The sequence below is a fragment of the Mustela erminea genome, chromosome 6 (assembly GCF_009829155.1).
Source record: "Mustela erminea isolate mMusErm1 chromosome 6, mMusErm1.Pri, whole genome shotgun sequence".
In the NCBI taxonomy this organism is placed as follows: domain Eukaryota; kingdom Metazoa; phylum Chordata; class Mammalia; order Carnivora; family Mustelidae; genus Mustela; species Mustela erminea.
The window spans coordinates 74,474,842-74,619,020 of NC_045619.1; the positions used below are offsets into that span (position 1 = coordinate 74,474,842).

General features: G+C 36.1%; 1 long non-coding RNA gene across 1 annotated transcript; it reads right to left on the reverse strand.

Annotated features, from left to right (window-relative positions):
- Positions 1-30,480: 30,480 nt before the first annotated feature.
- On the reverse strand, positions 30,481-81,559 carry LOC116593438. Its single transcript, XR_004286903.1, has 3 exons — positions 81,506-81,559; positions 73,213-73,345; positions 30,481-30,560 (listed from the first exon to the last, which is right to left on the reverse strand). It is a non-coding gene; the product is annotated as an uncharacterized LOC116593438 (long non-coding RNA).
- Positions 81,560-144,179: the final 62,620 nt, after the last annotated feature.

Sequence of the window (144,179 nt, forward strand, 5' to 3'; positions counted from 1 at the left end):
GTAGTTTTCCCATAAGAACCGTATTTTCTATAAAGAGAAATAGGAATTAGCATATTATAATCCTCAGACTTGTGATATGTTTTATTATACTACAAGACAAATGTACTTATTTTATGGTTGAGGGAGCCCATTAATTAAAATTGTCTTATAAATCCTCCAAACTCCTGCCTGCAGAAAACAGAGCATCTGTCTTATTCAAAAACAAGAAATCTGGCTCTGAAATATGCACTGCTATTAGGTTATTCAATGGAGAAACATGATTTTCTTTCACCTCTGACCTTACTTTAAGCAGTATGAACTAGAAAAACATGTTAATATTTAAATTCTAACTTAAGTTTTTCCTCAAATTTCAAATAGATGTTTTATGATAATAATTACCTTTGAATGTTGGGATGAGGTATTTAAAGCCAAAATTATTCAAATGAAATAAATTACAACTTTACAAAGAAAGCTCTTGGCAAGGCTATTAATCAAGTGGAAACAAAGAATTTGGAACTAAGATTTAATATGTAAATCTTCAGTTATGAGAAGTATTTATGTCAAATGTTATTTGGAAACTAAAAGTTTTGGGACACCTCAATGACTCAGTCCATTAAACATCTGCCTTTTGTTCAGGTCATGGTCCCAGAGTCCTGAGATTGAGACCCATGTCAGGCTCCCTATTCAGTGAGGAGCTTGCTTTTCCCTCTCCCTCTGTCTCTCCTCCTTGCTCGTGCACTCTCTCTCTCTCTCAAATAAATAAAATCTTAAAAAAAAAAAAAGAAAAACCAGAAGTTGTAATTTTCCAATTTATAGCAGAGATCAAGTAAAGTAGTGACAGTAACTCTGCAAAGGTTTCACAGGAGAGAATTCCTGATATGTGATTTTCTAAAATCCAAACAAATGTTACAAAATCTTAGAGCTTGAAGGACCTTAGAGGTGTTAGGCACAGTGTTGACTCAACTCTGGCTACCAATAAGAATCAAATGGGGAGAAGAAAATGCAGATACCTGGACCTCACCTCCGGAAAGTTCATTTTATTGGTCTGGGATTGAGCTGGGCATTGGTATTTCTGTTTATAAAGCTCTCCAGATGATGCTAATGAACAGCATAGGTGGAGAAAGATGGAGATTGCCAGCTGTGCCTGGGCAAAACCACACTTCAACCGTGCATGATAAAATGGGAAAAGTAAGACTGGTAGAGTGACCTCTGAACTGGAAGGGTCATGAGGACTATGTAGAGTGTGAACACAAAGGGACCAGCATTCTCTACTATAAAGAAATTGTTCCTTAACTAGCTCTTTGGGTTTGCTCACTCATTCACTTAGCAAAATTATTTTGAGTGTCTAGTATGTTTCAGTCATTCTGTTAGGTACGGGGGATACTGGGAGAATAGGAAAGGGATCTCAATCCTTGAGGCATGTCCAATGGAAAAGACTGATACTAAAAAATAAATTGTAATTGTGGTAAGAAAGAGAAGAGAGGGAGGAGGGTGCGGCAGAGAGAGAAACAAAAAGGAAAATAACAACAGCAGAGAAGATTGTTGGAGTATATTACAGTGAAATCAACCTGGAATTTCTAACCAATGGAATTAGAAAACAAGGAAGAGGTCCTAGGGTGGTTTGTTTACCCTTTGATTTGTTTACTTAATTTAGCAAGCATCCCAGCAGCATTTCTGGCTTGAATCTAATTATTCCAAGAACATCATCATTTTCAGCAAAATAAATTCAATTCTTTATTCACTGAGCAACTAATGAAGCTTTGTTTTCCCATGTTGTAAAAGTGTTGCAAATTGATTTCAGTAATAGTTACGTTTCTTTTGTTATAAGCAACATAAATTATCTTTGACTAACTTAAGCAAAAACAAAACTAACCAACTAAACAAAAACATAAGGGTTATTACTGGAATATTCTGGTAAATATTTACCTTGAAGCAATCAAAGAGGACTTCAAGGCCAGTTCTCTACTAACATTAATGCAGGCGCTTGCAAACACCAGATTGAGACAGAAGCAGAAAGGCAGAGGAGGTAAAGAAAGGAGGCGGGTGAAGATGGAGGAAAGTGAGAGCAGGAAGGACCGCTGGAAGATTTCTGTTATTGGTTAGGTGGATGGAGCTAGTAAAAGAAACTGCCCAGTAGATAACTGCGTGGTGAGCGGACTCAAGCCCATAGTCCGGGAACAGCTGCATATGAATTTCCTCTGATATACACATATTCTCTAGTCTCATTGATAACTGTATAGAGAAACAGAGGTCAGCAATGCCATTCTCTAAGGCTGAAATGTTCTCCCTAAAGATAGAAAAATATGAAATTACATTTGGATGAGTGAGAAAAAAATTCCAGTCCTCTAAACTTTTCTAATGTTTCATCTCAAAAGAAGATAGAAATTCCAACTCGAAGGTACGGTTTTGAAGTAATGCTTTTGGGGCATAAACACAAACAGTAAATTTACTTTGTGTGATGATTTGCAGTAGTAGGAAGATTATATCTGAAGGCTGTTTAAAATTTGCTAATTTACAAAATTATTAAATAAAATTAAAAAACAAACAGCTAAATGTAAAAGGTGCTAATGAGAATTGATGTTTGTACTTTTAAAAACACATTAGTAGAGTGCTTTGTTTATTATCACTGGCATGTTTATATACTCAAGTCCAATAAACACTACAGGTGTTTACAACGTGCTATTGCAGGGATAGTCATGCAGTTGAGTGAAATAGCATGAAGAAGTAGAAACCTGCTTATAATGGAATATAATAGCTCACAAAGGTATTATTCAATTGAATAGGGAGAAACATGGAGTACGCAATGTCAAAGTATGGGAATATTGACTAGCTAATTGAAAAGAAACAAATATTTTTACATTATTTCTTCTCCAGAAATAAGTCTACATGGATCAAAATTGGATTATTTTTAAGTGCATTACTTTTTTTTAAAGGATTTTTTTTTTTAAGATTTTATTCATTTATTTGACAGAGAGAGATCATAAGTAGGCAGAGAGGCAGGCGGGGGGTGGGGGAGGCAAGCTCCCCGCCGAGCAGAGAGCCTGATGTGGGGCTCGATCCCAGGACCCTGAGATCATTACCTGAGCCAAAGGCAGAGGCTTAACCCACTGAGCCACCAAGGTGCCCCAAGTACATTATTTTTGCTAGCATTCTTTTCTCCTCCTCCTGGTTTGGAAGAGAAATTGCACCAGATAAGAATAAAAATACCCTTTTAAAAAAAAAAAATTCGATTTAATTTTTTCAGTGTTCCAAAATTCATTGTTTATGCACCACACCCAGGGCCCCATGCAATACATGACCTCCATAATACTTTTGATTTAGGATTTTCTTGGGATGTATTAAAAGCAGTCTGTAAAACATTGTGTCTTTGAGCCTAAATCTTAAATGCATGAGTTTAATCCATATAATGAGTTTATATCTACCAAGGGGCTGTCTTTTCTTTGTGTAACTTTAAACATTTGCAGATTAAGATAGTATAACAGAAGTGGACTATAATCCTCCAGATTGAATTTTCTCCCTTTTGTTTGAAATTGCAACATAAGACCAGTAAAACCATCCCTTTTCAAATCTCCCTATGAACAGTTTCCCATCTTTTTCAACTCCTGTTTTACAGAAAAGCTAGAGGTCTCCAAATGGAACCCCTTCAGTATGCTGGGCCAACCTTCAACACTGTTATCCACACCTACCCTCATTTCTCCTCATAATCTTCTGAAAAAGTCGGTGTTTCTCCACACCTGCACCCCTCTTACTGTCTCAGCAACTTCCCACCAGTTATTATTCTACAGCTCTCCTACAACTGGATGTTTCCTAGTAGCATGTTAAAATTCTCAAATTTTTCCTTTCCCTTGACTGACCTTTCCCCCTTTCTTCTTTTCCTCTCTAATCACTGTGTTTCTCTCCTACCTCCCTGCCCAGCCTACTCCCATCTTCTTACTGCTGCCATTATTTAAATATCTCATTCTCACTAAGGTCAGCTATGACATCGATGTCCCTAAATAAATAATATTTTTAATCTTTTTCCTAGCTGACCTTTCAGAAGCATTTACCAATGTTGGCCACTCTTCTGGAGTGGCTATTTTCACTAGACTTCTTTGATGACTTTCTTCATTTTACTCCAACTTCTCTTGCCGGAATTTCTCAGTTGCTTTGTTGACTCTCCCCCGCACTCTACCCCACCCCCTGTATCCAGTCCTTAATGATGAAGTTCTTTAATTCTTAGATTAACTATACTCTAAACTTTCTCCCTAGGGGATCTCATATACATGCATATGAGATGTGTATATACAATAATTCTAGGTTTATATCCGCGGTTCATAATTTTCCTCATCTAGATCTCAGACTTGCATGTTTAATTGAAGTCCTTCTGATATATCACTGACTAAAATGGCCAATTTCTAATGAAAATGTGGTTTTCTCCTGAGAAAAAGAAAAAAAATGCCCTAGCACCTAAGAACTGCTCTGACATTTAGAGCTTAGCTGTAACATTGTTAACAACTGGCCTGGCACTCACTGGCAGCCTGGCCAAATCATTCTGTCTGGACAGAAACAATCTCACAGAACACCAGTATCACTGTGACTATGATAAGGTGAAAAAAATACCACTTTGTATTTTTTTCTAAGCACACAGAAAAACAAAGGCTTTATGTAACTCACAAATACCAAACACTTCCCTCCCCAGCTAATAGAACTAACCATTGCTTCCTTGCCAATTACAATTGTAGCCTTGTCTAATCCTGGTATGTAAGATTCATTGAGACACTATCATAGTATTGTCCTCACTTTCTGCTGTACCCAATATGGAGCGAAAGAAACTCTGCTTTCTTGGATTATCCCCCAAATGACCCATTCAAAGCCAGTTTCTTTAACAGGCTCTTAGGTGTTCCAAGGTTCCCCATGGTGTGCAGTATTCTTGCTGCTGTTTATTAAATTTATTTATAATAAATTTATTTATTCAAATGCAGATTTTTTTTTAGTGGAGGTGCACTCCTTCTTCTTCATAAAACTTATTCCATAGAAGGCCTGGGTGGCTCAGTTGGTTAAGCGACTGCCTTCCGCTCAGATCATGATCCCGGAATCCCACACTGGGCTCCCTGCTCCATGGGGAGTCTAAGCTTCTCCCCTCTCATGCTTTCTCTCCCTCACTCTCTCTCCACCAAATAAGTAAAGAAAATATTTTTTTAAAGAACTTATTCCATAAATAGAACTTATCACATAAATATGTAATTTATTTTTTTTTTAATGTCTCTCTCCCATTCAAATACAAGCTCCCTCTGGGCAAAGACCATGCTGGCCTTATTCACTGCTGTGTCTTTCAGTGCTCAAAACACTGCCTCATGAAGAGCAGGGTTCTTGTGTCATGCTCTCTTGGTTATTTGCCTCCTTTAATACTTATTGACTGTACTACACAGGGCTATAATAAATATCTTTAATTGCCAATGTTATAAAACTGATGATTTGTTACTATATTCCTAATTATTGGATGCATTCATCAGATGTCTAATTAGATACTAGATTCACATGATCAGGAACTGTCTTAGGCTACTTGTTGGTGTTACTGATTGATGAACTGTCTTAGGCTACTTGTTGATAGACTCAAAGCATACACATAATAGATGTCATTTGGTTAGATGTTACTTGGAGCTTATGTAATTATTGAAAATTATTTTGCATCAATGATTTCATTAGTGTGCAGTTATTTAATTAGCCTTGTAACAAATCCAGGAGATGCTTCATAATAAGCTTAGGAACATGGGTCTATGTTTGCTATCTCTAGTTTACACCAGTGATATTTTGAGGAAACTCTTTCTTTTGTAAATTAGAAGACTGAGTAGTTTATGTATAACAGTTTATGTGTGTTACAGGGACACCTCTTGCTAAGCAACACATTCTTGTTATTAAGAAATTATTGCTTATAATCCACAGCTATCACTTTACATTGAATTGCCTTTTGTGACCTAGCTCTATGTATTTCAGAAATGTTAATATAGTTTAAAACACATAAGCTTTAAGCTTTTGTTGAATAATTCACATTTCTTCTATTTAAAAAAACTATTAGAATCTTTCACCAGTGGATGATTTTTATCTTTAGCTACCCTCTTAAGAGTAGAAAAAAAGGTAAAGAAGCCCCACGTATTGCTCTGGGTAACTTATCTCTCTATATTATCATGTACTATTCATATCTTCTCTCATCCTTCAGATCCCTGTATATAAAATAAAATGGGTATCTTCTCTTAGCAGTCCTACATTTAAGACACTTCAAATGCAACACACAGAATACAATTCATTGGCTTTCCCAAATATATTACTTTTTTTCTTTATCATATTAATGTACTACTGTATATTTAGTTGTAATATTAGGGATATTTCTTCATTTTCTCCCCATGAATATATTTTAATATATACCAGTTACTGATTATTCTTTCTTTTAAAAAATTCTCTAGAATCAGCTGTTAGCTCTCCAATCCTCTTGTCACTATCCACAATCTCCTGCCTGGACCATTGCAGTAGTCTCCTGACATGTCCCTGTCTTGAATTTCATACTACCAATACAAAGATATTTCCCTGCACTGACTATCCTCCGGGTATATTAGACTAATTTCAGCTTCTACAGTGGGTCTTGCTGTCACACATCGCAGTTTTTATACATTTGAATCCTTCTGCCTGGTGTGTTCTTTGTTTGGTTTTATTTTTTATTTTGGGATTTTTTAATAAACTAGAAAATTCTTACTCATTTTTTAGCCTTCTTAAATTAATGAACCAAGGTGATTACATCCCACTTTGTGAAAATTTGCTACTTTTTCCTGCACTGTACTCTACTGATTTATTTATATCTTAACTTCTTGTAAGAATAGAAGCTACCCAGAAACTGGGTGCATGAACACATCTTTATATCCCAGCACCAAGCTCAGTCTCTAACAAAAATAAGCAGTCAAATAATGTGTTGAGTGAATGAATGAATGAATGAATGAATGAAATCTAACCTCTAAACTTGTAAGAGAAATCCAGTTTTAATTTCAACATAGGATATTTTATCTCTCCACATCTAAAATATTGAGTCACACCGATTAAGCCATGAAGTTAAAGGAGGCAAATGATTCCTCTCCTTTTCCTCTCTCTCCTCCTCTTCCTCACCCTCTGCTCCACCTTCCTCCTTTCCTTTTTCCCTCCTTCCTACCCTCTGCATGTTTTCTTTAGCATGTACTATGTTCCAGGCACTAAAAATACTGCTGAGGATTTTTGTAGAACAACATTATTATTTTAGCTCTAAAACAACAGATTTGCTATAGTCAGAAAAATTTGATGGCCCTTATAAAACTCATCTCATGGTGGCATCAATTTTAGATACTGTCCATCCTCTAAACAAGGGGTGTTCTTCTATCTCCGTTGAGTTTCTTGGAAAATTTGGAATGCCTCACTTGTAAAATGTCCATATAAAATAAATTATAGGGTATTTTGGAATCACAAGGCTTGTAAAAATCATTAAGTAAATGTTTAATGGATGAGTCTAACATATTCCCCTGGCTGCAATGAGGAATACATTTATAAAGCATAAGCAATCTGCCTTATGAAAACAGTCTATGGATGGGGGAAGGGAAGGAAAAATAAAATAGGATAAAAATAGAGAGGGAGGCAAACTATAAGAGACTCTTAACTATTGAGAAGAAACTGAGGGCTGCTGGAGGGGAGGTGGGAGGGATATGAGGTAATTCGGTGACAGGCATTAAGGAGAGCACGTGATGTGATGAGCACTTGGTGTTAGAGGCAACTGATGAATCACTAAATTCTACTGAAAGTAGCCCTATATGTCATCTAACTTGAATTAAATAAAATCTAAAACAATAACAAAATAACAGCTATGCATGAAGACCTCTCCAAAATTTTAGTAAGTTTCAAATGTCTTTTCACAACTTTTATAAAAGTTTGACAACTTTTATAATCTGTACTTTTTTCAAGATAAATACATTTAGCTGACATAATCTCTTTTCTCATTTTTATTTGAAATATTTATTTTCTATTAGATAATGGCACTTTACATATATTTTAAAAGGTGTTAAGCAGTTTTTCATTTTTTTTTTTTTTTTGTCTCCTCTTAAGCATCTAGCCTTATCCTAAGGACAAATAAATCACTTTGACATAGACTTTTATTATTGGTCTAATTTTGTTGAGTAGTATATCTCTTTCTCTTTTAAATTTCTCAGTTAGACTTACTGAGTAATCAAGATTTTAATTCGTATTTAAATCAGTTTGCATTTGGGTCTTATTACACACAATGCCATTCTGAAATATGTTGATATTGTCATAGAAATATCAACTGTAGGCAAAGAAATAACAGAAGGGAACTAAATCATAGGCACACATTAATAGCTTTATAGTCAATGGTCTTAAAATTACTCGCTTTATACAGTCTTTGAGCACTATCTTTGATGTGCTGAGTAGGGTTGCAGCAAAGCTGAACTCCAGAGAGAAAAAAGGAAGAGATCAGAGAAATTGATTCGTCTATAGACAGTTTACTCTGAATTTCTTGGGTCTCAGTTTTGGTGGCTGTCATTAATTTTGGAAATTTTTCTGCCATTATTTATTTAAATATTTCTTCCATCCCATTCTCATTTCTGGGATTTCAGTCATGCAGGTGTTAGACTGATTGATACTGTCCTATAGCTTTTGTATATCCTGCTCTTTTTCTTTTTTATTATTTTTGGGTTGTGCAATTGCTGTCATCTTATCTCCAAGTTCACAGATTCTTTCTTTGGCTGTGTTGACTCTTACAATGTGCCTATCAAAGGTATTCTTCATCTTTGTTGCTGTACTTTGTTTGGTTTTATTTTTTTTTCCTAATATTTCTAGATTCTTTCTTACAACTTTCATTTCTCTGTGTTTATGTTACTTATCTGATCATGTGTATTCTCTATATTGTCCATTAGAAACTTTATTAATTATGGTTACTGCAAATTCCCAGTCTGATAGCACTCAAATCTGTCATATTGGAGTTTGGTTGTATAGTTGCTTTGTCTCTATGGGGTGTGTTTCTTTGTGTCTTTTCATAGGCACTTTTTTGGGGTCTGAAATTTAATATCCTTATTAGGACAAATAGAATTTATTTTTGTCAAATATAATGTTTTTATTTTAGCAAACTATACACAAGGTAAATTTTTCTATTTTAACCACTTTTAAGGTTCACTTCAGTGGCAGGGAAAAGCAAAAAGCTGGGATTTTTGGATGTTTGATTAGGCCTTAATCTTAGGCAAAATGTGTCCTTGAGTTTTCAGGGTGTGGCTGTCGCAGTGCTTCTCTTCCCACTGTAGCACTGTGCCCAGAACATATTTGTAATCCTCCAATGGGGATAGAGGTTGTTTCTCCTTATTTGTTTCTTTTCTGTTCCCTTCCTCCAGTTGCAGGGGCTTCCTACTAGGTCCTAAGGTGAAAAGGGAGATGGGTCTAAATGTCTTTGGCAGTGGCTGCTAGTCCCTTCTCCCAGTCAGCATCAGATCAAAGACTGTTCTTGGGATTCTCTTGAGAAGTGGGTAGTAGGAATTAATAGATCTCCTGTAGTTATATCAATACTGTCATTAAGTCAAAGAAAGGTGATTAATCACAAAGTGTAAGGAGGGGGGTAAAGCTGTTGGAAGTTCAAGGAGAAAGAAGTAGGTGTGCCCGAGAATTCTAGGAGAATGAATAGATGTCAGAAATACAATACAATTCCTGGGTGGTATTATAAACCCACTTGAGATTTATAGTCATACATTTACATTGAGACATGTCCACATACCTGGGTATTTTTTATTTACATCTCCATCCAACCTTCTGTTTAACCTAACTATTCAGATTTTTAAAAATTTTTGATGATAAATTTTTATTTTTAGAAATTTTAATTGATTTTTGTTAAATCTACTTACTTATCTACTTACCCATCTTTGAATGTAAGAGTTAGAGCACTTGGTCTGAGATCCATATACTCTTTTTACTTGAGCGAATGCTCATAAAGGAAATAAAAGAAGGCAGATGGCCCAATCTAATCTTGTCAAATGGACCTCTAGGTAAGTAGACTAATGGTATTTTTTAGAAGGGAGAGACCTTATTTATTGAATGCCCTTAGTAGAATGATCTTAGCTAAAGGATTACTTATACCAAATAAACTCAGAATCCATGAGTCATGACTCCCTGGAGAAAGTTAGTATGGAGTAGAACTCCTTGGAGCATAAAAATTGGTAATATTTTATTATTTAAAAGCACTTTGTGCTGTGAGAAAACGTTCTAAACCTCACTTGGTGATCTTCTCTGTGATTTTAAGTCAGAGTCTGTGTCCAATGCAGGATAGAAGGACCTAGGGAGTCATACAAGATGTCTTAGACAGATGTCTTTCTACATTATCTGTTTTTTTTTTTTCCTGATTGTCTGTGTTTCTTTAATAAAGCTTGGCTAATCAGTCTGATTTGACAATCCAATTCTATGTGTCAGCTCACCTCCCTTTCTTCTTCTTCTTCTTCTTCTTTTTTAAGATTTTATTTATTTATTTATTTGACACAGAGAGAGATCACAAGTAGGCAGAGAAGCAGGAAAAGAGAAAGGGGAAGCAGGCTCCCTGCCGAGCAAGGGGCCCGATGCGGGGCTCATTCCCGGACCATGGGATCATGACCTGAGCCAAAGGCAGCGGCTTACCTAACTGAGCCACCCAGGCGTCCCTTCCTATCTTCTTTTATTTTATACATTGTTTCATGCATACTTATCTTGAAGTTTCTTTCATATTGTTTGTGATATTTTGATTTATAATAATAAGATACATATTTGGTCTTTATCCCGGCCAAGACCCTAAGGCCCTTGGAATTATCTAAGTGATAAATGCATTTATAATGGTTTCATTTTTTATTCCTTGTAAGACCTTTCAATGACATCTGAGTTCATGTCAATGAGCTGACTTTGGAAAGCTTCTAGATAAGCACAGAATGAAAGTTGTTTGCCAGGGTAACCAACCATGTGATGAGAGGGTTGGAACTTTCAGTCCTACTTCTTTGGGAAGGGGGGTGGGACTGGAGGTTGAATTATTCCCCATTGGTCAATGACTAATCAATCATGCCTGTGTAATGAAGCCTCCATGAAGAACCTTAAAGGACAGAATTCAGAGGGCTTCTAGGTTGCTAAATGCAAGAGGTGCTGGAAGTGTGGCATTCCTGGAGCGGGTGAAGCTCCACATCCCTTCCCAAATACCCTGCCCTGTGTTCCTCTTCCATAAGGCTATTTATTTGTACCCTTTGAAATATCATTTGTAATAAATCAACAGTAGTAAGTAAACCATTTTCCAGAGTTTTCTGAGCCCTTCTAGCAAATGATTGAACCCAAGGAGGGGGCATGGGAACCTTTGATTTATAGCTAATAGGTCAGAAGCACAGGTAACAACAGATTGGTGTCTGAAGTGTGCGGAAGAAGGGGACAGTCCTGGGTCAGAGTCCTTAACCCATAGGAACTGGAGCTCTCCAGGGAGATAGGGTCAGAATTCGATTAACTTGTAGACCACACAGCCAGTGTCTGCCAAAGAGTTGGAGAATTGCTTGGTGTCAGGGTAGAACCCACACATTAGGAGTACAGAGTATTCCGTGTAGTGTGTAAATAGAAAGTAGAGGAATTTTCCCTTTAACTGTTGTTTTTAATGTTACAAAGTTATAGTGCTACTCTTCTTGTGTGGATAATTTTCTAAAATACTGTCATATTTGTGTATAGCTAAGCAAATCTTTATTAAATAGAGAAATATATAGTTTATGAATTTCTTAGATACACCAAAATTATAATCCATAAAAAAGATAAATTGCTTTTATCAAAACTAACAACCTTTGTGTTTCAAAAGCTACCATTATGAAAATGAAAAGACAAGCCACACATTGCAGTAAATATTTGCAAATGATATATTAATAAAGGACATTGCACCTAAAATATAATAAAAGACAAACAAAATGACCAAAATATGTAAGGGAGATTGTACTACAGAAGATACATGAATGGCTAGTAAGCAAATTAAACAATACTTGATATCATTAGCAATTATAGAAATACAAACTGAAATTGCAGCAAGATATCACTATACATCCCCCAAAACATCTATAATCAAAAAGACAAAATATCGAGAATTGGTTAGGATCTGGAGAAACTACATCCTTTATTCAGGATTGCCAGGAAGATAAAATGATAGATTCACTTTGGAAAAGAGTTTGGTAATTTCTTAAAAAGTTAAACATAAATGTACCGTATGATGCAACAATTTCACTTCTGGAAATTCATTCAAGAGAAATAAAAACAAATCCAAATGTATGGATATAGGATCATTCATAGCACTATTTTTCATAATATTCCCAAACTGGGAAAAATCAAAATGTCCATCAAGCAGTGAGTGAATAAAATAATATGGTATAAACACTAGGAGAGTATTTCATAATAAAAAGGAACCAACCACTGATTCATGCAGCAGCATTATGCTAAGCATAATGAAAGAAGACAAATGCAAAAGACTACATAAAGCATGATTCCATGTATATGAAATGATCAGAAAAGGCAAATATATAGAAACAGGAAACAAATCAGTGCTTACCTTGGTCTGCAGGGTCTGTGTGGATTAAGTGCAAGTGGCACAAAAAACAGTTTGATGGAAATGTTCTAAAACTGGATTGTGCAGAAGGTTACACAAGTAAATACATTTTCTAAAACTCACTGAATTGTGTACTTCCAGTGGAGAATTTTGTGGTATATAAATTGTATCCCAGTAAAGCTGCTAGAATTTTTTTTTTCAAAAACTCTAATTTGTTGGGTTAATGGGCAAAGTAGTCATATGGTACAAACATAAATCGCTGCCTGGGGGATGCTGTTTCCTCCAAGAAGAAGCAGTGATTCTTTGAGAAACCAAAGTTGGGGATTTGCTCTTCAGGTTCAGTAGGAGAAATTGGATTTTTTTCTTTTGTATCACATCTAGAAGTTTTTAAATCAAATTGACCTATTCACATTCACTAAAATTACATTATGCTGAATTATGGACAAAAAGCCAAAGGAAGGAAATACAATTTCCCTTACAAATGATGAACTATAAGAATCCTTTATATTATAAGGTAAACTGCTTTCCAATTTGTCTTTCCCATTAATAGTTGATTAACCAACTATATAGTGGGGAATATGAAATGGCAGGTAGCATTTTTGGTATTAGACTCACTGTGTCATAAGTTATATTTTATTGCATGCAGCTGTTTAGTAATTTCCATATGCTTTATAGCTTCCTACCATCCAACTTACTATCTCTTTGAAACACTGCTTTTATGGAAGTAGCAGTTTATGCTGCTACACAAAATAATTTCTAATAGGGTAGCACTGTATGTGCGACACTTCCAGATACATTTTAAACATCAGTTCATTTGTGTTTTTTCCTCACATGTTTGGCATATGAGTCTTCTTTTCCTGCTGTTATTCTTAATTATATAGAATAGCTTTTTTTCCTGCCAGCTCTTTTGGTTTCCTCAGATGCAAGCATGTTAGTTACTTGATTGCTAAAGATTATAAGGTTCAGAGAAGTTCAGGTCTTGATGTAGATGCATCCCAAAGGGTGTGTGTGTGTGTGTGTGTGTGTGTCCATTATTTCCCCTATCATTAAAACATTGGCTTCTGAGTGAGAAAGTTCTGAAGCTAAATAAAAATCATAGATTTTTCTTACTAAGTAAAGATTTAACAAATACTTAAAAATAAATTTAACAAGTAATAAATGTATTGACATAAAATGACTAGGTATGTTATATATTAAATACACACATATACATACCTATATACATATATACATATATGTGTAATATTATATGTATACACATACATGTAAAACATGCATTTATATACACATATAATAGACACTATTTAGCCAGGGCACCATTATTAGAGTTTCAGTTCTTGTTTTAAAAAGAATTATGGTACCATTTTATCAGTTCTACTTCTAGAAAGGTACATATGTAAACAAAAGCCAATGTACCAGGTTGTCACTTCCATTTGTTCATTCATTTCAAAATTCATTTTTCCCTAATAGCATTTATGGAGTTCTTATTATCTAGGGATTGCATCAGGAATACAGATATAAATAGGATCTCATTCTTCCATCTAGAAGTTTTTAGCCTCCCAGGGAAGACAAATATACAAACACATTTATGTATTAATGTATTATAGATTATGTGATGTATTAGGGAAACATAAGGAAAACCTAATAGGAGATTTCTTCTCATTATGGAAAGGGGTTACATTATGTGAGCAAAAGCCAGTAAGTGTAAGGAAACAGCATGAAGAGGTTGAGAACTAGGGTGGCTAAGTAGACAAATTTGGGAAGTGGGAATAGAACCTAATGTTAGCTAATAACTAGGTTAAGAAATGTTTTAGATGTCATACTGAGGCAGTACATTATTCCTCTGGGTAATGGGGAGACAGTAATTCATCTAAAAATGAAGAGCAACCAAATCTAATCTGTATGTAGCACATAATTCTTAAGAAACACATTTTTTTGTCTATAAAATTAGATTACATACCCTCTCTGTATCCCATTTCTCAGGCATAATCCTCCCTTTGGTGCTGAAACAGCTTCCTGAAAGTGTCCCGCAGTTCTTTCTTTCCTAAGCTGTTGTCTGCTAAGGTTGGAAAGGATGCCCTGGGATCTATCTTGTCCATCACTGTTCTGCTTTAGCTGATGAAGGGCAGGGGTGTCCCTGCTGAAACCTCACTCTACCTTCAGCTCTGCAGGGATGCCACTGACCAGGCAGTGACTTTGGCTTAGGGCTAATAGTGGTACCACACAGAAACAAAATCACAACCCTCAGAAGCAATGGCTCCGAGCATCTATAGATCCAAACCCAATGCCAAAATCCCATCCTCACCTTCTGCCTAGTCCCATATCTGTCTCTGTGCAGCCAGAAGGAATGTATATACCACCAGGAAGAAAATCCCATGCAGGCAGCTCCATGCTTCAGAGTCCTGGCTTCATTATCTCACCTCTTAGTCTAAGGTCAGCTTTATTTCCTCTCCCAGGCTATGTCACTCCAGGATATCTTTCAAGAATATATTCTGTAATTCAGATTTTTTCTTTTAGGGAAACTCTTCACCCTTAACTTTCTGAGACAGATGAAACAATAACAGAATTAACACAAGTCCTATAGTCTGGCTTATTTGGTATTAAGAAAATAAAAATCCCTTCTATCTCATTCTGTTCCTCATCTCCAGGGATAATTGCTTTTGAAAGTCGTGCATATTTTCCTCAATTTCTCTCATTTAGATATAAATATCCATGCATATAAACACACAGTAAATATTATCTTTTACAAAACTTGAATCAATCTGTAACTTGCTTCTTTCTATCTAGCAGCTTATCAAAAATGTATATGTGTATATTTGTATATGTGTATGTGGGTGTATACATGCACACATATAAACATCATTTTTTAAGTGTTTGCTAAATATTCCAATATATTGATATGTCATTTTAAAATTTTAACCTGACCTATTGATGGGCATTTTATTGTTTCCAAATATTCCACTTTTCTCTAATAATGTTTCAGTAAGCAAACTTAATTTTTATTTGAATCTATTCATGCTCTAATTTCTCTAGACTTCTTTTTGAGATATGGAATTTCTTGCTCAAAGAATAGGCATATTGAATATTTGAATACAATATTACCAAACAACTCTTCCATAATCACTATATAAATTGCCCATTTTCTAACATTCTAATAAGCATCAGATGTTATTAGTCTTTTATCTTTTGTTTAAATCGACATTTCTCTCACTATGGTCAGGTTGGTCTTCTTTTCATGTTTTATTGGCCATATGAATTATAATTTATGTTAGTTGCATGTTTTTCTATCAGGTTGTCTATTTATTATTTATGTAAGTTTTTTAATAGAAAAATAGTGACCAATTATCTATTTTTACATAGGAGAATTATTATATATAATGGCTGAAATCTGTCCTCAGCCAACTGGCAGTTTCTTCCTTTCTCTTATTTACCTCTTACTTTGTAGTGAATATCATTAAACTCTCTCTGTGTGTGTGTGTGTGTGTGTGTTCTGTGAGTGTATGTGAATAGCCAAATATTAGTCTTATTCTCTATGATCTCAAAGTTTTGTTTCTGGCTTACAAAGTACCCTAGCATGAGATTCTATGGATAATCTCCTAATTTATTTCCTGGTTAAGGCATGATTTTTGTTCCACTTTTAGATTATTAAACTATTTGAAATTTATTACATATGTATTAGAAAATATTTTATTTGTATTCTCTTTAAATGGTTATCTAGACTTTTATTATTATTTTCCTGAGGCCTGAAAATCATAAAGAAAAGAAAGAAAGTTTGTCCGTTAATGGGGAGCTATACATATACAGACACAGGAATGATTATATGAAACACAGAGTGCCAAGAGGTATAAAAGAGTACCCTGATTGAAAATCACCAAAATGATAGCTAATGTGTAAATGAATGCTTATTTTGTGCCAGGCTGTGTATTAAGCATTTTTCATGCGCTTTAAAGAACTTTTGTGCAACTCTATAAACCAGATTCTACAGATTTCAGAAAAAGAAGTTGAAATTGTAAGAGATGAAATAATTTATCCAGGTCTTACTGAGTATAAAGAGCATAACTTGATCAATATGGTATTGGGTTTCTGGACTTGGAAGTTTGTCTGACTCAGTGAGTCACTCTCATTAGAAGAACAAAGGTCTAGCTGGAGTGGTGGTGAGTACAGCAAGGAATGTATTTGAGATCATGCTAATTCAGACCATATGGGGATTTATGTGCTCAGAAAGAGCTGATAGTTAAAAACAACAAGAAAGAATGTACAAACTATTTCAGTGTGTCAATATACATATGAAAAACTTCACAAAAGTCCTATCTGTTTGTCTCTATTAGCAATCCAGTATAATTGGAGCAGTAAACCTGAAATACCTCACTTAGTGGTCAACATTGCTTTCTGTTATTTACTGAGGACTCTCTCTTCCCTTCTTCCCCCCAAAAAAGTGGGAAAAAAGTTGTAGGAGGTGTTCTGTTACTGGCTTGAGAAATTAGTGATGGAGGGATGAGAGAGAGCAAAATAAGCAACGTAGTAGAATAGTATGGAGAACATCTCCACAGGTAAATAAGGAGGTCACGGACATACGGAGGAATGGGCAGCATGGTGGAGAAGGATGGAGAGTCACTCCACAGACAGGTAAGAAATAGTGGATCGATAAAGATGGAAAGTAAAGGCAATGTTCAGAGTCTCAGGATAACTCCTGGGAATGCATGTGGAACCAACGGAGAAGTCAATATTGACCCACTAGGCAAGAATGTAAGAGTTCTAACTTTTCTCAGTTAGTGATAGGATGAAGTCAAGAGTTCAAGAAATCCCTGGTCAGTGTACTCCTGATCTGGCCCACAGTCAGTAAAGAACAAGATCATCTATCTATTCTATTTTCTAAACAACATTTGACCATCGGAGATCAATTGCACAGAATGAATATTGTGCCTTATACTATTTTCAAAGTTAAAGGTTGGGTTTTTTATTTCCTTCTTTCTTTTCTTTTTTTTTTTTTTTTTTTGAGCTCTGTCAAATTGTGACATTACCAGTGATTTTAATAGGCCTTTCAAAACACCCAGGAAATTGGCCCATTATTTTTACCTTTCCCTGTCTTCCAAAGAGTTTGCATTCCCGTCAGGATTATTTCCAAAAATAAATAAGCCCACAAGCAATACCTTAGTAACTGTCTTTCACTTCTGATACCTTCAGGCTGCAGAGGTTTAACTGTTTCCCTCTATATCTTTCAAGCAAGTAAAAAGTAAATCCAGAAATATGAAGAGAGAAAAAATTGTCCTAACAATATTTTAATTGATATTGGTATTAATTGATATGATTTAATTGATAGAGATGGATATAACATTGTCAAATAGATGTGAAATGAAACACAGAATTTAGTTAAATAAATGTCTGTAATTTAAAAAACCAATAAAATAATTATCTATGAGTTTTACCATTTGCATACATTTCATTGTATGAAATTTTGCAAGGAATCTATTATCAAACAACTAAAAAAACTATACAAGGAAGAACCATGAAAAGATATTGTTTTCATTATGGTAAGACAAAATATATATATATAAATCTTACCCAATCACTGTTAAATTGATTGTGAATATTGACTTACGAAATATCACTAAGAAAATATATGTGTATAATTTTAAGTGTGTAGTTCAAACCAAAAAATATCAGTGCTAGGAAAATGAGACTATGTCATTTTGTGACCCTCCTTTCCTTAGAAAGTCTTAACTACTTTGAATTCTTAGCAGAAGTATTAGCATTAGGCTATATTAGTGGAAAATAAAGACTCAGCAGTGACCAGCAGAGCAGGCAGGCTTCTCCACCCTGTTCATTCCAAACTCAAGTTGACATGACGTTATGCAAGTCAGTTAACCACCCAAAGAGATTTGGACTGTCTCCTTTTCTGTTTCAAAAATTAAAAATGGCCTTACCAATAGGTTGTGTTTTGTCTTCCCTGGTTTCCAGAGCAGTTTTGCTCATAGTCCTATAGATTTTAGTTGTGGAATATTTTTCTCAGCTGGTGGAGTTGGAAAACATAGTTTCTAGTAGCTGAACAATTATTGATCCTGTCAATAAAAGAGATATATAAAAAATTTTAACTGGACAGATTAATATTTATGTAGTTATAGCAATCTCTTTTTAAATGAAAACCTGGTATTTAAAAAAGGAAAATTTAGTATTCGAATAATCCATTAGAAATATAAAATAATATTTTAAGACTTTTGAAAGTAAAATTATCTGCTACCTAAATTCTACCAAAACCACACTTGATTAAATTTCTATTTAAGTGTTTTCTTTTTAATGATCATGCCATTTAAGTTTGAAATAGTCAAAATTCTCTGTCAATATAAAATCAGATACCAGACTACTATCTTATCCTCTTACCCAGAGAATCACCTTGAATAAGGTGAAATTCATAATATTTGTCTTTTATCAAGTGCCAAATGCCAAATGCTATGACAGGTAACTTCTGATATTCCCTAACATAGGTATCACTATTAAACATATTTTACAGATGAAAAACTGAGGCTGGTGTTAATTTGCCCAAGGTCACACAGATGGTAAGTCTGGGAATAAGAATGCAAACTCAGTCATACTCTGTGCTCTTAAGCCCATACCTTAACCATTACGCATTATTGTTCTTCAAAGAAACAAAGGAAAATACTTTTCATTCTATATAACCATTGTAAACCCCACATAATAAATTCTTTTTTTGGATTTGTTACAAAGAAAAACATTTACTTATTCTCAGGAAATTCTATCCTTCATTTAATACGATAATAATGACTAACATTTTTTTAACGCTTCCTGTGTGCCCACAAGTGTTCTGAGCAATTTCCTCATTAACTCATTTAATCCTCATGGTTATTTAAGGAGGTATGTATGTATCTATGTATTATTATTATTATTATTATTAGTGGAAAATGAGGTTAATAACCTTCATAGTTATATTCAACATGAAAAAATTTTTGAGAAAATTCATGACAAAAGCACCATAAGAAATATAACAATAAATGACAAACCAAGAAAATATATCTCTCACTCATATGTGTGTTAAATAAGTCCCTCTCAGTTACAAAAGTATGGAAACCAGAACCAATATAATTTGGGGGAAGTGGGAGATGATGACATCTTTTTTAACAAATAATAGGAAATTCAAGATACAAATGAACTGAGACTCCATGAACTCAAGTAATATCATCAGATCTTTCTCTTTCTCTTTTCTGGTTTCCATTGCTCATTTCCTCTCGTCTCAGATCTATTTTCTTCTGAATGTTTTCTTCATTCTTTACCACAATATGTGGGCTCCCCCCAGGCAGTTTGAACAAAGTAGAGGCACAGATAACAGGATACATGTAACCACCAAATTTAGCAGTCTTAGGGGAAAGAAAGTATCTCTTTCCCAACACCTGATAGAAAGTTCCATAGGCCTCTGAGTGAATTCTATGCTTCACAGGTTTATTTCTGGGCCAGTGCCTGTGGACAGAAGAATGGAGAATCTTTAAATGCACAGACCATCTTCCATTACTAAGGAGTCAGATCTACAGTGAGGAAAGACAATTTCCACAAATCAAGTTGTAGGCTGTTGCCAAAACAGAGTAGGAAGATAAAAACAAATCTATAACTGTATTCCTCCCTTTAGTTACCCACTCTTTCTCCATTCATATAATTCTACAAAGTTTCTTTTCCTGTATTAAAATAATTACAAAAAGGAAAGCCAACCCAGTCTCCTTTCCAATGAGAAAAGAGCCATATTCCATTATGGCTTCCAAAGGCATATCCAGGATATTTGGAAGATAGAGTTTCCTCTGCTTGAGACCCAGCTGGTCATACTACAACCAATTACAAAATAATCAATTTATCCCCCCCTGATATCTGCAACAATTAGTAGTGACAGACGCAATAGAATATCCTTAATAAAATCCCTTCTGTGCTATTGGACAGGGATGATGGAAGGAAATAATGACACTGGAGACAAGTCTTGTCATTTTTCTTTCTGGCAGCCACTGGTTTTGACTGCTATTGGTTTCTACCTTATCCACTGTCCTCTATATTTACCTGTGAAAGGAGTGTTGGAAAAGACTCCTCTGCTATGGTCTGCCCAGTCTTAGCATCCCATTGCTTATTAGGATGGTTTCTAAAGCATGGTCATTGACTTAGGAATTGGAGACTGAAAGACTTACACTTGCCTGAATGGGATTTCCCTATGACTTTCTTCCATAATATAAAGTGAGATGAAGTGACATGTGTCATTCATGAATGACAGGGTCCACTCAATTCATATTTTCTTCCCACTACATTTGAGATGAAGTCTTCATTGTCCCCGGTCCATGCATAATTGCAATGAACACAGCTTTCCACTGACTCATATTCATCCTATAATATCATCAAGAAATGAACTTTTACTTAATAAGCTCCTGATCCTTGGGATCCTTTTTTATGACATTACCTAGGCTATTCTAACTGATACACAGTGTGCTAATATCAAAAAAGATGATCATATTTAGAGGACAAAATTAAAAATGCCCATAAAAAGCAATTCATAAATTGGACTTCACTGATATTTAAAAACTTCTGCTCTTTGACAGACACTATTAGGAGAATGAAAAGAGAATTTACAGACCAGAAGATATTTGTATTTCCAATATCTGATTAAAAAAAACAACAACTTGTATTTGAAATAACATATTTCTGAAATTTATAGAGAACTCTCAAAATTCAATTATAAGAAAACAACCCAATATAAAAACAGCTAAAGGTGTGAATAGATATTTCATCAAAGAAGATACGTAGACAGCAAGTGAACACATAAAGGATGCTCCACATTTTAGCGAATAGGAAAATTGAAGTTATAACAAAATGAGAACATTGTATCTTTATTAGAATGACTAAAATGAAAAAGACTTACCATGCTAAGCATTGGTGAGGAGGTAGAGGAATTTCACTTCTAGGTTTATTTAACCAAGATAAATGAAAACATATTTCCATAAAAAGACTCAAGTGTGAAAGTTCATAGCAGCTCTATGAAAGTATTCATGGTTGTCAACAGGTGAACAGACCACAGAATGTCACCAACAGTCAGAAGGAAGAACAACTGATAACTCCAACAATATGGATTAATTTCAAAATACTTACTCTGACTAAAAGAAACCAGAGCAAACAAACAAACAAACAAAAAACCACATATTGTGTGATTCCATTTATATAAAGTTTAGAAAGTGCTAAGTATAACAGGGAACAGAGCAGTGGGTTCTTGGAGATGGGAAGGGTAGGAGCAGAGAGGGACAAAAGAGAGATGCCAAAGAGGCATGAGTAAACTTTTCAAAGTGATGTATGTGTTCATTATCTTGAATTTGGTGATGATTTCAACAACATAGTCATGTCAAAACTTAATCATTTTATACGCTTTAAATACATGCTGTGTATTATGTCCATTATGCCTCAGTAAAGATGTTAAAAATTTCATACAACTATACACTTTTTTAAAGGAGTGAACTTTATGGAATGTAAATTATACCTCAAAATTATGTCACCTGAACAGTGAAAATATTACATATAAGTCATAAAAAAGTTATTTAAAATAGTAAAAAAAAAAAAAAAAAAAGGAAAGTAAAAAAAGAAAAAGGGAAAATAGTGTTTTAGAAGTTGAAAATAAAAGATGTTTACCTCATCTAGTAAAGCTGCTTCTTCTCCTGGACGTGTCAAACTACTTCACTGTTAGTCGCATTGGCTTTCTGCTGTGAAACTCAGTTTCCCCATTCCCAAGGACCAAACAGTGGTTATTTTTAAATAAAGTCCTTGGATTAAGAAAAAACAATCATTGGGTACCTGGGTGGCTCAGTAGGTTAAGCGTCTGCCTTTGGCTCATGTCATGGTCCCAAGATCCTGGGATGGAGGCCCATATGGGGCTTCCTGCCCAGCGGGGAACCTGCTTCTCCCTCTCCCTCTGCCTGCTTCTCTTTCTGCTCATTCTCTCTCTCTCAATCTCTCTCTCTCTCTCTCTGTCAAATAGATAAATAAATATTTTTAAAAAGAAAGAAAAAACACTTACAAACCAACACACTCTTCATTCTTTATCCTATGTTAAAATAGAAATGCAGGGATGCCTGGGTAGCTGGTTAAATGTCTGCCTTTGACTCAGGTCATGATCCCAGGGTCCTAGGATCGAGTGCCTTGTCAGGCTCCTTGCTCAATGGGGAGACTGCTTCTCCCTCTTCCTGCCATTCCCCCTGCCTGTGCTCTCTTTCTCCCTGAAAATAAATAAAAAAATCTTAAAAAATGAAATACAAGTGCAGATCTCAAAAGTGACTGAGATGAGAAAAATCAATTTTGTATATGCTTGTGTTTGCCTCCCAGAGGAGAGAAACAACCACCATTTTTTTTCTTTCATCTCCAACCATATGCTTTTTAATTCAAAGTGAAATTTATAGTTCATCACTATTGTGATGACTTATCTGACTGCCAAGGACTGTAGCTAATTGGTGATTTCAACATCCATATGTTTGGTGAATACATGTAAAATAGCTTTTAGATTTTCTAGCTAAAAAAAGAAAAAATTGGAATAAAAAAGCATGCATGATATGAGCTGTTTCAGAATTCACCATAGATTTGTCATTCAGGTCACAATTCCAGCCATAGCTCTTCAATCAAGTTTCCTCAACTTAATGGAAATATGAGTTAGACCAATTTCAGGAATCCAAATTTTTTTCAGGTGCCTTCCTGTTGGGGGAATTACCCAATTTGAACTGAATCAAATTTAAATTAGTCTTATGGTCATAAAAAGTTATGAATTTATTTCCTTACCCCAAATAAAATACATTCTTAATTAACAATAATAATTAGATTTTACCAGGTTCCAACATGAGGGAAAAGACAAAGAGACCACTTGCCATGTTATCTGTAGGTTGTAGGGAAGGAAGGCAGCTGAAACATGGTTATAGGAAGAAAGGAGATTAGGTGAGCTAATAAAATATCCCTTCATCCAGGGTTGACAAGAACACTTTTCTTTTGACCATAAGCTGGATGAAATACTTACATTCTAATTTTTAAATGTGTGAGTTCATAGGTATTGATTTTAGTATACATAATAATGTCATCATTATACAAATTATTATATGCATTTTTGTGTATGTCAGTTATGTTTCACTATCTTGTAAAGCACATTTAAATGATCAGAGGCTGAATATTCTGAATTACATCTTTAGCACAATTCTTAAAATGATTGTTTTGGAGCCACTGAAGGAAATACAAAATTCACAGTGAGGTAACTGGGAAAGTGCCATTTGAGAACATCTTGTCTTGCACTTTAACCCCAATTAATCCACTTCACTCTCTTTTATTGTGAATACTTATGAAACTATTTCCTGATTTCCCTTGACTCTACAATGGTTTTGGTTCATAGATCCTAACTGGATCTTTCCTTAACTCTAAAAGGTCAATGCCTTAATATATTTTCAAAAGTATAGGTCATGGTCAATTGGGAAACTATTTTCTTTACAAATTACTCCTAAAAAACCAATAGGAAGGGTTTGAAAACTTACTTCCATTGTTTTTCTAACTCTATGGTATTATGTATGCATTAATTTTCCTAGAAGGGTGACTTTAGAATCATATTATTTTCAATTGTGTCTTCATTGTTCAGTGGAGTTTCTAATCCCAGTGATATCATAACTAGCTAGAGCTCTATAGAAACAACACTGGCAATTTACTTATCTCTGAAAAATTTGGAATGTACAATTTTGTTCTTTTTGCATTTCCAGTGACATAAAAATAGAATGGTACTTTTGCATAACAACATCAAAAGCAGGCAAAGATTTCTGAATGTCTTCTCTTTCCCTTCTGGTTCATAAACTACAACCAAACTTTAGCCTAATGTTGTTGGGCTGCTTATTGAATGATGCATATAGGCCTGAAATAATCTGGAAAAATCTAGTGCTCTGGAACTTTCAACCAGTTGTCATGAAAATTTATGGTTCATAGTTGCTGTTACTTCTTTTCCTCCTCCTCCTCCTCCTCCTCCTCCTCTTCCTCCTCCTCCTCCTCCTCCTCCTCCTCCTCCTCCTCCTTCTAATTCTTCTTTTTTTAAGATTTATTTATTTGACAGACAGAGATCAGAAGTAGGCAGGGGGTGGGGAGCAGGCTCCCTGCTGAGCAGAGAGCCTGGTGTGGGGCTCGATCCCAAGACCCTGAGACCATGACCTAAGCTGAAAACAGAGGCTTAAGCCACTGAGCCACCCAGGCGCACCCCCCCCCTTCTTATTTTGATTCTATCTTTTTGTCGAGCATACTAAGAGCCAAATAATGCTCAATAAATCCATCACACAGATTGATTTTCTTTATTTTCTCAGGGTCTTGTATGATACTGAAAACAAACAAAAGGATGAACGAATGCTTGGACACCATATTTGTAATTTTCATTTTAGTAGGAATCACATCTAACTAAATCTTAATTAATTGAAATCTCAATGATATCTTCTCAAAGGCAGCATTTTATTTATAACATTGTACAAATACTAACTCAAATTAAACTGTAAATGATATTTAAGTTTACCAACTCTACTTCCCCAAGAGAAAAAGTTCCTACTCACAGAATAACCAAGTTGTTTCCAAACAGGTCAAAACTCCCCTTTGGCATTTTAACTCCCAAAACATCTAGAATCACAGAGGCATCCACACAGGGTCTGTTAAGAACTGTAAACTTTCTCTATAGAAATGACTAATGACTTCACAAAGTGGATTTGAGGGGGGTACACTCCCACAGGAATTCCTTCTGAAAAGGAGCCTAAGAGCAAACCCCTCAAAATTAGCATTTCACAGTATTCAAGCTTCCATAGAGAAAGGGTTTTTTGTTGAGGAGCTTGAGAATCTGTTAAATAAACACACTGGAGTGTCAAATGGGGAGGCAAAAATCCCTACCTTGGCCTGCTTCTCAGTATCAGCTCTTCTATTTCATTCTCCTTTTTGGCAGTATTAATTCTTGCTACCTGAGGGAGGAAAGGAAGAATGTTATTTATAGAACATTCAGTGCTGTGGCTGCTGTTGTCACTGGTGGTTTTCAAGACTTGTTCCTCATGGAGGAGAAAGAGTGTAATCAGAGAGCAACCGGCCTAAGAAAAGGAGCAGCAATTTCTGTCATAAACTTTGAAGAGACAGCCCAGGTATTGAGGCTAACAGGTTCAACACAGCTGCATAGACCACAGGCATCTGCCCCCTGTTTAAATAGCAAGACATTGTGCAAAGTAATAATCAGTTTATTTTATGTATTTATTTTATAAAACTTTTCACAGAAGAACCTGAAAACAAGATACTGGAGTCCTCTTGCTATTTAAGCCTAAGGACAAGACAGGAAACATTTGGAGGAATGTACTTTCTTTCAGACCCACCTAGACAAAATTCTCTTAGGTGAGAGGGAGAAGGTTGGAGATGTGGCAAGAGAACAAGATGTTGGCAGGAGCTAGGGATCTCTGTGCCCTAGTCCTGAAAGAGAGGCCATGGTAGCATCTCCAGAAGTGTGTGCATATCTGAGAATACCATACTTTCGCTTGGCTTTTTGTCTGAGCCCATGAGAGTAGGAGCCTTGAGGAAGTTTCCATTCTGACAAGGATGGCTATATAGGGGGTCAAGGATAGCCTCATCAAGATTTTCAACCCTTGAAGAGATATGGAAGAACAGCATAATTTTTCTGTCCTCTTGAAGATGTTAAGAAAGTGAAGTGAAATTGTTTGTGGACCTTGAAGAGGTTTCTCAGTGACGAGAGAGCTGCTGCAATGTAGATCAAGCAAGAGATGGGGAGAGAACACGGACACCCAGTGGGTGTCAACGAAGAGAAAGAATCTTGCCCAAGGACAAGATGGGACGGTTAAACTCTATAGATACCAACATAAATACAAAGGACTGCCATGAAACAGACACCCTACCAACAGCTGCTGCCAAAAAAGTCTCTTAGAATGTATGTAATACTTTGGAGATGAGGACACAAGGAGGGCAAATCCTGAACTGATTGATTGTAAAATCTAAAAATTACTGGTCTTGATCTTATAACAATAAAATATACCGTATTCTCTGTCACTTCTGGTTTAAAAATATGTATATACCTGGCACAAACATATTTTTTATGATACTGGTGGGTACATAGGAACTGAGGCAATTTCCAGGTACTTCTCCTTCATCAACTGGCACAAATTAAAAAGTTTGTTAATACTTTTTTGGTGAAGAGATTATGATTCAAGAGAAATTGCGCCAGAGGAATAAATTGGTAAGACCAGTTAGGACAACAATTGACATTATCACATAAAGTTGGATGTGTATTCATCCTATGGCTTAGTCCTCTTACAAGAATACATCCCTGGAGATAGTCTTATAGAAAATCCATGTAAACATTGTTCTTAATAACTCCAAACTGGTAAAAACCCAAATGATAATATCAAAGGAACACAATTTAATATTTTTCACATAATAGAATATTAATATAACTCATTCTATTCAGTAAAAACAAAGGGCTAACAATATAGTCTGTTAACTTGCTAATTAAAATATATCACATTTATGGAAAAGTGTGCAACACATAAATATACACTACAGTGCATTGTAGCAAAATGAATTCCTATGTGGCTATCAGAATTAAGGACTAGAATATTGTCAGTACTACAGAGCCTCCTTATCCACCCTCCCCAACATTCCTCCCCAAACATACTATTTTGATTGTTAACAGCATAACATAGTTTTGTTAAAGTTTATTTTGATATAGAAGAAAATAAACAAAGAACTACCATACACCATTAACCGAGATGCCCTAAGTCTAAATTTCTAACAGTGCAATTGCTGGCTCAAAGGTAAATCCAAATACAGTTTTGTCACATAATGCCAAATTACCTGCCTTAAGGGTTGCACCAAATTGCATTCCCACCAGCAATATATGAGAGTTCCTGTTTTCCCAAGCCTTGTGGAGGAGTATTGCCTGTTGGTCTTGACTTTTTGGCACTGTAATAGTTGGGAAATGGATCTTAGTGTAGTTTAATTTGTACTGAACCTGACTGAACTTGAACACCATCTTATATGTTTAAGGCCCTTTTTATACCATTTTATATCATTCTTTCCCATGATTCCCCCCACACACACTTTGGCCCATTTCTCTATCAAGTTTCTGATCTTTTTACCCTCTCAATTTTTAAAAATTATTTTTATTAACATATACTGTATTTATTATTTGCCACAGGGGTACAGGTCTGTGAATCATTAGGCTTACACATTTCACAGCACTCACCATAGCACATACCCTCCCCAATGTCCATAACCCAACCACCCTCTCACTATCCCCCAACCCCCAGCAGCCCTCAGTTTGTTTTGTGAGATTAAGAGTCTCTTATGGTTTGTCTCCCTCCTGATCCCATTTTGTTTCATTTTTTCCTTCCCTGACCCCAAAACCCCCCCACCCTGCCTCTCAAATTCCTCATATCAAGAATATCATATGATAATTATCTTTCTCTGATTGAGTTATTTTGCTCAGCATAATATCCTCTAGTTCCATCCATGTTGTTGCAAATGGCAACGTTTTCATTTCTTTTGATGGCTGCTCAGTATTCATATATATATATATATATATATATATATATTCACACACACACACCACATCTTCTTTATCCATTCATCTGTTGATGGACATCAAGGTTTTTTCCATAGTTTGGCTATTGTGGACATTGCTGCTATAAACATTCCGGTGCATATGCCCCTTTAGATCACTACATTTGTATCTTTTTATTTTTTTTAAGATTTTATTTATTTATTTGAGAGGCAGAGATCACAAGTAGGCAGAGAGGCAGAAAGAGAGGAGGAAGCAGGCTCCCTGCTGAGCAGAGAGCCCGATGCGGGGCTTGATCCCAGTACCCTGGAACCATGACCCGAGCCAAAGAGAGGCTTTAACACACTGAGCCATCCAGGAGCCCCTACATTTGTATCTTTAAGGTAAATACCCAGTAGTGTGATTCCTGGGTTGTAGGGTAGCTCTATTTTCAACTTGTTGAGGAACCTCCATGCTGTTTTCCAGAGTGGTTGCACCAGCTTGCATTCACACCAACAGTGTAGGATGGTTCCCCTTTCTCCACATCCTCGCCAGCATCTGTCATTTCCTGACTTGTTCATTTTACTCATTCTGACTGGTGTGAGGTTGTATCTCGTTGTGGTTTTGATTTGTATTTCCCTGATGCCGAGTGATGTGGGCATTTTTTCATGTGTCTATTGGCCATCTGGATGTCTTCTTTGCAGAAATGTCTGTTCATGTGTTCTGCCCATTTCATGATTGGATTATTTATTCTTTGGGTGTTGCATTTGATAAGCCAAAGTTGGTGGCAACACAAATCCAGACTTACACAGGAAATGGCCCAGTTTCATTCTTCTGCATGTGGCTGTTGTTAAATTTAACTACATTGAAAAAAACCTCACTTTTGTATGGCCAAAATACTACCATAAGCAAAGTTGGAAAACAACTAATATATTGTAAGTAAATAAGTACAACATATAAAATAGATTGAGGAATATTAAAACTAATATAAAAGTAGTCTTAAAAATTGAGGGGATTTTGATAAGTTCTTTATAGATTTGGGGTACTAGCCCTTTATCTGATATGTCATTTGGGAATATCTTCTCCCATTCTGTCAGTTGTCTTTTGGTTTTGTTGACTATTTCCTTTGTTGTGCAAAAGCTTTTGATCTTGATGAAGTCCCAATAATTCATTTTTGCCCTTGCTTCCCTTGCCTTTGGCGATGTTTCTAGGAAGAAGTTGCTGTGGTTGAGGTCGAAGAGGTTGCTGCCTGTGTTCTCCTCAAGGATTTGGATGGATTCCTGTCTCACATAGAAGTCTTTCATCCAGGGTGCCTGGGTGGCTCAGTGGGTTAAGCCGCTGCCTTCGGCTCAGGTCATGATCTCAGGGTCCTGGGATCGAGTCCCGCATCGGGCTCTCTGCTCTCTGCTCAGCAGGGAGCCTGCTTCCCTCTCTCTCTCTGCCTGCCTCTCTGACTACTTGTGATTTCTCTCTGTCAAATAAATAAATAAAATCTTTAAAAAAAAAAAAAAAGAAGTCTTTCATCCATTTTGAGTCTATTTTCATGTGTGGTGTAAGGAAATGGCCCAGTTTGACAGATGGAGGGAGGGAGAAAGATAGCTGGCCACAAAAGTGCAGCAGAAGGGATCTTGTGATGGGACTGTTCTGTATCTAAATTTTAGGGATAGACACAAATCTACACATGAGACAAAATCAATTTTATTACTTTATTATTTTTCAGAGCTTGTAACGTTCGATAATTATTCTTCCACTCTTACCACACTTTTTAGTTCTACAATTAAGTATATTAAGTGTATTAGCTCTTTTACTGGTTTCCTAGTTTTCTGTCTGTTGGGTAAAGTGCATCCACCAATAGGCATCTCAGTAGGAGCTCCTGGGTAAAGTATCCCTTCAGTTCATGCATGTTTAACATTGTTTTTCTGTAAGTTTGATGCTTAAAACATATCCTAGTTGGATGTAGAGTCTTTGATTTTTTTTTTTTTTTTTTTCATTTCTGGAAATTGCCTCATTTTATGCCTGGCATCTTCCATGCAACCTTTTATTTCTGAGTTTCATCTGCAGTACCACTGGTAGTAGTTCACTTCATTAAAAGGTATTATTGCATTTTCTGAATGTATCCTGTATCATTTTATTCATGGATTTGTTTCCAGCTTTAAACTATTATGAATAATGCAGTCTTATACAACTTTATATATATCTCTTAGTGCCTATGTTTGTGCATTTTTTTGGTGTAAAACTTCTTTATACAACTTTGCAACTTCTCTGTGATAAAGTATATATTCAGTTTTAGGAACTACTAAAAAACTCTTTTTCAAAATCTTTGGACACATTTATGGTGAACAATAGCAGTCATAAGAGTTCCCTTTGCTTATATACTCACCAACACTTGCTTTCAATTTTCGCTGTCTCATGGGTAGTCAGAGGTCTCTTGTGAAGCTTTAATATACGTTTTCCTGATTCCTAATGAAAACAAAACAATTTTCATATGTTTATTGGTCATTACAATATCTCTTTGGTGAAAGGACTACTAAAATCTCATGCTCATTTTTCTGTTAGGTTGATGATCTTAACTTTTTTTTAAATTGACTTGTAAAAAACATTTTTATATGTTCTACAAAACAAACTTTTTGTGAGTGATAGACATTTTAAACAATTCCTCTTATTCTGAAGCTGGTCTTTTCACAGTTTTACTGGTGAATACAAAGAACAGTATTTCGTAATTTCATTTTGAATGTAGTCATCCCTTTTATCATTTAAAATGATAAATTTTAAATTTTATCACTTAAAGTGATAAAGTCATCCCACTTTATCATTTTCTTACATTAGGGCCTCTTTCTTTCTATCTCTTTTCTTTTCTTTTCCTTTTCTTTTCTTTTCTTTTTCTTTCCTTTCTTTTCTTTCTGTTTGCTCCGTAGGGATCCTATTTGATATAGCAGATATTTTAAATTTTATTGTGATAAAATATACATAACATAAAATTCATTAGGCCTTCTTTTAAGAGCATCTATTCTTACTAGAATGATAAAGGAGTACTATATTATGCTCTAGAAGCTTTATTGCTTTGCCTTTAACATTTCATCTCTTTGGAACTGATTTTTTATTATGGTTGAGGAGTCAAACTTTATTTTTCTTTCATGGATATTTGAATACTCCAGCATGATTTGTTTAAAAATTACCCATTTCTCAATGCTCTATGTGCAACCATTGACAAATACAAGTGGTTCTATATGTGTGAGTCTCACTGTATAAACTCTATCTTTCCATTTTTTTAAAATTTTGCACCATTACCTTACCTTAGAGCAGAGAGAAAAAAAATGCTATTATTTGCAAAATGCAAAGTGATAAATAGTACTTAAATTCCTACATTCAATTTATTGAAATATATACAACCTTGTTTATTTAATACAAGCATAATGAAAGATTGAGTCCCAAGTGATTTCCTGCAATGATCATTCATTCAAAAAATATATTTTAAACCAAACCTTCAATCCTGAAACAAACTCTTCTTAATCAACAGGTATTATCTTTTTTAGATATGTATAGATTTAATTTACTCATAGTTTGTTTAGGAATTTTCCCCCCCGATTTTGGTAAAATTTGCATATAATTATCCTTCTAATGTCATTGTCAGGTTTTGATGTCACAGTTAAGTTGGCCCCATTAGATGACTAAAAAATGTTTTGTTTTGTTTTTTTAAATTTATGCTCTGGAAGGTTAATCTCATATCCTTCTTTAAATGACTTTATCTTTTTAATTTTAATTTCAGTATAATTACATGCAATGTTATAGTAGTATCAGGTGCACAGTGCAGTGATTCACTAATTCTATACCTCAGTGCTCATCATGATAAGTGTGCTCTTAATCCCCTTTACCTGTTTCACCTATTCCCCAAACCACCTGCCTCTGGTATAGCCACATTTGTTCAGTTCTCTACCTTACTCAGTGCTCATCATGATAAGTGTGCTCTTAATCCCCTTTACCTGCTTCACCCATTTCCCAAACCACCTGCCTTCTGGTACCGCCACATTTATTCTCTGTATTTAAGAGTCTAATTTTTTGTTTCCTTTTTACTTTATTTTGTTTCTTAAATTCCACATTTGAGTGAAATCATATGGTATTTGTCTTTCTCTGACTGACTTATTTCACTTAGCATTTTACCTCTAGATCTATCCATGCTGTTGCAAATGGCAAATTTCTTTTTTATGGCTGAGTAATATTCCATTATATATAGATCTCCTTGTCTTTATTCATTTATCTAGTGATGGACATTTGGGTTGCTTCCATAATTTGGCTACTATAAATGCTCCTACAATAAACAGAAGGGTGCATATATCCTTTTAAACTAATTTTTTATCAAGTACTTTGAGTAGTAGAATTACTAGAAGATATAGTAATTCCATTTTTAATTTTTTGAGGAACCTCCATACTGTTTTGAACAGTGGCTGCACCAGTATGCACCACCAATTGTGCACAAGGGTTCCTTTTTCTCCACATACTTGCCAACACTTGCTATTTCTGTTGTTCTTGATTTTAGCCATTCTGATGCGAAGTGATAGCTCATTGTAGTTTTGATTTTCATTTCCCTGATGATACATGATGTTGAGTGTCTTTTCATGTGGCTGTTGAGCATCTGTGTGTCTTTGGAGAAATGTCTGTTCAAGTCTTATGTCTATTATTAATTGGATTATTTGGGATTTGGATGTTGACTTGTGTAGGTTCTTTATGTATTTTGGATATTAACCCTTTATCAGTTGTCATTTACAAATATCTGCTCCCATTCAGTAGGTTGTCTTTTAGTCTTGTTGATCTACTCCTTTCCTGTGCAGAAGCCTTTTATTTTGATGTAGTCCCAGTAGTTTATTTTCTTCCTTTTGTTTCTCTTGGCTCAGGAGACATATCTAGAAAAATGTTGGTATAGCTAATGTCAAAGGAATTAGTGTCTGTACTCTCTTCTCTGATTTTTATGGCTTCAGATCTCACATTTAGGTCTTTAATCCATTTCAAATGTATTTTTGTGTATGGTCTACATGGTCTGGTTTCATTCTTTTGCATGTTGTCGTCCAGTTTTGTCAACACCATTTGTTAAAAAGACTATCTTTCCCATTGCATATTCTTGACTCCTTTGTCAAACATTAACTGACCATATAATTGAAGGTTTATTTCTGAACTTTCTATTCAGTTCCATTTATCCGGGTGTCTGTTTTTAATGCCAATATCATACTGTTTTCATTACTAAAGCTTTGTAGTATATCTTGAAATCTGAGATTGTGATACTCCAGTTTTGTCCTTTTTCAAGATTGGTTTGGCTATTCAGGGTCTTTTGTGGTTCCATACAAATTTTAGGCTTATTTGTTCTTGTTCTGTGAAAAATACTCTTGGTATTTTGAAAGGGATTACATTAAATTTGAGGATTGCTCTGGGTAGTTTGGGCATTATAAGAATATTTGGTCTCCCAATTCATGAACATGGATATCTTTCCATTTGTTTGTTTCACCTTCCGTTTCTTTCAGCAACGTTTTATAGTTTTTGGAGGATAGGTCTTTTATTTCCTTGGATAAATTTATTCCTAGATATTTCATTATTTTTGGTACAATTTAAATAGGATTGTTTTCTTAATTTCTATTTCTGCTACTTCATTATTGGTGTATAGAATTGAAACCAATTTCTTTGAGGAAAACACAAAAGAAATGGAAAAATGTTCCATGCTCATGGATTGGAAGAACAAATATTGTGAAAATGTCTATGCTACCTAAAGCAATCCACACGTTTAATGCAATCCCTATCAAAATACCATCCTTTTTTCCCCAAATAAATGGAACAAATAATCGTAAAATTTATATGGAACCAGAAAAGACCTCGAATAGCCAGAGGAATGTTGAAAAAGAAAACCAAAATTGGTGACATCACAATTCCGAACTTCAAGTTGTTACAAAGCTGTCATCATCAAGACAGTATGCTACTGGTACAAAGACAGACACATAGATCAGTGGAACAGAATAGAGAGCCCAGAAATAGACCCTCAACTCTATGGTCAATTAATCTTCGACAAAGCAGGAAAGAATGTCCAATGGAAAGAAGACAGTCTCTTCAACAAATGGTTATGGGAAAATTGGACAGCTACATGCAGAAAAATGAAATTGGACCATTTCCTTACACCACACATGAAAATAGATTCAAAAGTGATGAAGGACCTCAATGTGAGAAAGGAATCCATCCAAATCCTTGAGGAGAACACAGGTAGCAACCTCTTCGACCTCAGCCACAGCAACTTCTTCCTAGGAACAACGCTAAAGGCAGGGAAGCAAGGGCAAATATGAACTATTGGGACTTCATCAAGATCAAAAGCTTTTGCACAGCAAAGGAAACAGTTAACAAAACCAAAAGACAACTGACAGAATGGGAGAAGATTTTTGCAAAGGACATATCAGATAAAGGGCTAGTATCCAAAATCTATAAAGAGCTTATCAAACTCAACACCCAAAGAACAAATAATCCAATCAAGATATGGGCAGAGGACATGAACAGACATTTCTGCAAAGAAGACATCCAAATGGCCAGCAAACACATGAAAAAGTGCTCCACATCACTCGGCATCAGGGAAACAGAAATCAAAACCACAATGAGATACAACCTCACACCAGTCAGAATGGCTAAAATGAACAAGTCAGGAAATGACAGATGCTGGCGAGGATGCGGAGAAAGGGGAACCCTCCTACACTGTTGGTGGGAATGCAAGCTGGTGCAGCCACTCTGGAAAACAGCATGGAGGTTCCTCAAAAAGTTGAAAATAGAACTACCCTACAACCCAGCAATAGCACTACTGGGTATTTACCCTAAAGATAAAAACATAGTGATCCAAAGGGGGATGTGCACCCGAATGTTTATAGCAGCAATTATAATTTTAAAAATTAAATTAAAAAAGTATTTTAATTTTTAAAAAATTAATTAAAAAATTAATTTAAAAAATTAAAAAATTATTTAAAAAAAAGAATTACAACCAATTTCCGTATATTGAGTTTGTATACTGAAACTTACTGAATGAATTTATCAGTTCTAGTAATTTTTTGGTGAGTTCTTTCAGTTCTGTAAATGATATCAGGTTTTCTATAAATGGTAAACAAATAGTGAAAGTTTTACTTCTTCTTAGCAGACTTGGATGCTTTTTCTTTTTCTTGTCTGATAACTGTGGCTAGGACTTCCAGTGCTCTATTGAATAAAAGCAGTGAGGGTGGACACTTTTTTGTTTTGTTTTGTTTCTGATCATAGGGGTAAAGCTCTTAGTTTTCACCACTGAGTATTATATTAGTTGTGGATTTTTCATATATGGCCTTTATTACGTTGAGGTATAGTCTCTCTAAAAATATTTTGTTGCGAGTTTTTATCATGAATGGACATTATACTTTGTCAGGTGCTTTTTCTGCATCTATTGAAATGATCATATGGTTTTTATCCTTTCTTATTGATGTGATGTATTGCATTGATTGATTTGTAAATACTGAACCACACTTGCAACCCTGGAATAAATCACACTTGATTGAGGTGCCTGGGAGGGTAAGTTGGTTAAGTGGTTACCTTTAGCTCAGGTCATGATCCTGGGATTGATCAGGGTCCTGGGATTGAGCCCCACATCTTGTTCCTTGCTCAGAGGGTCCCTGCTTCTCCCTCTCCCACTGCCGCTCCCCTTACTTGTGCTCTGTTTCTCTGTCTGTCAAATAAGTAAATAAATAAATAAATAAAATAAAAATCAAACATGATCTTTGGGAATGAAATTTTTAATGTATATTGGATTCAGTTTGTTAATATTTTAATGAGGATTTTTACATCTATGTTCATCAGAGATATTGACCTGTAGTTCTTCCTTTTTTTTTTAGTTCTCCCTTTTTTTTTTTTTTAGGTTTTTTTTGTTTTTTTTTTTTTTAGTTCTCCCTTTTTTGTGGTGTCTTTATCTGGTCTGGTTTTGGTATGAGGGCAATGCATGCCTCATAAAATGAATTAAGAAGCTTCCCTTCCTCTTCTATTTTTTTGGAAAAGTTTGAGAATAGGTATTAAGTCTTTTTTAAATGTTTGGTAAAATTCACCTGTGAGCTATCTAGTCTGGGACTTCTGTTTTTTGGGGAGTTTTTTGATTATGGATTCAATTTTATTGCTGGTTATCAGTCTGTTCAAATTTTTTATTTGTTCCTGATTTAGTTCAGGAGATGATATTTTTCTAGGGATTTATCCACTTCTAGGTTTTCCAATTAGTTGACATATGATTTTTCATAAAATTCTCTTATAATCCTTTTTATTTCTGTGGTGTCTGTTATTTCTCCTTTTTTCATTTCTAATTTTGTTTATATAAGTCCTCTTTTTGTGTGTGAATCTGCCTAAGGTTTATCAATTTTTCTTGATCTTTTCAAAGAACCAATTCCTTGTTTCATTGATCTATTGTATTCTTTTAAGTTTCCATTTCATTTATTTCTGCTCTAATATTTATTATTTCCTTCCTTCTACTAGTTTTAGATTTTGTTTGTTCTTCTTTAAGTGCAAAGTTAGGTTGTTTATTTTAGTTTTTCTTTTTTCTTTTATTTCTGAGGTAGGCCTGTATTACTATAAACTTCCCTCTTAGAACAGCTTTTGTGGTATCCCAAAGATTTTGGACCATTGTGTTTTCATTTTCATTTGTTCCATGTGTTTTTTTGTTTTGTTTTTTGTTTTTGCTTTCCTCTTTGATTTCTTGGTTGATCCATTCATCATTTAGAAGCATGTTGTTTAATCTCCATCTATTTTTTATTCTTTTTGACTTTTTATTGTGGTTGGTTTCTAGTTTCATAGTATTGTGGTTAGAAAGATGCACTGTTATGACTTTAATATTTTTGAATTTATTTTTGTTTTGTGGCCTAATGTGATCTATTCTGGAGAATGTTCCATGTGTACTTGAAAATAATGTTCCATGCGTACTTGAAAAGAACTTTACTCCACTGTTTCAGGATGGACTGTTCTGAATATATCTGTTAGAACCATCTGGTCCAAGTGTCATTCAAAGCCATTGTTTCCTTGTTGATTTTCTGTTTAGATGATCTACCTATTCATGCAAGTGGCGTGTTAAATTTTCCTACTATTAATGTGTTACTACCAATGACTTCTTTTATGTTTGTTATTAGCTGCTTTATATACTTCAGTGCTCTCATGTTGGGTGCATAAATATTTACAATTGTTATATTTTCTTCGTGGATTTTTCCCTTTATGATTATGCAGAGTCCTTCTTTATCTCCTGTTTAAAGTCTATTTTATTTGATATAAGTATTTTTACCCCAGCTTTATTTTAGTTCCATTTACATTATAAATCCATCTCCATTCCCTCATTTTCAATCTGCATGTATCTTTAGGTCTGAAATGAGGTTCTTATAGGTAGTAGCCTATAGATGGGTACTGCTTTTTTATATATTCCATCACCCTCTGTTTTTTGATTGGGGCATTAAGTCCATTTACATTCAAAGTAATTTTTTTAAGAGTTATTTTTTTTAAAGATTTTATTTATTTATTTGACAGACAGAGATAGCAAGTAGACAGAGAGGCAGGCAGAGAGAGAGGAGGAAGCAGGCTCCCTGCGAGCAGAGAGCCCGATGTGGGACTCGATCCCAGGACCCTGGGATCATGACATGAATTGAAGGCATAGGCTTTAACCCACTGAGCCACCCAGGCTCCCCCATTCAAAGTAATTTTTTTTTTTTTTTAAGATTTTATTTATTTATTTGACAGAGAGAGATCACAGCAGACAGAGAGGCAGGCAGAGAGAGAGAGAGGGAAGCAGGCTCCCTGCTGAGCAGAGAGCCCGATGCGGGACTCGATCCTAGGACCCTGAGATCATGACCTGAGCCGAAGGCAGCGGCTTAATCCACTGAGCCACCCAGGCGCCCCTCAAAGTAATTTTTAATAGGTGTGTACTTATTATCATTTTATTACTTGTTTTATGGTTATTTTGTAGTTCTCGGCTCCTTTCTTTTCTTTCACTCTTCTCTCATGGTTTGCTGACTTTTTTTGATGAAGTACTTGGATTCCTTTCTCTTTATTTTTTGCATATCAATTACTGGTTTCTGGTTTGTGGTTACCATTAGGTTTGTATAAAACATCTTCTGCATGTAGCAGTCTATTTTATGTTCATAGTTGTTTAAGTTTGAATCCATTCTAAAAGCAGTAAATTTTTATCAACCTCCCCCTTTTTAGGTATATGGAATCATACTTTAGACCCTTTTATTTTGTGCATTCCTTGACTGACTTTTATAGATATTTTCATCCTTCTTACTCTTGCTTATAGTTTTTCTTCCACTCACAATCCCCTTTAACATTTCATGTAAGGCTGATTTACTGGTGATGAATTCCTTTAACTTTTATTTATCTGAGCAACTCTATCTCTCATCCCATTCTGAGTGATAGCCTTGCTGGATAAAATATTGTTGGTTGCAGGTATTTTTTGTGTTTTTTGTTGTTGTTGTTTTGTTTTTTGCTTTTTTTTTCTTTTCTTTTCAAATATATTTTGAATATAATATGCTACTGTCTCCTGGCCTACAAAGTTTCTGATGAAAAAGTAGCTGATAACTTTATGGATTTACCTTGTAAATAAGTGTTTTGTTTTCTCTTACTGCTTTTAGAATTCTCTCATTATTATTACATTTTGCCATTTTAGTTACTATGTGTCTTGCTGTGGTCCTTGGGATGATTTTGTTGTGGACTTTCAGTGTGTCTTGGGTCTGGATTTCTATTTCCTTCTTCAGATTCAGAAAGTTTTCTGCTATCTTTTCATATAAATTTTCTGCTCCCTTTTCTCTTTCTTCTTCTGGGATGCGTATAATGTGACTATATTACACCTAATGATGTTGTTGAGTTCCCTTAATCTATTCCAATTTTTTATTATCCATTTTTCTATATCCTGTTCAGCTTGATAGCTTTCTATTACTCTGTCATCTAGGTCACTGATTCATTCTTCTGCTTCCTCTAGTCTATTAATTATTCTCTCTAGTATAATATTAATTTGTTATTGAGTTCTTTGTCTCTGATTTTTTTTTAATGTTTTCATGTTTTCTACCTCATTGATGTCGTCCACTCTTTTCTCAAGCACTATAAGTATTTATCACCATGACTTTGAGTTCTCTATCAGGCGTATTACTTATCACCATTTCATTTATCTCTCTTGCTATGATTTTGACCTATTTTTACATCCAGGACAATTCTTCTGTCTCTTAATTTTGTCTAACTCTGTATCTATTTCTATGTGTTAGGAAATCACCTATATCTCCTGCTCTTGAAAGTAGTGGCCTTATGATGAAGAGGTCACATGGTGCTTTGTAGTGCAGTGTTCCCTGTTCACTAGAACGTGGTGCTTCAGGGGTGTTTTCTGTGTGTGCTGCATGCATCCCACTCTTGCCGCTGAGTTATGTTTAACTTTTCGGTCCAGTCCTCTGCAGTGGTTCTCTTTGCTTATTGTGGATAGAGTTTGGTCTCTGTTTTTTTAGTGGTCCAGTCTGGGGCTGTCTTGGGCTTGATTTGGGTCAGACCAACCATTTGCAAGAGCTACAGTGTCACTGAACTGCAGGTACTCTCCCCTGTTATCCTTTGTTGGTGTGTGGGGCCTGGAGTCAGACCAGATGTCTCTCTCCAGCTCACTGCTGAGGCCACAGTCAAAATGGTGTGGAAGGTTTTCTTCCATGCTTTCTGGGGCAGGAGTCAATTTGGGATTGTGCTGACCACTGTCAGGGCTTTTTGCAGACTGCCAGGCTTGTGGTATTGCTTTGGATTCTTGCTGTGGGTGTGTTGGGGTGTGTGAGTCTCCAGGAGAGCTCCATGGTGGGACATACAGAATTAACAAAGATTGCTGTGGGAGGAGACTTGGAGCCATATTATTTTTCCAGGGTTGGTTGGAGATGTGGGTCCACAGAAAAGTGTGGGAGGCAGGTGTATGCTATTACCAAACTAGGTGGAGTGTTTTGGGTTGCACTGGTTCCTGCAGGTGTCCTTGTATATAGACTGGGGGCACAGGAGGGGAATGGCACCTGCCAGCCCTTTTGTTCTTGGAGAAGTCACCCGAAGATCCCTATTCCTCCAGCATAAATTCTGAGATTACTAAACAAATCTCCTGCTTATTTACCCCAGACAATTTTCAAACTGCTGCTTCTATGTTGTATCTCAGGAATGCTGTTTAGTATGCTGTCTCTTTAAGGGCATGGATTCAGTTTCCTCTCACCCCTTGACTCTCCCAGAGCCATGCCTGCTGATTTTTAAAGTTTGAGGTATTAAGCCTGCCCCAGTGATTGTACTAACTCAAGAAAGTAAGCCCCTATGGTTTTCAAAGCCAAATGTTATGGAGGTTCATCTTCCCAATGCAAGTCCCTCATTCCTGAGATACCTGGTTTGAGTTCTGCTCCCAACCATGTCTCTGCCCTTCCTATCTTCTTCGATGTGGCCTCTTCTCTACATTTATCCATGGAGAATCTGTTCTAGACTTTGGGTCATTTTCTGGGTTAGCTACACTGATGTGTATGTTATCTAGGTGTATTCCTGGGACGATGCAAGCCTAGGATCCTCCTACTCTGCCATCTTTTCTAGAAGTCTTGATGTTATATCCTTTTAACTACTGGGATAATTCACTGATGAAGTAATTTTGACTTTTTTTTTTTTTTTGAGATGGTTGAATCCCAAAGAGAGTATGACCAAAAAATAGTAAGTTTTAGAAAATTACACACAATATGATATTATCTGTGTAAAACCCTATAAGCACAGAGAATCTATACATAATTTAGGAAGACATAATATTTTTAGCAATACATAATATTTTATAAAACAATAGCCATATCTTAAGAGAACAATATTAAAAAGATCAAAATTGCCATTACCTTGAAATTACCTCCAAGGGAAGGAAAGAATTACCTAAGGAGATGTAATATTCTGGGCATTAAATTATTTAAGCATTCCTTTAATTATTAGCTTTATAACTTATATACATGTTTTACATATTTTTGGTGCTTATCAAATATTACATTATAAATATTTAAAAGTAAGTAAATATTAATAGGAAATATTTGCCTCATCTTAAAGACTAATTTTTTAAAATTAAATTGTTGATATTTTCAATAATTGATTAGGTTAATGTTTTCAGCCATCAAGTGGAATCCAACCTCAAGGTGGACATTCTATTCAGGAAAATAAAGTGTGTTGCACTTTTACACCCTTGAATTTTTTTGGCTGGGATTTTCCTATTTGTTCTAATTGTTTAATAGGTATTTAGTAAATATTGATTTAATGAATAGGGTAGTTGATTAAGTCATGACATGCCAGCATATTGGGTGAAAATGTGGACCTAAATAATGAATGATTAAATAGCCCCTAAAATGCAGGAGGGAGGATTTTAATTAACAAAGGAGAAAAGTGAAAACTTTTGCTAGAGGGACAGAAATTAATCTTATCAAAGTGTGTGAAATTTTAAAATGTCCTTGCAAAGAGCAAAGTAAGGTCTTTGAAATATCTAAGGAGAGGAGCTCATTTGACAGTGAGGAAATTAGAATAATTCTAGGCATAGAGTATTGCTTAGTGATTTATTAAGCATTTTCCTCTTGATTTAAAAGATCACCCAAATGCTAAAGTGCCTGATGGAACTTTGCCCAACTTCTTAAAATTGCTAACAATTGATAGTTACAAAAAAAAAAAAAATACAGATGTAACAGCATTAAAATAAAGGCTGAAACAGAGGCAATGGTAGCCTTTGTTCTGGACCATTTTGTTTTTGTTTTTGTCTTTGTTTTTTTTTTTCAAGAATAGTTGTGTAGCTAATAGGCTTGGAAGAAAGAGATAGTATCTTCATTAGGACCAGGAGCAGTTTTGTTTAATGTTCAGTATAATAAAGATAATCTTTCTCTCTGAAATAAAGACAGAACAGGATTACTTGTGACCCACGAGAAGGATTTAAATTCCCAATCTTGGGATTCCCAAGTTGTGACATAAACCCACTTTGTGTACAATATCTACCTGGGCTGCTCTGCATCACCCCCATGAGACCTAGTAACAAAGGAAACAGATGCAAACATGGAGCTCAAGCTGCGGGCTGCACTGAGTAATAAAGTCCTTTGTCTTTGGTGTAGGTGTCTTATATGTTCTGCCTGGCATCTATGAAGCTGGCAGCCTACCATGCTTACTTGCAAATGGGGTAAAAATCACAGATCCTTTACAGTTTTTTTATATTATCCTACTCTGCTATCTTCCTGTAGTAAGAGTCTCTGCGTGCCAGAAGTACTTTCCTCTGCTCCTTGCGTAAAGCATGAAATTAACCGTCTGAGAAGCGAGCTAGCTTAGATAAGGCCCACTGTGCCTCAGAGACTTGTGATCTGACCGAGGCACATCCCTCAGGCAGTCCTTCCTGCCGGTTCATTTCCTTACCTTGCTTTCACCTCTCCATTGTCAGCCACAATCAGATGGATCACCTTCTCTCTACTGGTTGGCAATTTAAATTAAAATGATGTTACATTATGCATATCCCCACCTAGCTCACATAATGGCCAAAGCAGTGTGTTTTACGCCAGGGTGTTCTCAACCATGTGAAATGGGAACTCTCTTCTACATGGTAAGAGAGTAGTCTTATTTCTAGTTAGCTGCATTACCTGTTCAAGTTGGCACAGAGAATGCTCGAATTAAATGCTTAATAAATGAATGAAAGAATGAAATATAAATGTCTAAAATTTTAACCATGAAAGGTTAATTTTTTATTTTGGTAAAAAAACATATTAATGAGATCCACCCTCTTAACAAATTTTGAAGTGTATAACACAGTATTGTTAACTATATGCACTTTGTTGTACCAGCACCTCTCTAGAATTTTTTCAGCTTGCATTAATGAAGCTCTATACTTGTTAAACAGCAACTCCTCATTTCCCTCAAAACCCATCCCCTGGCAACCACTATCATTCTTTCTGTCTTTATAGAACTGACTACTCTGGGTACTTCATATAGGTGGTATCATACAGTATTTGTTTTTTGTGTCTGGTTTATTTCACTCAAGGTTCTCAAGGTTCATCTATGTTATAGAATAGAACAGGGTTCCTTTTCTTTTTTAAGGCTGAATAATAATTGATTGTATGCATATACCACATTTTATTTATCCATTTACCCAGCAACAGATTTTTAGGTGGCTTCTATCTCTTGACTATTGTGAATGATGCCATAATAAACATGGGGGTACAGATATCTACTCAAGATCCTGTTTTCAGGGGTGCCTGGGTGGCTCAGTGGGTTAAAGCCTCTGCCTTTGGCTCAGGTCATGATCCCAGGGTCCTGGGATTGAGCCCTGCATTGGTCTCTCTGCTCAGTGGGGAGCCTGCTTCTCCCCACCTTGCCCTGCTGCCTGCCTCTCTGCCTACTTATGATCTCTGTCTGTCAAATAAATAAATAAAATCTTAAAAAAAAAAAAAAAAGATCCTGTTTTCAGTTCTTTCCAGGAAATACCCAGAAGTGAGATTGCTGGATCATGTGATAATTCTAAGAATTAATTTCAACAAAACTTAATATATTTTCAATTTAGTTAATCACCAAGTTCATATTTTTATTTCTGGTACTTCTTCTTATCAAAAGTTCTTGAACCTATGAATTCAATGAAGCATGACTAGGTCTGAAAAGTCCATCCCATCCTGGCAGAGCTAACTTCATACCTGGGAAGTTAGCTGTGGCGCTCCAGTGAGGAGGCTTTCCCTTACACGTGCTCCTCTGTATCACATTCTTCAGTTGCAAAGTACTCAGCTAGTCTCTCTACTTCATGGGACTCTCACCCAGCCTGTAACTTGAGCAGTCTCCTCCCTGCTAAATAATCCTCTCTTAGAGTGAAATAGAAAACTATATCTAAAACCTCTTCACCTTTCCCTGAAATTAGCCAGTAGAGCAGGTGATTGCCTGTGACAGAATCCTGGCATCCGCTATCATTGGACTAAATTGTGGGATCAGTTTTACTAGTACCTATAATTTCTGTATCCAAAATCAATGTATGATCACTCTTCCTTCCCTCAATAAATATCCATATTTTCTGTCTATTTGTCAGCTTATGGGTCTGGAAATGTTACATCTTAAACTTTGCCTGTATTTACCTAGTGGGTTTACAGTTCACTGATTATTAGAATTAGGAGTGATTAGATCCAAATTCCCCTTACTGATCATGATATCAAAACTATCTGCTCTCACCCTGCTGGTTGACATTCATAAATCTTCCATTTGTTATGTTGATTTTATACCTCATTTCTAGGATTTTATAATGGCTCTTAAAATTTTTTCATTTGGTTTCAAATATTTTGACAATTCTAATTGTCATTTAAAATTAAATGAAATTGTCAATTAATTAAATTAAATTGTCAATTAAAATTCAATGAAAGCTTTTGTCAAGGAATGCACTTGCCTTGTGCTGTGCAGGAAACTTCTTTAAAGTACCCAAGGAAGCTCAACGCATCCCACAGAAGATAACTCACTTGCAATATCTCTTAGGTGATTAAGGCAATCAGGATATATGTGTTTCTGGATGCCAGCATGATCTGTTCACTGGCTTTATCAGTAGGGTGGGTAAGGTCACTGATAATTACATACTCTATTCATGGCTCATTTTTATTGAGCCTTATAACCATATCTGGTAACTATTATTCCCCTATCAGGAATCCTTATTCTCTTAACTTTTCCTGGAGTTATCACATCTGCTACAAATATTAATGTGCCTAAAGGATAACTGGCAATGAGTGCCATGATGCATTTGATGTTTGAGAAATAATGAAATGTCACTTCCATTATAGAACAATGTGGCATTTAATGGAGCTATGCAGAGTTATTTGCATTACTATTCCACTGTAATGATGTTGCTTGCAGTCACAGCTGACAAAAATATCACTGAATGTTAATTCAGATGAACTTTAAAGTCAGCCACATGGGGATTGACCTGAAATGAAAGTTTCTGGTCTTTGTCTTGAAAAGAGACACCCTTATGTGTATCATTAAAGGTTCATCCTAAGCTCTCAGGCTTACAAATGCATGTAAGGAGAGGGAGAGACTGAGAAATAGCATGGGGCACACACATGCACATGCCTATACAGCTATTGGTTTGCTCCAAATTGAAGAAATGACCATGACCCTTATTAGCTGGTAGAGTCTAAGCAACTACAGTGCTGATTGAGACGTTAATTGGAATAATGTGTAGAATGTATTCACAGGAGTGTAGGCTTTGCTTGCAAAAATACAAGTTAATTTCAAATAAAAGCTTCTCAAAATCTCCTCAAGCACACGTGTTGGGAGGTACCTTTAAATATAAAAGGAGCAAAGCTTTCCTATATTTTTTATAGGTTCATAGTGATTGATTAGAAATATTTCCTCTATTGCCCATCTCCAAATTCAGAAATATTTATTCAAACAAGAAAGCACCTTAATATAGGTGCTTTTCAGTCCAATAATATATAATAAACACTGAAGAGTAACCCCCCCCCCAAAAAATGCTTACTTTTGTTGTTATTCTACAAGGAATTAAAGTTTTTTAAAACATTTGTGTTTAAGACACTGCTTAACTCAAATGTAGCTGACACCTACTCCAATTATCCTCCTCTAGGCAACTTTGACCATGTTCATTGCTCTTTTTAATTCCCAAAATTAGATTTATAATGTTAATCCTATAATCCCATTATAAATATCTCATTAAATTTCTATTTCAAAGTTCTCCACCCCCAAAGAGAGATTTAATAATAAAACAAAAAAGATAATCTGTAAAAAACACTTGCAAATATTTAACAATTTACTTTCAAATATCAAAGAATTCATGAAAAAAATAAGATCAGATGGTCAGGCAGATGCTCTAGCTTAACCATCTGCTCCCTTGGCCTTTCCATTTCTGTGCATCTTTAATGCCAATGACCTTTGTTTCTAGTCTACCTCAGCCTCTGCTCTGTGACCACATTCTAGATCTTCTCATTATGAAAAACTATGATGCAATTAAAATTCTGCATTAAAATATGTCATTTTCTGTCCAAAATCTCCAGCCTCTCCGAAGTACTTGATCATACCCCTGTGTTACAGCTGATTTTTCTCCATTGGTGATGTTCAATCCATTGCTCCCACTATGCATCAATTACCATTTTGACTGTACTTCTCTTTTGCTGGTTTAGACTTTATGGTTTATCATTAAAACCAGTCTCTTGGAAACAACCTTCAATCCCTTGCATATCTCTACCTTTGCCGTAAATATCAGACCATAGTAAAATCCTGAAGGAACCCAACAACCTGCCTTCCCTTGTCTACATCTGAATGGCTAAATGATACTGGGGAGAAAAAGAAATAACACAACCAAGCAGACTGGTTTCACAATAAATTCATTATCACCATCCGTAAATGCCTACCACATTGCATAAATAAGCCAGATGTTCCAAAAACCTGCATGTTCCTTTCTTCTAAAACCTAGTGTTTTCTCTGTCTTCCTCTCAGCTGACTTTGCCTTATATTTTAATAGATTTTATTTTTAAAAAGGCAAATTAAATGCATTTATTTATATCTTCCTCCTTTTGAAACCATTAAAAGCTAACTACAAATAATTGAAAGTTATAAACAGTGTCAAAGAACATCAAAGATGATTACAGTTTTGGAAGATAAATAATGGATAATGGAGCAATAAGTCACTTAGTATAGAGAGTTCTCTGCAACAGAAAGCATTTAGAGGAAGATGACAAGAAGAAAGCACATTTCAGCCCAAGAAAGTCTCATAAATTGGAGGCAGAAATTACATGAAAGTAGAGAAACAGGGTGGTCAGATAGCAGAAGAATTGGTTGAATTTCAAAAAATTCAGTGAAGAAGCATTTGGATTCACTGACACCACAAAACATTATACAAAAAGAGATGGCCATCCATCTCTCTTTGTAGGAAACACGAGGTTTAAATTAGCAAGATTATAAAATTAGAACAGTAGTCAAAAATTAATGTACCATGATAAAAGAGGAGGATCTCATGAAAATCCAAAAATTCAATGGTGAAACTGCCAGCTCCATTCTTGTCCTATTTCCAGAACAAGTTTCCCACTACGTTTTAACCCCCAGACAGAAAACTTGGAAAATCTCTGAAAGTAAAGTGGTCTTAGCGAAAAGAACTTTAGATGCACTCTTTGAAAGTCCACTAATGAATGTAATCTCCGTCACTGAAAATCTCCGTCATACCATTTGACTAGGTAACCCACAAAGCTAAATCTCCCAAGTAGCTTTTCATTGCCACATTTTCAACTTTGTTTTGAGAGCTACATATCACCAGACTTTGAAAAACACAAGTATCAAAGATTAAAACACTCCCAGTAAAAACAAGGTGAGCAAACACAGAATAAAATAAATGGAGAAAAAAAAGAAAATGCATAAATGATAAAAATTTAAAATATATAATTAGTATCATGATAGAAGTAAAAGGTATATTGCATCCATGACATAAGCAAGATGCTTTTTTCAAAGAGCTGAGGGAATGAAGATAAAAGGCACAGAATCAGGAATGTAATCAATGATATTGTAATAGTGTTGTGTGATAACAGATGGAGCTACCTTGTGGTGAGCATAGCATAATGTATAAACTTGTTGAGTCACTGTGTTGTATGCCTGGAACGAATTAATGTTGTATGTCAGCTATACTCAAATAAAGGGGAAATTTTTTTAAAAGTGCTGAGGGAAATTAGAGATGCTATAAGCAAATAAAAATATTTCATCTGATCTACCACTTGTAGGCTCTCTCTTTGCTTAGAGGACCCCTTTCAATATTTCCTGTAGAGCTGGTTTGGTATTTGCAAATTCTTTCAGTTTTTGTTTGTCCTGGAAGCTTTTAATCGGGGGAAATTGGAAGGGGAGGTGAACCATGAGAGACTATGGACTCTGAAAAACAATCTGAGGGTTTTGAAGGGACGGGGGGTGGGAGGTTGGGGTACCAGGTGGTGGGTATTATAGAGGGCACGGATTGCATGGAGCACGGGGTGTGGTGCAAAAATAATGAATACTGTTATGCTGGAAATAAAAAAAAAAGGAAAAAAAATATTTCAGAAGTACTGAAAGATACTGGAGGAAATATCTTTGAAAATAGAATAAAGAGTGAAAATAGAAAGAGAGGAGAAGTACATGTGAGGAATAATTGGGAAACTAAAATATATTATTGTGAATGCAGGTCCATAAAAAAAGAACAAAATTGAAAGAAGGAAATTAACCAAAAAAACTCAAGGACATTTCCTATAACTAAAGAACATGATATTCTAGGTTCATAGAGCCGACAGTGGACCTTGCCTCATGGCTAAAAACTATTCTTGAAAAAAGCACATCATCATTACATTTCAAATCCTGTAGATGTACAAAACATTCTAAAAGTTTATATGTGGAGAAAAGAATAACAATTTATAAAGAAGGATCATAAGTCAGAATGAAATTAGAATTCTCAGTAGAAAAGTCAGGTAATAGATGACAATGAAGGAAAAGTATATTCCAGCATAGAATTTGAAATGCAGGCATTGAAAAAAAATTATTCAAGAAAGGCAATTTCTTATGAGTATTGTAGATCTGTTTTATAATAATAATTTAAATTTAGTAATGAAAAAGGAAAGGAAATAGAATCCATACACCAAAACTCTCTCAATTCCTCACTAAATCTTCAGAAAATTTTAACTTCTATTTTTTCTCCTTTCTCCTAGTTACAGTTGATGACACGTTTTTTTCTACCAAAGGCCAAACTATCAAGCTACAAAATTAACTATTATCTTTCTTCTGTATCACTTGTCCCTTCATCTTTATTGGGTCATTTCAATAAGCCCAGAAACATTGTAAGAAATGATACCCTGATTTCCATGGGTGAACCATTTCAAATCTTACTGAATTCCTTATTCTCTAGTTTCGTTCTTGTATCTGCTTATATATAACCAAATTTTTGAAGGACATACTCATCCATTCTACCTCTATTTTCCCTCAATTTGTAAACTTAAGTTTTTTTTTTTAATTTATTTTGTCTTACTTTAAATTCCAGTTAGTTAACATAGTGTAATATTAGTTTCAGGTGCACAATATAGTAATTCAACACTTCCATACAATACCTGGTGCTCATCACAACTAGTGCACTCCCTAATCCCCATCACTTATTTCACCCATCCCCCTGCCCACTTCTACTTTGCTTACTGTCAGTTTGTTCTCTATAGTTAAGAATCTGTTTCTTGGTTTGCCTCTCTCTCTTTTTGTCCCCTTTCTTATTTGTTTCTTAAATTCCAATATGAATGAAATCATATGGCATTTGTCTTTCTCTGACCAACTTATTTCACTTAGCATAATACTCTCTAGTTCCATCCATGTTGTTAGAAATGGCAAAATTTTGTGTTTTTTTTTTTATGGCTGAGTACGATTCTACTTTGTGTGTATGTGATGTATACATGTATGTGTGTGTGTATACCATCTCTTCTTTATCCATTCATCAGTTGATGGACACTTGGGCTGTTTCTATAATTTACCTATTGTAGATAATGCTGCTATCAACATCTGGATGCATGTATCCCTTTAAGTTAGTATGTTGGTATCCTTTGGGTAAATGCCTAGTAGAGCAATTGCTGGATTATAGGGTATATAACCTACTTTGTTGAGGGTTTTTACCATGAGTGGATATTATACTTTGTCAAATGCTATTTCTGCATCTATTGAAATGATCATATGGTTCTTACCCTTCTTTTTTTAAATGTGATGTGTCGTGTTGATTGATTTGTGAATATTGAATGATGCATGCAATCCAGGAATAAATCCCATTGATCATGGTGAATGATTTTTTTAACAGATTGTTGGATTCAGTTTGCTACTATTTTATTTAGAATTTTTGCATCCATATTAATCAGCAAAATTGGACTGTAATTCTGTTTTTCAGTGGAGTCTTTATCTGGTTTTGGTATCAGGGTAATGCTGGACTCATAGAATAAATTGGGACATTTTCCTTCCTTTTCTATTTTTTGGAATATTTTGAGATGAATGGGTATGAACTTTTCTTTACTTGTCTAGTAGAATTCCCTTGGAAAGCCATCTGGCCCTGTACATTTTTGTGGGGAGATTTTTTGTTTTGTTTTGTTTTTTTAAGATACTATTTATTTATTTGAGAGAGAGAAAGAGAGAGCATTTGCAAGCAATGGGAAGAGCAGAGGGAGAGGAACAAGCAGACTCCATGCTGAGCACTGAGCCCCACACGGAGCTCCATCCCATGACTCTGAGATCATGACCTGAACTGAAATCAAGTCAGTCACTCAACCGATTGAGCCACCCAGGCACCTCTGTGGGGAGATTTTTGATTATTGATTCCATGTCTTTGCTGTTACCAGTCTGTTTAAATTTTCTATTTCTTCTGATTTCAGTTTTGGTAGTTGATTATATGTTTCTAGGAATTTATCCATTTCTTTCAGGTTGTCCAATTTGTTCGCATATAGTTTTTCATAATATTCTCTTGTAATTTGTATTTCTATGTTGTTGGTTTTTCTCCTCTCTCATCTGTGGTTTCATTTTATTTGGGTCCTTTCTCTTCTCTTTTTGGTAAGTCTGGCTAGGCAGTTATCAATTTTTATTAATTTTTTCAAAGAACCAGTTCCTGGTTTCATTGATCTGTCCTATTTTGTTTTGTTTTACTTTCTGTATCATTTATTTATGCTCTAATTTTTTATTTATTTAATTTTATTTACTTTTTTGTCAGAGAGAGAGAGAGAGCACAAGCAGGGGGAGCAGCAGGCAGAAGGAGAAGCAGGCTCCTGGCTGAGCAGGGAGCCCAGTGCAGGACTTGATCCCGGGACCCGGGGATCATGGCCCAAGCCGAAGGCAGACACTTAACCATATGAGCCATCCAGGCATCCCTATTTATGCTCGAATCTTTATTATTTCCTTCCTTCTGCTGGCTATAGGCTTCATTTTTTGTTCTTTTTCTGGCTCCTTTAGGTGTAAGGTTAGATTTCTTATTGAGATTTTTCTTGCTTCTTGAGATGAGACTGTATTGGTATATACTTCACTCTCACTACCACTTTTGCTGCATCCCAAACATTTTAGACCACTGTGTTTTCACTTTCATTTGTCTCCATGTATTGCTTTAATTTTTTTTTTTATTAATTTCCTGCTTGACCCATCATTGTTTAGTAGCATATTGTATAACCTCCATGTATTTTTGGTCTTTCCCAACTTTTTCTTATGATCGACTTCTGGTTTCATAATGTTGTGGGCAGAAAAGGTGCATGGAACATTTCCAGTATTTTTGTATTTTTTGAGACCTAATATGTGATCTATTCTGGAGAATGTTCCATGTGTAATTGAAAAGAATGTGTATTAGGCTGGCTTAGGATGGAGTGTTCTAAATATATCTTTTAAGGCCATCTGATCCAGTGTGTCATTCAAAGCTGTTGTTTCCTTGTTGATTTTCTGTTTAGATGATCTGCCCATTGATGTAAGTGAGTATTAAAGTCCCCAACTATTAATGTATTATTATCAATGAGTTCTTTATATTTTATATTAATTGATTTATGTATTTGGGTGCTCCTATGCTGGGGTCAGAAATATTTATAGTTGTTAGATCTTCTTATTGGATCATCCCTTTTATGAATATATAATGACCTTCTTCATCTCTTGTTATAGTCTTTGGTTTAAAATCTAGTTCATCTGATTAAAGTATGGCTACTCCAGCTTTCTTTTGACATCCATTTATGTGATAAATGTTTCTCTGTCTCCTCATTTTCTTTTTTTTTTTTTTTAAGATTTTATTTATTTATTTTGGCAGAGAGAGATCACAAGTAGGCAAAGAGATAGGCAGAGAGAGAAGGGAAAACAGGGTTCCCCACTGAGCAGAGCCCAATGTGGGCCTGATCCCAGGACCCTGAGACCATGACCTGAGCTGAAGGCAGAGGCTTTATTTAACCCATTGGGCCACCCAGGCACCCCTGTCTCCTCATTTTCAATCTGCAGGTGACTTTAGGTCTAAAATGAGTATCTTTTAGGCAGTATATAGATGGGTCTTGTTTTTCTTTACCCATTATGACACCCTATGTTTTTTGACTAGAGCGTTTAGTCCATTTACATTCAAAGTCATTATTAATTGATATGCATTTAGTGCCATTTTATTATTTGTATTGTTCTTTCTAGAGATTTCTCTGATACTTTTTTGTCTCTGTCACTTTTAGTCTCTCCTTTGCATTTAACAAGTCCCCTTTAATATTTTTTTCAGGGCTGGGTTAGTGGTCACAAACTCTTTTAGTTTTTGTGTGGGAAACTCTTTATCTTCCTTCTATTCTGAATGAGAGCCTTGCTGAGTAGATTATTCTTGGCTACAGATTTTTCCCTATCAGCATTTTGAATATATCATGCCACTCCCTCTGGCTTGCCAACTTTCTATTGAGAAATTTGTAGTTTGCCTTATGGGTCTTCCTTTAAGTTAAAGACTTCTTTTGTCTTGCTGCTTTTGAGATTTTTTTCTTTAGTACTGTATTTTGCAAATTTAATTACAGTATGTCTTGGTGTTAGCCTGCTCTGGTTCATTTTGATGGGAGTTCTCTTGCATTCTGGATCTGGATGGATGATTCCTTCTCCAGATTAGGGAAGTTTTCATCTGTGATTTCCTCAAATACATTTTCTGCCCCCTTCTCTCTCTCTACTTCTTCTGGGACTCTATAATACAAATGTTATTATGCTTGATAGAGTCACTGAGTTTCCTGTTTATTCTTAGGTTCCATAATTCTTTCTGTCTTTTGTACAGGTTCATTATTTTCCATTATTTTGTCTTCTATATCACTTATTCATTGCTCTGCTTTTTCCATACTTGTGTCCATTGCATCAAGCCAGTTTTCAATTTCAGTTATTGCATTTTGCATTTTGAACTGATTCTTTTTAACTCTTTTATCTCAATGGTAAGTATCTCCATAAAGTTTTCCATTCTTTTCTCAAGCTCAGTGAATATCCTTATGATGGTTGCTTTAAATTCTCCATCAAGCATGTTACTTGTATCTGCTTTGCTTACATCTCTGATCATAGCCTTATCTTGTTCTTTCATTTGGGATAAATTTCTCTGTCTTGGCATTTTATCTAAGTCTCTATCTTCTTTTGTATGTTAGAAAAGCCAGCTATGTCTCCTGCTCCTGAAAGTAATGGCCTTAAGAAAAAGAGGTCATGTAGTGCCAAAGTCCTGGTGCTTCAGGATGTGTCTCTGTTGTGTGCTGCATGCTCTCTGGTGTTGTGTCTTGACTTCTCTATCCTTTGGGCCAGTTATCTGCAGAGGTTCTCCTTGCCTGCTTCGGTAATGTTTGGTCCCTGGCCTGAAGGATGAGTTTTAACTAGGTGTGCTCTCTTATACTTGTAAATGAGATCTATCATCATCTCCACCAGAACTGAGGCCCAGCAGATTCCTCTAGGCAGGAGACATGGTGTAGACAGGGGTTTATGCTGGTCTTCTGGGGGAGTGGCCCACCACACTGGTGGGCAAGCTTGACTGAGAGGGCAATTCTGCCAGAGTACAGGAGGGTGGGCTCAGTATAAGCAAGCTAGGCAGCCAGTGTTAGTGCTGAGCTGCTTCCTGCAGGTGTCTCTGTGTTTATACTAGGGGTTAGTAGAGGGAAATGGCACTACCCAACTCCTTTGTTTCCAGAGTAGCGTCTCCATAAATTTTGCCTCTCAGGGGTGCTCCAAGATGAGTGAATCATCTCCCCACTGTGTGCCCCAGGCATTCTTCAGATCACTGTTTCCATCGTGCCTACCCCTGGGTTGTTTGCCTGTCTTCTATTCAGGACCAGTGCAGTGCCATCAGGGGGAAAAGGAACATGTGGGTCATAACCAGGGGAAATATCAATTAATAGAAATAGAACTAACAGAGATGAAAAGGTCATCAGGTAAGTTCATTAAAACAACTATTGTGAACATGGTCTGTAAGCTCAAGCATGTAAAGGAAAACAAAAGTATAATAAGAAAAATGGAAGATATAAAAAAGATAAAAAAACAAAACCAAATAAAATTATTCAAGATAAACAATAATATCTCTGAAATGAAAAGGGGATTAAAACTATTCAGTTATTATAGAAGAAAAGATCAGAGAACTTCAAGACATTACAATGGAATCTATCCAAAATAGAGTATACAGAGGGAAAAAATCACTAATCTAACATACATGCAGTTGGAGTTCCAGAAGTGGGGGATAAAGATTTTTAAAATTTTAAAAATTACTGAAATATTTTCAAATATGGTGAAAACCATAACCTCCAAGATACACACACACACACACACACTCATACAACTACACCAAGGATTACAGTAGTAAAATTTCTGAAAACCAACAAAGAAGAGAAAATTCTAAAAGGCAGCCAGAGGTAAATGACATATTGCACACACTGAAACAGACCAAGATATGGTCGACTTTAGGTTGGAAACAATGCAAGTCAAAGACTGTGTAACTTCATTTTATTATGTCAAAAGAAAAAAAAAAGGTCAACTTAGAACTATTTATTCTATTAAAATGTATTTTAAAATTGAGGAGAGAACTTCAGATTTCTGCTTGGGAATTTTGAATACTGAAATAGCACTGTTCCCACACTTACAAGAATAAAGTAAAAATAAGCTTCAAGTTCATGACTTTTCCTGAAGCCCTGACAGCTAAGGTAGCAGGGCAAGCAATAAGTTCAAACTCTAAGGAGAGATAGCTGCCTGCAGGGAGATACAGAATGCAAACACTTGTTTAAATGGGGCCACATTGGTAAGAATTCCTCTGGACTGATGAATGAAATGGTGGGGGTGAACTGTGGGCTAATGAGAGCATAAGGAGACCTTAGAGGTCACAGATGTAGGAGGCATTTGCTCCTATTTGCCATCTTTTTCTATATAAATTCTACCAGATACTCACATTTAAAAAGGTTGAGATCCCAAGAAAGGCCTTGGGAGAAGAAGAACACTACTGCAGGAGGCCATGAAATTCAACCCAGGACATTCTCTCTTTTCTTTCTTAGAAAACAAAACTTCTGTAAGAAACAAGGGCAATAATACTACCCTGTAGTACTGGGTACAAGGGTACTGGTGAATACCTCCTCCACCGAGGAAGAGAACAGAAAAATACTCTCCATCTGGGAGAAGGACAGGTAATAAGGGTCCAAAACCACAGCAGAAGGAAGGCTAAGAGCATTTTTGTTCACAATAGCAGAGATGTATTGACCATTATGTTGAATCAGTATTGACAGTAATTTTAAGGGCATCCTTGAGGATATTCCTAATTCATGTCTTAACCTGTCAGCAACATAATCTTAATAAGATTAAAGATAGGGAATAGATTAAAGATATTCTTAATAAGAATAAAGATAGGGAATAGAAAGCAACCAAAGCATGAGGATCCTTTAAAAATCTGCAGCTGTGTTATTGAGTATGTTCTGGTTATTGCTTTTTTCTCAGGATAGCAGAGGAATTCCTTGTTATGACTATATGGTGGAAAAATAATTTGATTTTATATTCTCAACTTTGGAATCTCAAATTCTTTTTCCAGTAATAAGAGTATATATCTCACTAATACTGTAATTAAAAGAAATCTCTAAACCTCTACCATTTATCCAGGAAAGGCAGTATCCTTATCATCCATAAGCTTCAGGGGGAAAAAGTCAACAGAAAAAAAAATTCTATAAATTGTATCTCTCCTGTTCATCCATCTTTGCCTATTTCCAAGTTTATTTCTCTTAGGCTTACCCATTTAGTCATGTTAGCACTCTAGGTTTCTAAATGCAATATCTCTCCCTTTGGTTATGTATTATTTTCGTGTTAGAGCAATATGATAAAGTACTCAATAAGTTAAGCATTTGTTTCTCTCGTTCTCTCTCTCTCTCTCTCTCTCTCTCTCTCTCACACACACACACACACACACACACACACACATTCTACAACCAGAATTAGCAAAGCTCTCAGAAACCCTCCAACTCCCATGCCTAAAGTATTGCCATTTTCCCCAATTTGAATAAGAAGATCTGGCCCTCTGGAATCCACAGGTTATTTCCCTGTGAGTTAATAACAGACTGTGCTCTGTGTTTGGAAATGTCATTTTCATGCTTAGATTCTTCTCTATTACAAGTGGGTAAAGCAAATTGCTTCAGGGGACTTATAGTGATACCAAAAGGTACAAGCTGATATTTTTAAAGCACACACCAACCAGCCCTAGCATGATGAGAAGCCTGGAGTTTTGATATGCTAGAAAAGATATTATATAAATACTACCTTTTAGACACAATAGAAAATAACATATTATTAACAATAAAAAGCAGTAAAATTTTAAAGTGATGATCCTTAGAATAATTTTTCCCAAATAAATAGAAATACATCATGTTCTCCTGACTATTAGATGCTCATTCCATTGACAGACCTCGAGCAAAGATTCTTGAAAATTCTCTAGGAACTGATAATTGTACAAGTAGGCAGCTTCCACACAAGATGACAGAGTAAAAGTGATACTTTTGGCACAAAATCCTAGAGAAAGATTATAGATATACCTTAAAACCTCTTTTTTCCTCTTTTCTTTATCATTAATTTACTTATGATCATACATTGATGCCTTTTATAACTGACTTGCCTCCATCTGGTTACTCTTAATACATTTTATCACTTATTTCTCAACTAAAAACACTTGTCTAATCTTAAGAAATTGAAATTCCTTATTATGCCTTATCTTCTGCTTGGTTTATCTGACCTTGGTTCACTTTCTCCTTCACCCATCAAACTTCAATCAAGCTGACCGCTTTTTGGTCCCTCATTCTTAGAAACTTTTGCTTACCTGAGGATCTTTATATATAGTCTTGCTGAAATGTTACCCTGCTTACTGATATGATAATAATAACCAAGAGACTAATGATAGCCTCTTGTTGAAATGTTACCCTGCTCTCTCTATGCACAGGCTTAAACAAGCACTTTCATTCTAGGGGTGTCAACTTGTATTAGTCAGGGTTCCCCAGAGAAGCAGAGCCAATAGTATATCAGAATATCCTGATACTATAATGGTGGTTCACAAGTCAATTTCAATTCCATTGTAAAAATTAAAAGACAAAAGTTTTATTTTTAGCCATAACTATAATGGATACACAATATAAAAATAAGTAACTTGTGAATCAGTAGCACAGAGCATGTATAAGTAAAGAGAACTAAAAGTATAGATTTTGAATATCATCAAATTTCAGATGCTAGCTAAAAATAAAATGTTACAGCTACAAAATATTTTGTGTGAGATTCATGCTAAACACATATTAAAAGCTTATAGCAGATACATAAAATATAAAGAAGAAGAAATCCTGGCATGCCACTGTAGAAATATCATCAAATCACACACACAGAAACACACACACACAAAACAAGAAAGGAAAAAAGAACTAAAGAAACTGGGAAACAGTGAGAAAATAGTTAACAAAATGACAGTAATAAATCTTCACCTATCAACAATTACTTTAATCATAAATGGATTAATCAAAAGATAAACAGTGCCATATGGATTAAAAACAAAAACAAGAACAAACTATATGCTGATTGTAAGAAACTCATCTCAGCTTTCAGGACATAGGTTGAAAGTGAAGATTTGGAAAAAAATATTCCTTGTGAGTGATAACCAAAAAATGAAGCAGCTATTCTTGTATTAGACAAAAGAAACTAAGTAAAAAATTGTCACAAGAGTTAGAGGAGTCAATTCAACAGAAGATTATAATAATTATAAGTATATGCTCACCCAAAACTGGAGCCCCTAAATATATAAAGCAAATACTAATCGATCTGAAGAAAGAAATAGAGAGCAATATAATAATAATAGGTGACTATTTCCCCACTTTCAACATTAAATAGATCATCTAGACAGAAAATCAACAAGGAAGTAGCAGATTTAAAGAACACTATAGTCTAAATGGACTTAACAGCCATACACAGACAATTCCATCCAACAGCAGCAAAATGTACATTTTTCTCAGGAGGACATAGGGCATTCAACAGGATAGACCATATGCTGGACTACAAAAAAGACTTAATTAAGACAACTGAAATATCAAGTATTTTTCTAACCAAAATGTTTTGAAACTAAAAGTTAATAGTAGAAGGACAATTGGGCAACTTACAAATACATGGAAATTAAAATATTCCTGAACAACTAACTGATAAACCAAGAGAGAAATCAAAAATATATCTTGAGTTGAACAAAAAAGTGAAACTATAACATAAAATATAGGATATAGCAAAGACAGTTCTAAGAGGAAAGTTCATAGCAATAAAGCAAGTTCTACATTAAGAAAAAAAGAAAGGTCTCAAATAAACAATTTAACTTTACACCTTGAGAAACTAGAAGTAGGACAAACTAAGTCCAAATTTAGCAGAAGGTAGGAAATAAAAATTATAGTAGAAATAAATGAAATTAAGACTGCAAAAAAAAATAGAAAAGAGCAACAAAACTAAGAGTTGTTGTTTTGAAAAGATAAAACTCTGTGACTATAGCAATAGCAAGATGCTAATTTGAATATATATCCTCATGTAAAAATAAGGCTTTAATCCTAGAATTCCTAGATGAATAACATGAAATTGGGAAACCACCAAGAGAAGTTTTTAGCTGAGGAAGATATTAGGTTGGGCGTAATACCAATCAGGCACAAGATTATGGTGTTTTGAGATGTTAGTTCTTCATTATGTACAATGAATTTAAACTTTCATCTGATATGTGATCACATGTTCAGGTTTCCCAGTATACACAGCAATACTTGACCTGCATAGTGCCTGCTATTTATTCCTAGCTAAAATGCCCACTCACAAAACCCTTCTGCTCTTCCTAGAAAATAAATGCCTGGTGGAGCGCCTGGGTGGCTCAGTTGGTTGGGCTACTGCTTTTGGCTCAGGTCATGATCCCAGAGTCCCAGGATCAAGTTCTACATCCGGCTCCTAGCTCCACGGAGAGTCTGCTTCTCCCTCTGACTTTCTCCCCTCTCATATTCTCTCTCACTCTGTATCCCAAACAAATAAAATCTTTAAAAAAGAAAAGACAAGAAAAGAAATGCCTGGAAATAGAGGACAAATTAGACCCCCCTTTACAATCTTCCCTTTAGGCTGAAGCATAGCTAAACTTACCCAAGCAGAGCCTAATTTCACACTTTCTTGGATTTCACCTCAAGATGAAGGCAAAGCTTGGTTCATCTCACCAATTTGGTAGGAAAGAAGGAAGGCAGTACTGATTGAAATGAATAATGTTTGGTCTTTTACCTTCTTGTGCATTTCTCAAAGATTATTTTTTCCACAGTGGCATAGGTGTCTTATGTTCATTTTATTATTCATCAGTTTTTTTGGTAAATATATTTTTATGTGGCCAGCATATGCCAGGCATTGGTACTAGGTACTGGTGATTCAGTGGTGACCAAAACCATTGTCTCTGTCCGTCTAGAGCACAGAGACAGAGAAAAAAGACATAGTCAAATAATAATACAGGTCTACATAGCAATCACAATTTTTAGAGTGTAGGAAGGTCTTCGCAGACTTCTTCTACTTCTGAGCACAAACCTCCATCCTTTTCTGAAGTGAAGACTTCGTTAGGAATTTAGGAATAATAGAGGGTGACAATGGGGTAGATTAAGGGACTATGTGTGGATATATGTTGGAACAAAGAAAGCAGAACAGTTGATAACAGAGAAATATGCCTTTGAGATAAGAGGTCTGGTGGTTTATTAAAGATTGGATGAATTTGTATTTTCAATGTAATTGATAAGTTAGTGGGTTAATTTTCAAAAATCCATTTGGCAAGCAATATCATTGCCAAATGAATTGGTATCCAGAAGGTTCAGACGTGTGGCATGTGGAGCTTTGAAGAGCTGCGAAATGGTAAATGAATTTTTGGAGTCAGATCTGCTTTTTGTGATTTGAGACACCCTGTGTTTCCAAAGGAGACAATTCAACCTTCTGTGTGAGAATTAATGACGTCTCTAGCCAACCCCAACAAGGGGTTCTCTAGTGAACATCATGGAGAGAACAGATTGTTTAGAAAAGAGACTCTAGCCAAGGAGAATTTATTTCATCAAGAGGAGCCTTTGGGTAAAATTGTGCCAACAGTTTAATAAAAATGAAACTATTTGATGGCAGGTAGGGGAGAGGGAAGAATGGACTCAGTTGTTCTCACTTGGAATTCATCTTTTTACTTTAAATTAACCAGTTGAAATATCTATTAAAATTTTATGAACTTGTACTCCTTTTAAAAGCCTTAGACTAATTTTTTTTATTGTACTAATTTTTTTTCATTGTACTGTTTTCGGTGAAAGAACATAGTAAGATCTCAGTAAGCATTTGTTGATAGATGTAAATATTATATTTGTGTTTCAAATTATTACTGCTATTCTTAATTTGGCACTTTGTTTAATAAACTGGAGGATGTAGCAGAATCATTTTGTAAAATACACAATTTATGCCCTAAGAAGATAGGATGAAGAGGATTGCAGAACATAAAAGATGAAAGTCTGAGAAGAAAAACTGAATATATATTTGGATTCAGTAATGAATGACTTATGTTTGGTATTTGAAATGTATTTTTCTTTTCCAAAAAATAAAAATACAAATATTTATCCACACTTTGGCAAAAAACATTCAGATTTAGGTTTCCCATGTATTTACTAAGCAGTTACTGGAAAGTTCTCACTATATAAGCTATAAATGTCAACTGAAGTGACAGTGTTCTTCATTACCATAAATAAAATTCACAATCCCCATCTCACATCTCTTGAGAAGTCCCATATCCTCTATGGCATTTCAGTGAATCCCAAGGCTTTCCCTTTTCCTGGCCACCTCTTGTGTTTTCCCTCCCATAAAATTTTTAGTCTCCTTTCAACTTCCAGTGCTGCCACTGTCCTGCCTTGTCCACATTAACCCAGAGGTGGAACATGTAGACATTCCAGAACTCAAAGAATATGTGAAATTTTGTGTGTGGAAATCCCAACTCCATTTTTCAGGTTGCTCGTCTTAATTCCTTTTTTTCTTTCACACCCCACATTTGATCCATTAGCAAATCCCATGAGCTCTATTTTCTGAATATATTCAAACTTTGTCCATTTCCAAACACTGCCTCTGTCACTCTGGTGCCAGCCCTCTTCTAGCCTTTGCTTTCAGTCTGTTCTCAACCAGCAGCCAGATGGATCCTGTCTAACCATAACCTTATCACTTGTCTTCTTGGAATCCTCCAATGGACTTCAGCTCACTAAGCACAGAAGCCAGCAGCCTCTATGTGATCTGATTCCCAGTTACCTCTGTGACAACCTCCTCATCCTCATCCCATCATCTGTGAACTCTAGGTTCACTGACCTATATGTTTCTTGAAGACCCCAAGCACCTCCCCACCTCAGGCTTTCCATTTGCTGTTTTCTCTACCCAAAATGTTCTTCCCTCCAGTTCTTTGATGGCTAGTTTCCCCATTCCTTGAAATAAAGGTTATCTCAGCAGTTAGGCCTTTGCTCCTGACATTCAATAAAATGTGGCCCCTCAACAGACATTCGGTGCCGGAACATTCTGTGTCTAGTGTGTCTCTTCCTTGTCTTTCTTCTTCATCCGCCTTTTCCATTCTCATCCCCCATCTTTTTAGAACAGCAGAATATCTCTGACTTACCCTCTCTTTTCACATCATGCTTTAATATCTGAACTTTCTTATAATATGCAGCCTGTCAAGCAATTTAGCTAAAAAAAGAGATTATTCAATTAGGAGAAGTCAAAACTTTAATTTGAAATCAACTGTGATTTTAAAGCTCCCTTTCCCTTCCATTTTCCCTCACTTTCTGCCTTCTGCAGCTGCACTAGGAAGTTGGAGTTTAAGAACTAGTCTACTGTTGAGGCAAGGAGGAAAAGAGATGTGAAAGTATTTTTCCCTCTGGCCCTTCTTGCTGTTGTGTGATTTAAAGTGACTACCTCCCTTAGTGACTATTATTTTTTCTAAGGATGTTCCTTTTCTAGCTGTTAGCTCATCTATGACAAAAACCTTTCCTCCCCAAACCCCTTCAGACCCAGGGGTGGGATGATGCCTAGCTGTGCTGAATGAGTGCCCTAACATCTCTCTTTGGTTCCCTTAACTTTGCCCACAACTTTCTGCATAGCCTCTTCATTAAGGTCTTTTCAAAGATCCTTGTTACATTGATCACCTCTTTCTTTTAGAGACCCTGACTAATACAGTAGTATTTTTTTAAGGAAATGAAGTAAAATTTAGTAATTAAATAAATTAATAATAGTTTAATAAATCAATGATAATAAATAACATAAAATAATGGTACCTTAGTTATTAATAAATTAAATACATTTTATTTTTATTTTATTATTAAATATATATTTTTATTCTAATATATTAAGTATATTAAAATAATAGTAAAATTAAAATTATAATACATATAAATAGACTTTAACCAGTTAACTGACATGAAATTTTCAGATTGGATATAAAAAATATATATCTTGTTTGCAAAAGATACGGTTAAAAAAAACTTTGGAAAGATTGAAGGAATAGAAAATGATATACATGGTAAAAGAAGTCTATATTAATCCTAAGACAAGATAGGCATCAAAAAGATAAATACATAATGATACAAGATTCAAGTCACTGAGAAGTTGTAGGTCTACAATAGTTTTATGTAAAATTCTTGAGGCAAATATGTTTCAAAATTTAGAAGTTGCAGTTTTATGGGCGGTTCAAATTTCAAACTTGGTAATTAATTGAACCAGCTGCGCTTACTAGATGGTTTTAATAGAACTGATAAATGAGGGAAAGAAAAGACAGAGGCAAAGGAATTAGTTTAGAATAACATGGATTAACAGAAAAGCTTGGAAGAGTTCTCTCCATCTCAGAAAGAAAAGGGAATGGGGAAAACAGACCATGTAAATGCAACTTAGGAACCTCAAAGCAGGTCTCTAAATTTGTATGTTCTATGAATGTCCTGGAAATACCTTAGTAATACATGTAAGTCATACCTCCACTTCCTTGTTTTTCTGCTTTGGTTCATTAGCTTATTTGGACATCAGATGAAGAATTGAGTTCATTATGCTCCTCAGTTTATGGTACATATTAATCTTTAGGTGGGGAAAGTTCCCTCTCTTGCTTGACTGATTTTTTCTATCTCCATTTTTTCATGCTTAATGTTCTCATGACTATAGACAATCATCTTAATTTTCAAAAACTACCCATTTTTTTAAATTTTAATTTTTTAATTGTTGAGAGCTTCATTCTATTTGACAGTCAGAGATCATAAGTAGGCAGAGAGGCAGGCGGAGAGAGAGGAAAGGAAGTAGGCTCCCCTCTGAGCAGAGCGCCCGATGAAGGGCTCGACCCCAGAACCCTGAGACCATGACCCAAGCCGAAGGCAGAGGCTTTAACCCACTGAGCCACCCAGGTGCCCCCCCAAAATACCCATATTTTTATGTGATTACGTTCTTGGAAAATGACTGCTGCTACTTTATGTTCATGTGTCTTTAATTTACCTAAATAATACAATTATATATCTCATTCTGTTTCTTAGAAACAGAAACAGATATTTAGCAGAGAAGAGATAATAAGTAGCCCCCGAGGAAGGAAAAAACACTGAAGGGAATTGTCATCCAGTTAACTTACTTCCCCTGATGTCTCATTAAACTTCTTACAGTTGAGTCCTTTGTATATCTGTGTCCAATAAAAAGAAAATTTTACTCTTATTTAAGTTTACTTAATAAGTTTCTCTTTCTTGCTGAAAAAAATCGATCCCAAATAGGGAAAGGAAGTATGATTAATTTTGTTATCTTTTATTCTGAGTACATATGCACTGTGGCTATTAAAATGATAGGTGAAAATTGGTTCCCTGTTTGTACAGTGAATACATAAGAGATAATTAATAGAAGGCAAACTAAGACAATAACACAATGTTAACTGCAAGCTTCTTGGTTTGGTAGACCCTGAGATGCTTTGATAAACAAACATTTCTCTGGAGTAAGGGTGTAATTGAATCTTCAATATACTGAAGGACTAAACAGGTTAGTCTTACCTAGGGAAACCTCAGATGGGTGAAATAATGGTTAACTCCCCATCTACATTCAAAAAGTATTTCCTTATGAAAACTATATATTTGCTGGCATGAAGAACCTTGAAAATACCGCATGCCCATATATCCCTTTTTAGGATAATTCTATAACGATAGAGTTAATGATATGTATTCATTTTGGATACACTAGAAAGGCAGTATGTTGGAATTAGGGAACTGCAGAGAATGGTGAATATCTGAAACATTTTTCTAAGAAGTGGCAGAAGCATCTTCTTAGGGAGACATAAATGTGCTATAAACCAATACTAACAGCAAAGGTGAGCTTAAAGGGCAAAACAGGTCATTTGTAGCATTTCCAGTCTTGATCTTCCTCCAGTATTGTTTGAAAGCCTGGGTAGAGGTGGATGGAAGCAGACTTGAAGACTGGGATTTAGCTAGGGAAAAAGGGCCCTCAGGGCACTGACCCTAGACTAGTTGGAGTGGTGAGCTGTGTGGTCCAGGCTAGAGAGAATAAGGGGCAGGGACCTAAGTGTTGAGAAGGCATTAGAAGAGTTAAGATCACAGGACTCACTGGAGTCAAACTGAAATAAGGAAATGATATGACTATAAACAGAAGGTTAGTTTTTCACTTTTCAGATATAAAATAGTTGTTAGTGATGACAAGAGCCAGTGTTTGTCTATGAGCATAAGCTACTATAGTAAAGTGGAGGTGAATACTTTTGGAGTCACATTACTAGAACCTAGTATGCAGATGGATAATCAACTGCTCTACTACTGATATAATTTGAGAACAGAAATGAACAATGTGGACCAAGGTGCTTGCAAAGTCATTGATAAACAGATGATAGTTTTGGTGGTGGGTTCATAAATGATAGCATGCTGAAGGATATAAGAAGTATAACTAAATGGCCTTAATGTAGAAAACGTAGTATTTATGCTACAGTAGAGGAGCAATGGCTTATGTGATTTCTGGCCTCTTTCTGTCTCTTTCTCCATTTCTCTTTCTTTCTTTCTTCCCCCAACACTACACACACACACACACACACACACACTCATTAGTATATCCGAGACTTTGACACTCACACATAATGTATACACATAATAGAGACCAGGGATCCCAAATTATGACTTTAAGGCCCAGAGTGGTAATATACATCATGGAGCTGAAACTGGGGAGTAGATAAGCACATAGCAGAACAAGAGAATGTGAGCCTGTATAATGACATTGAAGTCCAAAACTTTTAAGTTCTGTTGTCTGAAGGTAAATAGCTGCACTGTATATTTGGTTGCCAGATGGCTGTCAGATGTCCTCTTACAATATCAGTAAATATGGAAAACTGTAAAGAAATTGTCTCGTACCTCCCTTCCTTTATCAATACGTGTTTGCTCTGTTTGCTTTTAAATGTCATAATTGCCACAAATATTTGATAATCATTCATTATTCAGGTATGAATAAAGTAAATCAATTACATAGTGGAAGTTCACAAATGGAAACCTAACACAAAAATCATAGACCAGGGGTGCCTGGGTAGCTCAGTCAGTTGGGCATCTGACTCTTGATCTCAGCTCAGATCTTGATCTCAGGGTTGTGAGTTCAATCCCCATGTTGGGTTCTATATTGGGGGTGGAGCCTACTTAAAAAAAAAAAATCATAGACCAGTGTTTTTCAAAGTGTGGTCCTCAAATTATGCTAGTTCCTAACCATCAGTCAAGAGTTCGGCAGAGAGAGGCAGTTTTCAAAGGAAAAAATATTATTACAGATATTGTGTTCACATACATGTCACAAACTTGAAACCTATAGCACTAATTAATGGAAACTCTCTATACATGATTTTCATGAATAAAGATTATTCACACACAATAAAGCCAGTACAGTTGGAATCTTCACAGTGTCTTTTAATGAATATGAGTAGATCCTTGTAAAAAACTACAAGCACCTATTTTTATCTCACTTGTCTCCTTTGTAGTATTTTGTTAAATTTGATTTTTTTCTTTTAGTTAAGTATTGTGCTATATCCTCAATGGAGATAATAGATTAATGGCTTGAGAGTGGTTCACAGAAATAAAAATGTTACAATAATAACATAAGTAGACAAATTGTATATTAGGATATTGGCTCTGCTATTTTAATGAAAACAATAGCATTGACTTAAATAGGGTTAAAAGTTTTTTTCTCTCTTCTATAAAATTTTAATTGGTAGGAGGTCCAAGGAGGTATGAAGGCTCTGCTGCATGAGGTTATCTAGGGACCCAGATTCTTCTCTGGAAAGCTTTAACATTTCCTAAGTTGTCATCCTTGTCTGCATAGTGAACACTAACGTATCACCATCATGTCTCAATTCTGTTTCCCAAGTTGTGAAGGAGGAAGAGGACTGGGAAGGAAAGTAACCTCATTTAAAGGACATGACCTCCAAAATTACACATTATACTTGCTCATATGTCATTAGACAGAAACTGATTCTTTAAGGAAAAATTCAAATTACTGATTTTTAGTATTGGATGAATTTTGAGTGAAACAATATAAACTAAAAACATCACCAAATTATATTTTTATGCAAAAATGAGCCAATTATACTCATGGGGAGAAGCTTGAAAACTAGTCTAAAAAGTAAATAATAACAATAGCTAGAGGCAAAGCAAAACAAACCAGACACAAAATGTCTTTGTTAAATAATAAAATGGCACCTGAGTGTTATTGGTTATTCAGTATAGATCATCAAAATATTTCATTATTTTCCAGCAGGTATTTTAATTTGTAGAAGGCAAGTCCTTAATATGTAAGGTTTATTTAACATGTATGGTGACTACATTAGAGTTAAGCCCATGATATCTTTTCCTTTATTAGTAATATTCCTTCTAGAGAAGCTTTTTTTTTTTCTTTTTCATTTAGTTAATGGTTACTTCAGGTGTCATAATGTAAAGTGAATTTGAGATTACATATAATCACCATTATTTATTCAAGTGGGAGAAAAATGATGTTCATTAGGTTGATCTTCAATGCCATACCACATTTGATTTATCCAAAGTGAACAAAAATGACTCAATATGCCTCTTAATATTGGTCCATGGGAAATTTTTGATGTCCTGAAATGAAGGTTGCTTCCTTCAGAGAATACTTGATTTTTCTTCTAGCAAGACCACAGTCAAAGTAACTTTCAGCTTACACTAAATTTTTAACCTGGGATTTCGAATCACATCAGTAAGAGAATTTGTGTTATAAATTAATGTGAAGATTGATTTATGTTTTAGATTCATCTCTGCTAAACATGAAGTGTAAGGTTCAAGAATGTTGATTTATCAAAAAAAATTTTTTTTAACTTAAAAATTAAAAATTCTTGGGCACCTGGGTGGCTCAGTGGGTTAAGCATCTGCCTTTGGCTCAGGTCATGATCTCAGGGTCCTGGGATGGAGCCCCACATCGGGCTCTCTGCTCTGCAGGGAGCCTGCTTCCTCCTCTCTCTCTGCCTGTCTCTCTGCCTACTTGTGATCTCTCTTTGTCAAATAAATAAATAAAATCTTAAAAAAAATTAAAAATTCTTTTTTGAAAAAGAGGATTGATTTACCTAGCAGTTTCTTAGGAGTGGGGATATGGGTGGGGAATATTCATTATTGATATTCACTTACAAAATGGGGTCTTTAAGATTCCAGATTTTTAATGAGATCATCTTATTTTGGACTCTAGATTTTTCACCTGTTTCTACGAGGATATAAAAAGTAAAGTTCAACCTACAAGAGACTCATTTCAGACCTAAAAACACCTGTAGGTTGAAATGAGGGGATGGAGAAACATGTATCACATAAATGGATGTCAAAAGAAAGCCGAAGTAGCAACACTTGTATCAAACAAACTGGATTTTAAACCAAAGATTGTAACAAGAGATGAAGAAGGACACTATATCATAATAAAGGGGACTATCCAACAAGAAAATCTAACAATCGTGAATATTTATGTCCCCAACTTGGGAACACCCAAATATATATAACAATTAATGACAAACATAAATAATAATATTTATTATTTTTTAGATAATAAATAAACTCATAGATAATAATACAATAATAGTCAGGGACTCTAACACCCCACTTACATCAATGGACAGATCATCTAAGTAGATAATCAACAAGGAAACAGTGGCTTTGAGTGAGATGCTGCATCAGACAGACTTAACAGATACTTTCAGATCATTCCATCCTAAAGCAGCAGAATACACATTTTTTTCAAGTGCACATGGGGCATTCTCTAGAATAGATCACATACTAAGTCACAAATTGGGCCTCAGCAAGTACAAAAAGATTGAAAGCATACCATGCAACTTTTCTGACCACAATGCTATGAAACTTAAAGTCAATCACAAGAAAAAATTGGAAAAGATAAAAAATACATGGAAGTTACACAATATGCTGCTAAACAGTGAATCAGTTAACCAGGAAATCAAAAAAGAATTAAAAAAGACATGGAAACAAGTGAAAATGAAGACATAGCCATCCAAAACCTTTGGGATGCAACAAAATTCGTAGTAATAGGAAAGTATATATACAGGCCTACCTCAAGAAGCAAGAAAAATGTCAAGTAAACAACCTAAATTTACACCTGAAGGAGCTAGAAAAAGAACAACAAATAAAGCCTAAAGCCAGTAGAAAACGGAAAATACAAAAATTAGGTAAGGAATAAATGATATAGAAACTAAAAAAAAAAGAAAAAGAAAGAAAGAATGAATGAAAGAAAGAAAGAAAAAAAAATAAAGAACAGATCAATGAAACCAGGAGCTGGTTCCTTGAAAAAAAAAAAAAAAAAAAAAAAGAAAGAAATTGATAAACCCCTAGCCAGACTTATCAAAAAGGAAAGAGGTGATGGTTTGGCTCAGTCGGTAGAGCATACGACTCAAACTTAGTGTTGTAAGTTCGAGCCCCATGTTGAATGGGGAGATTACTTAAAAATAAAAATAAAATATTTTTTAAAAAGAAAAGAGAAAGGACCCAAATAAATAAAATCACAAAGGAGAGAGGAGGGGTAACAACCAAAAACACAGAAATACAAACAATTGTAAGAAAATATTATGAAAAATTATAAATCAAAAAATGGGACAACTTGGAAAAAACAGATAAATTCTTAGAAACTTATAAACCACCAAAACCGAAATAGGAAGAAATAGAAAACTTGAACAGACTGAAAATCTGCAAAGAAATTGAATCAGTAATGAAAAATCTCCCAACAAACAAATGTCCAGGGCCAGATGGCTTCACAGGTGAGTATGCCAAACAATTGAAGAATTGTTAATGCTTATTCTTCTCAAAATATTCAAAAAAATAGAAAGGGAAGGAGAGCTTCCAAATTCATTCTATGAGGCCAGGATTACCTCAATACCAGAACCAAATGAAGACTACACTAAAAAGAATCACAGGCTAATATTCCTGATGAACTTGGATGCAAAAATTCTCAACAAGATAATAGCAAATCTAATCCAACAGTACATTAAAAGAATTATTCACCATGACCAAGTGGGATTTATTCCTGGGCTGCAAGGATGGTTCAATATTTGCAAATCAATTAACACAATACACCACACTAATAAAAGAAAGGATAAGAACCTTATGATCCTTTCAATAGACGCTGAAAAAGCATTTGACAAAGTACAACATCCATTCATGATGGAACAAAACAAAACAAAAGAAAAATCAAGTACATAGGGTTAGAGGGAACATACCTCAACATGATAAAGACCATATATGAAAAACCCACAGCTGATATCAACCTCAATAGGGAAAAATTGAGAGCTTTTCCCTGTGGTCAGGAATAAGTTGGGGATGTCTGCTCCTACCATTGTTATTTAGCACAGTACTGGAAGTCCTAGCCACAGCAATCAGACAACACAAAGAAATAAAAGGCATCCAAATTGGCAAGGAAGAAGTCAAACTTTCAGTATTTGCAGATAACATAATACTTTAAATAGAAAATCCAAAAGACTGCAAAAAAAAATTGCCAAAACTGATACACGAATTTAGCAAAGTCTCAGTATACAAAGTCAATGTACAGAAATCTGTTGCATTTCTATACACCAAAGAAGGAAGCAGTAGAAAGAGAAATTAAGGAATTTATCCCACTTATGGTTGCACCAGAAGCAGTAAGATACCTAGGAATAAACCTAACCGAAGATGTAAAAGATTTATATTCTGAAAACTATAAAATGCTGATGAAGGAAATTGAAGATGACACAAAGAAATGGAAAAAAAAATTCCATGCTCATGGATTGGAAGAACAATTGTTGTTTAAAAGTCTATATTACCCAAGCAATCTACGCATTAATGTGCTCTCTATCAAAATGTCACCAGCATTTTTTGCAGAGCTAGAAAAAACAATCCTAAAATTTGTATGGAATCATAAATGACTTTGAATAGCCAAAGCAACCTTGGTAAAAAAAAAAAAAAAAAGCAAGGGTGGAGGCATCACAATTACAGATTTCAAATTATATTACAAAGCTCTGGTCATCAAGACAGTATGGTACTGGCACAAAAATAGACACATAGATCAATGGGACAGAAGAGAAAACCTAGAAATAAACCCAAATCTGTATGGTCAACTAATCTTTGACAAAGGAAGAAAGAATGTCCAATGGGAAAAAGACAGTCTCTTCAATAAATGGTGCTGGGAAAACTGGACAGCTACATGCAGAAGAATAAAGATGGGCCACTTTTTTACATCGTACACAAAAATAAATTCAAAATGGGTTAACAACCTAAATGTGAATCCTGACACCATAAAAATCCTAGAGAAGAGAACAGGCAGTAACATCTTTGACATGGGCCATAGCAACTTCTTACTAGATATATCTCCTGAGGTGGGGGTGGGGTGGGGAGAAGCATAAATAAGCTATCAGGACTTCATCAAAATAAAAAGTTTCTTCACAATGAAGGAAACAATCAACAAAAATTAAAAGGCATCCTACAGAATGGGAGAAGATAATATATCTGGTAAAAGGTTGATATCCAAGATCTACAAAGAACTTCCCAAAATCGACACTTAAAAAACAATCCAGTTGGGGCACCTGGGTGGCTCAGTGGATTAAGCCTCTGCATTGTCATGATTCAGGGTCCTGGGATCGAGCCCTACATTGGGATCTCTGCTAGGCAGGGAGCCTGCTTCCCCCTCTCTCTCTGCCTGCCTGTCTGCCTACTTCTGTCAAATAAATAAATAAAACCTTTAAAACAAAACAAAACAAAACAAAACAAAAAAACAATCCAGTTAGAAATGGGCATGACATGAATCAAAATTTCTCCAAAGAAGATGTACAGATGACAATAAACACATGAAAAAATGCTCAATATCAGTCTCATTAAGGAAATACAAATCAAAACTAAAATGAAATATCACCTCATACCTGTCAGAATAGTTAAAATTAACAACACAGGAAACAATAGATATTGGTGAGGATGCAGGGAAAGGGGAATGCTCTCACACTGTTGGTGGGAATGCAAACTAGTATAGCCACTCTGGAAAATAGTATGGAGGTGCCCCAAAAAGTTAAAAATAGAGCTACACCACAAGCCAACAATTACACTAAGTATTTACCCAAAGGATACAAAAATACTAATTCAGAGAGATATAGGCTCCCCAATGTTTATAGCAGCATTAGCAACAATAGACAAATTATGGAAAGAGCACACATGTCCATTGATTAATAAATGCATAAGAAGATGGAATATTACTCAACCATAAAAAAGAATGAGCTCTTATTATTTGCAACAATGTGTGTGCATCTAGAGAGTATAATGCTGAGCAAAATAAGTTAGAGAAAGACAAACATGATATGAGTTCCCTCACATGTATAATTTAAGAAGCAAAACAAACAAACATAGTGGGGGGGGGGGTGGAAGAAACACAAACTAAGAAATAGAGAGAACATATAGAGGTCAAAGTGAGGGTTGCTGGAGGGAGATGGGCCAGGGGATAGGTTAATTCATAACGGGGATTAAGGAGGGCACTTGTTGTGATGAGCACCCGGTATTGTATGGAAGTGTTGAATCACTAAATTCAACACCTGAAACTAATATTACATTGTATGTTAACTATCTGAAATTTAAATAAACACTTAAAAATAAAAGTAAAGTTCAAATTAGCTTATTTCTTCAAAGGCCTCCCAGTGTTAAACTGGCAGACAGCTCTCCTTTATGGTATACAGCTGAAGTAAATAAGTAAAAAGCAGCTCAAATCACAATATTAAATGATGAGATGGCAAAACCAAGTTACATAGCCTTTATTTATTTATTTATTTGATAGAGAGAGAGATCACAAGTAGGGAGAAGGCAGGCGGAGAGAGAGGGGGAAGCAGGCTCCCCGCTGAGCAGAGAGCCCAATGTGGGGCTCGATCTCCAGGACCCTGAGATCATGACCTGAGCTGAAGGCAGAGGCTTAAACCACTAAGCAACCCAGGTGCCCCTACATAGCCTTTATTTACCAAGAACCAGAAAAGCTGAAGTCCAGAAAAGGTAGTAAAGCTAAAACAACTATCAAAGCCTACATTCCTCTCAGTAAAGCATAAAATGATTTTTACCTGTGGTGTCAGAACCTTTATTATAATATGGTTTGAGCCTTTGAGGTCTTTGAAAATCTAGAAGGGTATTGAATCAATTATTTTCTAATTGTTCAGAATACCCACTACACATTTTTTTTTTAAGATTTTATTTATTTTTTTGACAGACAGAGATCACAAGTAGGCAGAAAGGCTGGCAGAGAGGAGGAAGCAGGCTTCCCACAGAGCAGAGAGCCCAATGTGGGGCTCGATCCCAGGACCCTGAGATCATGACCTGAGTCGAAGGCAGAGGCTTTAACCCACAAAGCCACCCAGGCGCCCCCCACTACACATGATTTATAGAGCTTACCAGCATATATTGTAGATATGTCCCAATTGGAGAAAAAGAGTGGAAGAGTTTGGGCATAAGTGTTAAGCCCTGAATATATTTGCTTTTCAAAATCAGACAAGATAATGAAGTGAACCAAAACTTTAGTCTTTGGTAGAATTTCTCAGTGGGTGGTCTGAACACCAGATACATCAGAATTAATCTAAGTGCCAAACATGGATTTCCTGGTCCTTACTACCAGATCAACTAAATCAATATCTCTGCAGGCTTACCTGATATACAGCAGTGTTTGAAACCCACTGCTGAATGAATGACAATCATTCATTAATTCATTTATGCATTCATCTGTGCCTTCAGTTAACAGAGAATTTTGGAATGCATACTGTAGCAAGAAACTGCAAGGCACTGAAAAGGAAACAGAACTAAAGCACTGTAACTGGCTAGTCCAGTTTATATTTTAAGAGAGGAGATTAGAAATATATACAAATGATTATAATAAACTGTGAAAACCCTAAAACACATAGAAACCTATAAATCTTGTAGCGTGTCTTGACATGAGATATTTCATTTTAACCTTGTCATATCCTCATAACTACTTCCAATGTTGAACTTACTAGGCTGTATACTACTTCATCAATGTTTGCATACCCATGAGAACATTAATTCCCCATGAGTAGGGACCTGAATTTATTCAGCTGGATCTCTTGGACAATGAACAGTGGGTCACACACATCCAAATCTGAAGTTTGTTAAACTGACTAAAATTTGTTATTATGCCTTATAGCATAGGCAACTTTGATATGTTAAAAAAAAACTCAAGTTCTACCCCTTTCTAAAGATTCATTTTTATCTCCTTAATCCAATCATGTCCTCATATGTCTTCCTAAAATTATTTTGGTATTGACTTCATCCAAATCCAATCATGTTTTGACCACTTAACAGATTATATATATTGTGTTAAGTGCTTGAAATAGTTAAATAAATGGTGACGCTCTTCTTGGAAGGGTGTTGTATGCTAGCGACAGAAATAGACACATAAGTATATTAATATTATTCAATGTAAAAATCCCTATAATAAATCATAGTAAACAAGACTTTAAAAACAGAAGCAGAGAATAATCATTTAAACCTCTGGGAGGGTGTCAAGGTGTATTTCACTATTTTCTTTATTTTTCATGCTCATTTAATTTTTTTAACATTCCTTTCAGCATCTCTTTATGCATGTATATACAAGTTTATATAAAGAGGGCAATATTAGATATGCTCTTTCATCAGAGACACGATTCTATAAATAGCTTTTTCATTATTTTCTATCATCCTCTTCCATTCATTCCAAGGTAACCAGTGTTAACTAAATTCCATGCTTTGGTTTTTAAGGAACAGATTGCCATCAGTGGGATTGCCAGATTGAAGGGTACGTGTGGGGTTAAAGCAAAAACTGCCCTGGTCAAAGTTAATCAGACACTGAAGACTTTATTCAAGGCTATTGCAATAGCAGAGAAAGAACACAACTAAGTTAGCTCAATTCTGCTGAAACAAAAGGAGTGTTCAAGAGCTGAGATGGGACGACAGGGATCACTGACCATCTGTGTTTGCTCATTAGTTTTACCCAAAGGAAAAGTACACAGTCCTTATATCTTGATGACAGGAGATAGCTTTACAACTTGAAGCATGGAACTCATTGAAATTAGGCTCCTATAATCATACAGAGATTAGGGGCTAGAGGTCCTGTCTTCCTATATGAGTACATTTCAAAAGGATGGCTCCCACATCCTTGAGAAAAACAGTCCTGGGCTATTAAACTGACCAAAGACCTTTGAAAAGATTTATACCTCAAAGGGACAGAGACAGATTTACAGTTATAAGTTTTCTAAAGTAAATGCTCTAAAAGAATAGGGACCTCAGTTATTAGGCCATCTGGATTCTGTAAAGTCTCACAATGAAAAACAGGTCAGGAGCCAAGAGACAGGAAGAAACCTGTCTAAAGTTCAATCAAGCTGAACAAAATGTAAGGCCATCTTAGCACATAGATTTAATTTTAATGGCTATCACCAGATTGATTATTTTATCAAAGGTCTATAATAATTTACATTTTACCATTTCCCTCACCTTCTCAACATAAATACAACTGATTTTATGCCCTTACATTGTGATAGGTAAAAAAGTAACCTTATATTTTTGTTTGGACTGGTAATTTCCTGACTACTAAGATGACTATCTTTGGGCCATTTAATTAGATGTTTCTTTTAAATTTCATATCTGCCCATTTTGTCTTCTATTTGATTGGTCTCCCTTTTTATCTTTGTTGTTAATATTGTTTAATCTTTCATTGGTTTATTGACTTTTATTATCTTTGTTGTATAACTATTACTGGTTATTTTGGTTAAAACATTTTTTGAGGGATTGCCTGGGATCAGGGTGAGGGCAAAGGAACAAGAGGAAACTTTGGGGATGATGGAATATTCTATATCCTAGTTTTGGTGAGGCTTACATGAGTTCGTATATTTGTCAAAACTCCTCAAACTATACACTTAAACTGGCTAAATTTTATTTGTAATGATACCTCCATAAATGTGAGAGAGGGAAATTAGAAAAAAATAATCCTTAACAAATGGTACAATTAAGGCTTGTGTATTTTATTGTATGCAAATTTTATATATCAAAAGAAAAGCCTAGAATTAACAATTTACATGCTGAAATATTTAGGGGGTATGTTGCAACATGCCTTCAAATTTCCATTAAATGCACCGAAAATATAAAATAAATTAATGGATGAATAAAGGGATAGATAGAGATAGATATTAACAGATCAGATGATTTATCATATGTAAATGAGAGATGTTGATATAACAATTGTTAATTGTAGGTCTAAGTAGTGAGTATAAGACTATTTAGCAAAATCTTGTAACTTTGCTGTAGGATTAAGAACTTTCATAATATTTATAATAAAAATATATCCCAAACACCTAGGTTATAGGTGTTCCAACAAACCTAGGTTGCTATATAGTATACTAAAATTTCCTCTAAGATTTTAATGCTTTATATGGTAGGCAGAATTATAAGATCACCCTCAAGATTTCTAGCCTCTCACATATAATCATCTTATTCATATATTCTATATATATATCCATATATTCAATCAAACAGGAATTTAGTTACTTTGTGAAGGGACTTTGTAATTAGCATCCCAAATCCGTTAATTTTCAGATTGAGAGATTATCCCTGATGAAGCTAATCAGGTGCATCATTTTAAGGCTATTTGACTCCAGTGCTGGTCCAGTTGTTAGGCAGTGTTGCCAGGACTCATTGTTCTGCTTCACCATCTTTGATATATTGGCTTGATCTTGTAAGAGGATCAAAGTAGAAGACATAATAGAGCAAACTTGGTTTCCCTCACGTGTTTTGTTACCTAGCGCTTTTCTCCCTCTTTCTTTCACTCTTTATGTATGTAGTAAGTTAGTTAGTTAGTTCCTTTACTCTCTCTCCTGAAGGTTAACTAATAGAGAAGCCACAAAGCTTATAAAAACAGCTCTCAAAAGCACTCTTCTTGGATTTCACCAAAGGTCCCAAGCAAGAGGCATTAAAGAAGGAGAAGAAGAATGAGGAAGAGGAGGAGGAGAAAAAGAAAGTGGAGGACGTGGAGGAAAAGGGAAGGCAGGAGGATGGGGGGAGGGGGGAGAAGGAGGAGGAAGAAGAAGAAAAATTCTCTCCAATCAATCCAGTGAAAACAGCTACTTGACCCAAACCACCAGGACCCATGCCTTTTCTTCTCAGCCCATAAAACTACAGTCCCACTTGATTTGAGGAGTCAGCCTCTCTTCAGATGCTCCCCAGGCTTATCAGATGAATGAAGTGTCTGAAATCTATTTGAGTCACTTAAACTTTTATTCATTGATAATCTTTAGGCTTATCACTTTATAGCTGCAAAATGGTTACTGTATTTTCTGGAAGGTCATGGAGAAACAATGTCCAAGGGCAGAGGAAGTTTTCCTCCTGTGTTTATTTTAAGGAAGAAATTATATCTCAGAGACTGAGTCAGACTTCTCCCTCAGATCCCAGTGGCCAGGACTGAGTCACATTCTGATGTCCTACTGCAATGGAAGCTAGCAAGGTGACTATTCAATATTTTTAACTACTCTGATGGGAGGTACGTCAGCAAGAAAGAAATCCTGAGGGTGGGAGGAATGGCTGCAGAGTATGTAACCACCAGTGCATAGCACCACGTTCCATTCAATGTTATTGAATATATCATATCATTTGAGGTTAGTACGTTCAATTTTTCAAGTGTACAAACACAATTTTATGACACTCTTTCCTAGTATTTTGATTGCAATTAGATGAGTTTTCAAGTAAAGCCAAACTATTTCAACATACTTTAAATAATAAATTATTTTCTTGTTTGAAAATCAGCTTGAAGAAAGCCACAGAGAGGTTCTTCATAAGAAATTTAGACGCTGGCATATAGCTGCTGAAGCAAAATAATCAGCCTCAATACAAACAAAACGAGTTAACAAATGTGAAACAGAATGGTTAACTTGTATGTTAATATCATTACGAGTCAGGGCCACGTGCTAGCCTTGAAACCAAATGAGGAAACCAGAACAAAGTCCCCCGCTTTGTGCCCTCTGTTGTTTGAGGATGTGTTTCTGTTCAGGTCACTATCCATCATAGGTACCTTGCTAGTGAAATAAGCAGTGTTGCTAAGCAACAGGGGAAGAAAATGATGTTGGAGAAAGCCATCTCTTTGAAGCAATAGCTGACAAAAGAGCGGTTGCTAAGTGTCATTTAACATGCATAAAAACTGAACCTTGTGATCATCTGCAGTTAAGTGTGTCATGCTGCTCTGCACTGCTAATGTTTTTAAAGTTGAATAAAAGGTAAGGAAGAGGATGAAATATGGACCCTTCCATCATGCTGCTGGTGGCTCCAAGAGGACAGCCAATTGGTGATTCCCACATGCGCTGTATTCAGAGGTGCAAATTGTCAGTTAGTAATCATATTGTTGGCTTTTTCCTCCAGCGTGACTTCTTTCTATTTTTTCTTTTGGCCCATATTTGTAAAATATATATCTGATAAGGGACTGGTATTTGGAATATATAAAGAATTCACAAAACTGAAAAAGGAAACAAATACCCCAGTTAAAAAATAGGCAAAAGACTTTAATAAATATTTCACCAAAGAAGTTTAAAACTTTACATATAGATGGCAAATAAATACATGAAGAGAAGATCATCGTCACTAATTAGAGAAATCCGAACTAAAACCACAATGACATACCTCTTCACACCTATAATAATGGCTAAATAAACCAAAACAACAACCAAACCAAAACCAAAACCAAAACACCCAAATCTGAAAGTACCAAAAATTGCTGAAGGTGTAGAATAACTGGAACTTCTATACATTTTTGGTGAAATGTGAAATGGTACTGTCACTATGGCAACAGTTTAGGAGTTTTCTTATAAAGGTAAACATACATTTAACAAACAACTTAGTAATTCTGCTCCTAGATATTACTCAAAAGAAATAAAATTGTATGTCTTCTCATGAACGTGCATGTAAATATTTCTAACTGGTTTTATTTTTCATGGCAGTGACAATTTAGAAAAGTCAAAAACACAAGGGATGGAAAGCCAATCAATCATTGCCAGGGTCCAAGAGTGAAAGGAAGTGATTGCTTAAATATGAAAGAGCTTTTTGTGGTGATAGAAATGTTCTATGTGTTGATTGTGATGGTAATTATGTGACTGTGTACATTTTCAAAATCCATAAACACTACACTTCAAAAGAGTGAATTTACTTACTGCAACAATATTATACCTTAATAATGCTGACTCCATAAAGTGACAAGAACTCAAGGCTTCTGGGTCCTTTGTCTCCCTCTGCTCCTCCCCCTGCTTGTGCTCTCTCTCTCTCTCTCATTCTTTCCTCTAATAAATAAAAAAAAATTTTAAAACAAAACTCAGTTACTTACAGTCATTTACTCTCATAGATCTACCAATCATCGGGGAAGTTTTGCCTCAGGTTGGTATTATTACTAAGAGGGTTCTGCCCCTTACTGCTTTCCCTTGGACCAATGGGCCATCTGGGGTGTGATTCTTCTCATGGGGCTGGCATTTTATTATTTTTTTTAATTTATTTTTTTTATTTTTTAAAAATTTTATTTACTTGACAGATCACAAGTAGGCAGGGAGACAGGCAGAGAGCGAGGGGAAAACAGGCTCCTCGCTGAGCAGAGAGCCCAATGAGGGGCTCGATCCCAGGACTCTGGGATCATGACCTGAGCTGAAGGCAGAGGTTTAACCCACTGAGCCACCCAGGCGCCCTGGGGCTGGAATTTTAAAGCCTTTGCATTCATAAAGTGTCTTCCAATATCTAACTGATAAGTCAAATGCTTGGAGAACCCACAATTAAGGAGAAGAGATCAGACTAGTGAAACTCCACTCTGCCGTGTATCTTCCTATCCCTGAAAGACTAGAGAATTGAAGCCAATACTGTATCTATTTTACTACCTAAAATAAATTGGTCATGCACAATTTTAAGGAGCTTTTGGTGAATCAGGGTTATGGAAAAGTAGAGGAAAGTGACATTGTTACTTCCCACAAACAAATCTCAAAGCAAATTTTATCACATACCAATATTTATGGAATAAATATTCTTTAGAAGAAGGAAGAAAATAATTTACATAACCTGTTCTGTCAATTTGATAGATGCCCATCTGTCTCTCTATCTCTGTCTCTGTCTCTTTCTTTTAGGCACTGACCTGATCTTGCATGGACAGTCGACTTGAGGCAAATATAATTATATTCTAGATGCAAAATTCTATACACTTACAAGTGGCTTATAATTGTCATCAGCCACAACCAAAATTTTCCATGCCAATAGATGGAGAAAAGACTCTCAGAATAAAGGTCTTCAGCACCCCTCTCAAGCACATAGGCCACAGGGTATGCTCAATGCATATATCCTGCTCATTAATGTGGAGACCGTGTCTAAAGTGTTTGAGTAATCTTATCCTTTCACTGATTTCAACAATGAGACCCCATTTCTAACATTCATTATGCAAACTGGCAAACCACTAATTTCCACAGTGACTCTCTGTATCAAAATTCAATTGTTCAGTGCCTTAAATAATGTAGTATGTGTACTTCAGAAGTAGGTGCTTCTAAAATGAAGCCATTCTGATTAAAGGAGTGGATATAATGCCAGAGATGTGAATCCCTGATCACAGCAATTGACAGCCCCTAACATACAGACTGCCTGACACCCATTAGTACATACAAAATACCACAATGTCTATGCCACAGTATTTAAAAACCAATGGCCCAGGAGAAATGTATAAATGTAGCAACAATATTTTTAAAAAATACCCTAAACGGCCAACAGGAGAGTGGGTAAATAAAATCATGCAAGATTCCAATAATGGAATACTAAAAAACAAGAAATACACATAAAACCATGGATGAATCCCACAAGTGTTATGTTGAGTGAAATAAACCAGGCACAAGAGAGTAAATACTACTTCTCTGGTTCCATTTCTCAGGAGTTCAGACATTGGCAAAGCTAATATATGGTCATAAGCCTCTTCCTGTGAGGTTGGGCTGGAGTGGTATTGATGCAAACAAGAATCAGAAAACCTTCTTGGTGATGGATATTTCCTCTGTCTGAATGGGAGTGACTGTGTTAAGGGTGTATATATATGTCAAACATCATTAAGCAGGACACTAATTATCTGTGCCCTATATGCACCTCGTTGTATACATTTTATACCTAAACTGAAACATGAGTAACAAAAAAAATTTTTTTAAATAAACTACAATCCTGATGTTGGTATAAAACCTAATACTGGTTTCAGTGGACCCAAATATGTATAGTAAATAATAAACTATGAATGGTAGAGGAGATTGAGAAGTATCTAATTATCACTTCAGAACTATACTCTGGGGATGCCTGGGTGGCTCAGTTGGTTAAGCCACTGCCTTGAGCTCAGGTCATGATCCCTGGGTCCTGGGATCGAGTCCCACATCAGGCTCCTTGCTCGGCAGGGAGCCTGCTTCTCTCTCTCTCTCTCTCTGCCTGCCACTCTGTCTGCCTGTGCTCGCTCGCTCTCTGACAAATAAGTAAATAAAATCTTAAAAAAAAAAAAAAAGAACTACACTCTGGAACTCACAGGAATTCTGGAAAGTTGTTCTTAGCACCCACCCACCACCCACCAAGACTCCTGCTCACCTCTGCCTAATGTTTGGGTACATTTCTCTCAAATGACCTGTTATGTACCAATGCCAATGTAGACCTCTTTGTAGCTGTACATCCATCCCCAAGCTCTTCCCTATCAGTCTTATTATTTCCAACTCTGTTCCTGCAGTGATTTTTCCTTAACATAATTTTGACAGGCTAATTATTTTATGTGAGATATTTCTTTTTATAGTGCTTCCTCCCTCAAAAGTTCTTTGGAGGTCTAGAGTTGTGTCTGATGTGGCATTTTTATTACCAGAAACAAAGAATGCCTGCACATAATAGAACCAGATTGTTTGTATTTAAAGAAGGAATAATTTCTTCTCATACCTTTCAGAAGCTCACAGAAAGGGTCTTCAAGGGTATGAGTCTACCCTCTGGGATCTATGGTAAGGAAGAGCAGAGCTTTACTTCGGTTATCAATATTTTCATGGTACCACAGTCGGAGTCAATAGCTATTTCTTTGTCTCTGGTGGATCTGTGCAATTTTTGGTTTTATTGTGACTGCCTAACATCAGACAATCTTCATTCATCAGCTGCCTACGTAGCAGCAATGACCTCCTACTTAGTCTCTCTCTATCTAATTTACCTCCCAGCTCCTATTCCTCAAAAGCGCCAGTCTTAACCACCACAGACCACAGGATCTCTCCATAATGCCTGCTGAGCATGCTGGCCTGTGACCTTCTGTTTAGTCTCAGAGCAGCACTCATAATAACATATTATAATTTCTTGTTTGCATGTCTATCTTCAGCAACACACCACAATTCAGGGCAGGGACTTTGTTTTCTTTAATATTCTTTACCTATCGTTTAAGACAAAGCTAATACAGAGTAGATGCTCATGAGTCAAATAAGTGAATCAATAAAAAGGCTTTATATTTTCCACATGCAATGAGTCCCACTAATCGAAGATCTTTACAGGGAAGTCTTCCGAACCACTTCTACATCATTTAGGCTCTTCAGTGTGTGTGTGTGTATGTGTGTCTGTGTGTCTGTGCATTTGTGTATGTGTATGTGTGTGTGTGTTTAAAATATTTTCCACATGTTAAAACATACATGTAATTGGATCTAAACTTTTCATTTGTTAGTACACAATTTTATCAATTATTTCTGTGTCATTTTGTATTCAGAGTTTGTTCTTTCAAGTATATTAAAAACTTTTTGAGGGAGAACAATTTATCTGCTATGCATTGTTACATATTCTTACATACATATCATACTTAGTAAAGTACTACATACAATAATCACATATTACTACAATAATTACTATAACTTAACAAAAGCTTACTTTTGTTCTAAATTTGGCCAATTGCTGTTTAAGTAAAGTTTAATTTACAAAATTAAATTTAAAATCCTATAAAACAGCAGAAGTTTACACCTACTATGTGTAGCCCCTTCTAATCTACCAGGTGATTCTCCCCCCTCTCCCCCCCACACATCCAAAATAGGACACACAAAATATCTTTTCCCACAGGATTTCATAATTTAAAGAAGAAAACAGCCAGCCACAAAGTGACTTAGTATGGAGGAGTGTACATCTGGGTGACATGAGCTCATTTCCATGCTAGTGGATTGTTTGATGGTCGATTTAGCACAGAGGTTGAAATGACACTGGGGCTGTGAATGACTCTCCTAAACAAGAAAATAAAATGTAATATAATGTAGTTGATCTGTAGAAAGAAACAACTATTCTTACAATTAAAAATTTTTCCAAGGTACACCATTTATAATTCAATACCAAAACCCTGGGAGGAGTAATGAAATGTTTGCAAAGCACACTGAGTTACTTGAAAATAAGGATTGTATAACCACAAGGCAGGATGAAGAACACAGCAACGTCACAAAAGGTATTTCTAAAATCTGATTTCAGGAAAAAATACTGTTCTTTCATTATCTTATTGAAACTTGAGTAGCCCCTGCTGATCTGAGTGCCAAGTCAGATTTTGTCCAAAACTGAAATGTTTCTTTGACTTAGCTGTATTCTTCAAAATGATTTGGGAGGGGGCACGCTAATCAGAAACTTACTGCTACAGAGGAAGAAAGAATAAGCCATAGAATGTCATGACTGAAAGGAATGGATGATGTAGAAACTTTTTTTTTTCCCACTCAATCATTTTATTTATTTTTTTATTGTGTTATGTTAGTCACCATACAGTACATTGTTAGTTTTTGATGTAGGGTTCCATGATTCATTGTTTGTGTATAACACCCAGTGCTCCATGTGATACCTACTCTCCTGGTTTCTACTTACAAAAGAAGCATTTCACAGCATCTGTCAACAGATATAAGTCTGGAAACAAAAATAACATTCACTTCCTCAAAAATTGCCATAGGTCTTTGATCCAATCCTACAGCAGCCATTCCAGAGAATTTTCTTAGCATTGTACTTCATTTAGAATTGCACGTTTGCCATCATATAGTTTCACACACCCAATACATACACATTTTAAAAGGAGAAAATTCACTCTGAGTAATGCCTTCCTTCTCATCTTTTTGCTTTGGTAATTTCAATTTCTGGATGATTTCCAAAGTAAAAAAGGTCTCTTTGGCTCTGCCAAGAGATACAAATAGTTATACAAAATATACTTATACAAAAGTATAAGAGCACCTGGCTACTTTTCAATAATAAGCAGCGCCCATTAGCAAGCACTGTCTTTCTGAACCTCTTTGGGCTTGGGCGTACATGTCTGCCAGTGACCCCAGTGCACCTCTTACCTTGGACCATCCTTAAATTCTCTGGTGCAACCAGGCAGTTGTCTAGTTATTCTGTCTCAAGGTAAGAAACATAGAGTCCAAACATACACCTAAAAATAAATCATTTCCCAATGTTATCTCATCCTTGTTATCCGCAAAGGCAAAAACAAAACCCCATTTAAACTGGTCTTTCCTCACAGAGGATACACTTTAAGAATGTGAAAGTACATAGTGTTGAGACTACAGAAATAAGATCGGTGCCTCAGAGCCTTGGTGAGGATCCTTACTCAGTTACCTTCCTTTGGGTAAACCTACACAGAATATCTGTGAGCCTTCGCTTCTTTCTCTGCGTCACCATTTTATGAGCCTCTGGGAGTTTGCCTCCCCCACTGGCTATTCTGGGACTCAGAACCTCAAGATCTAAACCTACCAGAATTCAGAGGTTGAGTGGGAGCTGTTCGTTTCATTATTAGCTCCAGCATTTGGGCAAATTACTTAACTTCTCTGTGTTGCAGTTTCCTTATTGGCAAACTCGAGAATTGCACATTTAGGAGTATAAGCAGTGGTTAAGGGTGCAGGTGCTGAGCTAAACTGCTTGGGTTTGTATCCTGGCTCTGGTAATTACTAGCTCTGCTACCCTGAACAAGTTGCTTAACCTCTCAATGCTTCAGAAATGTTTCCCCACGTGCACAATGGATCATAGTAATCCTTATGAAATAGAAACATTATAAATATTTCATTAACCTGCACATTTTAAACATATAAGAAATATTTGATAAATATTAGTTGCTCTTATTGTCGTAATTGTTATTATTGCTGGAATTTCTGGGGGGACTTCCAAAAAACAGAATTTCTTATCCATGGATTATTAAAAGGGTTTGAAATGAAACAAAGAATAAATATAGAGGGCAAAATATTCCCTTTCTTACTGGCTTTTGACTTGAACTGTGGAATTCAGCTAATTTGCATTCCCCACAGCCCCAGCAGCTTCCAAGTGAGGCAGCCCCTGAGCAAACATAAGGCCTGGGGGAGGATTTGTGCTCTCTGTAGCCAAAGCACTTTCAAGAGGAAGAAGAGAGTGCAGCTGAAGAAAGAGTGTCCAATTACTCTTCCCAAATTTAACTTTATGACAAGTCATTTGCTCTCCCGCAAGGTAGGATAAGGAAAGAGGGGAGGAGAAACCCTGAGTTGCAACACTACAGGTCCATTCACAGGAAGGAAACAAGAGGAGGAAGTTTTCCCAAATAACATTCCCATCATCATCCACCTGCTTCTAGCATCAAGAATGTGCTCTTTTTATTTATTTTTTATTTTTTTAATTTAATTTTATTTTTTCAGTGTTCCAAGATTCATTGTTTATGCACCACACCCAGTGCTCCATGCAATACGTGCCCTCTATAACACCCACCACCAGGCTCAACTAACCCCCCCAAACCCTCAGTTTGTTTCTCAGAGTCTATAGTCTCATAGTTTGTATCCCCCTCCGATTTCCCCTAGTTCACTTTTTCTCTCCTTCTCCCAATGTCCTCCATGTTATTCCTTATGCTCCATAAGCAAGTGAAACCATAAGATAATTGACTCTCTCTGCTTGACTTATTTCACTTGGCCAAATCTCGAGGCAACCAGAACAGGGCACTTCCCCCTTCCTCTAAATAATTTTCACATTTTTTAAAACCCATGTGTATTAATGAAAAACTGGGGAATTTTGATGTTTCTGGTCCCTTAGCCATGAGTCAAGTCCCTTTTTAGCATGTATGCTTGCCAGTATAAACTGCATTGGGAGTTGTTTAGCATCATTTAAAAGTAATTATTTCACATATAGTTACTGTCTTTCTCATGTCAGGCAAACAATTTGCCTTCTGCTTTGCTGAAATAGGAATGTGGTCACAATCAGAAATTCAGGCCGTTGGGAAAAAGGCTTTGCACCCACTGTGTTAACAAATGGCATGCATGGAGTTCAATTTGAGAGAAAGAGAGAGGGAAATAGTAAAAACCAGTATGGAGCATCTGAAGCATGACAACGTAGATGAAAAGAAAAGGACATTCACTAGCAATGAAGATCTAAAAATAAATCAGAATAACAATTCCATTCACAATGGCATCCAGAAGATCAAAACACTTAGGAAAAATTGAATAAAAGAAGTGCAAGTCATGCTCATTGAAAATTATAAAACATCAAAAGAAATTAAAGAAGAGCTAAATAAATGGAAAGATCTCCTATGACTGTGGATTGAAACACTGAATTTTTTAACGTAGCATTATTCACCAAATTGGTCTATAGGTTAAACACAATTATCAAAACCCCAGCTTTCTTTTCAATAGAAATTGAACAGCTAAAGCTAAAATTCAGATGAAAATTAAGGAACCCAGAATAGCCCAAACAGTATTTTAAAAGGGGATCAAATTGGAAAGACTCATAATTCTAAATTTTGAAGCTTGTTATAAAGTTACTATAATTAAGACAGTGTGTTCTGGCATAAGTGTAGACTTAAAGATCAGTAGAATAGAAGTGTAAGCCCAGAAGTAAGCCCTCGCATTGTAGTCAATTACTTTTCAACAAAGTTATTAAGAAAACTCAACAGGAAAGAAATAGCCTTTCAGAGACTGGTTCTGGAACTATTTGCTACCCACATGTAAAAAGATGAATTTGGACAAGGCAAATAACCCAGTTTAAAAATGGGCAAAATCTTTGAATAGCTATCTCTCCAAAGAAGATACGCAGATGGCCAATAAGCACTCGGAAAGATGCTCCATCATTAAGCAGGAAATGTAAATCAAAACCACAATAAAAGGTGCCTGTGTGGCTCAGTCAGTGAAGGGTCTGACCTGGGTCACATTTTGATCTCAGAGTCCTGGAATGGAGCCCTGTGTCTGGCTCCCCACTCAGTGCGGAGTCTGCTTCCCCCTGCTCCTGTGATCATTCTCTCTCTCTCTCTCAAATAAATAGATAAAATCTAAAAAAAACAAAAAAAACCAAAAAACCCCACAGTGAGATACCATTTCTCACCAACTAATATAGCTATAATTAAAAAGCCGGGTAATGAAAGTTGGTAAGAATATGGAAACATTGGAACTCTCATACATTACTGTGAGACATAAAGGGTGCTGCCACTTTGGAAAACAATTTAGTAGTTTCCTAAAATGTTAAGTATAGAGTTACTATATGACCCAGCAAAATGTAGGCCCAAGAAATAAATGTATGGGAATATTTGCAGCAACATTATTTAAGAAAGCTAAAACTTGGAAACAACCCAAGTGTTCATCAACTGGATAAACAACATTGGATATCTAAAGAATGAAATACTATTTGGTAATAGAAAGGAACATGTGGATACTAAACATGAATAAGCCTCAAAAACATTATACTTAGTGAAAGAAGTTAGACATAAAAGAACACAAATTATATGATTACATTTACATGAAATGTCCAGTAAAGGGCAAATATATATATATAGAGAGAGAGAGACAGACAGACAGACAAACTAGATTAGTATTTTTCTAGGATTGTGAATGGGAATGGGGAATGACTATATATGAGTATGAGATCTCTTTGTAGGGTGATGAAAAGATTCCAGAACTAGAATATGATAATGTTTGTAAAACTCTTTATACTCATTAAAATTCATTGAATTGTATAGTTCAAATATATGAACTTTATGGTATATAAATTATCTTATTAATGCCATTGCAAAAAAGTCTGAGAATGAAGCATTCTCTTGAAAATGATATCCTTCAAGTTTCACATTTCCTTAGTGATTATAAAGAAATGTCTTATTTATGATTTAATTTAATCTTTACAATTTTATGAAGTGGAAATTGTTATTTCTGTTTCACAGAAGAAACAGGCCCATTTATCCACCATGGTCTGACAGTAGGTGGGGAACGCAAAATCCAAATGCACTGTTTGTTTTTTTAATTCTAAATCATCCAACATGTGGTTAGTGAAAGTTGTTGGTCTACATATTGTCCCAAGTTTGTTCAATGGTTCAAATGCAATAGAAGTTCATTTCTTTCCCATGAGAGACTTCAGAGCAAGTGTCCCTGGTCAGGAATTTGGAGATCCGCACTGCTTTCATCTTGTGGCTCAGCCATCCCCTAGGACTTCATCATCATCTCATTTACTGGCAACAGAGGAAAGAGGGCATGGTGGGATTTTTAAAAAACCTTTGCCTGGGAAGACACGCTTAATCTACTAACATTCTGCTGGCTAGGATTTCAGTCATACTTAAATTCAAGTGTAGCTAAAAGTGTAGACTGACTGTGGGTCCTAAAAGAAGAGGAGAATGGATTTTGGTGAACAGCCAGCAATCTCTGCCACAGAAATGTAACCTTTAAGAAAATTTGCTACCTGTGATCTGAAATGGCACATTTAAAGTCAAATTTATCTAATGCATTCTTAGATTCTTGTAGCATTAACTGAGGATATAATTTTCCTATGAAGAAGCAATCAGAAAAAGCCTAAACATTCATTCTGAGTTTCCAACTTTGCTTATCAAGAATATAATACAAATCATGTTCCTTTTTAATTGCCTGGGTAACCAGGAATTATATGGTTCTAAGTTGACAGTGTTCAAGCATTGACTGAATCACCACTTAATCAGTTCATACTTCAGCTCTGTCATTTATCGCTATGCAATTTGGACATGTTATTTAACACCTCTGAATTTCAGATTCTCCATCTGCAGAAACTAAATAGTACACCTCACTTGTCAAGGGTTCAGAAAAATTAAACATACCTAGAATATTAGCTTATGTAGCTGACATCTAATAAATATTATTTATCATCAGCTTTACCCTAGAAGGTCCTTTAAGACACCATTAGTCAATGGTTTGGGGATAAAAGACCCAAAACAATTACTTTCTTTTATTTCTTCAGTGGATACTTTTTCAGACACACTTAATTAAAATGCACAGCAATAATATATGCTTTCTGTCTTCCCATTCTTTCCCTTCTGAATAATTAATTCAATATGTGTTTCTTTCTGCACATCCCAAAAATGACGGGTTCAATCATATCAAGTCCAAAAAAAAAAAAAATCACATATAAGTCTTGCTGAGAAGACTGACACATCATCACATGAACACAACTCTTCCATTAAGTTAGGTCTCTGGCTGGTGGAAATGTGGGCACTAATTCTGAGTTTCTCATGGTTTGCAGACAGATTCTCTCCTTTATTTTGGTGATACAAGAAGAGAAGTCTATATTAGCTTTCTATATACAACTTTCACTTGCTTCAACTTTCTCCCAAGAAAAATGTCAGGAAGAAATCTTTGCTTTCTATTGAATAAGTTGACAGGAGCAGGGGTAATGAAATGCAGCTTCCTGTTAGACAGAAAAGGGAAGATGACAATAGATCCCTTTGGAAAAGTTTTCTTTTGTTTTAATTTGGTTTTCTAAAAATTCTTTATAGGCATATGACCTAATGAGTAACCACACATTAATAATGGGAAATCAACCTGGAGCCAAAACAGTGACGTAGTTTAGTGGTCCCCAAACATAGAAGGGTTTATCAACCATCTGGGAAACTTCTTAAAATGCAGACTTTCGCTTACCATCCTGTACCTACTGAATCGGCATTTTTGAGGATTGGCCTCCCAGTAGAGACCCAAGAACTGGCCTTTTCTTGTGTTCATCATAATGAACCATATGAAAATGTCAATCCTTGACAGCTTTTTTTTAAACCTATAGGTGGCAATTTTTATATAGTTCAACCTAATATTTAATTAGGCCAATTATTTTAATTTTTGGTCCCCCTGGGTGGCTTTCTGGAAAGTATCTATTCCCAGGTTTACCTCTAACCCACTAAATCAGAATTCTAGAACCAGAAAATTGTACAGCTCTGAAACCCGCAGGAACTATCCTTAGAAAATAGAAGAGCCTTTCCATTTGCAAAGTTGTGGAGTCTGGAAAAGTCTGGAGAAAGGAACATCATGGTGGTGCCTCTACTTTTAAATAAGGAGGAGTAAGTTCTACCGCTTCCTGCATTTGGGATTAGAATACAACTACTTGAAAATTCAGGCCTTTTTCATAGATTTGAATTCCTGGAAAATGAAGCACTGAAGTGAAATTTTAAAATGCATTTTTTGTTATATTTTGGATCTAGGCATAATTTTTGCTTTATTAAAAATGTTTATATCCCATATGATTTTATGAATACAAGCCTAAAGAAGCATATTCCACATTAATTCTTAAAGCTGCCTTGGAATTAGATGTATGAAAACATGTCTATTGTGTGAGGAATAGGGTAAGAGTTATGGATAGAATCTGGTCTGACAGGAACCCCAATGCCCCCAATATTTATTTGACTCACTGTGTACCAAGTTTTGACCATTGGTTCTCTGCTTTTTGCACCTATGTGCACACACAGAGAGAAGGGAGAGACAGAGAGACAAAGTTAAGTTCAGTCTGACTCTATACCTAGCTCTCTTTCTAGCCACTGGCTTATTTTTGTCCAAATGCTTTCAGAATATCTGCACTGGACATTCACAGGACTTGAAATTAGTTTGCTTAAGACTGAAATTATTTGTGCAATGAGCAAACACAACACTAAGGTATCCTTGACTGAAATATATTTTACTCATTTGGTATCCAGTGGTTTATTGTCTTCATTTCAATGCCCACCTCTCTGAAAGTGGTGTTTATAGAGTTAACTTCAGGTGCCCAGTGAACATGCTTGCACATGAGTTCAGTTCTACCCAAAATATTTTGAGTCTTATTTGGAATAAAGTGATCTCATTTCAGGTATATGTTCCATCACATTAAGTTGTTTTTATGCTCAGCCAGTATCCAGGTCAACACCCTGTTATAGGATCACAGGCAGAGCTTTTGTGAATGCCTACAGTAAGCTGAGACCTTGAGAGTGGACATGAGGGAAACTTCTCTTTATCCCCTATTATCCATATCTCTTGAGCCTGCGCCTGCTTCTATCAAGGGGATAAGAGATATAGGAGATTACCAATACAATTTCCAATAAATCATTGTTGTTTGTGGCTTACCTCTTAAATTATGGCTGCAGGGGCATCTGGGTGGCTCAGTGGGTTAAAGTCTCTGCCTTCAGCTCGGGTCATGACCTCAGGGTCCTGAGATGGAGCCCCACATCAGGCTCTCTGCTCAGCGGGGAGCCCGCTTCCTCCTCCCTTTCTCGGCCTGCCTCTCTGCCTGCTTGTGATCTGTCAATAATAAATAAAATCTTTTAAAAATAGATAAACAAATAAATAAATAAATTATGGCTGCCAAAAAAAAAAAAGAAAAAACCACAAATATATTCTGACCACCATTGTTCCTCTGTGCTTCTGGTGTTCAAATGCCTGGCTCTGCTGTGAGAGGCACTTGATGTTCCTTGGGTACCACATGGAGGGATGGGAAGGGAAGTACAATCTCTTGCCCAAGCATAGCTCTACCCAACACTTACAACAGTGTGTCCTTCATCTTTCCACCTCCATTCCATTGTCTCTTTCTCTAGGCTCCTCATGTCCGAATAAGCATCCTTCTAAGGATATTTCAAGATGGCATAACTCTGACCACTTACTCTGATTTATTCTCCAGTCTCTAGAGATCCACTGTCTTTGCAAAGTCTAAGTGATGGAAATGCAGGTTATTCTCACACACTGCTTTTCTTAATTTAACTAAAATCTCTACTATTGTCTATACATTTCAGCAGCATCCAAAGTGCCCGCCAGTTCTATGACCCCACAATTTCCTGACTGAAGCTGGTCCTGAATTTCTCATTTAGCACAGGTAAGAGAGCCCTAATTTTTTAGAAGGGGAAAGAAGTCAACTGCTGTTCTTTCTCATCCTGAGGAGAGCAGGAAAGCGATAGTTTCCATGTCCAAAAAACTCTCTCTCCAGGAAGACAAATATTTCCCCTGGCCCTTCTGGCAATCCAACTTTTGGAGAACAAGATTGGTATGGTTAAAGAAAGGTGTTTTCATATAGGCTCTTTACAGCTTTGCAGTGGACATGCTAGCAATCCAGGGCACATTTTGAAATTCCACATAAGGTAAGTAGCACCTTTTTTCTTTTTTGCCTCCCTAGATTAATTATATTTATATAAGTATGTCATACGATGACTATATTGACCCATCTTTCATCCCTTTCATTTGTAAAATCTTTTTGAAAAATAAATAAATGATGGAATTTCTCTATTTGGTACATTTTTCTAGGAAAGATTGTTTTTTTGCCTACTATGGTTATCACTGGTTGGTTCCATTGTGCTTGCTAGGGATGAGGACTGGGAGGGGAGGAGCATGAGTCATGTATATGTGTGTATTCATTTTGTGTGGTGTGAGGTGTGCATTCCTCTTTTATAAAGATAGTGTTGTTCATTTTAATGGGTCATGAACAAAATAAAACATTCTACAACTGCTTTTAAAACTTGAAGACTGCCCTTTTCATAAAGATTTATTTATATATTTTTTATTTTTTTTACTTATATATTTTTATCTTGTGGCAAAGTGAAGTCATATAAACATACATTTTATTTTATATAATTTGTCATTTACATTATCTCTACCTTCTAAGACAGGAGAGTACGTAGACAGAAAAGTAGCCTGGGTGTAGGGCCCTGGAATATGATAACACAGAGATAATGCCATGATGAACGTCAGAGGAATGGCCAGGAAGGGCAGTAAGGTAGCAGGAAAATCAGGAGAATACAATGTTCCTGAAACCAAGAGAAGAAAATGCTCTCAGAAGGAGGAAGTGGGGGCGCCTGGGTGGCTCAGTGGGTTAAGCCTCTGCCTTTGGCTCAGGTCATGATTTCAGGGTCCTGGGATCCAGCCCTGCATCAGGCTCTCTGGTCAGCAGGGAGCCTGCTTCCTCCTGTCTCTCTGCCTTCTGCTCTGCCTACTTGTGCTCTCTCTCCCTCTGTCAAATAAATAAATAAAATCTTAAAATAAAATGAGGAAGAAGTGGTAAACAGGGTCAGATGCTGCTGAAAAGTAAAAATGAAAAAGAGTGGTGACTACTACTTGCCAATGTGTCCTTGGTGATCCTGGGCGGGGGGGTGGGGAGTCGCTGTGATTGGTGACTATGGTGAACTGACCTAATCAAAAAGTTGAAGTGGAGAACCTATGGGACATGTTTTCAAAAACTTTTGCTGTGAATGAGGAATGAAAAAAATGAAGCAGAAGAGAGAAATGGTCTGAGAGAGAATTTTCCCCTCAAAAAGAGGTTCAAAAACCTGTTGGTAAAGAAATGATAAGGTGGAGGAGAAAGAGGAGGATGGAAGAGGGAAGAGATAAGTGACATTTATTAACTATTTTCTTTGCCCTGGGCACTATTCTGAGAATTTCACAGGAATTAATTAATGTCATCCTAATTATGTCCTGACATCCTAGGATGTACATACAATTACTAATCCATTTTATAGATGGTGAAACTGAAAGAGAAATTCAGGAAAAGCTCTACAAAGCTATTAGTTCAGCCAGTACAGAAATAAGGGAAAACAATGCTCAGAAATAAGGGAAGCAATGCTCAGTAAAGGCGGGTTCTACCCAGAGCCCACCCTGGAGCCTACGTTATATCCTTTTGTAGAAAAGGGGAAAGTGGGTAATTCAACAGAGAGAAGAGAGAACGCTTACTCGTTGACAGGAAGTTTAATCAATTTCAAATCTTTGCGAATTGACAAAGTAAAAGAAGCATAGCGTCAGTTATGAGGTTGCCTTATTAGATGAGCGAGGTCTTCATATTTTACAGAAACCCAAGAGGTAGCAGAGAAAATATGCAGAAATGCAGGTAGAATGGTAGGTAGAATGAGAGCAAAATAAGAAGTTCTGATGTATCTTTCAATGAAATACAAATTTAGGTCATGAATGAAGATGGAGGAGGAGTGGGGAGTAATGTGTTTGGGAGGAGAGAGTAGAAGAAAATGGCATAGTATCATTGCCTTCTTAAAGACAACTTTACTACAAGGTACCACATCCTTAATAGAGAAGATATATAGATAATAAAAACAAGAATAAAAGAATTATTTCTAATCCAACCATCCAGAGAAATTTTTTCTTTTTTCTTTCTGTGTTTTTCCTAATTGAATGGTTCAAAGGTTTTTTGCAACCTGACTTCCTCGTGTAAAAATGTCAGTTTTCTCTTTCCATTAACTATCCCCTATTCTTGTAAGTATTCTATTGTTAATAAAGGTGTTCCAATGTGCTGATGTACATTATTCAATTAATTCAACACTTTTGGGTGCTTAGATTCTTTCCCAATCTTTTGCTATTAGAAACAGTGTACGTCTTTATAAGTAAATAGCGATGAGCCTTTTGAAAGTGGAAAAGTGAGCATCCTGGGGAGGTGTGGAAGGATTTTGTGACTCAGTAAGGTGTGCACTTGAAGCTTATGATCATGAATTTTTTCAAAGATTGTATTTATTTGAGAGAGAGAGAGAGAGCACAAGCAGGGAGGAAGGACAGAAGGAGAGGGAGAAGCAGATTGCCCACTGAGTATGGAGACCAATGTGGGGTTCAACCCCAGGACCCTGAGGTTATGACCTGAGTTGAAGGCAGATGCTTAACCAACTAAGCCACCCAGGGACCTCTATGATCATAAATCTAAACAAAAAATAAGTAAGCAGTTTTGAAGTTATCTTCTGCAATGCTCAGCTGCTCAGCCTATGCAGAGAGGAGACAGATAATTGGGTATAATTTGAACTGTAGTTTAGTTAGATGAGGGTAACAAAGAAAATGAGGGGAGGGAATAGAGGGTTTAATATGAGGTGATTATGATAGACCTTAGAAGCTAAGCTGAATAAAGAAGCAAATGAATTTATGTGGTGAGTAGGAAAAACAATGGAAGAATCAGGCTGGTGGAGGTCTTAGTGAGGCAGACAGGTGGCCAAAGAGTAGGCAGAGTGGCAGAGCAGATAGGTTGGAAGGAAAGCAGATGGTGGTGAGAGTAGGAATTTCAAGTAGGGTTTCTGAGGGGCAGAGCAGTGCAGTACTTAAGAACACAGATTTCAAAGCCAGAATGCCTGGCTTCAAATCCCAACATAGTCCTTTAACGCTGGTCACTCATCTTTGTGTCTGCTTTCTCATTTGTATTATGAAGCAGTAATGGTATCTAGAACATAGAGTTGTTGGTAATAAAGGAGTCAATATGATAAATGGCAAATGTTAGATGCTATTAATATTGTTGAAAATAAGTCCAGTATCCTTGAACCTTTGTTAAAAGGAGTGTTTAAGAAAACACTAAAGTTTTGCCATATGAGATTTCATTAAGCCCTCTGTTTCCTTAAATATTGAAATAAATTCTATATTTCTAGCTAATATATTTAGAGTTTGATTGTGGTGATTTATTTATAATAATGGAGGCAGCTTCCCTTCATGAAAAATCCGTCACTCTTCCTTTAACTCTTAATTAAAACAGGCTTAAATTTTGTGGGAATTTCTCCTGCGAGAGTCTTAGATTCTTAGATTTCACTTTCTACCTCCTCTTCAGTGATTTTATATGTCCGGTAAGTTTGCCTAAAGGTAAATGATAAAACAGAGAAGTTGAAGCAAAGGAAAACACATAGTTTGAATAATCATATAGCAGAAGAAAAATACTGTTTTGTTTCCTTTCTCCAGAGCATTTTACATGCCGACGTTCTTTAATATTTATCTTCCTAGAATCTCGTAAAAACAGCTCAAGGTCTAAATAGCAAGACCACAAACTAGATCTTAAGTTTATTTTTCTAAATACTTGAGGTTAGTTTCCTTTGCCAATTACGTTATGAAAAAGACATGTACTTGTTTTTGCTTTTAATGACTTTTAGAAATAACTGAGCATCTATGTACGCTGAGTATTATCGACACAATGAGTGGGATATCATATAATTAGTAATACAGTGGTAAGCACAGGACATTTTGTTGTGGTGGAAAGTGAAGTACCGTGCTTGTGAAACTAGCAGGACAATTCAGGATTTTAGTTCAAGCAATTTAGCTATCTGTCTGTGCATTTAGCCGCTATCCTATACTGTTTTCCGGAGAATAGCAGAGCCATTTCATCACACAACTTCATGGGGTATCATTGTTTTTGAAGTCTACATAAGTGATATTTTTCGGATTTATTTTATATTAAACAAAATATACACCTTTTTCGTAGTTCTTAGTTCATATTACAAACAATAATAACATTAGTTCTTTTTAAAATGATGGGAAAAGGGGCACCTGGGTGGCTCAGTTGGTTAAGCGTCTGCCTTCTGCTCAGGTCTCATGATCCCAGGGTCCTGCGGTTGAACCCCCACATCAGGCTCCCTGCTTGGCAGGAAGCCTGCTTCTCCCTCTTCTGCTCCTCTTGCTTGTGTTCCCTCTCTTACTGTCTCTCTTTGTGTCAAAAAAAAAAAATAAAAAAAAAAAACTTTTGAAAAAAATGATGGGGAAAAAAGTATATTCGTGGTATAATTTTTAATAAGGACAAGGATGACTTTCATTGCTAATAATAATGATGGAATGAGGGGCACCTGGGTGGCTCAGTCAGCTAAGCCTCCAGCTCTTGATTTCCGCTCAAGTCATAATCTCAGGGTCAAGAGCTCAAGTTCCATGACGGGCTCAGTGTTCCACATGGAGACTGCTTGGGATTCTTTCTCTCCCTCTTCTTCTGCCCCTCCCCAGATTACGTGATCCTACATGCTCCCTCTCTTTCTTTTTCAAATCATCATCATCATCATTGATTGATACTGCTCTGAATGGCTCTTTGACCTTGAATAATAAAAGAAAATTTTAAGGGAAATGTTTCAGTAGACAATGAACATTGTTTATAGCTGAATCCAAGTGAAAGGGTGTGATGCTTCTGCAGAATAACAAAAGAAATCTTTTCAATGCTCATACTGTGCTCAAAGTTACACATTTTGATTTTTCTTTCTGATAAATAATGCCTGAAAAGGATTCCAAAATTATTAAATATTAATTTTCATGTTATGTTCTGATTCCAAGTTTGAAAAAGATATACTGTCCAAAATTTTAATCACATCATATGCTTTCTGTTCTGCCTTTAATATTCATAAAGGCAGTCTGATCTCTGATCTGATTATTGCGTACATCCAAGGGATATCAGAGAAACTAATGTTCATAAAAATAATATGATAGAAGACATTTCAACCTGATACTCAATTTAGTGAATACCATTTGGGGTTTCTTTTCACCTTTTTAGGACTCACCAAGCATTACTGGAGAAGGGATTGAAGTCGGAGAAGGAAGGTGAACATTAGCTTCACACATTGGTAGATAGATGTTTGATATTACATTCTAACTATAGCCACATCAAAATTCAGGGAAAAAAATAGGAAAGAAAAGCCCTCTGGTTCTCAATTTCAAAATGTGTTTCTTTGGAGATATAATTTGATCTTCAGCTCTTCTATAAGCAATCTTTACCTTTTTAAATTTTCATCTTTAATATAATATTTGTATGTACTGACCACTTAACTAAGTGCTTATAACAATAAGCTGAGCAATTTGCAAACATAGTTTATTGAATATCTTAAAATTCTATGCTATAGCCACAGTGTAGTTTTCAAAGCATTTCCTCAAAGATGATCATGTTTGATTCTTGTCAAAGAGGATCTTGTCAAAGAGGAAAAATAGTTATTATAATTTCACAAAGGAAATGGAGACCAAAAAATCCTGTGATTTATTCTAGGGCACACAGTCTGTAAATAGCAGAGGTGAGAATCAAGTTAAATCTTCTCTCTAAAGCAGTTTCAACACATGAAGAGGCAAGATCTTTCATTTCCCAAACAAAAATTTAATTACATTATTTTTATTTTTTTTTTTAAAGATTTTATTTCTTTCTTTTAGAGAGACAGAAAGAGTAGGAGGGGGAAGCAGAGGGAGAGGGAGAGAGAGGATCTCAAGCAGACTCCACGCCGAGTATAGAGCCTGACTCGGGCCTCCATCTCACAACACTGAGATCATGACCTGAGCCGAAATCAAGTCGGAGGCTTGGGGCACCTGGGTGGCTCAGTCAGTAAGTCTGTGCCTTTGGCTCAGGTCATGAGACCGGGGTCCTGGGATCAAACCTGCTTCTCCCTCTCTAGCTCCCCCTGCTTGTGTTCTCTCTCTCACAGTGTCTCTTTCTATCAAGTAAGTAAAATCTTTAAAAAATAAAAAAAAAAAGTCAAAGGCTTATCCAACTGAGCCACCCAGGCACCCCCAAGTTACATTATTTTTAAAACCTTTATATTCTCAGTCCAAAAATATATACTTGTGAAGATGCAAGTACTCCAAATGTCATGGCTGTATGTTTTTCATTTCATATACAATACATTTTGTTGTTCATCACAGTAGTAATCAGAATAATTGCTACAAAAATATAGAGCTATTTGTCTTAAATGTTCACATTTCTCTCTCCTATTGTACATAATTTTGTTAACAGAATATTTACTTATCAGTAAATACTTATAGTATTTATACTATCTATTTATATATATATATATATAGTATTTATGCTATCTATAAGTATTTATACTAAATACTTATGAGTATACTACCAAATATGAAGGCAGAAACCATGAGACTATTTTATTTTATTTTTTTTTTTTAAAGATTTTATTTATTTATTTGACAGACAGATCACAAGTAGGCAGAGGCAGGCAGGCAGAGAGAGAGGAGGAAGCAGGCTCCCCGCTGTGCAGAGAGCCCGATGCGGGACTCGATCCCAGGACCCTGAGATCATGACCTGAGCCGAAGGCAGAGGCTTAACCCACTGAGCCACTCAGGCGCCCCCATGAGACTATTTTAATCACTGCTATATTCCCAAGATGAAGCACAGGACCTAGCACCTGGTAGACATTCAGTTAATATTTGTTTAATTTCAATCAAAGTAATTAAATTTCATAAAAGGGATAGAAGATTAAGCAAGTGATAGTGGTGGGGGGTGGGAATATCTTTGCTATGAGTGCCCACTGGCATTCATACATTCACTGGCATTAAATACATATGTATTTAAAGGCTCATAGAAGTAGATTAATCAATGTCTTCATTATCTACTTTTCATTTAATCCATTACTAAACTTAAGAATTGAGTTGACTTCGCTTGGCACCTCCTATGGAGAAATAGTGTCATAAGCTCTGACTTGCACTTGTAATATGTCACAAAATAAATCAGATAGAAAATAATTGCATGATGTTCAGAATTATTCATTCACTTAATAAATATCTATGAGCGGCTGTTGTGGACTAAGAAGATTCAGACGTAAACAAAATCGCTTGCCTCATGAAGTTTACATTCTGGTGATAGAGACAGATATTAGACCTATAAAATAATAAATGTATACTATATCAGTCAGAGACAGGTATAAGAAGAATTCTAAAGCAGGAGAAGGGAATAGGTAGAGATTTGGGTGGGGTTGGAGAAGGACATGTAGCCAGATCGTTCGGAGGTAGAGTAGGTAGTGATGCTTCCATTAACAGAAGTTCTCACTGGGGAGAAAGGAAAAGCGAATGTTGAGGAGTAGAAGGATGGCACTGGGGCCAATGCAGCCACGATGGGGGTTGGGGGAGCCTCCTTACTCAAAGTGCATAGATTTGCATTCCACTACTCCACCTCGGTGCTGAGAACTAATGGCCGAAAACAGGCAGTGGTGTCCTCTGTGAGTTCAAGCTAGTAATCATTCATTTACTCTTATTTCTTAGAAAAAGGCATGTGTGCACAATGTTTCTATGCCTATGGCTCATTTCCTGCACTGGGATCAATGCACCTTAATTATATTAGCTTTTTGTAGAGCGTATGAAAGAGGTAGAGATTCACATAGTTCCGAAAGCTTTACCCAGTTGTTTTGGTCAGGGCTCATTTTTTTCAAATTGACAGACAACCGTGTTTCTTGGTATACTCGGTAATTTTAATTTGGATGTCACATATTGACGATATTTAAAAAGTGCTGGGGGCGCCTGGGTGGCTAAGTGGGTTAAGCCTCTGCCTTCGGCTCGGGTCATGATCCCAGGATCCTGGGATCGGGCCCCACATTGGGCTCTCTGCTCAGCAGACAGCCTGCTTCCTCCTCTCTCTCTGCCTGCCTCTCTGCCTACTTGTGATCTCTCTCTCTCTGTCAAATAAATAAACAAAATCTTTAAAAAGTGCTGAATATTCTTGAGTTTAAAAGAAAAAAAGGTACCTTTAAACTTTGCAGGGAGGTTCAATGAAGTTACTTGGAAACAGCTTTACCTTTTTAAAGCTTGGTTTCAAACACTGCTCCGCGGACTAGAACAGCTGTTAGTCTTGGGCTAATTACACTCCACTACTGAGGCAATAATCTTCTAAGTACTGGACGCTTCGGGTATTATGATGTTTTTCTCACTCTTGCAAGTGAGAAACAAACAATTCCAGGCTCTATTAAGCTCCAGGGATTATTGTGCTTTCTTTTTAAAAGGCTCCTTCCCCCACTTCAGGTAATTCCTCACAAATACATGCTGATCAGTATTCAGCTGATGATTCAAAGGACAGCCTCTATAGTTCCCTGTGGCTCTCTTCCTGTGCTCAGTTTCTTTCTGTGGCATTCTGCCCTGTGAAGTCCAGCCACCTGCACACCCCCACACACCCAGGCCTATCCCATCAACTTAGGAAACCGCCAGGCTGTCTCTGGAGTCCTTCCCTAATGCTATGGCTAAAAATATCTCCAAGAAGAAAGCTCCGAGAAGGGAAAAGAGGAGGGGGGAAATTGTGGGGAATTTTCTTCTCTCATATGATTATTTCTGTGCACAGCCTGAAAACCATTATTTTGTGCAATGTCTGAAAACCATTATTATTATTATTTTTATTTATTATTATTATTTTTTAGTTATTTAAGGTTGAAGGGTTAATCTAGTTCCTGTTATTCCATTCTGGCCAGAAGTAGAAGTTGGCTTCCAAAGTTTTCAAGCTGTATTTAGGAGGAAGAATTATTAAATGGAGTGAAATGATTGTGTTGACCACAGTTAAAAAGTAAGACTGGAATGATAGTTTGGAATGAGGTTTTGGAGAGTTTTGAGGCCTGGCTTATGGAGATTTGGCCCAGTATTTAAATAAGGGAAGACAGTCACAGCTTGAATAGGAAAGTATCATGACAGAAGCAATGATTTAGGAGGATTCATTTATTAGTTACATCTTGAATAGCATACATATAGTGTGTGTCTATGTGTGTGAACATACGTGTGTGTGTAACACAACAGGTATAGTAGACATGTACTTTCATAACACATACACATACATAACAATGTGAAAACAAAAACTCAAACAGGATAACATAAATAACACATGGGGTATTTTTTTTTTTAAGATTTTATTTATTTATTTGTCAGAGAGTGAGAGAGAAAGCATGGGCAGGGGGAGGGGCAGAGGAAGAAGCAGGCTCCCTGCTGAGCAAGAAGTCAACCCCAGGACCCGGCATCATGACCTGAGCCACAGGCAGTTGCTTAACCAATTGAGCCACCCAGGCATCCCAACACATGGGGTCTTTACTTATTTTTTCTCGTGCAAATCACAGGCAATAAATATATGCATTCAATTACTGAGTGAACAAATGAATATCCTCTGAAATAGTCTATGCCATGTCAGATGTTGAACTCCAGGAAATATGGCCTCTTTCCTCTGCTAACAGCCCTCTAAAGAACAGACAGAGCAAAGGAACTGAAAGGGATTCTTGGTTCTAGCCCCACAGAATCAGGATTGCTAGCAGTGTGCAAGCAAATGGAGGGGGAAAAAAAATAAAAAATAAAAAATAAATAAACAAGCTGCATTCTCTCCAGAGATTCAGTTCATTTCTTTTCAGCTAAAAGAGAGCTCAGATAAGAAATTGGTCATAGGGGGGCACCTGGGTTAAAGCCTCTGCCTTTGGCTCCGGTCATGATCCCAGGGTCCTGGGATCGAGCCCTGCATCAGTCTCTCTCTGCTCAGCGGGGAGCCTGTTTCCTCCTCTCTCTCTGCTTGCTTCTCTGCCTACTTGTGATCTCCAGATGGAGATAAATAAATAAATTTTTAAAAAAAGAAATTGGTCATAACAATAAACTATTTGTAAGAGATAAGTTTTTGACTCATATTTGCCAACAATTTATGACATTAAATATTACAAAACCACTTATTACAATTTTTTAAACATTTGAAGGATGCTACAAAGTGATAAGTACATTTCTAAATACTGGACATAATTATAACAACCAAATTTGTATTGCATGTTAACCATGATATAAGTGTTGATCTATACTAATTCCCTGGTGTTCCCCACTCATTGGTTCAGTTTAAGGAGCATCGATTCAACAGTGAAACCTAATCTTTGTAGGGAGTTCAAGTTGACAATGTACAGATAACTGGATTTTTCTGTGTGAAGAAAATGTGTGAAGCATTAAAAACATTCATAGCTAAAAAGTTAGTTTTAAATTTTTTCTAAGTTGATTCTGTAGCCCAGAATGAGGCCAAAGATCATAGGGATATCAGTTCCTCTGTTTAAAATAGACCTAGTAGTCTATATCTGCTCTCACCATGGATAAATCTTTCAGGTGAGCATTTAAACTAGAGATAAGATTCCACAGAAGAGAGAAATTCTAACCACGGAGGCAGAGATACTTAAAACGTAATAATACTAAAAAATAGGCAATACTTATTAATGACACCACATGCAAGGCAGTGTGCTACGAAGCCATTTCACATACTTGGTCATATTATATGCTCACTCCATGAGGCAGACAGGCATAGTGACTTCAACTCTCTAGTTTCCATATGCTCATCTATAAACATGCAGGTAAAAATAAAACCCTCTTTTAAATATTGTCCTGGGTGGCTCAGTGGGTTAAAGCCTCTGCCTTCGGCTCAGGTCATGATCCCAGGTCATGAGATCGAGCCCCGCATCGGGTTCTCTGCTCAGCCGGAGGCCTGCTTCCTCCTCTCTCTCTGCCTGCCTCTCTGCCTATTTGTGATCTCTGTCTGTCAAATAAACAAATAAAATCTTATAAATAAATAAATAAATAAATAAATAAATAAATAAATATTGTCCTGGGAATTAGAAGATTTAATCTCAAATAAACCTATGGAATAATTACAGTATATAATAAATATTTAATAAATGTTACCCTAAATATTGTTATATTTAATTATATTATATTATAATATCCTCATATTACAGTTGCAGAAACTAAGGCAAAAAAATGAAAGGAAGTTGCCCAAGTTTTCCTCACTAGAAGGGGATCTGAGATGTGAGAGGGAAAATGCCCACTGCTTTGCCCATTGGCAGATGTTAATCAATTAGTTAAAAGGTTTAGGTTGAGTACCTGGGGATAGAAATGATTAGATGGCCTCTCAGGTTCAGGGGTATGGTGGAGTGGGCTGCATTTCAAGCTCAGGGTTGTGCAGCTTGAGGATTACAGTCCTTCAGTGGCCCAAGATTCACTGTGTCTTCTCCATTTTCAGGTCACAGTCTTTACTCCCTTTATCAGGTGCAAACCCAGCTCATCCTGCCCAAGTCAAGCCACACAGTGCACTGCAGTGGGAAGCCCCACTCCTCCTTCAATAGTCTGGGAAATCATGATTTCACAGCTAGCTGCCTTGAGCCTCAGGACTGTATTCTAGGATGCATTAGATTCTACTACACATGAACAGAGTGGACTGGGTTTTAGAACAATTTATAGTGACTTTATTGATTCTAAAATTTGAAAAACATTTAATGCTTCAATTATGATATATCTTTACCTTTGCCTTATTTTTTCTTTTTTCCCCACAAAAAGAAGTAACTCAAAAGAGATTCCCCCAAAAGGTGGAACATGAAAAGCATTGAAATAATCTCAAGTACATCATCTGTTCCTATAATTTGTAATTTAGATCCTAGTAGGGACTTAAGTTTATTATATGCCTGTTTGGTCTTTCTTGTGGGGTAAGAGTTTAAGGAAGGACCTATCTCTTCCTCACAATTGCTATTTTGAGAATCAGTCACAAGAGACCTCAACCAACATAAACCTTTACAATGAGCTCTAGTCCAGAGAATGGAAGTCTATGATAAGGTCAAGAGGTTGCTTCAACTGACTTCCACTCAATGACCCTGCATAATTTTCCAGGGAATGTTAAGTTTTGTATTCAAAAGAATACCACTGTTTAAAATCAACTCTCCTCTAAATGTAGGAGAGATTTTAGCTGACCTTAGGCTTTTAAAAATTTATTATAATATACACTTCATTTTTCAAGCATTTTCCTTAAAAAATTTTACCTATTACATTTAACTTTTAAAAATACTACCAAACTGAATTTATTCATGTTTTTATCTTACTGTTTTATCTTGTCTCTTAAATAACATTTTCTTTAATTTGTTTTTAAAATCTTCCAGATGGTGACATTTTTCATCTTATTTATTCTTAGCTTGTATTCTAAATTATCTCTTTATCTCATTTTTTGATCATTTTGTCTTTTTTTCCCCTGTGTATACTGCAGCTTACGCTCCTCAGTCATTATGTGACTAAAAGTAGGAAAGAGTCAAAATAAAAATTTATGCTCTCTTTTACAGAATGTTAAAAGAGACTTCATGTTTATTCTTCATAAAAGCTCTAGAAAGCAGAGATTAAGTTAATGTTAACTCACCCTCTTTAATTCACACAATCCAAAAGTCAAATTAACCCACAACAGAAAATTGAGCCTAGATCCCACATAAAGTTGCAACATAAGGAGTTTGAATTTTCCCAGAAAATTTATGGAGAGATGATTAAAGAAAGATAATTTGAATAGTAGATGGAATATTTTGCATACTCTGGGTTTGCAATACATATCAATGTCTATCTATCCATCTCTATATCTTTATATAAAATTTATATAAAATATAAATGCTTTTCAATACCAAGGAGAAATCTGATAAATATTTGGGGGATTAATATTTGACTGAAAGGCAGATTCCCAAGCAAGAGGTATTAGTTATTTGACTATAATTCTCACCAGATACTAGGTGTTTGGTAACAGGTCAAAATTGGTTGATTTTTTTGTTACTTAGAAGTAGAGACATGTTGGGGCGCCTGGGTGGCTCAGTGGTTTGGGCTGCTGCCTTCGGCTCGGGTCATGATCTCAGGGTCCTGGGATCGAGCCCCACATCGGGCTCTCTGCTCCGCAGGAAGCCTGCTTCCCTCTCTCTCTCTCTCTCTCTCTCTGCCTGCCTCTCTGCCTACTTGTGATCTCTGTCTGTCAAATAAATAAATAAAATCTTTAAAAAAAAAAAAAAAGAAGAAGTAGAGACATGTTGACCACTGCATCTTAGGCTTGACTTTATATGCCTTCCAGGCTAGTAGTCTATTAAAAACGTTTAAAATCCAGAAATTTATCTCTGAAGATACCTACAAAGATATGTGGGTCAGGAGATTCTTAATACAGAAAATTGTAAAGAAAGATTAAATATTAATTAACCCAAACCGCTGTTCTGTAATGTGTCATGAAGCTAAGGAAGGAAATAGTGTTCATAACAATAGTGATGTTTTGTGAAAGCTCACCTGTTGTTCTATCCCATAAAACAGAAGGCAAAGGCATCTTAAATGAGGACAAATAAAGGTGTAATTAAAAAGACTTATGAAAAAGGGTTTCAGTAACTGATCAGAGTCCTAAAACTCCAATCATTCTATTTTCTAAAAGGTTAAAATATGAAATTTTAATGATACTGGACAAGCCAGTAGGTACTTCTTTGTCTAATAAAGAAAACAAAGTTATTTTTCAGATTCAATCCCTATTTGATTATTAAAGAATATATTATTTTCCTTCGACATTTGCCAAATATTTATGATAATGTGGCTGAATAGGTCATTAGGACAGAGAGAGAAAGTAAATGTCATTAAATTATCTCTCTTAGAAGCTAGAAAAATAGAGCAACATCCCCAACATCCAGGCAAAGAAATCCTTAAAAAGCCTTTCTTTTCCCAGAAATTACTATAGTATCCTTGAATAGTTTCAGTACCTCCTCATTTTCCTCTGTCACTATATCAACAGAGACAGCTCCCACAGGAAAGTTCAAAATATTATAAAGGTAAGTCTAAGATACAACACCTGGAAATTTAGCACATTGACTCCTCAGAACCCTTGCAGTAAAACCAGTGGGTGGGGAGTGAGAGGGCATAGTCTTAGTCCTCATTCTATTTTCTAATCGTGTCACCTTAAAATTATTGCTTTAAATTATTTTATCACTTAACTCCTCAATTATAGAATAAAAGAAGATTAAAAGCCTTATCTTCATATTAGTGGTTGTGAAAATCAAATTAAATAATGCACACCAAAAAACCTGTAAGCCAACGAATGTTGCAAAAATAAGAATTTGGAACTATTTGGCTATAGAAAAGAAGAGGGAAATAAGAAAAACCAACAAATAATAACCTTGCGAATGATAAAAAATAAATTCAGAAGAAAAATATGTTTAGAGAAAAAGGTTAAAGCTGATGGCAATCTCATAAACAGTAGGTTTTAATATATTAATTCTTAAAAGTTTCAATTAACAAAACACTGACTTAGTGACAAATCCTGGGTTAGAGTACAATTTTGGTTTTTAAGCCAGTACATTTCCCCCATTATAGTTTCTTTATATCATACAAGGCTGCATTTAAAAACAAAGAAGGAAAGTTATTATCAAGGAGAATCCCTCTAGAATCCAGGTTTGAGGGCTGGACATACAACAGAAGAGAGAATGACATCCGACCCCAGGGATTTCCATTTGTCAATGAATTCACACCAAGTCTAGAAAGAGAAGAATCCAACCAAAACATTACTATTTGTAAGACAAGAAAAATAGGCTTCCTGTTACTTTCGAAAATTTTGTCTCATAAAATTGAAGAAGGTGATATAATGAAATCATAGTTTTACCAAGGAAATTAGATTTTAAACACACCAGAAGAAAGGTACAGTGAAGTTTTGTCTTGATCAGACATGTGAAACATGAAGACAAGAGGTGGGGCATGCTATTTCTATATTTTTTAAAGCCTGGGGGTTCTAAAGCATGGACCCAATGACTATGTAAACAAACAAACGAAAACTCAACTATACTTCTTAATCTAGTCCAGAGACTTGCAAACTCCCATTCCTACTGGCTAGTTTGCTGCCAGATTTGTATATCAAGTGTAATGAACAAAGATATTCTCATTCCTTTTCATAATGTCTCTGGCGGCTTTGGGGCTACAATGGCAGAGTAGAGTACCTATAACAGAGATGGCATTGCTCACAAAGCTTTAATTATTTGGTTTCTGGCCCTTTATAGAATAAAAAATTGGTGGGTCCTGGTCTAGACAATATATAGTCATGAATGAAGAAAGAATAACTATTCATTTTAGATCTATTATGTGTCAGGCATCATGCCCAGCAATGTACATCTCTAGCTCTGGCTATATTTCTTTATTTAATGCTCACAGCCATCCTGTGAGACAAGGATTACTATCTAAACTCTACAGATGAGGAAGTTTATATTCCAAAGCCCACGTAAAACTAACCCAGGGTTATACTGCTAGTCAGCAACAGATTCAGGATTCAGATGCTTTTTGTTATTCTGGTTATTATTGGTTTGTTTTAATCTTCATAGTCAATGGTCTTTGTACTAAGCTACACCATCTCCCGGAAATTCATGTTTACTAAAAACCAACTTCATAAGCAAAGTCATGTATATATAGGGAAGAAAATTGCAGCTTTCTTTTTTTTTTTTTTAAAGATTTTATTTATTTATTTGACAGAGAGAAATCACAAGTAGATGGAGAGGCAGGCAGAGAGAGAGGGAAGCAGGCTCCCTGCTGAGCAGAGAGCCCGATGCGGGACTCGATCCCAGGACCCTGAGATCATGACCTGAGCTGAAGGCAGCGGCATAACCCACTGAGCCACCCAGGTGCCTCTGCAGCTTTCTTTAAATTAAAAGAACTTTAAGAAAAACTGATTTATAGTAATCAGAAATAAGTGGCAAAAAGAGAAACAGCTATCATCCCTATTTTGACAGTGAATGCTTATCAAACCTTGTTCAGCTCACTCCATTTAACATTGAGTGAGTGATCGTACAGGTCTAACCCAAATCCTTACTGCAAGAAATTTCATTTATCTTCAGAGCAACATATTGTTTCCAAGTTTCTTCACTGACCTGCAATGCATGTCATAGATATTAAGGCAAATATGAATAGCACAGTATAACCTCAGTGTGCTTTTTGGCAGAGGTGCTGAACTTTCTCTGTATCTAGTAACCATGCCCCTTTCTCACAACACATTTAATCTCTTTTGCCTTTTTTAAAGTTATCTTATTCAGGGGGCACCTGGGTGGCTCAATCCAGTAAACCCCTGACTTTGGCTCAGGTCATGATCTCAGTGTCCTGGGATCCAGCGCCACATCAGGCTCCATGCTCAGCAGGGAGTCTGCTTTTCCCTCTCCTTCTGTCCCTCCCTCCCACTTGTGCTATTCTTTCTCTCTCTCAAAGAAATAATTGAAATTTTCTTTTTCTTTTTTTTTTATCATGTTCAGTTAGCCAAAATTTAGTACATGATTATTTTTGATGTAGTGTTCAGTGATTGATTAGTTGTGTATAATACCCAGTGCTCATCATAACATGTGCCCTTCTTAGTACCCATTACCCAGCTATCCCATCCCGCTACCTGTCTCCCTTTAAAAAAAAAAAAAATTATCTTATGTAGTACTTCTCCTTCTTCTCCTCCTGGTAAATCAATGCCACTATCTTTGTTTTTATACCCCAACCCACATTTATTCATCAACTGTAAATATTCAATATAAATAACCATGGGGCTCTGCTCTCACATTCGTGTCATGTTTTTTACTCTGGGGACAATAAATCTCAGTAACCCAACCAAAAGTCTCTCACACCTGTACACGGATAAACTCACCCAGTGTCACAGCTTTTATCTAACAATTTAGCTTTCCATGAGAACTGGAAGAAGCCAGAAGATGAGTTTAGATTTATCAATAAGAATTGTAGCTCTACCAAGAAGACCACAGAATCTGTGTTAGGGCTTTCAAAGAATGAAGTAGGAAATTATAAAGTGTCCTTTATGGGCTGATATTTTAATATTATGGTATTGTATTAGTTGATACACCATGAAGTATATTGAAAGGAGATCTAGAACTAGGTAAATAGATGTTTATTGGGAAAATACTTTGTAATTAAAAATTGTGTGTTTGTATGGATGAGATATTTGAAGCAATTGTTTTTAGACGTTGGACATCTGGGAATGTAGCACATAGATTTCATTAATAAAATAGCTCCCGGAGATCTGTGAGCTGAATGGAGATTCTCAAATTCCCAGAATGCTTGGATACATTAGGATTTCTGAACATCTAGAGGAAAGATACTTTGCTAAATGACATATTCCTCAGTTGATACTGAAAGAAAGCTAAGTTTTAGGAGTAGGATTTTTTTTTTTAACCGCTATAGTAATGGCTACTCTAGGACAATTCTAACAAAGTTCAAACACAAAATTTGAAAGGTTAAGATCAATTGTCCAGAAAATTAAGTGTGTGTATGAAAAAATAAAAATAAAACTTAATTATATTAACTCTCTGTATGGAAAACAGCTAAATTCAGAGTCTCAATCCCGATATCTACAATGTCACATAATAAACTTTAAAAATCTAGATATGGAAAGAAGCAGGAATATATGACACATATTAGAAGGGAGAGAGCAGTAAGTGAAAACAAACTCTGAAAAATGATCCAGATGTTGGAACTAGCAAACAAGTCGTTAATATCAGCCAATACAAATATATCCAGAGATGTTAAAAAGTGGTCATAATGGGTGGAGAAATATATAGATGGGGGAATATTTGCAATGGAATAGAGCCTATAAAAAGAATCAAGTAAGAACTCCTTAGGGATGCTTGGGTGGCTCAGTTAAGTGTCTGACCCTTGATTTTGGCTCAGGTCATGATCTGAGATGAAGCCCCACATCAGTCTCCACACTCACCATGAAACCTGCTTAAGATTCTCTCCCCTCTCCTTCTGTCTCTCTCCTCCCACTTGCTCTTTCTCTCTAAAAACAAACAAACAAACAAACAAAAAAACAAAAATAAAAAAACAAATTATGTTAAAAAAAGAAATATATGAACAAAAAATAAAAAATGTGAAATGAAAAATTCACTGAATAGCCATACTCAAGATCAGATATAGGCACTAAATTTAAAGACTGATCAATAGATATTACTCACTCTGATGAATGAAAAAAAAAGCATGAAAAATAAAGTCTCATTAATATGTAGGATAGTATTATGAAGCCTATCATGTGTCATTAAAGTCAAAAAGAAAGAGGACAAGAAAACTAATTGGGATAAGAAATATACTTGAAATAGGCTGAAAAGTTGCCCAAGTTTTCTAAGAAAAATACCAACTTATATATCAAGTATTAAATCCATCATCAAACTGCTAAAACCCAAAAATAAAGGCAAATTTTTGGAAAACAGAGAAATGGTATATGGCATACAGGGGAAAAAACCATGCAAGTGGCAGATCTTTCATGAGAAATAATGTAGGTCAGAAGATAATGAAATACCATCATTGACATAATGGGAAGGGGGGCATTATCAACTAGAATTTATATCCATTGAAAATATCCTTACATTCTGAAGGAAAATTTCAAGACATTTTTCAGATAGAAAATTGAAAGAATTTTTTTGTTAACAGGCTTGCAGTAAAGGAAATTAATTAAAGACTGTTATTTTTTTTAATTTTTTATTTTTTATAAATATATATTTTTATCCCCAGGGGTACAGGTCTCTGAATCGCCAGGTTTACACACTTCACAGCACTCACCAAAGCACATACCCTCCCCAATGTCCATAACCCCACCCCCCTTCTCCCAACCGCCCTCTCCCCAAGACTGTTATTTTTGATGAAGTGGATACACACTCTATGGAAACTTGATGTGCATGATGGAATAAAAAAAAATAGCAGAGTTAGTGGCTTTATTAGTAAATAGAAAAACTATATTTTTATTCTTCATTTCTTTAAAAGACTGATGACTATGTAAAACAAAAGTTCAGGACACATGGATAGCTCAGTCAGTTAATCATCTGCCTGTGGCTCAGGTCATGATCCCAGCCAGGGTCCTGGGATCAAGCACCACGTATGGTTCCCTGCTCAGCAGGGAGTCTGCTTCCTCCTCTCTTTCTCAAATAAATAAATAAATAAATAAAATCTTCAAAAAAAAAAAGAGACAAAAATTCTAGCAATCATCATGGGGTTTCTAATATATATTTATATATGGTCATATACTTGACAATACCACAAATTATAGGGATTAAAGCAAACTATACAATTGCTCAATTCTTATATTTCTTGTGAGCTGGTACAGTATTAACTCTTAGGTACAGTATGAAAAGTTAAAGATACATATTATAATCCCTAGGACAACTAGAGTTAGAGGTAGAGTTGAAAATCCAAAAGAGAATTACGATGGAATACTAACATTCAATTTATAAGATGACAAGAAAGGAGGACTAGACAATTAAAAAAATTGAACAGATGCCTTTTTCGTTTTAGCGGATGGAAGAAATAAAAGATAAACAACAAAATAATAGTTCTAAATCTAAATGAGTCAATAATTACATTAAATGCTATAAATTTGAAACTCCAATTATAAGGGAAAGATTTTCCATCTAGATTTTAAAAAGCCACAGAATTATGGATATCTAAAACCACTGCCCTATTTTATATGACAGACATAAGTACATCAGATCAAGTTGTTATAAGAATAGTCCCCTCAAAAAAAATTATTTGTATAAATGCAAAAATTCTAAGAAAAATATTAACAAATTAATATATTATTATCAACTGGGATTTATTCAGAAATTCAAAGCTGTTTTATCTCCTAAACACTAAAGCAAGGAAATATATTACCAGAATAAAAGAGAAAAATAAGTATGATATTATCAACAGCTAAAGAAAAAACATTTGGTAAAAACACAAAAACAAAATATATTTTTTGTAAAAATTTTCAGAAAATTCAAAATAAAAGAGAAATTCCCCAGTCTAATTAAAAATATTGGGGCACCTGGGTGGCTCAGTGGGTTAAAACCTCTGCCTTCGGCTCAGGTCATGATCTCAGGGTCCTGGGATCGAGCCCCGCATCGGGCTCTCTGCTCAGCAGGGAGCCTGCTTCCTCCTCTCTCTGCCTCTCTGCCTGCCTCTCTGTCTACTTGTGATCGCTATCTGTCAAATAAATAAATAAAATCTTAAAAAAATATATTTATGACAAACCTACAGTTAATGATTAATGATACTTGATACATTGCTTTCAGAACAGGCCAAAGCAAAATCACCATTTCACTACTTATATTCAGTACTGTGCTGGGGTGGTGGTAGGGGGATCATAGTTACTACAACTAGGAAAAAGAACAACAATTTAAAATTAAAATAAATAGAAGTCACAAAGCTTGGAAAGGAAGAAGTAAAATTTTCTCTGTTCATAAAAGCTACCATTAAATATGTAGAGAAATCTTGGAAATGGGTAAACAGACATTTTCTATAAAGAGCCAGATAGTAAATATTTTGTGTTGTCCAGGCCTCATGGGCTCTATTGCACTCAACTCTTGTGTAGACAACATAGAAAATATATAAGTGAATGAGTATGTCCATGTTCCAATGTTTTGTAAATAAACAAAACAGTGAGCCATATTTGTTCCACATGCCATATTTTGCCAAATTCTGATCTAAGAAATCTACAAAGAAGCCATGAAATCTACTAAGTACATTTATCAAGTTTATAGGTTACAAGATTGAATTAAAATTCATTGGGTTTCAGTACGATAGCAGGAAACAACTAAAAATGAAATTATAAAAATTCCCATTAATGATATCACTAAAAGTATAAAATACACAAGGAAACATTTAAGAAAAGTGGAAAACCTCTTCACTGAAAACTACGAAACATTGCAGAAATTTTTTAAGTTTTTTTTTTTTTTTTAATTTGACAGATCACAAGTAGGCAGAGAGGCAGGCAGAGAGAGACAGGAGGAGGAGGCAGGCTCCCTGCTGAGCAGAGAGCCCGATGGGGGACTCAATCCCAGGACCCTGAGATCATGACCTGAGCCGAAGGCAGACGCTTTAACCACTGAGCCACCCAGGAGCCCTGCAGAAATTTTTTAAAAGACAAATGCAGACTATATTCCCTGCGCTGTGCCTTTAATTCTCATGATTGTTCACTTCAAAACTGGAACCCTATATCTCCCACACCCTTTCACCCATGTTGCCTGCCCCCCTCCAACTTCCCACCTATCTAGCAGCCATGAGTTTGTTCTCTCTATTTATGGGTCTTTTTCTGCTTTTTTTGTTTATTATAGTGCTGTATGGTGACAAATGGTAGCTACACTTGTGAAGATAGCATACTGTAGGAAGTTGTAGAAACACTATATTGTACCCCTTGGAATTAATGTTAACATTGCATGTCAACTATACACAAAAAAAATCCAAAATGACAAATGGGGTTATACCATTTATCAAATGAATAAATATTTTTAAGATATCATTTATCCCCAAATTGATTTTTAAATTCATTGCACCTGCAAACATCAACCCAGAGACATTGTTAAACACAGAAATGAATAAACTTCCTTACTGAAACTTAATGGACTTAGAGCAGCCAAAATAATATTTTTTAAAAAGAAAATAGAGATTTTATACTATCTGACTTTAAGAATTACTATAACGCTTCACTCATTAAGACAGTACAATACTGGGGCGCCTGGGTGGCTCAGTGGGTTAAAGCCTCTGCCTTCGGCTCATGTCATGATCCCAGGGTTCTGGAATCGAGCCCCGCATCCGGCTCTCTGCTCCTCAGGGAGCCTGCTTCCTCCTCTTTCTCTGCCTGCCTCTCTGTCTACTTGTGATCTCTGTCTGTCAAATAAATAAAATCTTTAAAAAATAATAAAAATAAAAATAAAAATAAAAAGACAGTACAATACTGACATAGGATAATAGATCAAAAGAACAGAATAAAAAGCCCAGAAACAGGCTCACCAACATAAAATCAATTCATTTTTGAAAAAGGACCCAAAGGAATTCAATGGAGGAAATTAAAGTCTCCCAACAAATTGTATTGGCACACCTGTATAGAATAAAAGGCCCACAGTCCTTACCTCACAATATGTTCAAACATTAATTTTGGATGACTTATATGTGTAAACATAGAAGCTAAATATGTAATGCTTCTAGAATAAAATATAGGACATTATCCTCATGATGTGGAGAACTCTAATTAAACTCTAGTTTAAGTTTTATTGTTCACAGTGGTATGCTACATGAATATAGAAAGGGCAAATATTAAAATACTAAACTGCTTTGAGATTGAAATTGTTATCAGCCATGATTTTTTTTTTAAGATTTTATTTATTTATTTGACAGAGAGCACAAGTAAGCAGAGCAGCAGGCAGAGGGAGAGAGAGAAGAAGGCTCTCTGCTAAGCAGGGAGCCCGATGCAGGGCTCAATCCCAGGACCTTGGAATCATGACCCGAGCCGAAGGCAGCCACTCAACCAACCAACTGAGCCACCCAGGTGCGCCTGCAGTCATGATTTTAACATATCAAATATATAATTTATAGAAATCATATGGTATTTGTCTTTCTCTGACTGACTTTTTCACTTATAATACTCTCTACCTCCTCCATCCATGCTGTTGGCAAATGACAAGATGACAAGAGTTCATTCCTTTTTATGGTATATATATATATGTGTGTGTGTGTGTATATATAAAATTAATTCCAGATTATATAGATAATATATAATTCTGGATATATATATATATATATCCACACACACATATATATGTGTATATATACACACATACATGTATACATACATACATATATAATATATAACTCACAAGTAGGTTTAGAGGGAACATACCTTAATGTAATAAAGATCATGTATGAAAAACTCACAGCTAATGGGGAAAAACAGACGATTCCTCTATGGTCAGGAACAAGACAGGGATGCCCACTCTCGCTACTGTCATTTTAACATAGTACTGAAAGTCCTAGCCACAACAATCAGACAACAAAGAACAACTTTCTATATTTATCTTTTTCTTAGTTCTATCTAGAAGAAATGACATACCAGTTGCATTGAGCACACATAAATAGCATTTAGTTCCTAAATGGTATTTTTTTATTAAAAAGAACCAAAATTACTTGAAGGATCAAGGCAGGGGAAATATAAATTGATCCTGGAACATTCTGTTGCAGTAGAAAGTAAAGAAGTGCACCACACAAAAAATGATGAGGCCATCATAGAGGGACATGGAAGAGATTCTTAGTGGCCAGATCCTGAGGAATTTGAGCATGATGATAAATTATAACTGAAAAAATATGTCATTTCATAGAATAAGAATTATTTAGTTAACCCAAATATATATCATAAGGTAAATAAGTAAATAACTAGGAGGAAGAGAGATCTCTTTTTTTATAGTGGAATGAATAATGATAAATACCTAATACACAATAAAGTTGGAAAATCATCAATGGAGGATAAAACTAGTGAATGAAAATTTGATTATGTAAAGGAAATATGCATCATCTCAAAGTATCTCCACACATATCATTTATTAATAAAAAAGGAAAATATAGGAAATTTGTAACAGAGAATCCTGGCAATAAGCATTTTCACCAAGAAATCAAAACTAATATAATCAAATTGTGAAAAACTGACATTAGAAGCCTCCTTAAATGATGCATTGAGAAGAAGCTTAGGCCTTACTTCAGTGATATTCTTGACCCCCCCAAAATAAATAAATAAATAAATAAATAAATAAATATGTCATCTGATTCTAAGGAAACATCAGATGACATGATCAGAGACATGCCACAATGTCCCGTACACTTCAAAGATATTGAGGTCACAGAGACAAAGAAAGGCTAAGGAACTGTTTCACGTTGAAGTAGACTGAAGAGATTTGTGAACTACATGAGATCTATGATCCTGAATGGGCTTCTTCTCTGAAGAAACAAAAATTCCAGAAAGAACATTACTGGAACAATTGAACAAAGCTGAACATGGACTCTGGATTAGATAAAAGTGAATTATTGCTGTTAAATTTCCTGATTTTGATAACTACGCTCCAGTTATTTTAGAGAATGTCATTTTTTTTTTTTTTAAGGAAAACACACTGAAGTATTCAGGGATAAAAGTGCATGGTATTTCCAAATTGTTCCCAAAGTTAAAAGTGCAGAAAGATAGACATACAGAGAGAAAATAATAGCAACTGGAACAATATGTAAACCATTGATGAATCTGGGACTTCCTTTTACTATTCTTGTAGCTTCTTTGCAAGTTGGAAATTACATGAAAATAATAAGCTACCAAAGAAGTGTTTTGCTCCTTTGTAGCTACTGGAAGCATGTATTAAATGGTTATTTTTAAGGTTTCTGCCAAGCTCAAACTTTTGGTTTTCTCTGGGGTCCTGTCCCCAAGTCCAATGGGGAGAAGTTCTGGCTGCCCAGTTTGCCCTGTATAGAACTTCTATCCGGGTTACCACTGATTGAATACACTGAAGACCTTTGACCTCTACTAAGTCACTATAATTTTCCTCACCAGGTATTTTTAAATAATTCATTTGAGAAGAAATGAATGGCCTTTTGTTTTCAACAGCTGCTTTGACTGACTCCCAGAGTCATTCCTCCCTGGGGAGGGACTCCCAGAGTCCCCTCTGCACCTTCCTCATAACTGATTTATCTAAATGGGTTACATAATAACACTCTGACCTTCGACATCCCTTCGTTCTTTGGGCTTTTGTTTTTCATTTTTTAGTGGAAGTAAAACCTTGCACAGAAATCACTCCGCTCTGCCAGGATTTGTTTGCCTTGTCTTTCCCCTCCATAGTGTACACGTCCTGGAGAGACTCTGTCCCTGCAGTGGTGAGACCTGTATTTCTCAGAGGATTTAATTCAGGAGGGAAAGTAGCAGGAAGTCCATTTGGCCTTCAGTCTAACCCACAGCCTTCAATTCAGTCTTGCTATGAGTGAGGCTGATATTTTTGTCTTCATCTGTCTGATTCCTACCCATCTCTAAAATTGGTTCAGAACCCATAAGGGGAAAGGGGTGTGATTAATTATCACCCTCTGAGTGCAACAACTGCCAAGCGATCTCTGCAGGGTGGCTTGGAAAGCAGAGAAAAGCAACCTACAAGAAAAGAGATGATGCAGACTTGATAAGCATTGATGAATAGCTTCTTAATTTCCTTATTCTAGCTCCTTCAATTCCAGTTACCTTTGTCTCTCCTCCGGATTCCCAAGGACACAATATTTCTTTAGAATAAATCTTCCTTTTGGACTTCGACTAGGATCTAAAGAGACTGAACTAATTCCAGGTTTTATTCTTCCTGTCAGTATGGGGTATTCTTAGAATTATATTGTGGTAAATTTAACAATAATGGATGTTTTACCTATTGATGGCCAGAAAACCTGGTCTCATATTCTTCTAAGAGATATTGAGACTCCAGGATGACAGAGAAAGACACCAATTCAGGCAGACTGATCATAAGCTTGTACTTTAGTGAGCAAATTCTCAGTATCAGCCTCAGAAATGAAGAGAAGAAGGAACAGAAGTGGCAACAAAGGAGCGCTACACCGACTACTTCTGTTGAAATCAGGACACTTTGTCTTGGTTCCACAGGCCTAAGCAGCCTTCCAGTAATGATGGTACTAGGGGCTATTTCGGCCGAGAGATGATAAAGTGATTGAAAATTAGTTAAGAATATGAAATAGGGAACTGGCTGACATTTAGCCATATTTAATGTCCTCTAGAGTCAGTTCTGTGATTGCCTTGGCTGAGTTAAAGGGCATAAAATCACTTGAGCTGACGAAATTATCCTCCCTAGGTTTTTAAATGGAAAATAAATATTCAAACCTTCTTTCGGCCTCTTCTTAAATGTGTCAGAAAAGTGAGGTCATTGGGCAAACTGCTACCTCAAAAATTGGGAGACAGATAGATAGTACAGAAAACCATAGCTTACTGAAGCAGAAACCTAGGAACGGAAACCTCCACAAGAATCAATGTGGGACAGGAAAACCTGAATCCTAAAGATAGACTTGATGTTTCTAGTTCAAATCCCACACTCTCAAAGACAAAACCATTACCAAATAGTCAATATTCACAAAACAAAACAACACAAAAAAAAAAAAAAAAAAAAAAAAAAACCACAAAATAAAACCTCACACACAACAGAACAAAGCAAAAGCCCTTCTTTCCAGCTTCTTTTTTGGGAAGAATGGAAAAGCTATAAACTTAGAAAGAACCACTCATGGTTGCATCACCACACTTGGCTCATTGATTAGCTGTATCGACCCTATTACATCTTACTCTGAAGAAGACTGAAGAAACTATCACCCCATTAACACAATCCCATTGAAGGGAAACCTCACTGTGTATTTCTAGAGTATCAGTAGGGAGTTTTGTGTTCCTAGGGCAGCCAGTCTAGATTAAAACAAACCTACAAGCAAACACATTGCTATGTTGAGGGTCCAAAGATATTTGGGAAATATCACAAATAGATGGTTCATGGATTAGATCTCTCTTTGATGGACCAAGGGATTTTCAACTGAAGAGGCCCCTTCCTTCTTTTAAGACGAAAATCTCTAGGGTAAAATCACTCTCTTCATTTCATGGTTTTCCTTCTATCTGAAACCCATATAAATCTAGACCCATATAAATACCAGCCCATAAATGCCACATTTGGGTTGTCTCCAACACATTGCCAGCATCAGGATAGGAAAGAAACTATTTTCTCTGGTGCTTGAAATTCTGAGTTAAGGTTTCCCAAAGAGACAGTACCTCACACCCAGATATTGGGATATTTCAACCTAGTGTAGTTAATTATAGTCCTGAAGAACTTTTTGGTCGTAACTTGCCTGAAAGTTAACTTGAGTCAGGAGGAGTGAAGCAGAAATGTATTTATTGTTTAGCAGATTTCCTTCTTTCCCTATACCCAGCTCTTTGACTATCTCAGCAAGGAAGTAGAAATGTTATGCTATTTACTCTGGGCTCCCACAAGAAAGAGAGAATCCACTTAATATATGTTGGGTGATAGTTCGGTTTGAATAGATTGCCTAAGCAAGAATCAATCACTTCATTTTTCCTAGGACAAGTTAGGAGAGTCCTGGGGTTGTCCCCAGATCTGTAGAACAATTGTTTCCTTCCCTCATCTCAGATCTCTCACTGCCAAGCTGGCTGGTCTCAATAGTGACCTCAGTAAAAACTCTTAATTCCCCTCTCTGAATGGTTTACAGATAGATGGGATATATTTGAATCTATGATAGGTATGTATGACAGGAATAGGACTTCACCAGATTTCTAATTAGAACCAATTCTCTACTTGTTTTTGTCTAAAAGTTGGGTAGTAAACTTTCTTAGAAGCTTCAAATTTTGTTTTACTCAGAATCTGATTTTTTCATAGACACGCCTTGTGAATCTTGCAGAAATCTGATTCAAGTTTTTTGTTGTTGTTGTTAAGTTAACTCAGCAATATTTGAAAATTTAACACACACACACACAATGTTTGATATAACAAATTGAACCTACTATAAGTCCATTAATACTGGATAAACTAATGTTGCGTCTGACTTAAATCAAATCTTTTCTTGTCAACCTAGTTTAATTGATGGATTTCCTGACAGTATAAAATGAGTTTTAAATATTACCATTTATAATTATTGATCTGGCTAATATAAATTTGTCTACATATTTTGAAAACAAAATAAATGAACACTTTGAAGACCAAAACTGAGGTAAAATTGCAATCATTCTCTATAATTTTTTATTATAAATGTTCTGTTCATCCAAACAGTATAAAAACTTAAGTTTATATAAATAAAATATTACACTAGTGCTCCACATTGTGCTTGTTTATATATATATATATCTCATATCTCATATAGATACATATCTATATGAGATATGAGTATAGAGTGATATATATTCTAGAATAATTATAAAATGACAGTAATGGTTGTATTGTTTGGATACCTTTATTTTCAGGACAGTTCTCAAGTCTATCACTTTATTTATTTATTACAAAAAGGTGAGATTCCCATTCTCATCTTATAGGTCATGGAAATGACAAAAATTCAATGACTAGTATGTTAATGGACTGAAGCCAAAGCACAGATTTTCAAATACCTCCCCAGGGACCATTCCATCTAGTCATTAAAAAAAAATTGACTTTCCAAAATAATTAGAGTCACAAAACTTAAAAAGAAATCCTCCCTCCTGGGGGAGGATTTCTGAAAACTAACCAGAGCTTTTGCCTTCTCCGCAGCATTAACTTCCAACAGATCGTGAAATGTTTCCAGCCCAATGCTTCTGCAAAAATGCTTCTGAAAAGGAGTTCATTAACCACATAATCAATTGGTGGAAGAGAGAAGGGGATGATGAGCTGAGGGTAAGAGGAATACTTTTAGTAAATAAAGTCACTTATCCTGTAATAACATCTTGATTTACAGAAAGGGGTGAGCTTGGGACTGGGTGTCAAGAAAAGGGGGAAAATAGGAGGGAAGTGTGAATTAGAACAGTGAGTCTAAACATCATACTTCCTGATGAGAAAACACTGACTCCTGCAGTACTTCATTAGAATTATTAAGTGTACAGTATTGTCACACAAGGCTCTAAATCATGCTAAAATCTCAAATTGATGTTATCTCAAAGGGTAGAAGTGAGATGGTGGGTGTAGCGTGTTAAAAACAGGGGTTTCTGACTCCCAAATATTGACCATATTACATTGTCTTTCTCATCACTGAAGTATAATCTGAAAAATTAATAAATATTGGGAAATGAGTATGTCTGTTATGTAGGAAATTATTTTTATTGTGCAAAATAAGACTAGCTTCTAAAAATCAAAGACATTCACCTTCAAGGAGAGGCAACAAGTTTTATTAAATACACCTGGGGACTCACTGTAGATACTAAGCCTCCATTATTAAAGACAGAGAAACCATACTTTAAAAAATAGTATGTTTCTAGAGGGACAAAAAGGAGCTAGATATGTCTTAAAAATCACATTGAGGAAGATAGATATGAGAGATTCATGGCATTGTATTTATGAGTTAGGAGAAAACACAAATGATGCTTACTATATATATTTTTTTATTTTAAGTAGGGATGACATAATAAATCTAAAATAATTATTTCTGTCAAAAAGCAGACAGTACTTGAAATTTCTAAGCATATTAAGTTCAGATAACAACTACTAAGGCCAAGTACTAAGGCTCAAGTCTCTTCTTGAACAGTGAATTTTTCATTTCATAGAATTATAGTTCAGTTAGAGTTCTAGAAGATATCCAGTCAAGCCTTTAAAAATCCCTCATGACTGGTCACTCCTGTTCTCTCTAAAAATCCACTCTGAGCAATAAACAATGTCTTTTACCCCAAGATGACCCATTTTAATTTCTGACATCTACAAATATTACTTATTTTATATCAAAGTATTAATCTACCTCCTTAAATCTACCCATCAGTTGATCTTCAACCCCTTGTATTAATATGCATATATTAAAATAGTTTGTTATACTTCAAATGCTGTTCTTAAATCTGTGCATTTAAATTTAAAATATATTGTGATGACCTTTCCATGTCAACACTTATAGAAATATTTAATCCTTTGAGGTGAATCCAGAGTATTCCATTACTCAGGTATGTCAGTTTATATAATGAAACCCTTCTTGATGGATGTTTAAATTGTTCCCCTTTTTTCCTTTTTGTTTTGTATCGTTTTGCTTGCTTTCTTTCCATACATAATTATTTCTTTGCATCAGTGCTTCTGAGACTCTGTGGTGAAGACTTCGGTATTAATAGTTATTATTTTAAAAAAAGAAAACTGCCCGTGTGTGGTTATGAAGAATCCAACGGCCACTAATACAGTTCTGTGCCACTGCCTTGATTAGTGGTAAGGTGTTAGCTATTTTGTGCCCTCTAGAGGTCTCATTTATCAAACAAGAACTTATAAATTATCCAGCAGAGACCCCTGTTTGAATGAAATGCCCAGTGGGGGACATAGGATGTGGCAACTCTCCTGTGGGAACTAGGGTTTCCTAGGCATTGTTCCCACTTACTGCCGTGTACCTTTGATCTGTCCTTTTCTTTTAACTCTGGAAATTTGCCTTGTAATCTTGAAAACACAGCAGTCTTCCTAGACTCCTTCAAGTACCTAGTCTGATCAGCTAGAAGTTATCACTGCTAGCCCACCTCTTAGCGGATCTTGCCTTGGGCTTCATGCATTGACTCTGCTCCAGCTGGACTCTCAACGTGGCTCTTCTCTAGCTCTGCAGCTTACATCTTCAAGCTGATTGCTCAGGGTTAAGGTGATCACTGGTCAGGGAATTGAGCAGAACTAACCAACATCTTAAAAAATTTAATAAATAATCTACTAAAATTTTAAGTGTAAGACAAACTGTGTGAGAACTAACCAACATCTTCAAAAATTTAAGAAATAATCTACCAAATTTTTAAGTGTAAGACATTACCTAAGCCCATTGTTAAGATTAACTATTTAATGGTAAATGTCTATTTTCCTTTTAGTATTTTTTTCCTTCTCCAGCTGAGTCCTTAAAATGTCTCTCCTAGCTCTTGTGTCCAGGCATGTAATAACATTTTTCCTCTTCTGTGAACTACCTCTTCATACCAAGTACTACTCTAGTAAGAGTCAGATTGTTTTATTTAGACCTAGGAATTGCTGAGGTTTCCCTCATTTAGATAAGCAGTTTCCTTTCTCAAGCTTCACAGTTTTCGCTCACATGCCCCTTCCTTGCTCTGTGTGGGTGCAGAGGACGTTTTCTGGGCTCACATCACCGTCCTAGGGCTTGCCAGTTCTAGCAGTGACAGAAGATGGGCTCTCCCTGCATATCAGGATGCTGTTGGAAAATAAAGCAAATGGGATTTGACATTCCAGTGGAGGAATCAATCATTCACTAATCCACCAAATATTAAATCTTTGCTCAGTAAATATTATACATAAAACACTAAGCTACATTTTGTAGGAAAAATTGAGGAAAAATACCATCCCTTTCTCCAAGGACCTCACAATTTATTGTCAGAAAAACACGAACACTTTTACAGATAAATACCCCGATGTGTGGTTCTCTAAGCCAAATTAAAAAAAAAAAAAAAAAAAAAGCAAGGGGTATCTACAGAAATAAATGGTTATGAGTAAGTAAGTAATGATAATTATTCATAAAACATAGGTTAAGGGTTGATAGAAAGGGGAAAGTTCCAGATTAAGTCACCATTTAGTATTAACTTCTTTTGACTTCTAAATGCTCACAAAATCTCCTCATCTGGGCCATATATAGTTAGTCTTCCTTGGATCCTTCTTCCCAGCAACATCCCTGCTCTTGATTCTCAATATTTTACTTCATGGATGGCAAGAAGAGTCAGAGTGGCAAACTCAAGAAAGACATGGAGGAAACATCTTCCTAAAGCCTAGCACAGAACTTACCTATGAGGACCACACAGCCTTTTCAGGGCCAGAAGCCACTCCAGAGTAAATAGTCTTAACTTTTCTTTAAGTTAGAATATGCTGGGGCGCCTGGGTGGCTCAGCGTGTTAAAGCCTCTGCCTTTGGCCCAGGTCATGATCCCAGGGTCCTGGGATCGAGCCCCGCATCGGGCTCTCTGCTCAGTGCAGAGCCTGCTTCTCTCTCTCTCTCTCTCTGCCTGCCTCTCTGCCTACTTGTGTTCTCTGTCAAATAAATAAATAAAATCTTAAAAAAAAAAAAAAAGAATATGCTACTTACATATACAAGAAGATCTTTGTCAAAAATGTATATTGTGGGGCACCTGGGTGGCTCAATGGGTTAAAGCCTCTGCCTTCGGCTCGGGTCATGATCCCAGGGTCCTGGAATTGAGCCCCGCATCAGGCTCTCTGCTCGGCGGGGAGACTGCTTCCCCTTCTCTCTCTGCCTGCCTCTCTGCCTACTTGTGATCTCTGTCTGTCAAATAAATGAATAAATAAAAATCTTAAAAAAATAGAAATGTTTATTGTACAGTATTCTGTTAAAATAAATACAATTTACAGTAAAAGATTTAAAAATTGCATCCTAATGGTTTATAAAAAATTTTGAAAGATTCAAACATACCAATTATAAATGCATTATAAATACATCATCAGTATAACCAGTATTATACAACCATTTTATTTTTGATTAGAAACTTTTAAAAAATATTATTGCCCTTTTTTAAAGTTTATTTATTTTTTTTATTTTTAAGTAATTGCCACACCCAACATGGGGCTCCAAACACCTGACCCTGACATCAAGAGTCACATGCTCTTCCAGCTGAGCCAGCCAGGGACCTACTTTAGGAACTTTTATTCGCATATAGTTGTTCTCTACCAAGGTGAAAGTCCAAAGGCACTTTGGAGTTACAGCTGGAGGTATACAGGATTAATATCAGTAAGCTAAAATAACTTTCCTACAGAGACAATAAATAGCAAAGGAGCTCTAGAAAATAATGGATGATATTGGGGTCCATCTATAAAGAACCCTACTTATTGTTAGAGGTAAAAAGGTCCAAGAAACTTCTTTCCAGCTGTAATCCCTGATTGTCACTTTAAGAGAGTTGATATCATTGATGTATCCACATTTTTTCCCACAGATATTTCCCAGTTCCCTCTGTATGTCAAACTTTTATGTGATAAATTATGAAATTAATAATATTGGCATCTTTAGATAGAGATAGAATTACATATAGGTCATACTTAATTCATAGGATTTCCAAGGGTCTCGGACACTTTTTGATTTACCAACAGAACTTTATAGAGAACTTGCCAGTATCTGAAGTTCCACAGTACAGGATTTAGGATCTGACAAATTGAATTTGTCAGATTGAAGTCTGTCACTGATAAACTAAATGACTTTAGGCAGTTTACTTAACCTTCCTGAGCCCCAGTTTTATCATCTGCAACAAGGGACTTTAATTAATATCTACCTCATAGATGGTATCAAATTAAGTAATACATATGGTGCATGGCCCTAGGAACCACCTGAGCTTAGTTCCAGTGGCTATAAAATCATGTACTTGAACTGCATTGTAAGTTCCTAAACTTAGGTCAAACCCACATAGTAGTAAGGCTCTAGATAAGGCTAAAAAGATGATCAGATTAAAGTCATGCTTTCTGACTTCTTGGCTAAATACAAAGATCGGAGTGGGAGTAGGGGTGGAGTGGCAATGAAATATGAGACATGAGACCAACTTCTCAGTGAGCCCAGAGTCAGTCATTCATAATTATGGTGCCATGGCTGCATTCCAAGCTGTACCTGACCTACTTGGACCTAATAAATCGTGACATGTTAATCTGGTATTCGACCCGGGTCATATCTTGACTTTTACTTCTAAGGCTGGATTCTGGTTTTCTCAACCTCCATCCCCAGCTCACCCTGCTCATTTGGGCTTTATTAGATGGCCGGGAACTGATCATGGGCATAACTTCTGTATGGATAATGTGAACAGAAAGGACCCACATCAAAACTGGTGGTGTTTTATTTTCCATTACAAAAAGTAGCGGCAATATTATCAATTTTAGATCCTGGATACGTTCTCAGAGACCTCAGGGTACTAAGGAAAAAGTGAAAATTGAAATTGAATATATGGTCTGCAATATGTCAATAAAATAATATCAATGTAGAAATGATCATTTCTTAGGTCATTCGTAGGATATTAGATGTTGGTTAAGGGGCGCCTGGGTGACTCAGTCTGTTAAAGCCTCTGCCTTCGGCTCAGGGCATGATCCCAGGGTCCTGCGATCGAGCCCCACATTGGGCTCTCTGCTCAGCAGGGAGCCTGCTTCCTCCTCTCTCTCTGCCTGCCTCTCTGCCTACTTGTAATCTCTGTCTGTCAAATAAATAAAATCTTTAAAAAAAAAAAAAAAGATGTTGGTTAATACTGTGTCACTCTGGTCATCATGATCTCCATGATTTATTAGTATTTTATTGTGAAACACTATCTTATGATAGTCCTGTTTCCTTAGCAATAATCCTGAGGCCAGAGCTACATTTTAAAGTCCCTATATGTCGGCTTGAGAATTCCGTTTCTGTCATTGCCAGCATTCCCATCCTTATCTATCACCATCGTAGTAAATTTTTTTACCATGCCCATGGTACGTTTTCAAGCATTTAACTCAACTAAAATTCCTTGTAAGAATTAAGTCTCCATTTGTATATGTGATATAATAAAGTGCTAATAGGCTTTATCCCCCCCAACCCCTTTCAAAGTGGGGTGGGGAATAAAGCATCACCTTCCCAAATGTCTACACATCCTTGAAAGGCAAAAAGCCTTTCATACTTTTCACTGTGCACTAAAGCAGCCCTATCTTGATAATTCTGCTACTTCCAGTAGGACCTCTAAGAGAAATGAATACAAGGAATTTGGGCTCACAGCCTTAGACTCAGGCACCAAATCTCATCAGCGATGATAACTTTAAGCAAGTGGAAAAGTTCAATTTTTACTCTCTTGTTTAAATTTACTGAGAAACTTAAAGAATATATCTTATTCCTTTCAAAATTTATTTATTTATTTATTTATTTTTAAAAAGATTTTCTTTATTTATTTGACAGAGATCGCAAGTAGGCAGAGAGGCAGGCAGAGAGAGAGGAGGAAGCAGGCTCCCCGCTGAGCAGAGAGCCCAGTGCGGGGCTCGATCCCAGAACCCTGGGATCATGCCCTGAGCCGAAGGCAGAAGCTTTAACCCACTGAGCCACCCAGGTAACCCCCTTCCAAATTTAAAACAAAATTAGCAAACCTGTAAACTACCCATTTCACTGGCAGAAAATTATAATTTGGTTTCAGGAGCTTCTCATATGAGCAAACAGTGTTACAAATTACTATTAACCTACAACTCTCACCAAAGTTAATCTTATAGTAATAAAGTTTTTTTCAGACTCCCATGGTTTGAATTAGAAAAAAAACGTTTAAAGCTATTAATTGTCCCTCAAGCACTTTCTTCTGAGCCTGGAGGTATGGATTCCTCCTTATCAGAATAATTTTTTGAGCTCAAAGTACACATTTTGAAGGATTGCACTGAACAGTTAAGTTCCAGCTTGTCAACGCCCAAGATGAGGATCGCGATCTGTATTAGCACAAATGTGAAATAGTTGAGTATAGCTTCTGGAATTATACGGCAAATTACTTGATCCCTTTGGGCTTCTGTTTCTATTTCTTCTTCTTCTTCTGTAAAAGACGGATCACAATACGAAGACAAAATGTGTTTGTTTATGTAAAATGCTTAGCAAAATGACTTGCACAAATTAAGTGTTCACTGGGTGGTAGCAGTTTTCCACAAGTCTTCATTCTTATTGCTGTGGTCAGATCTCACCTTCTCTTACCTGGCATATGAGAAATAAAGGGAAAGTACAGAGTCTCAGAAGACACAAACCAAATGCTCCAGAGTGAAATGTAAGAGAAGCTAAACACCAATAATGCCTTTGGGTTCTACCAACAACCAGTCACAATGAGAAAGTGTTTGGGAGCAAAAAGAAAATAATTAATCCTGGATTTCAAAAACTTCATGGGTCAAGAGATTGTTACAAGAAATGTCTTATCTACAAAATGGCATTCTGGATGTGACAGGATTTGCAAAACATCTTTCAGGTCTGCCTCTGCGACCACAATCTTGCTTTGGCTTATTTGTATTTTTATTAATATGTGCTTTCGTACGTTTACATGACCCCAAGCCATGAGTCATAGATGAATTTTCAGTAACATGGTCACTGGCCCTTTATAGCTAAAGGGACCAACAACAGCTCAGCTCAGCTCTGGTTTGTGCAAACCCTGGGATTTCTTGACCATGATTTTCAAAACCTTATTTTTATTACTCGCCAACTGCCTTAACATTCCCTAACCCTATTATAAATAGCATTTTGTGAGCTATTAAAAACAAAAGCAAAAACAAGCAGAGGCTCCTAGGTGGCTCAGTCAGTTAAGGGTCTGCCTTGACTTAGGTCCTGATCTCAGGATCCTGGGATCAAGCCGCATGTCGGGTGCTCTACTCAGTGGGGAGGCTGCTTTTTCCTCTCCCTCTCTGCTCTCTCTTTCCTAAGTAAATAAATAGAAATCTTCAAAAAAAGAAACAACCAAATGCATAAACAAAATCTTCTAACAGAATAGAAATTATATAAATGACTGGTTACATAGAACCCAAGCAACATGCTCTTTGAGCTCTATCACTTGGATCACAAAAGAAGACTGACAAAATATTTACTGATCAGAGCACAGAACTAGGTACAGCAAACACACAGAGGCATGAGGGTAGCCACGCATTAAAGGAAAATATGTGACTTCAAAGACCAAATACTCAAAGACCCATTTCTCTCTAGGTACTCACCCCAGGAAAACTAGTCCACCAAACAACTTAAGAAAAGAGAAGTATAGTTCGACTAGTAAGACTCTGCCGCAGAGAATACAAGTTGGCTGCAAGCTCCCTACAGGTGATTAAATACACCTAAAGCTGGAAAGATGCAATGTAATGATATTTAATTACTTAGATCAGATCCTCCTCCTTCAATTAATCAAATTAACGAACATTTTGAATATCTGTTTAATAACAGTTTCGGCTTACCTCATGCTTACAGCCTTCACAAATATCAACACTCAACACATTTGACACATCATAAATACTGCAGGTACAGATATAAAACAAACATGTAAATTTAGGTGATGTTAATACTTATAAAAGATTAATGTGCATATTCGCGAGCAGTACACGAGGGTAATATATATATTTCCAATAAGCTTTCTTTATGACACAGCTGGCTGGACTCTTTATTTTTCTTATTTATAAACTGGCATGTCAAAGTTTTGCATTCAGTAGAGTAGTATTTTCTAGAATCCATATTTAGATAATATTATCCCAGTGCTTATGAGCGGTTTGAAGAAAAAAATGAAACACACAAAAGTAACTGTTATTACAGATGGTAAACAATATGCTTTCGTGTTATTTCAGTGGGAAGACTCAGACCTGATTTTGCTACTTTTGCTAGCTATACACTCAGGCTCTTTTAAAACCTTTTGTAATCCTGGAGTTAGTTTAGGATTGTATATTTTTACAAGCAGAGACAATTTAGAAAAATGGTGTTATATTCTTTCCCCTGTGAGCTCAACGCTCTGATAATAAGGAGAGGAGATTAGGCTCCTTGAACCCTCACAAGGAGAACTCTTGTCGTTTCCACATGATTCAGGAGAACGGACACAATCTCCCCTGACAGAGTGAAGAGGCTCTTGGCTGAACCCAGTGTAAGTTGGAGAAGTCTGACCCATCCATGGGTATTCTCCTAGGATCATGACCCCAAATGGGAGAGTATTTCTTTCTATTATATTATCTCAAATAACTACAGAAAATCATGTGCTATAGCCATGAGTGTACCTACAGTAATTTATGTCTCACTGACTCTTTGTAGTTAGAGATGGGGCAGTATTTATAAGAGAGACATAAGGTTTGTTTCCTCTTGAGGAACCAGGAGAAAGAACTGTTAAATCTTGACCAGAACCAAAAAAAAAAAATGTATTATTTCTTTAAAAGTAAACTTTCTTTTGGCCTTTCCAATTCTGTTCTATTTTTCTCGAGGTATATCTTTATTAATTTAACTTCCTTTCACCAGCACCAAAAATACCTTCCCAGGTGCCTATCTTTTGAGAAGTCATTAGTGTTGCCCTTTATTTTCTAGTCACGGCAAGCAGCAGTGAAAGGAGGTGACAACGGGGCCCTGGCTGGTCTGAGGATTGCCTGACACCAGGCCTCGCATCATCCAAACAAGCTAGGTCACAGTGACTACATGGACCCCCAGTGTTATACCACAGTTAAGGAAGGTATTTACAAAGAAGAAGTGCCTTCTTATGAAAAGGAAATAGCAGCAAGAAGAACGAAGTATATTTCCCCAACATAGGCTTTCAGCCAGTTTTTAAAAATCTCTTGTCAAGTTTATAAATATAATTGTTAGGTGTCTGGTAAGAGTGGTAAACAAAATGTCAATGTCCAGGATCAAAGCATCTTTTCTGAGAAGTAGAAAAATAGAATTGTGTTTATTGTGCCAAGCCCAGGGCAGGCAAAAAACAAGTTATTTCTTCCTTGAAAAATGTAAGTCCATTTTAGCCAAGTTTCTTCCTACAGCCATAATTAGCTAATGGTATTATCCTATAACAGAGATGTCTTACTTTGTTACATGCTCAAGTATCTGAGCATGTGGGTACCATACACAGGAATCCTACATCACCTATCATGAGAAGAGCTGGAATTCATTTGTTATGTGGAAGTTGAATAGGACTCCAATCCCAGACATACATTTCTACCGATTTTCACTCATGATGTCCTATTCTGGGTTCTTAATAAAACTAAACTTGCACGACTTTAATTTATAATTAATTATGCTCAGGTTTCTTTATAATTAATAGCTATCCTAGACCCGCTAACCTAACCTTTAGAAGTCAGCAGCACAAGTCTCCTTAAAAGTCTGGCTTTCACACCACTGGACTAAAGTTCATTTGTACTAGCTAATTAGGAATTTTAATTTTGTTTTAATTAAAACATGTCAGACAGGTTGTGTGTTGGATGTTCACCCATTAATAAAAACCCAGATTGCAGGCATTATCTTCTCCTCCTCCACAGTATCTTCTCCTCCTGAAAGTATGAGGGAGGAGGCATACTGTATAAGGGAAAAGGAGATCTATTAATGAGGTTGGATTTGTACATCTGTGTGTCCCATTGCATATAGTCCCTTTTTCTTTTCCTGCAGAAATATTGGGGCGCTACAGCGTCATAGTGGAAAGGATCCTATATTCCTTTCAATTGTTTCAATTTACCGCACTCCTTTAGCTGATTTCCCAGAGCAAGCAACAGGTTTCATTGCTCTTTTACAAGGTTTTCATGGTCATGGAACACAGTACTTGACTGTGCAGAGCACCGGCCCTCCTCCATGGACAACTGATGGATTTTCGGAGAGGGGGAAAGAGTTTTAATGCAGTTCTCTTTTCCTTGAGGGCTGAGAAGGAAAAGAAAAGAAAACAGATGCTAATGTGTTATGTGAGGGCGTAAACACTGCCATTTTTCCAGGGAAACAAGAACATTGCTAATGAGAGCGATTAACATTTCAGAACTGACTGCAGGCACTTAACTATGTAGACAACATCTCTAACTAAATTTTAGAATTCATATATTTTAAGTAATTGTACGTTTGGCACCTAGATTTTTATTGCTAATTCCTTGCAAATACTCTAGCACAGTGGGATCTTAATTTGGCTTTATGGCTCCATGTCGTTGTTGTTTGTTAAGTTAGAGGGATGGGTGAATAGAAAATGTGTTTTATGTTGGCCAAGGAGAAGTATTGAAAATATGACAATGCTTTCTCCCCCTCCTTAATTAAGTAACTCTGATCAGAAAATGAAACATTTCTTTCTTAAAACCTCAGTTCCTGGAGCACCTGAGTGACTCAGTGGGTTAAGCCGCTGCCTTCGGCTCAGGTCATGATCCCAGGGTCCTGGGATCCAGTCCCATATCAGGCTCCTGGCTCAGTGGAGAGTCTCCTTCTCCCTCTCCCTCCACCTCTCATGAGCACTCTCTCTCTCATTCTCTCTCTCAAATAAAGAAAATCTTTAAAAAAAAAAAAAAAAAAGACACCTCAGTTCTAACATATAATGTGATTAAGAACTTTGTATCATTCTTGGGTGAGGTTTTAGAGATCCCGCCTGTTCTGAGTTGAATTATGTCTCTTCAGAATGCATATGCTCAAGTCTCAATCCTCAGTATCCCAGGGTGCAGCCTTATTTTGAGAGAGTCTTAATGAAGGGAATCTAGTTAAAATGAGGTTAATAGGTCAGATCCTAATCCAATATGACTTATGTCTTTCCGAAAAGGGGAAATTTGGACACAGAGACACACTTAGAAGACAATCTAAAGAGACCTACAGAGAAAACAGCCATCCCTAGGCCAAAGAGAGAGGCCTGGAACTCACCCTTCCCTCAAGAAGGAACCACCCCTACTAACCCTTTGATTTGGACCTCGAACCTCTAGGGCAGTGGAAAAATAACTTTCTGTTGCTTAGGCCCCCAGTTTCTTGTACTCTCTTATGGCAGCCCTAGCAAACTAATACATTGCCTAAAAGCCTTTGTGGTAGGACAAATCATGGCCCCCAAAACACATCACATCCTAAGTCACACCCTAATCCTCATCCTAACCTAAGAATGTGTAAGAGTACATAGCAAATGTCCCAGGGAATTAAACTTGCAGACGTAATTAAATTTGCTAATCAGATGGCCTCGCGATAGGGAGGTTTTCCGGGGTTATCCATACGTTACAATGCAAACAGAGGGTGGAAAAGGGTGGAAGTGAAAACATAAAGTAATGTGATAAAAACTCAGCTTTGAGTTCTTAGATGACTTTGAAGATGGGGGAAGGAAGCCTTGAGCCAAAAAACGTGAGTGGTCTCTAAAAAGGAATTTTCCCATAGAACCTCCAAAGGAAGCAAGGCCTTGCTAATGCCTTGACTTTGGCCCAGGGAAACTGATTTCAGACTCCTGACCTCCAGAACTGTAAGAAAATTAATGGGAGTTATTTTAAGGCACCAAGCTTGTGACAATTTGTTACAGCAGCAGTAGAAAACTAACACAGACTTTATCTTTCCCAGGGCGCCCTAATGGCAGAAATTCAACTCTGTATTCCATCCCCCTAGTCATATTGGTAGAATAGGTGTGTTCCCATGCTTCGTTTGCTAGAAAATGCTCTAGTGGGCTGACAGAAAAGACGCCCCATAGCTAAAATTTCGTAATGAGTTTGTAAAACTTTTTTCTAAGTTTTTGGAGACATTCCTAGGGATCTATAAAAATCTGAGTACTGGGCTACCTTCTGTGTGACTACTTCAAGCCACAATTAAATTTATCCCCAAAGAATTTTCCCCAAGACCATCCATGATTAAGATCATGAAACAATTAGTGGCACTTTCTTCATAATCAAATATAAGCAAGATTGATAATTTCACATTTTCTTTGTCTTCAAGTCTTAACTCTTACCTGTTTTTAAGGAAACAACAATAATAATTATGGTCTTCCAAAAAAATTCAATAATGAAGAAAAACAAAAAGAAAAATCACATCATCAGTGATAATGTATTTGTTCTTTAAATCAAGTTCCATTCTTGGAAGAACTGACTAATGTCTTATACCCCATCAGAGTATATGTGAACATTGGACAGGACACTGGACTCTTCCCAACCAGTGATTTAATAATTATGATTGTCTGTTGATGTAGATCAAAGCTGTCTGCTTTCCTGTAACAAAACTACTTATAAAAAATCATAGAAGCAAGACATTCTTCTTTCTTTTTTAAATATTTTATTTATTTATTTGATAGAGAGAGATCACAAGTAGAGAAGCAGGCAGAAAGAGAGGGGGAAACAGGCTCCCTGCTGAGCAGAGAGCCCAATGTGGGGCTTGATCCCAGGACCCTGAGATCATGACCTGAGCTGAAGGCAGAGGCTTAACCCACTGAGCCACCCAGGCACCCAAAGCAAGACATTCTTTATTGTGTTTGAACATTCAAAGTTAAGCTCAGCAGCACTTTATTTACCTGGCATGCTTGCAAATTTGTTTTAAGGATAAAATAGAAAATATTTCCTAAAGTTAGGCACAATAACTGACACAGAAAAGCCCTTAATTAAATGCCTGGCTGTGTCTTTAATTGTAAAATCCTTTTATTACAAATAAAATTACAAAATTCCTCAGAGTAAGATGAATATGATTTAATAATGACTTCACAATTCTGAGATAGTATTGTGGCCATTTGCTCATTAAAAAAATATTGTTTGACTCTCTGAGAAGGTGATTGTAGTATGGATATCTTTTGGAAAATAAAGTATTCAACCAAAACCTGAAGCAATCTTGTTTAGAGTTAGTCGTTACTTGCCCTCACTAATATCACTGGCATTCTTCTTAGCAATGCCTGTTGATTTTTTTAAACAACACTCAAAATATACTCTTTATTTCACATCAATACCCATTTGAAACTTTAAAATAGTGCTTTACATGCTGATCCACGAAGCCCAAAAAGAGCCTTGGGCTCTTTTGTGAGAGTGTGTTTGAGGGGCATGTGAGTGACATGGGTGGTATTCCTGTGCGTTCCATTTTAATCAGACAGTTTAGCTTGCTCTAAAGGTTTGGGTACCACTGTTTTAGTGAACTTCATTCCAATAAAAGTTATATCCATATAGATTATATTAATAAAAACATTTCAACTATGTCATAGACCGATGGTCATCCACAGGTACATGGCAAGCCAAAATAAAGACTTTGAAAATAAGTGTAGTCACATGATTAAGTTGTCAAGAATAGAATTCAGTTGGAAGTGGCATATAATATGTCTGGACCATGCCTTTGATGGGGGATCGGGGGGTGGGGGGGAGGGCGTGGGGTGGAATAGGGGGCTGACAACTCAAGTTTCCATATGCTGCTGCTTGGAACAAGGATGTGATTCTTGGAGCTGTCTCTACTTTGAAACTTTATAATGAATGCCATATCACCAAGGAAATCTGGGAGTAGTCTGGATACCCAGATACACTTATACCACCATAAATTATCTAAAATTCAGACTTTTATGATAAACTTTTATCATGTCCAAGCCACTGTCATTTTGGGTTTCTGTTACATGTAGGCAAATCTAAAAAAAAAAAAAAAAACCATCCTTATTATGCTTAGCGAAATAAATCAATCAGAGAAAGACAACTGTCATATGATCTCCTTGATATGAGGAAGTAGAGATGCAATGTGGGGTGTTTTGAGGGGTAGGAAAAGAATAAATGAAACAAGATGGGATCGGGAGGGAGACAAACCGTAAGAGACTCTTAATCTCACAAAACAAACTGAGGGTTGCGGGGGTGGGGGGGTAGGGAGAGGGTGGTGGGGTTATGGACATTGGGGAAGGTATGTGCTATGGTGAGTTCTGTGAAGTGTGTAAACCTGGTGATTCACAGACCTGTACCCCTGGGGCTAATAATACATTATATGTTTATAAAAAAATTAAAAAGTTATAAAAAAATTTAAAAATATCATCTTACAGGCTCTCATCATATTATTACTAAAGGCTATTAAATCCAACTGAATTTTTATAACTAGATATATAAATCAAATCTTGTACCTCTTGCTATTCATTTATTTATGGGTTTAGAACGATAGTGATAGTGTAAAAAACCTAGACATCTCTTTGTCCACCAATTATTTTCCTAATAATGCAAATAGACTAAGAGAATGGTGTGGCCTTCAAAATGTGCTGTATTTGGTAAAATTAGGCACTATCATCTCAGTTTACAAAAAAAGAGAAAAAAAATATTCCACAATACTACTTTCAGTATAACTGCAGTCACAAGAATTCCCCAGGTAAAACAAAATTAACTACCCTAAAGAAAAATGCCTGAAGTATAAGCATATTTATAGCCCGAGCTTGCAGTCTTTTAAATAACAGTAAACAAATGTTTCTAAAAGATTTTGAAGTGAATAACATTTTATTCATTTAAGTCAAAAAACACCATTACTCTGAATAATCAGTTGAAATTTATAGACAATAATAAAGTGACTTGTCTTGCTAGATTAGTCAGTGAATAGGCATGTTCGTGATTCACTATTCAAAGGGAAACAAAAACAAAAATGACTTTTAGAAAAATAGTATTTTAATAGTCATAAGGGTAGAGTGTTAATATTGTCATTTAAATAAGGAATATTGAAGAAATTTAAGGATGGAATATGGCAATATAATAGGTTTTTGCACCAAGGACTGGGTACTGATAAGACACACCAGAGAATGAAGAGAGGATTCTGAACATGTCAGCAAGGACAGGATTTTGTTATCTGAGGTATGAAACTAGGGAAACCATAAATCAAGATCTCAAGGGAATAATAATACAAAAGATCTGAACTGAGATGAAAATCAAACTGTCTCACCAAGTATGGGTAGGGTGTGTGATGACCGATGTCCAGGTGAGAGGAAATCGGCAAAGGGCACTCTAGGGTGGCTGGCTTATCATTAGAGAGAGTTAGAGCAGAGAGATAGGTGGTCAGGGATGAGAATGAGACTAGTTGAGTTGAGGACTATTAAACAGAATTGAGATAGCAGACAGAAATATTGCTGGTGGAAGCAAGAGAAATGAAACAAAATCTCAGTCACTGTAAATGTGGGATACAGGAAAAGAGCCAGATTCACCGAGGGCCTCTCGATATGGTGGTCAAATATATGTGCACTACAAGTACAGTTCTCAATGTTTAGCCATGACCTACTGTATATATATATATATATATATATATATATATATATATATATATACATATCCTAGTCTAGGACAATTTGATCTTGGCGAAAGAAGGAGGCAGCCTCAACTTAAAGAGATTTCAGGTGGGAAACCAAACAATATCGTTGTCTTCTAAAGTCCTACAATGCCACAGAAGTAATACTGACCCCATAAAATGGGAATCAAAGTGTGAGTGAAAGTTGTAATCAAGAAAGATCAGAGGGCACAGGTGAGGTGACAGTGGGATTCTAATAAATACCAATGAGAAGGAGTAGGAGGGAGTGGATAGCGGTGATGGCAGAGGCTGGTGGTCATACTGTAAGTGAGTAAGCGAGACAAGGGAAGCAAAAGAGACTGGAACCAAGAAAGCACGTCTTAAAGAACCGTAGAGTTGGCAGCTGAGGAGGCAAAGGCAAAAATGCATCATGACCACATAGACACAAAATGAAGTTCAGAGAATAATTTTTTAAATTCTTAATGTTTTAAAACATTTATGAGTAAAGGGAAAACTGTTGTTTAAAACCAAACTGTTGTTGGTTAAGACCATAACTCACATTTACAGAGAAACAGATCTCTAGTGCTCTGTTTTGTTTACAAAAACCGGTTGGGGAGAAAAGAGGAGATCTAAAGAACATGGTGGATGGTTTATGCTCTGGACACGGAAATGAAGATGCTGAAAATTCTGAGGTAAAAAGTAGGGAAAATTGGGGAATATGGCCAGTTAAAAGTGGAACAGTATACATGTATTTGTTAGCATCATCATCATTTCAGTATCTGGGGGTCCACAATAGAGAAAAGATAAAATTACATGGGACTTCCGGCTTTTCAAGTTACCAGAAGCACTTCAGCTTCTGGGTATTTGCTCTAGCTGTCCTCTCTGTGAGGAATGCAAAGATATCCATCCATGTTAACTTGCTTTTTATCCTCTTCCAGTCTCTGAACAAATGTTGTTATCTTCTCACTGAGGCCTCTGTCACTTTATTTTTAAATTGATTCTCCATAAATTTAAGAAAGAAATGTACAGAGAGGAAAAAAAGAGACAAACCAAAATCTAACAAACAAACAAAGAAAAACCTGGACACAACTATAGAGAACAAACTGATAGTTACCAAAGGAGAGATGGGGGGTGGGGGGCGAGTGAGTGAAATATGTGAAGGGGTTTAAGAATACACTTATCTTAATGAACCCTGAGTAGCATATAGAATTGTTGAATCAATATATTTTACACCTGTTACTAATATAGCACTGTGTGTTAGCTATACTGGAATTAAATTTTTTTAAAAAAAATTAATTCTTCCATATATACACACTCTTTTGCCCCTTGTAGTGGGTTAAAGGGTAGCCTCCAAAAGCTATGTCTTTCCAGAACCTGTGTATTTTCTTTTCTTTCTTTCTTTTTTTTTAAGATATTATTTATTTCAATCTAAAGTAGATGGAGAGGCAGGCAGAGAGAGAAAGAGAGAGAGGAGGAAGCAGGCTCCCCACTGAGCAGAGAGCCCGATGTGGGGCTCGATCCCAGGACCCTGAGATCATGACGTGAGCCGAAGGCAGAGGTTTAACCCACTGAACCATTCAGTGGGTTATGCCCCAAACCTGTGTATTTTCTTTTCTTTTCTTTTTAGAGAAGGGGGAGAGGCAGAGAGAGAGGGAGAGAGAGAATCTTTTTAAATTATTATTATTATGTTATGTTAGTCACCATACTGTATATCATTAGTTTTTGATGTAGTGTTCCATGATTCATTGTTTGTGTATAACACCCAATGCTCCATGCAATCCATGCCCTCCTCAATACCCACCATCCCCTCACCCCTCTCCCCTCTAAAGTCCTCAGTTTGTTTCCCGGAGTCCATAGTCTCTCATGGTTCATCTCCCCCTCTGATTTGCCCACCTTCATTTTTCCGTTCCTTCTCCTAATGTCTTCCATACTGTTCCTTATGTTACACACATAAGTGAAACTTTATGAAAATAAGCGTTCTCTGCTTGACTTATTTCACTGAGCATAGAAGAGAGACAATCGTAAGGGAGGCTCTATGCCCAGCATAAAGCCTGACACAAGGTTCCATCTCACGACCCTGAGATCAAGACCAGAGCTGAAGAAATCAGAAGACAGTGGCTTAACCAACTGAGCCACTCAGGGGTCCCTAGCACTTGTGAGTTTTGGTCTTATTTGGGAAAAGGGACTTTGCAGATGTCAGTAACTTAAGGATATTGAGATGAGATCATTCTGGACTTAGGGTGGGTCTTAAACCCAATGCCAGTTGTTCTTAAAAAAGAAAGGCAGAAAGAAAAATTGAGATGCTGACATGGGGAGGAGGCCGTGAGATTAGGGAGGCGACTACTGCCCGCTGAGGGGTTCCAGAAGCTGGAAAGAAGCAAAAGGGATTTTCCCCTGTGAACCTTCTGAAGTAGCCTTGATTTTGAATTCTGGCTTCCAGGACCAAAAAGTGTTGTTTTATGCCACCAAGGTGGTAGTAATGTGTTATGAGAGCCCTAGAAAACTACTACATAGTTCTCATCAGTACCTGATACGTTACGTGTTTCACTTATTTTCTGTCATATCACCTGTCTTTCTCCACTAGAACGACAGCTCCAATGGAATGGGGGTTCTTTTGGCAGGAACAATCATATTCCTAGTACCGTAGAAGTGATGTTTTCACATGCTAGACAGTCAAGAAGTATTTACTGGATGAGTAAATAAATGATTCAATATTTAAATAGATAAAAACTGGGGTGAATTCCACCTTTGGATCTTTGTGGAAGAAGACAGAACGCCCTAAAAGAAAGGCATGGGTGAGATGGGAAGACTCAGATAGGTGGGGACTTAGATATAGAATGACCGGGAGAAAGTGAGGCTTCTGCACCTGCAGAGTCTGAGGAAATTAAGGGGATGAAGAAGCTGACCCGATTCTGAATTGTGCAAGCTTTGCCCACACAAGTGGTTGTAAAGCATTGAAAAGCACGTTTTCTAGATTGTGTCATCCACTGTTAACAGGTCCTTGATCTACCCGCAAGGTAATATTTTAATTAAGTTTCATTCTTTCCAACTAAAGAGACAGAAGTTCACAAAACTCCCCACATTGCAGTATAGGTGAAGAGGGCCGTGGCTGGGATCAGAATACTTAGATTAAAAATCTTCACATGTACAAAATATGCAGTTGCCAAAGCTCATGAAAAATAACATCTGGCAGTGTTTTTAAACAACAGCTGACAATATAGTAAGCCTGTGAAATGTGCTCTAAATCACGTTTTCCTTTTCATCCAGAAAATCTATTTCTCAGAAATCATTACATGTGTGCCCAGATATTCAATTGCAAAGATAATTACCACAGTGTTATTTATAAAGGGTAAAAAAAAAAAAAAAAAAGCAAACTAAATGTTCAAAAATAGTGGTTGTTTAAATGACTTTCAATCTGCCCATTAAAGATGTTGTAGAACTATGTATTTTGAAAAGGAAGGAGACTCGTGATATATTAAGTGAAAAATGAGGGGTACAAAACAGAATACAGAGTGACTTTAAGATTTTATGAACAAGAAAATCCACTAAAAACCTGAAAGATACATACCGTATAGATGGTTCTTACCTTCTCTTCGTTTATCTGAATTTTTGTAATGAATATGTGCTACTTTCATAGCAAAGGGGAAAAGGATTTATTTTTTAAATGAATCCAGTTTATGAAATTCTGCATTTAAAATTTTATATTTCATTTACATAAAAAGATTTGGTAACTTTGTACTTGTCAATATCAAAGAGGTGATCTTTCTTAATACACCAGCAAGACATTAGTGTATGTCACATATAAAAGAAAACACAGAGCTTGAATGTTAAAAAAAAAAAAAAAAAAAAAAGGAAAAGGAAAATTAAAAGTGGGTCAGAGTAGAATCACTTTCTTTAGTCACTCCTTAACAAAGGAATTTTGTAATTTCTTTTTTTCTTTTAAGATTTTATTTATTTATTTGACAGAGAGAGAGCCCAAGCAAGAGTGGCAGGCAGAGGGAGAGGGAGAAGTAGGCTCTCCTCCAAGCAGGGAGTCCAATTTGGGGATTGATCCCAGGGCCCCAGGATCATGACCTAAGCTGAAAGCAGACGCTTAACTGACTGAGTAGCCCAGTCACCCCGAGATTTCATAACTTCTAATGAAGAAGATTATCATTCCTATCAGAAGCCACATAATGCTTAGGTGGTTTGTTGTGTGAAATTACATTCAAGTTGACTATGCAATAATGCAGATTTGGTCACCGTTATCAATGTCCTTTACTGTCTTCATAAAGTCCTCAGTTATAAAACCTATTCCCATGACGTGTCAGCTAGATAACTAAGTTAAGTAAACTCTAACCAACTTTGTATCAAGATTCTGCTGTCCAGAAAGGACAGAATAAGAGCCTATTAAATTAGTCTCAACCTAGCCTGGGTTTGAAGCCTAATGTAAAAACAACTACCAACTCAAACACCCACAGGAGCATTTCAAAGTGAATTATCAATCAGAAAGGAACCTTCAAATTTCAGGAAGCTTTTGCCCAAACCCAGCACCCTTCACTTTCCGTTCTTTTTTATAAATGGCAGTAGAAACCAATGGACAGCAAGGACTGCTTATAAAGACATTGAGTCTTGATTACTAAGTATTGATGACATGTGCAAGAGAAAATGCAGTCCATTCAATGAGAAAGTTCCCTGACAGGTGAAGAAAATAACCTAGAAAAATAGGTGCACCCTTGTTCTGTCCTGTGAAGGAATGTAAATCCATAATGTTTACCTCCTTTTGCCTCCCCGCCCCATGTAGCAGTTGCAATTCAAGACATTTCCCATCCCATTAAAAACCTCCCTGCTTGGATAAGGTGACTATCTTTTAACTAAAGTATATTTTTTGACAAACTGAGATAACAGAACAACCTGTCCATGCCAAGTTATAAAAGTTCTAATGGGCTGCCTCTCAGTTCATAATGTTACCTTCTAAGTCACAAAATTACTTAATAGCAAGAAATTAAATTACTGGGGATAGATCAGAAGTATTACAATCTGTATGGGGAGAAGATCTTTTTTCAACCTCAAAATATCCATGAATTTATACCACTTCTAGATAGGGTTGGCTGTGCTTGTGGGTTTGCCCTTTGTCCTCAGGGGAGATCTTCTTACTTCACCATATAGGTTTTTCATTAGAGAAAACATACATACATACAAGGAGGCTTTCTTGGAGATATGTCTGTAAACCCTGTTTAGCTTCCCTGAAAATAAATTGTAGGAAATTAAAAAAAAAAAAAATTCATCCTTTCTATACTCACCCTTTTAAACTCAAATCCAAATTTCTTGAAGGGAATGTGTTTGGTTTATTTCTAAGTAGGAGGCAATGATGACAAGGTAAGTCGTCCAGCTCCAGGGGATGGTGGTAGATCATGGAGGCTGAAAGATTTTGGAGCCAGACGGCCTGGGTTCAATCTCTGCTTTTCCAATATGACCTTGGGAAACCACCTAATAACTCTGCAACTTAATTTTCCTCATCTGTAAAATGCAGGTCATCAATCCCTTACGCATAAGTATAAAATCCATAAATTTTCAAAAACGAAAACTTTAAGTTTGGAGCAAACTCATCTGGCAGCAAGAACAAAGCTGAGCTGATGTTAGTTATTTACAGCCACGTTTCCCCATATCATTGAACACTTATACATTTTTCTTTTTTTTTTCATTTTTAAGTTTTTCTATTGCAATTTTAATATGTTTGATTATGGAGTGCTGCCCCAAACCCTTCTAGGTATTGCATAATCTACAACAGATGCACTGTATTATCTTTGTGAAACTTGAAAACCTCTAAATTTCAAAACACATTTGGCCCCAGGGATTTCAGGATAAGGACTGTGCACCTGATACCTATTATTCCCATCGGATTAAATGAATTTATGAGTGAAGTACATAGTGCAATGCGTGGCACATATGAAGTATAATAATATACGTTAACTATTAATGCTACAAATAGTCTTGTTTCCTGAGTCCTTTATATTCAGCAAAAAAAGGTGGGGTGTAAAAAAAGTTCTCATTCCTTTAACACAAAAAGCAATACCTTGAACACTGGTACATTTAAACTGTTTTATAATCAAGAATTTTCCCTGGTGCTTTCATAAAAAGTTCTAACTTATTACAGATCTTATAATTCTTAATTTATAATGGTTTTGATGTGTTAAAGTAAATGATTTTCATGGAAAAGGTTGAAGCTGTCTTGTATGTGTGGACAGAAGCAAGTAGTAAGAACTTATACTTAAAATGGATACATTTTGAAATACATTTTTACCCAAGATAAGAAGTAAAATAAGTGATTAAATCTACTGCATTTCTGTGAAATATATTGTTGTGTTCTTTGAAATTCTAAGAATTATAATTCCTAGAGAACACAATTTTTTGCAAGTATAAGGAGGTCATATTAACTTTAGAGTAACTATTTTCATATTCAGTCTACAACAGGAACCTGATATTTAAAGTAGAAATGATGCTTGTAAATCTACTCCTTATACAGACCTATAAATCATTCATCCATTTCACAAAATTCACAGGAAAGTATGCATTCTAAACACACTTTCGAGCATTCTTGTATATTGTAAACTAAACTATTTGACATGAAGAGGTTATTATAAGTCAGATGGAAAAGTGGAATTCTAAAAAAAAATAGGCAGCCAGGATTGAATTGAGGCTGAATGGTATAGAGGAAGTATCAGACATCACTGTGTAAATTTGTGACGCCCCCATCATCAAATGATTGACGACAACCACGAGGTTCAGCTGGCATCATGAAATAGCAGAGCATCTGCAAAAAGTATATTGTTGCCAAGAAGAAGGTACATGTTTCTCTTTATATTCTAAATACTTTAATGCATATTGCAAAATATGTAGGAAAAAGGGGAATTGCATATTTCTGTCCTTTCTTAACTCTCAGTTTCATAATTGGAGGGAGATCTTATTCACGGAGTCAGTGAGACTTGGAGGAGGAGCAGGCTGAGGCGAGATGATGAAAACCTGAGGGTTTGGCTATTGAATTTGAAGTTCCTTTAGAAGATCCAATTGAAGACTGCTGGTAGGAAACTACTTTCCTTCACGTTTTCTTGAGAGATTAATACCAAAGCAATGTGTTTCTGTCTCCTCACTTCTCCTTTCTGAAACACTTCTCCATGTGTTTGAATAAACAACTTATCAACTTATCCATTTGCCAAGAGAGGATTTGACATCCACTGGGTTAAATTAATAGGGTGGGGCAAAAAAAATCAGAATGTAATGACGATTGATCTCTTTTCTCTCTGCTCCTCTGTTCCATGAAATAAGAGACAGGTCATGGTTTTTTCTTCTAGCCTGAGGGCAGGAAGTATGTGTGTGTCCGAGTGTGTATGTGTGTTTGTGTGTGTCTGTGTGACTGTGTCTATGTCCATGTGTGTATCTTTGTGTGTATAAAAGATAAGGCTAGAGGAAGAAGAAAAGAATGGGAACTTTGCCACATTCTTCAGTTAGAAATTACTAGAAAGCTTGAATCTAAAATCAGAGTTGTATTTTCATTTCCACATGGTGCCTTAACTTTTTTTCTCTTGCTCCCCCACAAACCACCAGATGAAAACAATAAAAAAGAAAGACAGTTATTAGATTGCTCCAACATCAAAGCTCCATGAGGAGCTGGAGATACAGGAGTAAAATTATAAGGCATAGATGTTTGAGACCGGCAAATAAACAGTCACTGAACCCACAGGAGTGATCATTTAAGGTAGCAGGGTTAAGGAGGAGCAGACTTCTGAAGCTAGAACTTTGGAAATCGCAGATGACAAAAGAAAGAACAAAGAATGGGCAGTCTGTTCATGATGATGAAATGAAACAGATTTCTAAAAGGGAATCAAAAGAGTGTTTTATTCTGGAAATCAAAATCAAAGTCTTTCAAGAGAGTTGTCAAAGACATCCAATACTGTACGGTATAGGTGAGCACACTTACCAGATGGTTATCCACCAACAAAGGCAGAACAATTCCATTTCATTCACACTGACTTGGTTATGAGTGTTTGATTTATATATAGCACAATTTCCAACTTCAGAAGAATATGGGGCACACACTTATGTGGATATGGCCAACTTAAAAAAAAATACAGAGAAAGTTATTTTTAGAAATTTTAGAAGTTTTTTTTTTTAGAAATTTTT